General features: G+C 64.9%; 2 protein-coding genes across 4 annotated transcripts; one reads left to right on the top strand and one right to left on the bottom strand.

Moving 5' to 3' along the window:
- The first annotated feature begins 36,136 nt into the window (after positions 1 to 36,136).
- CHGA (chromogranin A) lies at positions 36,137 to 47,260 on the top strand. 2 transcript variants are annotated; one of them, XM_055133224.1, is made up of 8 exons: positions 36,138 to 36,385; positions 37,008 to 37,054; positions 39,569 to 39,662; positions 40,466 to 40,534; positions 42,502 to 42,588; positions 44,192 to 44,548; positions 45,008 to 45,411; positions 46,845 to 47,260. In XM_055133224.1, the coding sequence occupies exons 1-8, from the start codon at positions 36,340 to 36,342 to the stop codon at positions 46,926 to 46,928; spliced, it is 1,188 nt and encodes a 395-aa protein (XP_054989199.1). In that variant the 5' UTR covers positions 36,138 to 36,339; the 3' UTR covers positions 46,929 to 47,260. The 2 variants fall into 2 exon arrangements, with proteins under 2 accessions (XP_054989200.1, XP_054989199.1); XM_055133225.1 differs by lacking the exon at positions 42,502 to 42,588 and having other exon boundaries at positions 36,137 to 36,385.
- Positions 47,261 to 49,073: 1,813 nt separating this feature from the next.
- Positions 49,074 to 131,408, bottom strand: ITPK1 (inositol-tetrakisphosphate 1-kinase). 2 transcript variants are annotated; one of them, XM_055130135.1, is made up of 11 exons: positions 131,193 to 131,408; positions 112,229 to 112,253; positions 83,139 to 83,264; positions 69,231 to 69,348; positions 60,811 to 60,909; positions 60,672 to 60,712; positions 58,860 to 59,025; positions 55,692 to 55,817; positions 54,695 to 54,762; positions 53,204 to 53,366; positions 49,074 to 50,616 (listed from the first exon to the last, which is right to left on the bottom strand). In XM_055130135.1, exons 1-11 carry the CDS (start codon positions 131,285 to 131,287, stop codon positions 50,282 to 50,284), a joined length of 1,362 nt encoding a protein of 453 aa, XP_054986110.1. In that variant the 5' UTR covers positions 131,288 to 131,408; the 3' UTR covers positions 49,074 to 50,281. The 2 variants fall into 2 exon arrangements, with proteins under 2 accessions (XP_054986110.1, XP_054986111.1); XM_055130136.1 differs by lacking the exon at positions 55,692 to 55,817.
- Positions 131,409 to 139,125: the final 7,717 nt, after the last annotated feature.

Genomic DNA, 139,125 nt, shown 5'->3' with positions numbered 1-139,125 from the left:
CAGCGGGGCCCAGTGCTCTGCAGACAGGGGCGTAGCAGGGGGACGACAGTGCTCTCCGTGGGGTTTGGATTGTGGCTTTAGGGATAGAACCTAAGAAGGAAGAAGGGGGGCTGGAGCGACAGTACAGCGGGCAGGGCGCTCGCCTTGCTCATGGCCACCCCAGGTTCAATCCCCGGCACCCCACAGGGTCCCCCAAGCACCACCAGGAGGGATCCCCGAGTGCAGAGCCAGGAGTCACCCCTGAGCACTCATTGCCGGGGGTGGCCCCAGAAAAAAATTAATGAAAAGAAGAAAGTGCCGTGGAGTCCACAGCGAAGGAGGGAGGGAAGGCGGGGGTGGGGGGGCGGCCGGGAGCAGGTGGCTGCGGGCAGAAACGTCTCTCAGTGCAGACGCTGAGTGATGAGCGCCCGGGAGTCGGGAAAGAGCAGCTAATCAGGATGAGAACAGGGAAGTGACAGAGGCCACCACAGACGTCTCAGGCGTCTCAGCCAGGACTTCCCGTTGACGCTGGCTAGCTAGAAACCAACCACAGGGAGATTCGTGTCTGCACAGAGAAGTGACATGATCCGGGCAGCTTTCAAAGGATCCCTCTGGGGCCAGGAGGAAGAGTGCAAGACTGTCCTGCGGGCGTATGGTCACAAGTTCGAATCCTTGTGCCCCACATGCGACAGGTGTGAATGTGAGCGTGGCCACAAGCTGAGTGTGACCCCTGGTATCGATGCCAGCTGAGATTTCCGACAGCGCCAACGACTTCTGGCTGCGCCCCAGAAAAGGGTTCAAGCCCCAGGGAGTCCCAACTAAAGAAGAAGAAGAAATACCTGCAAGGGGCATGGGAGCACCACCTTCGGGAGCAGGTGCAGGGACCCCGCGCACAGGACAGCCACCAGGTGACTGTCAGGTGTGGCCCTGGCAGGCTGGCGGGGAAGCCCTGCAGCTGAAGGAGCCCCTCACCCCGATACGCGACCCAGCAGGGGCCACGGCTAAGGGTGTGAGCAGCGCGGCCAGGCACGTGGGAGAAACAGCAGCAGCATGAGAAGAGGGAGAGGGGAGATAAAAACATCCAGGAAGGGGCTGGGGCGATAGCACAGCGGGGAGGGCGTTGGCCTTGCATGAGTCGACCCGGGTTTGACTCCTAGCATCCCATAGGGTTCCCCGAGCACCGCCAGGAGTAATTCCTGAATGCAGAGCTGGGAGTCACCCCTGACTTCACCGCATGTAACCCCAAAGCCAAATAAATAAATAAATAATGATTATGCATCGAGATTTGGTCGAGCGGGCATCAGTAACGTCTCTCATTGTGAGACTGTTTTTGGCACATCCAATACGCCACGGGTACCTTGCCAGGCTCTGCCGTGTGGGCTCCATACTCTCGGTAGCTTGCCGGGCCCTCCGAGAGGAGCGGAAGAATCGAACACGGGTCGGCCGCCTGGAAGGCGACCGCCCAACTGCTGTGCTATCACTCCAGCCCAAATAATATAATATAAAAAAATAAAAAACAAGAAAAGAATTTCTCCAGGTGTCACAGAGACACGGAAGCAAGGAATAGTGGGAGGAACGGTCCACAGATAAGAGGGAAAGGTGACAGGTGACAGGTGACAGGTGCCGGTCAGCTGCTGGGACACGGGGTAAGGGGTGGCTGGGGGAGTCTCGGCAGCCGTGGAGAAGGAGCCTCAGGAATGACGGGCGGGCCGGAGGTGGGGGAGAGGAAGGTGAAGCCCCCCCGCCCCAGACCTCTGGGCTGGCGGTGTTGCTGGTGCCCCGACACCGAGGAGTGGCAGGAGACCCCCCCTGGGGGAAGGTCGGAGTGGGCTGGCAAGCTAAGGAGGTGGTTCACCCGAGGGGGGATCGTCTGACTCCTGGACCGGCCAGACGGGAGGACCCGCAACAGAGATGGACCCGAGACAGACTCAGGGGGACGGAGGGAAACGCGGAGCGTGGTCACTGGGGGCCAGGCGCAGGCGACAGGCAGAAGCACCCAGCGTGTGAGGAGAGGGGAGCCCGGGAGGGAGCCGCTGACGGAGCTGGGTCCCAGGGGGAAGGCCGTGGAAAGGAGCGGGGGCGGGGGCTTGTCCTAGGAGAGAGGACGTTTGCCCAGCGCCACGGGCAAGGCCGTCTGCATCTGTCCCGCCATGCACCCAGCCCTCGGAGACAGAATCAGGACTGAACTTGGCCCCTGCCACGGGCAACAAACACCCAAACGGGTCCAGCGGGACCAGCCCATCCCTCCCCAGCGGGGCAGAGACTCAGCGAGGGGCAGTGAGGGCAGCTAGGAGCGGCTCTGCCCCGGCCCCGGGCGCCTCCGTCTGGGACCGACCGTGTGCAGCAGCCTCTGATGAGACAAGGGCGGGCCAACGGGCCCCGCACAGCTCCCACAGCCAAGTCAGTGTTTCCTGGCAACGGACCAGGAAGCTAAGGAGTGAACGGATGCTCGAGATTCCCTTGGGGGAGAGCTTAAAAGCCCCGATCAGGCTCCCTTTGGAGAAGCAGCCACAACACGCTGTCTCGTGCTGGCTCCCTCATGCCCAAGATCGCAATAAACATGTTCATTTCTCCCTGGCTCGTGTTGATGCCACGGAACCCTGGGGTGTATAATCCGTCCACCCATCCGTCATCCACACACCTATCCATGTATCCAGCAGTGCATCTGTTCATCCATCTACCCACCCGCCCAACAATCCGTCTTCCCACCCATCCATCCTTCATACGTTCACGCACTAACCAGCCAGCCAGCCATTCCATCAGCAACTCATCACCCACCCATCCACCAGTACATCCACCCTCCCACCCACCCATCCATCCACACACACATTCATTCTTCATCCATCCACCCACCCATCCACCCACACACCCAACCCTCATCCATCCATCTATCCATCCACCCACTCATCCTCCATCCACCCACACATCCATCCTCCATCCACCCACTCGTCTATCCAAACATCCACCCACATATCCATCCTCCATCCATCCACCCGTCTATCCATACATCCACCTGTAAAAAAGTAAAGCACGCCGACAGGGAAGTGATGGAGGCCACCACAGATGCCTCGGGCGTCTCAGCCACAACCAGGGAGTGTGCACTCTCGGACTCTCCAGGCAGCTCTGTCTCACTGCCCGCGTTCGGTGCTCTGGAGTCGCTATGTGTGGCTGTCGGTCAAGGGCAGGCGACGGAAGGAAGAAGGCCAAACTGGTTGCTCGATCAGTTTATTTTATTTTCTCTCTCTGCTTCTCTCCCGGTTCTCGATCTCTCCCTGGATCTCTGGATCTGGCCCCCCAACCCATTCTTACAGCCTAGTTCAATCCTCCCAGCATGAGGGGTTGGGGCGTACACATAGGTGTGGTCACCATCAATAGGGGTAAGGTTCCTTTCCCTCCGGGGATGCTCCTTGTAGGACAGGGCGGAGTCCCATGAGTGTGTTTCTCCTCCCTCTACCCACCCTCAGTTAGCCTAGCAGGCACCTGCCCATCCCCCCACCCTTCTAGCACCTCCTGTGTGTCTCCACCTTCGGGCTCTGAGGCTGGAGCGGAGAGAGATAAACCATCTTACCTGGGGAGCTCGCAGGCTAAGAAGGGGGTGCAGGCACCTCAACCTGTGGAGCAGTGAAGCACGGCCAGCGCTGTGACAAGGATAGTACCACGGGTCATGGGTCACGCAACGAGCCTGCATGGCTGAGGGCTGTAGGAGGGGTCCCAAGAGGGGCTGCGCGGACAGCCCGGTCTGAACAGAAGAACAGGAGTTGGTCTTAGAGACAAAACCAGGTGGTGAGAAAAAGAAGGGTCCTAACGTGAAGGGAGAGAAGCGTGGGAGTTGGGGGGTGGTGGTGCTGGAGCCGGGTTCAAGGTCTCGCCCGCCTCCTCTGCAGACGAGGAAAGTGGGGAGGCTGTTGGGTGTGGCGTGACGTGGTCAACTGTGGCTCTGCAGAGAGGGGCCCGCCTGGCGGGTGTCCCCACTCTGGAGAGGCAGAGTCCAGTGGTTGAACCCAGGGCACGAAGAACGCACCCACCAAGGGTGGAGAGAGCTGAGCAGAGATGGAATTTCGGGCTCGAGAGAGCTGGAAAGGGGGTGTCGGCGCAGGGTCGCCCCTCTGCCGTGTGAGTCAGCTTCTCTCCTGGACACCCTGCCCGAGCTTCCCCTCTCCACGCAAGGGCTCCACCAACGTCCCCTCCCTGGAGCTTCAGGGGCACCTGGCCCAGCCCCTCCAGCCCCCTCCCCAGTTCCCACCTCACCCAACCACAACCTGGACAGCCCGAGACCAGGGAAGGTAACTCATGTCCCCCGCTCCCGGGAGAGTCCTGGTTGTCCGGGCAACGTGTCTGCCCGTCACCTGTCCCCCCCGCTCTCCGGCTCTCCCCTCCCTCCTCAAGCCTGGCCCTCGCTGGCCTCAGCTCACTGGCCGCTAAAGGACCCCAGGGTTGGCTGGAACTGAAGATTAAGAGAAGTGATGTGCACGTGGCTGACCCAAGTTCAATCTCCGGAACCCCTCATGGTCCCCCAAGCCCTGCCAGGAGTCAGCTCTGAGCACTGCCCGGGGTGGCACAAAAACAATGACACAGAGAGAGAGAGAGAGAGAGAGAGAGAGAGAGAGAGAGAGAGAGAGAGAGAGAGAGAGAGAGAAACGTCACTGGGTTTGCAGGTGAAAACCACAGCTTTTATTCCTGAAACCAGAGGGTGCAGAGATGTTGGGAAACCTTGACATTGCCGACCATCCCCTCCCCCCAGGAGTCATGGCTAGCGTTTCATCTGTACCCTTCCAGAACATTCTCTTCAAGAGGCACACATTCGGTGCCCCCACATGCCTTTCCTTACAGGTCAAGGGCCACGTTCTGCCCCCCCCCGCCCCATTCCGTGGCACTCGTTATTTGTCATTTCCTCTGTGAGGATTTCCAGGCAGCCCACCTAGACCCCCACCCGAGTGTGCATGAGCCGAGAATGTCCCCTGCGGGAGGGGCCCCGTGTGGCCACCCCTGGACAGCCCCGTCTCACTTCCCACCGTTTCTCCTGTGACCAGCCACTGGAGCAAGCTCGCTGACCAGGACCCTCCTGCTCCTGTCGCAAAGGAAATTGATTTTCATTTTCAAAGTCAAGGGCTGTCCAGTGGACCATGGTTGCCAGGCAACCGAGGGAGGCGTCAGAGAAAAAAGACCAGAGCACTTGGCAGCGGCCTCCCCACTCCCGGGGGCCCAGAGCCTCTCGGGGTCCCTCCCAGGACCTCCCAGGCCCCCCGCAGCCCTGCCAAGGCCACTGCAGGCGGGCGGGGTGGGGCTTGGGGCTGCAGCACCACATAGGGGCCCCTGGGGCCGAGGCCGGGAACTTGAGGTGTCACAGCTGGCCGCGGTTTGCAGTGGACTGGGCTTCCCTTATTCTGCCCCGGTTCCCAGTGGGAGGACACCCGCGTCCGGCCTGCCTCGGTTTACTCTGCGCCGAGGTGCATGGGACAACCGGGGTCAGCCACGCGCTGCCCCTTCCCTCCCAGGGAAGCCGATAAAGACTCTCTGGGGTGAACACACAGTCGGGCCCGGCGCCTGCATCCGGGAGCCTGGGGGTCCCTTCCTGGGAGCCGCGCCCTTTGCCCCAGGGGGGCCCCAGACACAGCCGTGCAGAACCGGCCTCGGCCAGCACCTGCCCAGAGACGCCCCCGCACCGCTCACGCCCAGCCCTGCAGGATGTGACCGTCACTGCACATGTCTGAGGTCCACTCATGAATATGCATGATTTCCTGGAAATCTCTTAAATGTGGACAGCTGATTACAGCATGGGAGGGCAGGACCCAGACCCCCCACTTTCCTCCCTTCCACGCTTGCTCTGCAGAGGTTGAGAAGCGCTCCCCAGTCTGCACAAGGTCCGCCCGCCTCTACTCAGGGGTCCCTGTGCCAGAGGGAGGGGATGAAGGGGAAGACGGTGGGCAACGTGCTCCATCCTAACCTGGGGGTGGTCTCCGAGACGAGACGGGCCCTGCAGACCATCCAGGGGTAGACAGCCGGGCGGGGGCAGATGGAGCCAGAAGGCAGAGAAAGCCCCGGGCGCTGGGGAGCCAAGCAGGCTCTCCCCCACCCGCGGGAGGCGGAGAGGGGGGTGCAGGCCCGCTGGGGGAGCGAGAGTGGCTGGCACAGGAACGGGGCTGGCAGCTGTGGGCTCCGAATGCGCCACGTCTGGTCTAGACGCCATCTGGCCGTCTCGCTTCGTCTCTGCAGCCAGAGGGAAGCTGTGATGTGCCTCATGTCTGCGCACTTAGAAAGTGAAGTTTGAGCCAGAGCCATAGCACGGGGGGAGGGCGTTTGCCTCGCACCCGGCCAACCCAGGTTCAATCCCCAGCATCCCACCTGGTCCCCTGCGCCCCACCCTATGTGGTCTACCTGAGAGCCAGGAGTAAGCCCAGTAAGCCCTAAGCAGCACCGGTGTGGGCCAAATAAGAAAGGAAGGGAAGGAGGGAAGGAGGGAGGAAGGGAGGGAGGGAGGGAGGGAGGGAGGGAGGGAGGGAGGGAGGGAGGGAGGGAGGGAGGGTCTCTGGGTCAGGACCAGATGTGCAGCCCCCGAGGGAAGCAAAGGTGGGTGAGGTCAGCCTGGTTCTCAGTCTGAGCCAGCCAAGACCCCTCTTTGGAGTAGGGCACCTCCAGTGTCTAATTAGCCCAACCCTGATCACCGCAAGGTCAGAACTGGACCCACCCACGCCCATCCCCAAGCTCACCCAGCCCAGCGTGCTTGAGACTGACTTGTGAGGGTGGGGGTCCCAGTCCCCCCACCTCCCGCTGGTGCCCACATGGGGATGCCCCATTCCATGGTCCGTGAACAGATCTCCAGGCTGGGTGAAGGGTGTGGAAGGGGAGTGGGTGCTGCTCCCTTCCCAGGGCTCATTTCCTTCCATTTCTAGCTCCTCTCCACCCCCGCCCCACCTTCCCTGGAATCACCCACTTCCCATTTGCCTGATTGGCTGATCCTGATTGGCTGAGCCTCGGGAAGGGGGCAGACTCCCATTGAGAGAGGAAGGGACCTGGCAGAGTGACAGTACATCAGGGAGGGTGTTTGCCTCGCCCCCAGCTGACCTGGGGTTAATCCCTGGCTTCCCTTATGGTCCCCCAAGCACCGCCAGGAGTGACTCCTGAGTGCAGAGCCTGGAGCAACCCCCTCGGTGTGACCCAAAAAGGCAAAAGAAAAAAAAAAAGAGGAAGGGACTGAACTGGGGTGGCAGCCCCCAGAGCAGAGGAGGGAGGGGAAACAATCGTCTACACGAAGGTGCCACAAGGAAATCAGTGGCCTCGAGGGAACTCAGGGAACTTGCAGCCCTTGGAAACAGCTCAGAGCAAGGTGACTGATCCCTCGGGGCTGACTGCTCCGAGTACAGGCCCCACCTGTCCTCAGAGCGAAGGTTCTAGAACAGCTAACAGGAAGCAAGAGATGGGCGTGATCCTTGCTACAGTAAAAGGCTCCGTCTGACCCACCCTTTGCTCATTCACAGCTCCCCAGGTGGGACCCAGCACACTACACACTGCAGGCAAGCCCCCTGCCCCTCCCCCCGCATGCCCCAGGCGGCAGTTGTTTTTTTTTTTTTCTTTTTGGGTCACACCCGGAGATGCACAGGGGTCACTCCTGGCTCTGCACTCAGGAATCACCCCTGGCGGTGCTCAGGGGACCATATCGGATGCTGGGATTTTAACCCTGGTCGGCCACGTGCAAGGCAAATGCCCTACCCGCTGTGCTATCACTCCAGCCCCCATCCCAGGCGGCAGTTTTATCGTGGCACAGCGCCTACTGGGCAGTACTGGCCGGCTGACCACTGCCAGGTCTTTCCCTTCCACATAACCGGAAATGAGTCCCACGGGGCCGGAACGATAGTACAGCGGGTAGGGCATTTGCCTTGCACGCGGCCCACCCAGGCTCAATCCCCAGCATCCCCTATGGACCAAAAGCATGGCCAGGAGTAATTCCTGAGTGCAGAGCCAGGAGTCACACCCTGAGCACTGGGTGTGACTAAAAAGAAAAAAAAAAAAGGGCAACAGAGCTGGGGTCAGAGACTGACCACTCTTTAGGGGTCCCCAGGAGGACAGCATGAGGTCCTCAGCCCAAAGGGAAGCCCCAGAGGTGGGGTGGCCCCAACACCCTGCATCTCTGGCAGGGCCCCCCAGAAAGCATCCCCTCTCTTCACACTGGGGCTGCCAGCATTTCTGGGGTGCCTGGGCGTTGTGATAAGATAAGACACTAGATCTGCTCAAGTGTCTGCAGTGGGTACCCCCATCTTGGTGTCTCAAGATCACCCTGGGAAGGCTGACGTTTCAGCTTCCCAAACTGCCCTCACGGACCCCCCAGAGACAAGGAGAACTACCCCATCCGACATGGACAGTCCTGCTACATGCACCAGCCCCATTGTGAGACCTCTGATCACACATGAGACCTCTGACCCCAGCTCTTCTCTGGGGAAAGGGGAAACTGAGGCCAGACAGCAGGCTAGGGACAGAAGCATTCAGAGCTCCCGCAAGACTAGCCAACTGGAATAGGAGGGCACTGGCTGCCATTAGTCCCACTCCTCACGTTCAGACACAGGTCACTAAGGAGGGGATTGAGCAGGCCCGGTGAGAGGAAATGACCTGGTGACAGGCCCATCCGCTCTCTTGAGGCGTGGTTTGGGAATTGGTATGGATGAGCCAGTTATGCTGTATAATAAGTGACCCCCAAATCCCAGGAACTTGAAACAAGTTCATTTATTACTCCTGAAAAAAAAATCAATTGCTTTTGTGGACAAGTTCAGGGTCACTGTCCTCTAGAAAGTGAGTCATTCATCCTCCTGCTTCAAGCTCTTGGCACAACTGGCTCAGCGCCCAGCGGGGGGTTGTCAAGGGCAGAAGAAAACAGGAAGCGCCTGGCCCCAAACTGCTTTCACTCAGAAGGGAAATGGGCCACGTCCCATGGTCACATTTCACATTTAATTCAGAGGCAAGGGGAGGGGAGAGGCCAGGGTCATCAGAGGATCACAATTGGCCCAGGAATGATTGGCAAGACCCAACCATGCCCACCCCAACTTCCAAATAAGCAGAGTGACAAAATAAATGTCTGCCATCATTCCTTGACCATCAATTCATGTCCTTGACTATCCCATTCATCTCCTTGATCATCCATTCATGTTCTGGGCCATCTATTTGCATGCTTGACCATATACTCATGTCTTCGACTCATTCATCATGTTCTTCACTCATTAATATCGTTGGCCCATCCACTCATGTCTTTGACTCATCTATGCATGTTCTTCCCTCATTCATTCATACATACATATCCTTGACTAGTATATTGCCAATATATTAGTTCTTGTCCTATCCATGCATGTCCTTACCATCCATTCATGTTCTTGACCATCCATTCATGTTCTTGACCATCCATGCATGTCCTTCACCATCCATTCATGTCCTTGACCATCCATTCATGTCCTTGACCATCCATTCATGTTCTTAACCATCCATTCATGTCCTTGACCATCCATTCATGTCCTTGACCATCCATTCATGTTCTTAACCATCCATTCATGTCCTTGACCATCCATTCATGTCCTTCACCATCCATTCATGTCCTTCACCATCCATTCATGTCCTTCACCATCCATTCATGTCCTTCACCATCCATTCATGTCCTTGACCATCCATTCATGTCCTTCACCATCCATTCATGTCCTTCACCATCCATTCGTGTTCTTGACCATCTATTCATGTCCTTGACCATCTATTCATGTCTTTGACCATCCATTCATGTCCTTCACTCATCCATTCATGTCCTTCACTCATTCATTCATACATACGTACCCTTGACTAATATTGCCAATATCCATGTTCTTACCCTATCCATTCATATTCCTGACTCGTTCATTCATGTCCTTGACTCACCCATTCCCGTCCATATTCACCCTCTACCTTTTTTCCATGCCGATTGCCATGGGGCAGGGATGGACTACCATGCATCCCCACTCCTCGGCCAGGGCTTTGTCCTACCCCTCAGGCCTCTGTGTGTCCCCCTCCCCCTCCATCTTGTCTTGGCTCAGTTTCTTCTAAAGCAGAGTCAGAGGCAAGGACTTGAGTTTCCGTGGAGCAGCTCCAAGAAGAGGGACAGAGTTACAGGGAGGGAACAACCCCCACTGGCCCATTAGCAAACTGGTCACTGGTGCAGTAAGCGGCTTTGTCCCCCCAGGCAGGGACCCTCTGAAGAACCTGCAGAATGCCCCTGAGGTCTGTTGTGAGTGGGGGGAGCGTGCAGCGTGCACCCACACGCCCCGCCCCTCACCAAGGAAGGGAAAGAGTGACCAAGGTCAAGGGAGACTGAGCTACAGCCGAGGTGCCGAGGCGGTTTCCCCAGGCGGCAGCTGAGGCGCTGAGCAGGGCGGCAGAGCCCAGATGGCACCTACCAGAGACCCAGAAGAAGCCCCTCCCCGGGCCGGCAGTGGAGGCGCGCGATTCTCCCAACCTCCTTTCCAGGTTTGTTTTTTTTTTTAATTTTATTTTATTGAATCACCATGTGGAAAATTACAATGCTTTCAGGCTTAAGTCTTAGTCATAAAATGCTGAAACAACCATCCCTTCACCAGTGCCCATATCCCACCACCGAAGACAAAAAAAAGAAAAAACCCACAGTACACCTCCCATCCCGCCCACCCCCGCACCCCCCCGCCTTGTAACTGATAATTTTCACTTTACTTTCTATTTACTTTGGTTACATTCAATATTTCAACACAAACCTCACCATTATTATTAGGAGCACCCCACTAGAGTCAGGCCTGTTGTGAAGAGAAATGAGGTCGCGCGGCCGCAGTAGTGGCCGCGCGGTTTTGTATTTCTGTACTTTAACAACTAAGTTCAGGGAGATTTCTTCCGGATCATTGCAAGCTGGTAAACCCCATCTGTGGTCGTCATAATATGGTGGTCCCCACCCCCTTCATCTCCGGGAAAGGACGGGCGAGAGAGAGAAATACCTTTCCCCTCCCGGGCGGGCATGGGGTCTCGGCTTAGTTCTCTGGCTGGAGACAATCTGCAAGGAGCAGTCCATGTTGTAGTTGGTTCAGCTGGGTCTGGATTCACGCTCGTGCAGCTATGGAGGAGCCGCACGCGCGTGCGGCCCCCCAGGGTCCTCCTTTCCAGGTTTGGAAGGAGGTGACTCCTCTCGGGAAAGCAAGGACTCTGCAGAGCCAGCTGCTCCCTGCATGGCGTCGGGATGGGGGGCAGCCCAGGGCCCTGGGCCGGCGACTCCTGGCCGGCTGGGACACGCCGGTGCGGGAGGCCTGGAGTTCCAGACTGCGCCTGCCCAGTGAGAGGCCGCGCAGGAGGGCGGAGGGAGAGCCCCCAGGTGTCCGGGTTGGAGTCTTTGGGGGGGATGGAGCAGAGGCTTGGGCACACCTGGCAGTGCTCCAGGGGAACTCCTGGGTCCTTGCTCAGGGGGAACCCCTGACTCAGTGCTCAGGGGACCCTAGGTGGTGCCGGGGATTGAGCCCAGTCCGCTGCATGCAGCGAGCGCCCTGCACGCCGTGCTGTTGCCCCAGCCCCTCGGTGGCCGTCCAGACCTGCCCAGTGAGCTCACGGCCCCGCACGGCTGGAGACACGGAAACCCACGGGCCGGAGAGACAGGCCCGAGCACGCTGGGCGTGGCCCAGACAGCCCCTACTGGACCGAGACAGACCAGCCGGGAACAGAGTGGGGGCAGCGCCCAGCGGGGGCCGCCGAGGGACCGCCACTCCCCCTGACCCGGCCGGAGCGGGCTCCTGGGTTGAGGGACACCCGGGTCCTGCCCCCAGCATCAGACGTGGCGCAGATCTGACCCCTCCCCTGGGACAATCCTGCAGCTGCTCTCAAGGGAAGGGGGCGGGGAGCCCCCAGGAGGTGGCAGGAAGGGGGAGGGGGGCAGTGGGAGGCCACGTGTACCAGACCCCATTCCCGGCACTGTGGGGACAAGCTGAGGGCAGGAGACTGGGGGAGGCCAGGGCAGGGAGGCCAGGGCAGGGGAGGCCAGGGCAGGGGAGGCCAGGGCGGGGAGGCCAGGGCGGGGAAGCCAGGGTGGGGAAGCCAGGGCGGGGAGGCCAGGGCGGGGGAGGCCAGGGCGCCGGGGGGCCTGGCCCCTGCTGGGCTTCATCTCCTTTGGGCGGGCCTGAGGGTCCCGCTCCTCCAGCCCGCAAGGGAGCAGCTGACCCCTAGGGCAGGAGAGGACACCCCCGGCCCCAGGGCATGTGGGAGCAGAGCAAGGAGAGCCCTAAACTACCCACGAGGGCCGGCCGCCCTGTGCCCCAACACACGAGCCGCCCGCAGAAGAGGGGCCGCACGGCACCCGGCCACACGCAGTCTGTCTACACGGCACCCGGCCACACGCAGTCTGTCTACACGGCACCCAGCCACACGCAGTCTGTCTACACAGCACCCGGCACACGGCAGTCTGTCTACACGGCACCTGGCCACACGCAGTCTGTCTACACGGCACCCGGCCACACGCAGTCTGTCTACACAGCACCCGGCACACGGCAGTCTGTCTACACGGCACCCAGGCCACACGGCAGGCTGTCTACACGGCACCCAGCCACACAGTACGCAGTCCACCTGACAGTCCATCCACACTGCACCCTATGCACGCAGCACCCCATACCACATGGCGCCCTGTCGAGCCCAAATCCCAGGACCGGCCCTTGGTCACCTCTAAGGAGACGGTGCCAGGAAAGGAGCCCAGTGTCTTGACAGTGCTCCCGGGCCCCTTCTCCTCCCCTCACGCCCTGGGGCTGCTCCCACACCTCCACTCTGAGCCTTAGGTTGGCCTCTTTGGGGGGAGGGACTCTTCCACACCCAGAGGCGCTCGGGGGGTCACTCCTGTGATGCTCCAGGGGTGCTTCCCGCCTTGCTCATGGGCCAGCAGTCTGGGGGCTCTACCCAGGGCTCTGACTGCAAAGTCCATGCCGGGGGGCCCCCTCCTGCCCTCAGTCTGCGCCGGTCTCCCTGGACGTGGGGAAGGACTCGGGAGGGGATGCTGGAGGGAGGGGGGGCTCAGGGACCAGGGAGAGCGAGAGGCGCCCAGCAGTCGGGAGGGCCTGGGATCTCAGGCCGGGGCTGTTTGGGGCACCAGCGACACAGCCATGGTGACACTCTCTGGTTCCGCTTCTACTGGGCAGCTCCTCCCCCCTCGTCTCAGTCTCACGGGTAGTGCTCCCGCCAGAGGCTGCCGGGGGGTAAACAAGCTGTCCTGGGGGGAGAACAGGGCCTACACACCCCGGATGCTCAGCAAGGGAGAGCTGGTTTGTGGAGCTGGAGTGAGGGCGGGTCGAGACTTCACTCATTCATCCAAGCACAGACCTACAGGCGTGTGCACCTGACACACAACAGAAATAAATGCAGGTGGGGGAAAGACCGAACTTGACGGCACCAGACAGAGGCTGACGCTGATCCCGTCTCACGGGTGACTCAGCTCCTGTGTCCGTGGGAACTGCTGGACAGTGAGACACACAATGGGCATCTTTCGCCCTGTTCTGAGGACACGAGGGCCCAGGACCCCCGAGGGCTCACAGGGCAGGAGGGTCTCAGCACCAGACCCCGCGCCCCGGACCCCTCCGCCTCCCTGACCTCAGCTGTGTGACGGCACCCGGGGCCCTGGTATCCTTGTGGGGGGCTCGACGGCGGCAGGACAAACAGCCGGGGTGGTCCAGGGGTTAAACAGCATCTGGGCTGCGTAGTGTTTGGGCAGACTGGGACGCTGGAAGAGGGACCCCTCTTCTCCTCCCCAGCACCCCCTCATCCATTCTCAAGGGGAAGCCCCTCATTCCTCAGCTGAGCCTGTGTCTGATCCGCAGAGACAACTTTATCTACTTATCAATTATCTGCCGATCTATTCATCAACCTCCCATCCTATCAACTTATCTGTTCATCTACTTACCAATCTATTAATCTGTCAGTTTATCTACATCTATTTCTCAGCTATTGATTAATCACCTATTAATCTATCACCTATCACTTATCAATCTATTAATCCATCACCAATCTATCACCTTTCTGTCAGCCTGGTTGATCGAACCATCGCTTGATTTCATTTTTTTTTTTAATTTAATTTAATTTTTTTTTTTTTTTTGCTTTTTTGGGTCACACCCGGCAATTCACAGGGGTCATTCCTGACTCATGCACTCAGGAATTATCCCTGGTGGTGCTCAGGGGACCATATGGGATGCTGGGATTCAAACCTGGGTCGGTCCACGTGCAAGGCAAATGCCCTCCCCGCTGTGCTATCGCTCCAGCCCCTGATTTCATTTTTATTTTAAGTTTTCTTTTCCCCTTACACTATATCAACACGGTGGTTCACAAAATTGTTCATGATTTGTTACAGACATTCAATATTCCAGCACCAATCCCACCGCCATCGGCCCCTCCCACCGCCATTATCTCCAATTTTCCCAGCCACTGTTTAAACCTGCCTCATAGCAGGCCCACAATAATTAATTTATTTTATATTGCTTGTTATGGACTGGAGCGATAAGCACAATGAGTAGGGCGTTTGCCTTGCACGTGGCCGACCCGGGTTTGGTTCCTCCATCCCTCTCAGAAAGCCCGGCAAGCTACCGAGAGTATCCCACCCGCACAGCAGAGACTGGCAAGCTACCTGTGGCGTATTCAATATGCCAAAAACAAGAACAAAAAAAATCTCACAATGGAGACGTTACTGGTGCCCACTCAAGCAAATCAATGAACAACAGGACAAGAGTGCTACAGTACAGTGCTATATTGCTTGTTATAAATAATTTGATAAAAAAATGATTTGAAAACATTTCCTTAGAAGAAAGTTAGTGAAGATTGTTGTATCACATCATGGAGACATTAGGCCCTTGTATAAGAGATTTCTAAGATGTTATTACAGGTTAAGCCTTCTGTGTTTATAGTTTGTTCATCGAGATTGGTCGTCTTCCATATTGCATCCCATCCGATCTGTGTGCTTCTCCTGGTTTACCAGTGTTGTAGAGTTTGAGTTATCGCAGGTCTGCAAAGGCAGCCACGTACTCCAGGAAATCCAAAATTTCTAATGGGGTGATACAGCTGGAGTTAAATTTTTAACTGGATGACTGCTGGGGCTTCCAGAAGTACAGGGAGATCCACGAGCGGGGGGGGGGGGGGGGGGGGGAGGGGGCAGAGGGGGAGGGAGCCCATCCCCGATTCCGTGAAAGCCTGGAGATTTCAGTCACAAAACCCGCATACCTGAGTTTTTTAACATTAATTTCTGGACGAGGCTTGTCCTGATCATCGACAGTTCATCTTGGAGTCTGAGAACTGTGAAGCGGGTGGTGCAGGCCCCCAGGGACTGTCCCACTGGGCACAGCCTCTTTACACCGTGTGCAGGACCACGACCAAATTAGAATCTTGCCTCGTACCCCGTACCCCGGGAGAATGAAAGGAGATTCCCCCTCCTGCTCTGCATGCCCCGGAAACAGACTCGCTTGGGACTCTGCCTGGGTCTGTGCAGCGGGAGACACGCGTTCCTGCTCCTCGCGGCTGTCACGGGCACTACTCACAGTCCTGCTGGCCTCCGCTCCTCTCGGACATGTGCTCAGCCCAGGCCTGGGAGAGAATCCCCAGAGGGAGAGTGGGGTGGCTAAAGCCACAGGGTGGGGAGCACTGTCCTGGGATCCCTGAGGCCCCCAGCACCCGCCTCACATCCAGAGTAACCCGTGGCCCGATCAGCCCTCCAGGGCGGGGGAGGGGGGGGGCTCGGCTGGGCAGAAGCCAAGTGCAGGATTGGCCCAGCCCTGCCCCCGGCCCTGACTCCTACTCTTTGCCCTTGGCCTCCAGCGCCCAATTCCCCCCTCCCCCCCCTCCAGGCAGGCCAGCGGGGATGGGCGGGAATCACAGCCTGGCCCGGGCCTTCTCAGCTGCAGATAAGGCGCCATTAGGTAATTGTGCTGCTCCTTATCTCGCCCTCTGCTTTATTACTTCCTCGGGTGGCTCTGCCAATTAATCCAAGGCCCTGGCTGCCAGGCTGGGCGCACGGAGCAGGGCGTGCTGTGGGGGGAGATTGCATCTTCAGGGCAGGACACCCTGTCCCTGGCTCAGGACACACAGACAGCCCCGGGGGCTCCGGGAGCCAAGCCAGGGTGGGGGGGAGCAGGGCTGGCCCTGGGCTTCTGCTAACCTGAGCCCAGCACTTCGCCGCCTGGTTCCCAGACGGTGCCCACAGCAGGACCATGCGGGGACTAGGGGGAGACAGCAGCAGCACCCTTCTCGCTTCCTGCACTCTCATGGCGGCAAGAAGAAAAGATGAAATCGGGGCCGGAGCGGCAGTACGGAGGGGAGGGCGTTTGCCTTGCACACAGCTGACCAGGGTTTGATCCCCGGCATCCCATAAGGTCCCCTGAGCACCACCAGGACTGATTCCTGAGTGCAGAGCCAGGAGTAACCCCTGAGCATCGCCGGGTGTGACCCAAAAAGCAAAAGAGAGAAAGAAAGAAAGAAAGAAAGAAAGAAAGAAAGAAAGAAAGAAAGAAAGAAAGAAAGAAAGAAAGAAAGAAAGAAAGAAAGAAAGAAAGAAAGAAAGAAAGAAAGAAAGAAAGAAAGAAAGAAAGAAAGAAAGAAAGAAAGAAAGAAAGAAAGAAAGAAAGAAAGAAAGAAAGAAAGAGAGAAGGAGAGAAGGAGAGAAAGAGAGAAAGAGAGAAAGAGAGAGAGAGAAAGAAAGAAAGAAAGAAAGAAAGAAAGAAAGAAAGAAAGAAAGAAAGAAAGAAAGAAAGAAAGAAAGAAAGAAAGAAAAAGAAAGAAAGAAAAAGAAAGAAAGGAAAGAAGGAATGTGAAAATATGAAATCAGGGGCCAGAACCATAATACAGCGGGGAGAGCATTTGCCTTTCAGGCATCCCATAAGGTCCCCTGAGCACCACTGGGAGTGATTCCTGAGTGCAGAGCCAGGAGTAACCCCTGAGAACTTGGTGTGGCCCCAAAACCAAAAAGAAAGAAAAGGAAAGATGAAATCATGTGATTTGCTGCTACGTGGATGGGACCGGGAGGATCGGTCTGACACGTCCGCCAGAAGGAGAGGCACCGAGAGGGTAGAAAGGACAGTGGAGAACAACTATGGCCAAAGGCACCAGAAATGAAAACTGGCCCATAGAACCGCGCTTACCGCGGAGGAGACGGGTGGAGGGAGACGCACGTGCAGGTGGAGGGTGTGGGTGGGACGTTGCCTGTGTGAAACCCCGTCAGGAACAGTATTGGCCCCACAGGGACTGAACTAAAAGGTCAAAGAAGCGACAACAAACAGGGCGGGAGCCGGAAGATGGTGCAGGTGCAAGGAGCTTACCTCGCACGAGACCAGCACAGTTGATCCCCGGCACCTCATACGGCCCCTGAGAACCGCCTGGAGTGAGCCCCAGCACAGAGCCAGGGGTGACCCTCGTGCAGTCTGTGGACCCCCAGTCTGCGTGGCCCAAACACCGACACCAAAACTGAACCCAACGCAAATAGGAGGGGTGGAGCCCCAGTACAGCAGCCGACCCGGATTTAATCCCCAGCATCCCACAGGGTCCTCTGAGCACTGCCGGAGTGAATCCTGAGTGCCCAGCCAGGAGTAAACCCTGAGCACTGCAGAGCGTGCCCCCCCACCCCCGCCGAAAAAATCCCAAGAGCCAAAACCACCTTATGGAGAAGTTTCCCCTATTTAAGGAGCCCGGGGAACTGGGGAAGGTCTGACACACGTGTAAACGTGTACCGCCACGGTGCCACCGCTGGTCAAGAGGGCAAAGACAGCCACAACTCCCCGCAAGGTCCTCCACTCTGAGGCGCCCTGCTCCCCATCCACACCCCTAATTCATACCCTCAGTCAACAGCCCCGGCCCATACCCCCTACTCAGACCCCCCGATTCACACCACCGACCCGTACTCCCAATCCACACCGCCTGATCCCTTCCCAGCCACTGTGGGTCTGATTTTCGTCTCTACAGCTTCCTTGGCATGTCTGAGAACTTCTACGGAAATGGAATTGTACAGAAAGGACTCAGTCTGGCGTCTATTTTGAGGTATGCTCCTGACGCATAGACTCGTAGTTCATTTTTCTTCATTGCTAAGTCATAACCCGTTAAATGGGTGTGCTACAACTTTGCATTTAAAGGTTGAAAAAGGCAACTTCTATTCTGGGACACTGATAGATCAAGCGTTGAAGGCTTTGGTTTCACTGAGTTCAGATCTAGGAGTGGAACAACTGACTTTCGGGATGCCTCTATGTTTAATCGAGGGCACTGGCTTCCCAGGGGCTGCCTGTTAGATGCCTGGGCCTGGCAGTGCTGGGGACCACCATGGGCTACACCTAGGGGTGCCAGGCACCTAACCCAGGGTCTACTGCATGCCGGGAATCCACTCCAACACTTTGATCTGTGTCTCTGGCCCTACCGCTTTTGTTTTTTGTAGCACTGTAGCACTGTCGTCCCGTTGTTCATCGATTTGCTCGAGCGGGCACCAGTAACATCTCCATTGTGAGACTTGTTGTTACTGTTTTGGGCATATCGAATACGCCACAGGGAGCTTGCAAGGTTCTGCCGTGTGGGAGGGATACTCTCAGTAGCTTGTCGGGCTCTCCGAGGGGGACGGAGGAATCGAACCCAGGTCGGCCATGTGCAAGGCAAACGCCCAACCGCTGTGTTATCACTCCAGCCCACAAAAATGTATATTTAGTTACAATTTAATTTTATTTTTAACTATATCTGTTTAAATCTGTTGCAATTTTTAAAGGTTTTACTTGGGGGGGGCACACCTGGCAGTGCTCAGGGTTTAGTCCTGGAGCTCAGGGATCCTTCCTGACAGTGCTCAGGGGACCGTATGGGCTGCCAGGGATTGGGCCCAGGTTGGCTGCATCCAAGGCAAGTGCCCTACCTGCTGTACTATTACTCAGGTCCTAAATCTGTTATAATTTTGTATAAATTTTCATTTTTTAATAGTCTAATACCAATCTTCCTGAGAATATTGTTGAAGTTCCCAAATATTTTATAAGCGTTTATAATTGAAGTTCCCACTTATCCTTTATCAGAGTTTATTCGGCTTTATTTCTAATCTGGCTGTGTCCAATTTATGGTTTACAAATACTGTAGCCAGGGGGCTGGAGCCATAGCACAGCGGGTAGGGCGTTTGCCTTGCATGCGGCCGACCCAGGTTTGATTCCCAGCATCCCATATGGTCCCCTGAGCACCACCAAGGGGTAATTCCTGAGTGCATGAGCCAGGAATAGCCCCTGTGCATCACTGGGTGTGATCCCAAAAAAACAAAACAAAACAAATACTGTAGCCAGTGAACAATGCATCATATAAGACTATGGAGGTGTAGGATATCATTGGTTTGTCCTTTCTCCTTTGCCACAGAGTTTGGGCTTATCTGGTAATAATCTCTAAACAATTCCAGACTACATTGGTATGTCCTGCTCCCCTTGCCACTAGGAGCTTAGGTATATCAGTCACGCCCATCAAAGTGCTCCCAAGTCACTCCCATTTCTTTGTTTATCTGTAACCACTTCTACCAGTTTATCGGCCCTTCCCCTAATCAGACTGCTAATTTGTAAGGTCAGACCTTGCTAGGACAGTGAACTTGTATTGTAAGTTAATATTGACTTTCTCCTCTCCTCATGTCTTTTGAATAGTTTACTTTAAAGCAATATCCTTTTTGTATGGACAAAGAAAGACAGTTGTTAATATGCTTTGGTAACATGGGATTTAATTGGCCTCGAATATTATTCATTCCCGGGCATCTGCTTTCTCGACTTAAGCCTCAGCTGCCCTTACTTCCTAGCACCCCCAAAAGCAGGGTCCCGACGAGGGACGGGACGGACCCAGGGCAAGCTGTGAGTTATGTGCTACCCTGGCATCGAGATGGGCCTGGCCAAAGTGCCTAATACTTAACTATATGTTAAGAGATTGGTCATGGACATGTCATGTCATGATCCAAAAGCAACAACGAGACTAGGACCCTGCTAGGGATAGGAAAGACTAATCTGGCCTGAGCACTGTAGTCTGAGATCAAGGTGACCCCAGGAAAGCAATTCTATAAGCTTAATGCATCTCTTGCTATGTCTATACAAAATGATTAATATTATGAATACTTTAGTTGGACAAGGAGAGGAGAAACACACCCATGGGATTCCGCTCTTGGGCAGGTGTCCTGCTGAAAGAGAATCTGTCCTAGAAGAAGCATCCCCTGAGGGAAAGAACTTTACCCTATTGATTGTGACCACACCTATGTGTAAGCCCCAACCCCTCATGCTGGGGGATTTAACTAGGCTGCGAGAGTGGGCTGGGGGGCCAGTCCCAGTGCGAGTCCCAGATCGAGATCTGGAGAATCTAGACCAATATCCAGATCCAGAGGAGAAGGAGAATGAAGTAGCATGGGGGAGGAAGAAGCAGGAGGAGACTCAGAGGAGAATGGAGATGGGAATGGAATAAACTGCAACTGAGACCTACCAGCCTGGCTCCGTTCCTTCCTTCGCCTGCCTCGTCATCACCATCAACCTCCCCGGGGGGCGGGGAGGCGGCTGGGGACTACCGAACATGGGTGGAGGGGAAAGACAGCGCCACTGCCATGTGCCCAGTGCCCGGTGTGGTGAGGTGCTCCCCTCCTCACCCCTTTCCTTTTCTTTTTTGTGTTCTTACACAGGAGGAAAAATCCTAGATCCAGAGTGTGTGTGACTATTAGAGAATTACTAAAAGACCAACTTTGTCTTCAATCATGTTTTTTTTGGGTTTTTTTGTAATTTTTTTTGGGGGGGTTAGTTTTGGGTCATACCCAGTGATGCTCAGGGTTTACTCCTGGCTCTGCACTCAGGAATTATTCTGGCAGGGCACGGTGGATCATATGGGATGCCGGGGATTGAACTTGGGTCGGCTGCATGCAAGGCAAATGCCCTCCCCGCTGTACTATCACTCTGGCCTGCCTTGATCACCTAAGTGAGTTGATTCACTGAACCTTTATACTTCAGTATAAGGACAAACCAACTAAATACAAAACCAAGCAGATGTAAGTTAAAGAAAATGTTTGTTTGTTTTTGAAGCACACAGTCACATTTCAGAGTCACTGTGCCACTTCATTCCTGCCCCCAGACTCGGCCACAGTCCCCTTTGGTGACACGAACACTCAGTGTGACCGTGACCAGCCTTCTCAACGAGAGTGGTTCCCGTGGACGCAGAGGGCATTGAGTTGCTCGCGGGCCGGGCTCCGGATGGATGCGCCTGCCTGCCCAGGTACGTGCCCAGGTGCCTGCCTGGCCCAGGCGCTTTCTAATCCATTGCCGAGGCAGGCCTGATGGCCTGGTGCTCCTGGGGCCTCTTGTGTTTCTCTTCTGCTCTCAGAGACATGGTGAGGGACACAGGTGCCCCCCCCCACAGAGCCTGGGGTTTTGGGGTTATGTCCCTGTGACTTGGCTCTGCCCTCTGTCTCTCCCTCTCCAACATGCATTATTGATCAGCACTGACGCCCCAGGAACCAAATATCACAGGAACCCAGGAGCAGGGGCCAGGGGCCTGGGCGCTCCCGTGGAGGGGCAGGTCTAAGCTAGAGCTTCTCCAAGTCACAGATCAAAGCATTTGGTGTGGGGCTGGGGGCTGAGAGGCTTGGGGGTGTAGGACGGGGTGTGGAGGGGACCTTCCTCCTCCCTGGAGCACTGTCTGCTGAAATCCCAGGCCTCCCGAGCTAGAAGATTCTCTGATTTTGAGGTCAAAGTGGCATCCATTGTATTTGGTGGCAGCTCCCAAGCAGTGCTCAGGGCCCCTGGGGGCCACTCCTACTGATATCTGGACACCCGGTCAGACAGTTCAACCCTCGGGCCCAGCAGTGTGCAGGCATCGAGCAGGGCCTGATGGCCTCAAGCTCTTTAAAGGGACACATCTGCAGTGGCCTCGGGGCCACTAAGGTGCTGTGGGCATCAAACTCAGGTCCCTCGCCCCTGAGTTATCTTCCCGGCCCCTGAACCTTTTTGAAATAAAGTTTCACGGAAGCTACTGAATTATAAGAGTATGTCCATGTCCGATGCACGGCACTGCATCGTGTCTATCCGTGAGGCCACAGCCCGGAGACTCCTCGCTGTTCACCGCCATCAGATACCTTACCCGTTACTCTCCCCCTCTTCTCTCTGACCCTCGATCTGTTTCCCCAGGCAGGTCTGCGCCCCCAAATCTCCCCTCTGGGCTCAGTCTCCCCTGCAAGAGCCAGTGGGCACAGAGCAAGCGCTCAGCCACCACTGACATCTGGGACCATTTCTCACCGGCTCACACCTCCCAGGCACGTTCAGGAGGCGGCGGCGGGGGGTGGGGGGCACCCCAATCTCAGAGCATGAGAGTGAGTGTTCCGAATAGCCATCAAGCCGGCCGTGGGCATCACGGCAGAGCCCTCAGCAGGCAGACGTGAGGCCGCCCACGAGACACTTCTCCTGAGTTTGGTGCCGGAAATGTCCTAGATTTTCTTATTCCTTTCGAGGGGGGCTGGGGGTGTGAAGATGTGGGCGCCAGAGCCAGGGGCTCAGGAAACACTAGTTCAGCCAAGAATGAGCCCGCTTGGCTGACAGAGGCTACCCTCCGCCTCTTCCATCTTTCTGGTTGTGTTAATTGGGGGGTCACTTCTCGGGGTGTGGGAGGGTCACACTGTGCTGGGGATAGAGCTCTGGGTCTCACACTACCACTTGGGCTCTCCCCCCAGCCCAGGGATGGAGACCAGCGCCCCCCCCTCCAAAGGTCATCTGGTTCTAGGAGGCCAGCCGGGACAAGGTCTCTTCAATGAATGCTATGAAGGAGGTGAAAGGAATATCGTTCCCCGAAAGCCTTTTGATGTCAAACACAGGGAGGATGTGCATGCAGACACACCGGGCCCAAACCCTGCAGCGTCCCAGAGGCAGAACAGCCCACCTGAGATGCAGTTAAAGGCCTCGGAGTGTAACTGTGCCCAGGCAGGCTGCAGCTTTGGGCCACTGCCAGCCCATGAGCTGTGAGCACCGAAGGGGCTGGGACCGAAAAGGACAAACTCACATACAGTCCCTGGTCATTATGATGTTACAGTTTGTACCTGCAGCTGTACTTAGCCAGCTCTGTTCCGTTTCCTGAGCTGTGGGGGGACATCTGGTGTACTCAGGGCTTACTCCTGGCTCCGTGCTCAGAGATCACTCCCAGTGGGGGTCCAGAATCATATGGGGTGGGGGGATTGAACCCAAGTTGGCCGTGGGCAGCCCTGTACTCCTTCTTCAGCCCCAACCATATTGGCCTTAAATAAGAAGCAAGAGAGCAGAGGGCTTGAATGCTGGCCCTAGAGTTAGACTGCCACCCTCATCATATGTTCCCATTTTCAAACTGTGTCATCTTGGGATGCAGTCTAATCTGCCTGGGAATCATATTCCTTATGTATATATATATAGAAGGTGCATCATGATAATATCTCAAAGGGGTGTGAAGATTAACACAATGCATGCAATAAATATGAATTATATCTTATGTATTTAACAAATGATCATCATGAGACAAACCAACCTTGTCTATTGAAAACACCAAGGTTCTAACTATTCTGTAACCGCCTGAAAATTCCAAAAGCTTCAACCAGCTTGAGGAAAATGGAAGAATACAGGGGTTAAGAACTTGCATGTGGCTGACCCTGGCTCTGCCCTTAGTACCACATTGTCCCCTGAGCAAGGCCAACGGGAGTCTCCCCAGCACCGTCTATAAATGATGGTCCAGCTGTTCAACAATTTCTAGGAGGGGCTCCCAGATATCCAAAAACCTCTTGGGAGACTTACATATACCCAAAACATATAAAAGCTCTGACCCCTCGAACGTGTTGGTCCAGACCCATCTGTGACCTAAATTCAGGACCACGGACAGCGACCACAGCCTTGGGTTATGAGGAACCCGCCGCCTCTATGAGTCAGGAGGTCCTGGCTGCTGTGTGACTGACTAGTCCAGATGACACACAGCCCTGGGGTCCAGTGACCCGCAACCCCTTGCCCTAACATCTCCTCATGACCCACCTTATGAGAAATTCTGTCATGGTTTGAGTTAAGTGGCTTAACTCAAAGCCCCTGAAACAAATATTTTTAATTTAAAAAAAAAAAAAGATTGGCTGGGGGGCTGGAGCAATAGCACAGTGGGTAGGGCGTTTGCCTTGCACGCGGCCAACCCGGGTTCGATTCCCAGCATCTCATATGGTCCCCTGAGCACCGCCAGAAGTAATTCCTGAGTGCAGAGCCAGGAATAACCCTGGTGCATCACCAGGTGTGACCCAAAAAGCTAAAAAAAAAAAAAAAAAAAAGATAGGCTGGGCCAGGCGTGTCGAAGCCCCCTCTGGGCTGGTGCTGAGCAGAGCTGAAGGCACAGGAAGGCAAACCCTGGGGGCACCAGGGGCATCAGCAGTGTGTGGCGCCTACCAGTGACATGATGGGGAGGGAAGCCAGGGCCACACCGCGGGCGGAGAGTAGAGTCACGGGAAAGAGAGCCCAAGAGTGAGGAAGGGACCGTTCCTCGAGGGGTGACAGCCTGCAGACCTGCGTCTTCTCCCCTCCGAGTGGGCCGCCCTGTCGCTGGGCTGGCCCCCTGCCCCCTGTCAGAGCCCCCCTCACACCACAGAGCACAGGGCTGAGGAAGCCTCGGTGAGGTGACAGTTGGCTGTCCCCAGGGACACCTTCCCGTGCCCCATCTCGCTCCCCTTTCTGCTGCCACTGCGCTGTCTCGCTCCGGGATGCCGGGAGGAGACGCCACCCAGGGCCACTCGCTGCCATGCCAGAGAGGCCACTGGGGGTCGAACACTGGCCTGCAGCCAGCTCTGCCACTGAGCCTCAGCCGTGGGGCCGCCAGCTCTGGGAAGGTGAGCACTGAGGACGCCAAGCCAGAGCCAGGATTTAGGGCAGGAGGGAGCGGGGCCAGGGGAAGCCGCGTGATGCGGGCTCCTGGCCAGCTCCCGCCGGGTCGGGTGGCAGGGGAGGGGAGGGGAGGGTCTGTGGGATGACTCTGTGGGAGGGGGGGCAGCCCTCAGCCTCGGGGCTCCGCCACTGCCTCTGGGGGGAGAACAGGGGCATAGCGGCATGTGTGCGTCCTTCTGGCCAGCCGCCCTGAAGCCCCTCAGGCTGCACTTAACCAACCACCCTCAAAGGGAGCACAAGCAGCCTTGCTGGGACTCTGGGGACAGTGCTCAGTTTGGAGGGGCTCTGGGTACAGTTGTGTGAGATGCTGGCCCTGAGGGAAGCCACGAGGGCCCGAGTGACCCATGGCCCCTGCTCTGGGCCCGACTGACCCATGGCCCCTGCTCTGGGCCCGAGTGACCCATGACCCCTACTCTGGGCCCAACTGACTCATGGCCCCTGCTCTGGGCACAACTGACCCATGGCCCCTGCCCTGGGCCTGAGTGACCCATGGCCCCTGCTCTGGGCCCACAAGCGCAAACACACAGTCCCTGCAGGAGCCCGAGGAAGAGCCCCCGGGGCAGGCGGGGATTGTGGCCGACACCTCCACTCCAAACGGACATGGGGCGCCCCAGCAGTGGAGTGGCCGCGCCCCACTGAGGCTGGGCTTAAAGGACGGGACGGAGGGAGCTCATTCAGGCTGCCGGTCAGCAGCCACACGGACACACAGACCAAGGGCGCCACCGGAGGACTGAGCCTGAAGGGGGTGTTGGGGACACTGAGAACCACCATGGGACGGGCGGTCACGGGTGCTGAGAGCCCAGGAACTGTCATTGGCACCCAGGGCTGGCCCAGATGTGGAAGACACTGATCAATGCCGCGTCTGCATCTTAGTCTGAGGCCTCCGTGTCCTCGTGCCTCCCTGCCTCCTGTCTCTAGCTCCCAGCCTCCCAGCCTCCCTGCCTCCCAGCCTCCCAGCCTCCCTGACCCCAGCCTCCCTGCCATCATATCTCCCAGCCTCCCAGCCTCCCAGCCTTCCTGCCTTCCAGCCTCCCTGACCCCAGCCTCCCTGCCTTCATATCTCCCTGCCTCCCAGCCTTCCAGCCTCCCGAGCACAGGTCTCCCGTCATCCCACAGGTCTGTTGGCCAAAGTCCAGAGACCAGGACCCCGTGAGCCCAGTCCCCATGGCTCTTCCTGGGGACCCCTGCAAGCCAATCTTTGTGGGGGGGGGGGGGAAGAACAGCACTGAGAGCAGGGGCTCTCTCTCCTGCCCCCCGGCCCAACCCAGAAGCCCCCACCCATTTCTCGGATGCTTGGGGGAGGGAGGACGCCCCCCCTCTCCCTGCTGCATGCTTTGGCCAGAGGGCCGGGCCAGCCCCCTCACGCTCTGCTCTGCCCTGACCCTCAGCGTCCAGCATCTCCCGTCACTCTGGGTCCCCCTTCTGTCCACTCAGCCTGACCTGGGGGGCCTTGCTAAGCGCCTTCCTTAGGGGCGCTCGGCGGACACAACACCTCCCGCTGGCCTGCAGAAGCTTCTCAGCAAGGGTGTCTCCCTGCAGACATTCTGCCCAGGAGTGAGGCTCCCTGGGGGACCCCTGTAAGGATGTGGCCCCCGGAGGAAAGGGGGGTCCTCCCAGGGGCACTAGGGACCTCCTCATCTCAGCTGGCTCCGGGCTTTAAAAAAAATTATTATTGGGGTTTGTTGGGTGGCGGGGGGGGTCATACCCGGTGATGCTCAGGGGTTACACCTGGCTCTGCACTCAGGAATCACCCCGGCGGGTTCCGGGGACCCTGTCTGGTGTCAGGGGTCAAACCCGGCTTGGCCGCATGCAAGGCAAGTGTCCTGCCCCCTGTCCTGTCGTCCTGTCGCTCCGGCCCCAAACTCGTCCTTCTAGCCAAGGGTCTGGAACTGTTGCCTAAGGGACAGGCCTCAGTGTCCAGGGCCCAGGGCACCCGCCGACCCCGCCCCACCCCCCACCGTCCTGCGCCAAGAACACCCTGAAGCCGCCTCGCCGGGCAGCGGCCTGTAAGCGGCTTTATTAGATTAAAACAAACGTCTGGTGGGGGAAGAGCAGCCGGCCCTTAATTGGGAGCCCCCGGGGATGTTTGCAGAGGCAGATGGGAAAGGAGCTAATGAAATTGCCTCTCACTGGCCCCCGTGCCAACCCCAAAGATAAAACGCCATTGCCCGGCAACGCGGCTTTGCCACCTGGAGGCCGGATAAGGGGCCGGGAGAAGCGGCGTGTTCAGAGACAGGCCCCGGCCTGCGGGGCTGCGGGCGTGTTGACTCTGCCGCCTGATAAGCAGCTGTGCGGGGCGGGGGGGGGAGGGGGCGGGAGGGACAGGGGGGACGGGGGGGGCGGGCACAGGCGGCCCGAGGGCGTGATGCTCCCCGCCTTGCCCTTGAGTCTCTCTGCAGCGCCCTCACAGACCAGGCCTTTGGGTCACTGGGCTCTTGCCAGGTCCGAGGGGGCCCCCCCACACCGCCCCTCCCGCTGCCCTCTGCTCCCAGATGCTCCAATTCTCTTGTTCAAGCTCTGGCCCAGCTGAGACTCCCCGTGACCTGGCCTGTACCATCTCCCCTCAGTGCCCGCTGCTGCATCCACCTGCATCCACCTGCTCCGTCCATTCACCCTACTGACTCTATTCCTGCCCCAGGACCTTGGCATCGGCTATTGGTCCTTGTCTGCCATGTCTCCTCTGGGTTAACTTGGGGCTCTCTGACTCCACTCCCTCGACTCAACGTCACCTGCCTGCTTCATAGGGCCCTGGGCCCCCACCCTCTGCTCACAGGCCCTGGGCCTGCTCTGCCTCTCCGAACCTGCCCCCACATCTCAGCCCCACATTCTCGACTTGGTGGTCCCAAGAGGCCACAGTCCTGCCTCTGATCTTTGTGTGTGTGTGTGTGCGCGCGCGCACGCGTGTGTGTGCATGTGTGTGTGTGTGTGTGTGTGTGTGTTTTAGGCCACACCTGGCGATGCTCTGGGGTTCCTCCTGCACTGCACTCAGGAATCCCTCCTGCCGGTGCTCAGGTGGGACGCCGGGGATCAAACCCGGGTCTGTCACGTGCGGGGCAAGAGCCCTCCCCGCTGTGCTATGGGTCCGGCCCCGGCCCCGGCCTCTGCTCTTCACCTGTGTGTCCCGAGCACGGAGAACAGCGCTTGGAGCTGGTGCAGAACCCCGGGGCGGAGTGAAGCACCATCTTGCCCGTCCGAGCCTGGACAGCACGGCTAGGACCAGCGAGCAAGACTGGGCCCAGGGAGGCCCGGGCACGGGTGCCTGGACGGCAGCTCCGTCATCCCCCCTCCGTCCCGCCCTCCCTCCCTCCCTCCCTCCCTCCCTCCGTCCCTCCCGCAGGGGCGAGAGGCCACACAGGGCTGTCGAGGAAGGGAGCTCCAGGCTGGGCGCGGGAAAGCTCTTCCCCTCCCCAGCCCGCTGCTCTTGTCTCCGCGTCTCGCTTTGCTCCCTGTTCAGGCGACGCTGGCTGAACGGAAAGGCAGAGATGCCCACGACTCCCTGCCCTGCCTTTGAAGCTGTGTGGCCTTAGGCAGTGCCCACGACCTCTCTGAGCCTCGCTAATCATCTCCTGCGGTTCAGCGGTTCACGATCATGACAGAGGGACGGGCGTGGAGGCAGTTCCCTGGGCACCAGGGTATCCGGCATGCGGAAGTGCCGTGTCTGGGGCTGGGACACATTTCACCTTCGAGCACTGGCAGGGGGAGCGGGGTGAGAGCCCTGAGTCAGGCCCGACCCAGCCGGAACCGGCTGGGCTGGGGCCTCGAGCGGACTGACCTCGGACGCAGGGGCTCCCGGTGGGGTACAGACCCCAACCCTGCCCAGGCCAGCCCCTTCCCCTCTCGGCGACCCCACGGGGGCCCGCAGCTGTCCACAGCTGTCTGAGGATCTGCAGCAGTACGGACGCCTCCACACCCGTCCCACCGCCACAACCCTGAACTGGCCGCTGACCTCCGGGGCAAAGCCTCATTGCAGATGGGCTGGCGGGTCACGGGGAGTGGGGGGGACAGAGGAAACGGACTCGGGAGGGGGTGGGCACAGCCCCCAGCTCGGGACTGAGTTGGCCTCTGGGGATCAGGAAGCCCCCTGCCACCCCCTAGGGTTGCTGTGTCCGGCGCTGTCCACCTGAGCCGGGCCTCGAGCATCACGGTCCCCCTGCAGCCAGCTTCTCTCACAGGCCGGCCGGAGTCAGGTACCGGGTGAGGGTCTCCCACTGTCTTCCACCTCCAGGGCTCTCGCTGCAAGGGAGTCTGGGAAATGTAGTCCTTTGTGCTCCTAGACACTGAGCAATGGGATCCTTGGAGCTCTCACCCCGAAGGAGAGTTCCCCGCTTGGCTTGGCACCAGCCCACCTCCTTCTCCCGTGATTGACAGCTCACGCCAGCCCGACGGACCTTCAAAACCAGGCAGGAAGTATTTCTAGCCAGGCGCAAAATGCATTTTGTGCTGGGCCGAGAATCTGGGGACCGGCCAACGGGGACCCAGCGGGCTAGTGGGCAGGCGGAGGAGGGCAGGTCCCCTCGATCTCGGCCCTGACGCTAAGCTGAGCCGCCGGGCTCCCCACCCCCCCCCCCTTGGGGTAGACCTTGAGTCTCTCCAGGAGCCCTCGTGCGGCACCATTGATGCCAAGTTCACCGCCTCTTGGATCTCCGTCTCCGGTCTTCGTGGGGCCGTTGGGGAAGGCAAGGAGAACTTTCCGGGGGAAGACGGGTGCCCGGGTCCCCCGGGGAGAGGGGCTCGTGATGACGGGGCCAGCCCCAGAGCGTGGGGACGGAAGGGCAGGTCACTGCATCCCGACACAGATTCTGCAGGTGGAGCAACAGCACAGCTTTTCTCAGCTCTTCCCCCGCAAAAGTCCCCCCTGCCCCTTGTCCCCCCGCAGCCTGGAAGGGCGTCCCCCCTCGTAGAGGGGAGCGGGTTCAAACGCCAGCAGGTTTCGAAGCGTGCGGGACAGGCCCGCGGCCAGCTCCGGCCGAGTTGGAGCCCAGGTCACGGCTCACCTCTGGGCGGTCCTGAGCGGAACCAGCGGAACCAGATCCTGCCACGTTCAAACATGAGGCTGGGGAAGGGCGTAGGCCCCAGGCAGGGAGGGGGTGGGATGTGCAGAACCCCCCCCCCCGCGTCCCACTGTGAGTCCCCGGGGGGACACGGGCCTTTGCTCTGAACTTGGCTTCTTGGCTTCTGCTTCAGCCACAGGTTCACTGTGACTTTGAGATGACGGGAGCCCCGTGGCATATGTCAGGACGCCCTCAGTTTCCCCCCAGGGCCCCCGGGGGGCTTGGCGGGAGACAGTCACACACGGCAGCAGCCCACCCCCCTTGTTGCTCAGCCTAATGGCTTCATCCCTGCAGCCCCTCCCCCCTTCCCACCCCCCCCCCCCCCCCGTGCACTCCACGGTGTCTTTTCTCCTTTGTCATCCCACCTGGTGCTTCCTGGGATCACTCCCAAATGACCCCCCGCTTGGACCCCCACACCCTTCTCTCGGGGGTGCTTCTGCAGGAAGGCCAGCCAAGACCAGTAGCTCCTCATGGCAGATTTTTTTTTTTAATTTTTTAAAAACAAATTTAAAAAAAAAATTTTTTTTGCTTTTTGGCTCACACCCGGCGATGCACAGGGATTATTCCTGGCTCATGCACTCAGGAATGACTCCTGGCGGTGCTCGGGGGACCATCTGGGATGCTGGGAATCGAATCTGGGTCGGCCACATGTAAGGCAAGCGCCCTACCCGCTGTGCTATCGCTCCAGCCCCTCAGCAGATTTTTTTTGAAAGGTTCCACGGAGGTCACGCAGGATCCTGCCTCGGAGCCACCCAGCACGGACGACTCGGGCTCTTGGTCGCCCCCCCGCCCCGCCAGGTGCTGGCCTGGGTGCACGCAGGAGGCCTGAATGCTCTGCCCGCGGGGAGAGCCTTGGGGCACTGGGGCTCGACTCCCCGCAGAGCTCCGCTGTGGCCAGCGCCAGAGACGGCCTCGCCCACAGGGCTGTGCCGCCTCCTGGGACCGCCGCTGCCACCCAGCTTTCCACGGGGGTCTCGGCCTCAGCGGGGGCTGCCGCGCAGAGAATGTCAGTGTTCCCCAGAGTCTCTCCGCCCCGAGCAATCAGAGCCGCCCCTGACATCCGCCCGGGTCCCCGCGCCCCACCCAGCACGTGCCCGGGTCCCAGCTGACGAGCCAGAGGAGTGACACGTGCCTGGGTCCCAGCTGACGAGCCAGAGGAGTGACACGTGCCCATCCTGCCAGGCTGTGGCCTTACGAAGAGCCTCCGTCTGCCTTTGCCCCTTTGTGACATGGAGAGATGGTGGCACTGGGCACAGCTGCTGGAAACCCCCTGCCGAGGACCCCGAGTGCCCCCCCTGCCCCGTGAGCCTTCACAGCCCACTGCTGGGCGGTCGCGAGCAAACCCAGATTTGGTTCCACGATTTGAGCCTTTTCTTACAGCATCTTACCCCTAAGACGGGCCCAGGGGTGTGAGGTTTGGGGAGGCTCAGTCTGACACCCTGGGTCTGCTTCCAAACGGGCCCAAACCTCTGTCTGACTGGGGTCTTGGGGCGGTGCTCAAAGAGCTAGTAAGAGCACAGCAGGTGGGGGGTGGGGGAGAGATAAGAGGAGAGAGAGCGGGGAGGGGAAGAGGGAGAGGGAGAGGGAGAGAGACAGGGAGAGAAGAGAGAGGGAGGGAGAGAGGGAGGGAGGGGGAGAGGAGGAAGAAAGAGGGAAAGAGAGGAGAGAGGGGGAGGGAGAGAGGGAGGGAGAAGGAGAGAGGGAGGGAGAGAGGGAGGGAGAAGGAGGGAGGGAGGGAGAGAGGGAGGGAGAAGAAGGGAGGGAGAAGGAGGGAGGGAGAAGAAGGGAGGGAGGGAGGGAGGGAGGGAGGGAGAGAGGGAGGGAGGGAAGGGGAGAGGGAGGGATGGGGAGAGGGAGGGAGGATGGAGGGAGAGAGAGAGGGGGAGAGGGAGGGATGGAGAGAGGAAGGGAGGATGGAGGGAGAGAGGGGAAGAGGGAGGAAGAAGTGAGGGGGGGAGGGAGCAGGAGGGAGGGAAGGGGAGAGGGAGGGAGGGAGGAGGGAGGGAGAGGGAAGGGAGGGAGGGAGGAGGAGAGGGACGGAAGGGGAGAAGGAAGGAGGGAGGGAGGAGGAGGGAGGGAAGGGGAGAGGGAGGGAGGGGGAGGGAGGGAGGAGGAGGGAGGAAGGGAGAAGGAGGAGGGAAGGGGAGAGGGAGGGAGGGGGAGAGGGAGAGAGGGAGAGAGGGAGGGAGGGAGGGAGGGAGGGAGAGGGAGGGAAGGGGAGAGGGACGGAAGGGGAGAAGGAAGGAGGGAGGGAGGGAGAAGGAGGGAGGGAAGGGGAGAGGGAGGGAGGGAAGGGGAGAGGGAGGGAGGGGGAGGGAGCGAGAGAGGGAGGAAGGGAGGGAGGGAGGGAAGGGGAGAGGGAAGGAGGAAGGGAGGGAGGGGGAGAGGGAGGGAGGAGGGAGGGAGGGAGGGGGAGCAGGAAGGGGGAGGGAGGGAAGGGGAGAGGGAAGGAGGAAGGGAGGGAGGGGGAGAGGGAGGGAGGAAGCGCTTTAAGCCTTAGAGCATGCAGTGCTGGCCAGCCATCAGTCCTGGTTGGAGCCTTCTGCTGCTGCCTGCCGCGCTCAGTTGCATGACAAACAGGGCCGGTCCCCAGAGCAGCTCCCTGGAGGAGAGCCAGGCCCGCGTGTCCCTCCCCCGGAGCACAGAGGCTGCGCGCCTTTTCTCGTGGCCGCTGGACAAAGCGTCCAGTTCTCAGCACAAAGCCGTCGACGACTGGATGAAATGGTGATAGATGCTGCCGAAGTGTGTGTCCCAGACTCGGCACAGCCCCGGCAGAAAGGAGACGCAGGAGGCCGGGCTGCAGACCGTGACCTGTGTGTGTGCGAGTGTGTGTGTGTGTGTGTGTGTGTGTGTGTGTGTGTGTGTGTGTGAGGGCCTTGCTGCCCAGGGCTGGCTGGGGCCTTCACACGGGGCGACACTGAAGCCCGGGCTGACTGCGGACGCCCCGCGTCAGACGCTGACTCTGTTCTCTTTCCTCTTCCTTACCGTTGTGATGTGAGGGCCGGGGGCACACTGGGTTGCAGGACACCAGAGGCCGCTCCCCCGCCCCGTGCCGTGCCTCGGTGCTGGGATTATGTCCCACGCGGCGCGGGGCTCAGTGCCGGGCCTTGGCCTCCCGCCTCCCGCTGGCAAGGTGGGTGCTCTGGAGCCCCTCACCCTGGGCCAGGCACCCGCTCAGGGCATGCGGGGGTCTTTCACGGGGAGCTTAGGGGCCAACTCCGGGCACCTCTCGGGCTGCAGAATGACTCCTTCCCTCCGGGCCGGGGGGTCCGGGTGAGTCGCTCTGACTCTGGCAGTGCCGTGCTGTGGAGCTGGACCCCGAGCTGCTGTGAGGCCGCCCCCCCCCCCCCCCGCACAGCCTCCTGCCCCTCTGCTGGTTCTCCCGGAAGCTTCTCTTGGCCTCTGTCCCTCTCTCCCAGCCTTGTCCCTGCAGCAGGCAGGTCCCTCCCCGAGCTCAGAGCTTTGCTGAAAGGGCACCCCCTCGCTCCGCTCCCCTGAGACAACCTACTTAAAAATAATCCACCCTGGGGTGGGGACAGGTAGGGCGCGCGTTTTGCACAGTCAACCCGGCTCTATTCCCAGCACCACGACATATGGTGCTCCGAGCCCTGCCAGGAGTGATCTCTGAGAGCAGGTGGAAGCCCTGAGCGCCGCCAGGTGTGGCCCCAAAACAGAACAACAACAACAAAAAACAACTCACCCTTCCCTGCACACCCACATACCTACACTCCTTTTTTCTTTTCTTTTCTTTTTTTTTTTGCTTTTTGGCTCACACCCAGCGATGCTCAGGGGTTACTCCTGGCTCTGCACTCAGGAATTACTCCTGGCGGTGCTTGGGGGACCATATGGGATGCCGGGGATCGAACCCGGGTCGACCGCATGCAAGGCAAACGCCCTACCCGCTGTGCTATCACTCCAGCCCCTACACTCCTTTTTTCTGTGGTGGTGGTGGTGGTGGTGGGTTTGAATTTGGGGCCACAGGCAGTGGTGCTGAGGGGAACATCAGTGCCCATCATGCAAAGCAAACACTCAGCCCATTGAGACTTCTGCCCCCTTCTGTTTGGTTTAAATTATACCCTGCAGTGCTCGGGGGGACTCCTGCCTCAGTGCTCGGGATAATGCCTGGCAGCGCTCAGGAGACTGTGACGTGCCAGGGGCCATGTCCAGGCTCCCTGCATGCAAGGCACAGGCTCATTCTCCTGAGGCGTCCCCAGCTCCCACTGTTCCATTCTCACCCGCACACTCGCTAGCACCGGATTCTGTTTGTTTTCCTTCCTTATTCATCATATCTTCACCTTTTCAAAAATAAAGTCCACAAGGGTCAGGTGTTAGTCTCCCCCCCCACTATTTTAGGGCCACACCCAGCAGTGCTCAGAAATTACTCCTGGCTCTGCGCTCAGGGATCACTCCTGGCGGTGCTCGGGGGATCGCACAGGATGCCGTGATTTGAACACTAGTCGCCCGCGTGCAAGGCCAGCGCCCTCCCCGCTACACTCATCTCTCTGGTCCTGGGAACTCGTCTGTCTTTTTTTTTTTTCTTTTTGGGTCACACCCAGCGATGCACAGGGGTTATTCCTGGCTTTGCACTCAGGAATTACTCCTGGCGGTGCTTGGGGGACCATATGGGATGCCAGGGATCGAACCTGGGTCAGCCGCATGCAAGGCAAATGCCCTACCCGCTGTGCTATCGCTCCGGCCCCGAAAAGGCACAGATAGGACCGAGTCTCCTCGGAGCTCCCTGGGTCATCTCTCTTGGGAGTGGCACGGACGCAGGAAAGGGCAGCAGGGATGGGTTGGGGTCGCAGGAAGGCCGGGGGCTCTGAACGACGCCAGCTGGGGGCCAGGACCCACCTTCCTGGGCTTGGGAGGGGAAAGCTTCCCAGTGGGCCCACAGAATCCATGTGTCCACTTCTCCTTGAAACCGTGTCCACCAGGCTTGTGGTCAAGGGTAATCCGCTCCCAGGAAAAAGAAATCAGCACGTACTGCAGCCACTAGCGAAGCAAACACATGTTCACAAAACCACAAACACGATTATTCGCTGGGACAGGACAAAGGAGGAAGTGGTGCTTCTGGGCAGGGCGTCCATTTTTCTTGCATAAAACCTATCCCCAGTCAAATAGTAAATGAAATTCCTTCATATGGGGTGTGTGAATATGTGTGTGTGTGTGTGTGTGTGTGTGTGTGTGTGTGTGTGTTAGACCAAAACCCTGTCCACCTTCTACAGGACTGAGAACTCTGAATAAATCTGTCTGGCCAGGGAGATAGCTCAAAGGGCTGGATCATGTTTTGCATGTGGGGGGCCTGGACTCAGTCCCCGGCACCACATGGCTCCCTGAGCACTGGCCGGGAGCACTCCCCAAGCACAGAGCTGGGATTAGCCCCCGAGCGCCCCAGAAAGCAGGTCGCAAGCAACAAGAAGTTGGCTCCGGGGGTTGAACGAGGGCTGGTGTCCGCCCTTACAAAGACTGGTGTGGTGATTTATTAACAAGAACTGTCCAGAGCTGCCCCCTGAGGCCGCCTGCGTACCCCCAGAGCAGCTCCCTGGCACTGGTCAAGAGCCCAGGATCCGCTGACCAGGGCTGGACTGCCAATCTGTAGAATCAACAGTAACCTATTAAGTGTGTTTACAAGGTGCCAGGGGCCCCGCCGGGAAGCAGAAGTGAGCAAACATTACCCACATGAACCACTCAAGGACAGACACAAGGACACAGCGTGCGGGCACCCAATGAGGCTCCGTGATATGGACTGGCCGTGAGGGGGGGGGCGTCCTCCTGTCTCCGCGGCACTGGGGGGGGGCTGCCACTGTGCCAGAGCTGACAGCGTCTAGGCGGGCTCCGGGGAGCCTGAATCCCAGGAGATGGGTGAGGCAGGGTGGAGTGGAGGAGAGGTAGAAGGTAGTGGTTTGCGCACACACACAAGCATACACACAAACACACATACAAACACACACATACACACACAAACACACAGACACACACAAAAATACATACACACAGACACACACACCACAAACACACGCACACTCACACAAACACACAGACACACACACAAACACATACAAACACAAAAATACACACACAAACATAACAAACACACACACATACAAACACACACACACACACACACACACACACACACGCCTGGGCCCGCGGTGGAGGGTGCAGCGCCCCCGCAGCCAGGTGCCCTCCCAAGCCTCGCCCGCGTGGAGGGGAGGACCCAGGTGTTGACAGACCCCGGCGGGGCGGCCCGATGACGTCACTTCCGGGCCGGGCGGCTATAAGCGGGGCGCGCGCGAGCGGTGCCGCTGCAGCAGTGCCCTGGGCAGGCGCGCGGGCCGCTGGACGGACGGACGGACAGACCGACGGGTGGACGGACGGACCGACGGACGGGCCGACGGACGCACGGAGCCAGGACGCCGCCCCCAACCGCCAGCTGCGCCCCCCGCGTCACCATGCGCTCGACCGCGCTCCTGGCGCTGCTGCTGTGCGCCGGGCAAGGTGAGCGAGGCGGGGGCCCGCGGGATAGGTGGGGGCGCCCCGAGCCCGTCGCGGGGGTCCCGGTCCCGCACCCGCCCCGGCCCGGCCCCGGCCCCGCGCCCGCCCCGCGCCCCGCCGCCCCGCGCCCAGCGGTCAGCACCGCGGACAGCGCCGCCGCCCCGGCCCGGCCCCGCACAGCGACTCCCGCGGGCTCGGCCTGACCCGGAGCCCCAGGCCGCGCCCGAGGTCCGGCTCCGTGTCCCGGCCGGCCAAGGTCACCGGGGGACCCGAGCGGCTGTGCCCCCACCCCTTCTCTCCCGGTCCCGCCTCCCCTCCTCCGGCTTTGGCCCCCGAGTCCCCCGCAGGATCTCTGACGCCCCTCCTCCACGCCCCCCCTTACCCCTCCCCGACCCCCGGGACCCCTCTCTCCCCGCCCTGGTCCCACGCGCCGCTTCCCCAAAGGGGGCCCAGCCCGCCCCCTCCCCCTCCTAGCAGCAGCCGTGCCCGGTTGGGGGGAGCCAACCATCCCCCGCTTCCTCTCCCCGGGGCAGTTTGTGAGAGGGATCCCCAGGGTCAGGGGCCCGGGTGGACACAGCCGGGAAGGAGCGCAGAAGTGACGTCCAGCTCTCTCTCTCTCTTCCAGTCATCGCCCTCCCCGTGAACAGCCCTATGAATAAAGGGGACACCGAGGTAAGAAGGCCTGGGGGTGCCCTGTGCTGGGAGGGTTTGGGCCCCCCTCCCCCAGACACCTCACAGCCGGTTCCTGGGCAGCTGCAGGAGTTTGTCTGGCACAGATCCAGGAGCCGGCACTGCGGCTGCCGAGCTTGGGGACAGCTTGCGAAGAGCCATCAGGCCGGCCGGCCGAGTCCCCGCTGTCCTGCCGGGAAACTTCCCCACACGCGCTGAGCCCGCAGCAGGCCCACGGTCCCGGGCGCTGGGCTTGCAGTTGGGCCCGCACCTCCGAGCATGCTCCCCCACCCCCACTGCCTGCAGCAACTCCCCCCACACACACACACACAGGCACACACGCACACACAGGCACAAACACACACAGAGGCTCACACACACAGGCACACACACAGAGGCTCACACACACACAGGCACACACACAGAGGCTCACACACACACAGGCACACACACAGAGGCTCACACACACACAGAGGCTCACACACATACAGGCACACACACAGAGGCACACACAGGGGCAGTCCCTCACAGCTCTCCCCCAGGGCCGCAAGGCAAACACTCTGGGTCTCCAGCCATGGTGTCTGATGGCGGGCTCACTCAGGAGGGGCCTTGGGATGCTGGTGGGGGATTATGTGAGCAGCAAGACCCCCCTCTGGCTCCTGCACCCCTGGGGTGTAGACTGTGCCGTGCTTGAGTTAGATTCCCCCCCTCCCCGCCACACACACACACACACACACACACACACACACACACACACACACACGCTTCTCTTCTTTTTCTGTGTTCTTTCTGAGGCTGTGGTTGAAACCCAAAACATCACAGGCCGGAGAGGGAGGGAGAGAGGGAGAGACAGAGACAGAGACAGGGGGAGGGAGGGAGAGAGGGAGGAAGAGAGAGAGAGGGAGAGAGGGAGAGAGGGAGGGAGAGGGAGGGAGAGAGACGGTACAGCAGGAAGGACACTTGTCTTTCCTCCCCAGCACCGCAAACGGTCCCCTGAGCACCCCGCCAGGAGTGATCCCTGAGCACCGCCCAGTGACCTGAAAACAAAACAACAGCAAAGAACATCCAATAAAAGCCCCCCCGCCCCCCGCCTCCAAGAGGCTGCACTGCCACTCGTCCCCTCAGATTCCCGGCTCCTGGGGAGGGCGTTTGCCTTGCACGCAGCCCACCTGGGTTCAGTCCCGGCCTCTCATAGGGTCCCCCGAGCACTGCCAGGAGGAATTCCTGGGTGCAGAGTCAGGAGTAACTAACCCCTGAGCGTCGCCAGGTGTGACCCGAAAAGCCAAAAAAGAACAAAAATAAAACGATTCCCTCCTCCTCCTCAACCGCAGGCCGGTCCGTGGACTCCTGCTCGCCCTCTGGGTTCTCGGGCAACTCCTGAGCCCGCCCTTCTCTGTCTGCACCGAGTCCCTGGGCAGGAGGGGAGAGGGCAGGGCCACAGAAGGCAGGCGGCTGGCCTGCAGGGGGGCGTCTGCCTCCCTCGCCTTCACCCGCCCGTCACCCCTCACTCCCCGGCCCCCGCCCCAGGGACGGGCAATGTGGCGTCTCAGTGTGAGCGGGTGGGGTGGGGGACAGGTGGCAGGAGCTTCCCTGCCAGATCCCTTGTGGGCGACAGTTTGGTCGCCAGCTTGTGCCCAAGAGCCTGGGCCGGGCCCCGGAGCAGCCGGCGGAGAGCGGAGTGTTCCAGCCCGGCTCCTGGGACAGGTTGCCTTGGCACCCCGGAGTGCAGCCGCCGCCCCCTCCCTCCCCCCCCCCCCCCCCCGCCAGCGCCTCCCGCCTCTCTGCCCAGCTCCAGGCAGCCGAGGCGGGGGTTGGGGGAGGTGTGTGGCCCCTCCTGGGGTGCAGGTGTGCCAGGGGTCGAACCCTGGCCTGCAAAGCCCTCCCAGGCCCCAGCGGGCACTGCCTGCACATTTTGTGTGTCAGATTAATCAGGAGCGTGGCCGTCCGCCCCTGACTTGCATCTGGGGGCCCGGGATTTGGCACCCCATGCACCTCCAGCCAGAGTGGCGGGGGGCGGGGGAGGGTGTCCACTCACAGGTGACCATGGAGCCAGCCTGCAAGGCAGTCCCTGCACCACCCTCCCCAGCTGGGTCAGCCCCGTGGCTGTGGTGCTCACGCCCTGTTTGCAAACAGAAGTGAGCGAGGGTGGGTCTTCACTCCCTTCTGGGGAGTCCAGGGAGGCTTCCTAAAGGTGGCGGCCTTCAAACCAGATATCCTCATGAGAGGGTATATACCAGACTGGAGCCAAGGCGGCCTCTTTGGAGAAACAGCACGTGTGGGACGTGCTGTTTCTCCTCATCTGATACACTGTAACTGTAACGGGAGTTTCTGTTGCTATTGTTCTCACTGGCTGATAAGACAGACCCCGGCCCCTGAGCCCGGCACCGACCCCTAAACGCCAGAGGGGCTGTTCCCATGTCCCAGCTGGAAGTTAGTGCGGGGTGGGGGGGGCTGGGGGGACAGGACGACGGGACCGGGGGCTGCACACCCAGTCGTGGCCGCCCCCCTGTCTTCCAGGTGATGAAGTGCATCGTGGAGGTCATCTCCGACACACTCTCGAAGCCCAGCCCCGTGCCGGTCAGCCAGGAGTGCTCCGAGACCCTCCGCGGAGGTAGGCCAGGCGCGGGCAGGGTGGGTGGGGTCCGGCGACAGGTTTCAGCAGATCCTGCCCCAGGGCCGATCCCCGCCAGAGGAGACTCGGGGGGGTGCAGACTGGGGTCACCGCCCGTGTGCGTGGAGTGATCAGACTAGCAGAGGCACCGGGAGGGCCCCGGGCCACGGGGCGTGCAGGCAGGAGGAGGCCAGGCCGCAGCGGCTCCCGGCGGGCGAGTGCCCCCTGGTAGGCAGGAGCGGGTCCGAGCGCTTTCAAGCAGCTGCAGGGGGTCCGGCCTGGGCGCCGGGAGGGGGCTTTGAAAGGGACGTTGCAGGCGGAGGGGTGAGAAGCGAAAGCAAGAAGCACCGGGCAGGGGCTGGAGTGATAGCACAGCGGGGAGGGCGTTTGCCTTGCTTGCACTCTGCCAACCCGGGTTCAAATCCCAGCATCCCATATGGTTCCCTGAGCACCGCCAGGGGTGATTCCTGAGTGCATGAGCCAGGAGTGACCCCTGTGCATTGCTGGGTGTGACCCAAAAAGCAAAAAAAAAAAAAAAGCACCAGGCAGATGGGCAGCGGGAGCGAGATCCAGAGGCGGCGGGGGGGGGGTGCGTTTAGACCCCCAGCCTCCAACCTCCCTGGAGGGGCTGCGCCTCGGGCTGAGAAGGGGGCGGGGGCTCTCCGGGGCGGCGAGGAGCTGCCGGACACCTGGAAAGGTGCTGGTTGCAGCGCCGTCCCGAGAGTTTCGGGACTCGTTCCCTTGGGCTTAGCTGAAAATGCTGACAGCGACCCCCACCCCCACCCCCCGCCTGCCCCCTGCAGATGAGCGCATCCTGTCCATCCTGAGGCACCAGAACCTGCTCAAAGAGCTCCAGGACCTCGCCCTCCAAGGTACTTTGGGCTGCTGCCCCCCACTCTGGCCAAGCTCGGGAACTGGGGGGCTCCAGGGAGCAGGTGGGAGGTCCAGCGATGCCCTCTCCCTGGGGTGGGGGTGCCCTGTGGGCCCATTGTAAAGTGAAGGGGTTGGGGTCCTGTGTCTCTGGAATCCAGAGAATGAGGAGGGGCTCAGAGACCCCCAGGCGGTACGGGGTCAGTCCAGGAGAGATCCGGGTTCCGAGAGGTGGGCGGCTTCTCCGGGGTCGCGCATTGTGTCAGGGACATGCTGGGACCACGTGCCGCTCTGCTCCCCCGCCGTGTCTGGGAGGGCACTCTCAGGTCAGCTGAGGCGAGGTGGGATTTCTGGACAAGGAAGGACCCCCTTTCTTCTTTCGACTTCCTGCTGGATGGGGCAGGTCACACCTTGCTTGAACCCACCCCCGAGGAGACGTGGTGGGCCTGGCCCTGAGCTCGGTCATCCTGCCAGAGTGGAGGGGACACTCCCGCTCTGGACGCGGGCTGAGCTCCTGGTGCAGACAGGAGGGCGGGGCCGGCAGCTTGAGCCCCCCACCCCCAGGAGCGCCCTCAGACACGGAGGTCCTCCCTGGCCAGTGCAAAAAGTGGCCTTTTCTGCCCCTGTGCCAGCCTCGAGCTGCGCACCAGGATTGTTTGCGGGCGGGCAGGGCCAGGACCCCCACGGGGGAAGGTCTCCAGCACTGCGTCACATCTGCTCCCCGCCGAGTAAGGACCCAGCTTCGGGCTGGGTCTTGGCTAAACCCAAGGGTAAACCCGAGATGTTTTTTAAAATTTAGCATTGAGGGCCAGAGTGACAGTACAGCAGGTAAAGCATCCGCCTTGCTCGCGGCTGAGCCAGGTTCAGTCCCTGCCCCCCATACCAACTCCCGAGACCTCCAGGAGGGACCCCTGAGCGCAGAGCCATGAGGAAGGCCCCCAAAAAAACAAACAAAAACAGCCAAAGAGTATTGAGTAACTCTCACTATGTTTAAGTATAGTATAATGATGCTGTTTTAGGGGGCATGTTCTAAAATACTTACACACACACACACACACACACACACACACACACACACCTCTGTGTGTTTAGATAGAAACTGTTGAGGGGTCAGAGCGATGGTCCAGCGGGGAAGGCATTGGCCTTGCACACAGCAGACCAGGCTCGATCCCTATCGTCCCGTACGGTCTCCTGAGCACCAACCAGGAGTAATTCCTGAGCACAGAGCCGGGAGTAAGCCCTGAGCACTGCCAGGTGACCCAAAAAGATGAAAAAAAAAAAAAAAAGAAAGAAACCCTCCAGCATTGTATCTCTGCGTGTGAGTACACACGTCCTGGGTGACGTCTGGGCCCCACGTGACCCTGGGTACAGATGTCTGTCTGTCCCCTGTCCTCCGCCCCGGACCCCTCCCCCTCCTCTGGGCTCCCTTCTCCTGCACCCTGGGCCTCAGCACCCTCATAAACGAGAGTCCAAAGGGGGAGCCCAGGGTGAGGGACTAAGCAGGGGGTTGGCCCAGCACCGACTCGGACCCAGTCCTTGGCCTACGCCACCCTGGAAGGCTGCCCCAGCAGTGTCCATCATGGCAAAGACTCACCTCAGCTGTCGGGCTTCCCTGAGCCAGGGGCCGGGACCCTCAGCAGCCACTGCAGAGCACGGGGGTCTCCGGGTCATCACGGTGCCCACCCTGAGCCCGGCACAGCCCAGTGCTTCTCCCATCGCCTGGATTTGCCGGGTTCAGGGGGTCTGAGCCAAGAGCCCCCTGAGGGGACAAGCACCTGTGTGACCTACCAGAGGGCCCCCTCTCCACCAGCCCGGACCCCCTAGACCGCGTTCCCGCTGAGTCCAACACTCACAGCAGTGACTCTGACCCAGGCGCGAAGCAAAGGAGAAACAGTCGCAGGGGCGGGGCGGGGCGGGCGCCCCCCCCCCCCCCTGCACACTCGGAAACGGCAGTGCTGCTCTAACGCAGGTGCCAAGGAGAGGGCGCGGCAGCAGAAGAAGCACAGCAGTGGCGAGGACGAGCTCGAGGGGCAGAGCGACCAGGCCCCGCCGAAGGGTAGGGCTGGTGGTGAGGCTCGGGAGGGCGCGGGGCGCCGGGCAGGTCAGCTCTGAGAGGTTGGGAGCCACGCCCCTAGGCCTGTGAGGTCTCGGCGCTGCTTCCCTTTACAGGGGGCACAGGCCTGCAGCAGAGACAGACGCTGCCCGGTCTGGGCACCCATGGGTGACACTCCAGGAACTCCAGGACAGGAAGTGTCAGGCAGGATAATGCCCAGGACAGGAAGTACCGGGGGAGGGTGATGCCCAGACAGGAAGTAGGGGGTGATGCCCAGGACAGGAAGTAGGGGGTGATGTCCCAGGACAGGAAGTGGGGGTGATGCCCCAGACAGGAAGTAGGGGGTGATGCCCCAGACAGGAAATAGGAGGTGATGTCTCAGGACAGGAAGTAGGGGGTGATGCCCCAGGACAGGAAGTGGGGGTGATGCCCAAGACAGGAAGTAGGGGAGGTGATGCCCAGGACAGGAAGTAGGGGGTGATGCCCAGGACAGGAAGTAGGGGGTGATGTCTCAGGACAGGGAGTAGGGGGTGATGCCCAGGACAGGAAGTAGGGGGTGATGCCCCAGGACAGGAAGTAGGGGGTGATGCCCAGGACAGGAAGTAGGGGGTGATGTCCCAGACAGGAAGTAGGGGGTGATGCACCAGACAGGAAGTAGGAGGTGATGCCCAGGACAGGAAGTGGGGGTGATGCCCAAGACAGGAAGTAGGGGATGATGCCCCAGATAGGAAGTACCGGGGTATGTTGAGGCTCTAGGACAGGGAGTATCCGGCCTCACGGGCAGGCAGCCTCAGCTTCTTCCTGGTAGCCAGAACAGAGGCCCCCTGGCCTCAGGATTTGGGGTTCCCACATAGTGTAAGTTTCAGAAGGATCCCAGAGAAGAAAGTCGAAGTTCGGGATTTCTGGGCTGCTTTCTTGAAAGCAGAGAGCCTTGCGGGGCCGAGGTGATGCCTGACCGTCCCCCTGATGGGCGCACCCACCAGCTGCCCCAGGCCCTGTTCTTGGCAGAGGCGCGGCAGGGATACAGGGGGGAGGGCCCCAAATCTCAGCGGGCGTCCAGCTGGGTCAAGGCAGGAACGTGGCCCTGGAGGCTGCGGACGCCCCCGCCCCTGACTGCAGCCAGTGAGGGGCTGCACGGAGCGTCCAGCTCAGAGGTGAGAGGTGACCTTGCCCCAGGCTCCTGTGGGCGGGCCTTGGGGCTGCGTCTCCGCGGCGTCTTGCGCCCCTGTCCCCATCTAGTTCACGGGGTCTGTGGGGAACGGGTCTGGGAGTGCCCAGGAGAAGTCCTTGTGGGCGCCTCTGCAGAACGGCCCCCTCCCCGCCCCGGCCCTGTCTCGGGCAGCCCAGACAGACAGGAGCCGTGTCCCCGAGGGACGGGGCTCGCTGGGACCTCACAGCCACCCGTCAGCACCCCAATTTCCACTCAGGACAAAGCTCCCGGGGCACATTCGAGATCAGAACAACTGCAGCTGTGCTCGGGCGCCCAGCCCTGCTGGTGGAGGAGGGCGGGCGGGGAGGGGGGCGTCGGGCGGGGCTGGGCAGACGAGGTCGGGGACCCTCCGCCTGTGGCCGAGGCCCCGAGCTGACCGTGCCGTGGTCTCCGCAGGCGGGACGGCAGCGGCGCCCCCCGAGGAGGCTGCCGAGAAAAGAGAAACGTCTGAGGAGGTGGAGGCGGAGGGAGGCAGGCCCCGGGCCTCCTCCCCGGAGCCCACGCAGGCGTCCAGGGACCCCGACGGCCAGGCCCCCGGCCAGGGGGAGACGCCCCACACCCACCCCCCCGCCAGCCAGCCTGACCCCGTAGACACAGAGCCGCAGGCCGAGGGCCACGGCGAGGACCACGCACAGGGGCCCGCAAGCACGGAGCAGGAAGAGGAGGCGGCGGAGGAGGCCGGCGCCAAGGCCCAGCCTGAGGAGGAAGACCCCACCTCGGCGCTCAGCGCGACCCCCAGCCTGGGCAGCAAGGGTACGTAGGACACACGCGTTGGGGGGGGAACAAGCGGGAACCCCACCCCACCCGGGAGCTCCTTCAGTCTTCACCCCACCCCCGGAGGCAGGGATAGTCTCTGGTTTCCCGAGGGGAAACAGAGGCTCAGAGAGGTTGCGTCACGGGGCCAAGGTCACACAGCTGGTCGTCAGTGCTTCGAGTGCAGCCCCGGGTGTCTGGCTCTGAGTCCACACGTCCCCCTCTTCCTCTCAGCTCCTGCCCACCGCCCCCTGCCCCGGGAGCAGGGTGGGCCGGGGGACGGGGCCAGCAGCACGACCACCAGTGTCTGATGAGCTTTGGGGGCGCCTTGGTGTTTCCCGGGGGCAGAGGGGCCTTGAGCCTCGGCAGCAGCTTGCCGGCCGCCAAGGCCCCGGGGTGCAGGGGCGCGGGGAACCCCCCCTTGCTCATCTTCCTGCTTCCGCCCACCCCCTGCCCCAGGTGGGCCCGAGGCTCCGGCCGTGGACGGAGCAAGGAGGAAGGAGGCCGCGGAGGCTCGGCCCCCCAGAAGGAAGGCGGCGCGGGAGCACGGCCGGCCGCAGAAGGAGCAGCAGGAGGAGGAGGAGGAGGAGGAGGAGGACGGGGGGCAGCGCCCCGGGCCGTGGGCGGACGCCAAGCGCTGGAGCAATATGGACCGCCTGGCCGAGGAGCTGGCCCAGCCCGACCGCTCCATGCAGCTCGCTCTCCGGACCCCGGCCAGCGAGCCCAGGGCCCGCGGGCCGGCCCGAGGCTGGCGCCCATCGTCCTCCCAGGAGGACAGCCTGGAGGCCGGCCTGGCCCTGCGGGGGCGCGGCTTCCCCGAGGAGAAGAAGGAGGAGGAGGGCAGCGCCAACCGCAGGGCGGAGGTGGGTCCGGGCCGGGGGTCACGGGAGCGGGGGCTCGGGGTGCCCCCCAACCCCGACCGGTGCCTGGGAGCCGGAGGGGGTGCAGGGAGGTCCCGGATGATGGGCCGGTTGGGATCTTTGTCCTGCAGCCCTTGGGGGGTTTCTGCAGAGGAGGCGACAGGACTGGGGGGGCCGGGGGACAGGGGGAGGCGGAGGCGGGTCTGAGCTCCCGGGGTCTGAGCCAGTCCGGGGCAGGGGAGCCTCGCGGTAGCCAGAGCTCGGCAAGGCAGCTGCCAACAGTGGTCAGCGCTCCGGCCCAGCCACGCTGCTGGGGGCCCTGGCAGACGGGAAGGCAAGGACTGGCCTGGCCTGGGACAGGGACAGGAATATGAGAGAGAGAGAGAGAGAGGGACAGAAACGAGAGGGGGAGAGAGAGAGGGAGAGAGAGGGGGGTGATGGGAACAGTGTGACTGTGAGAGAGATAGAGGGAGAAGAACAAGTGTGTGTGTGTGTGTGTGTGAAAAGGACAGGAATGAGTGTGTGTATGAGAATGAGTATGTGAGAGAGTGGGAGCGGTGTTGAGTGCGTGTGAGAAAGATAAGGACAGGAACGGGATCTTGTGTGTGTGTGTGTGTGTGAGAGAGAGAGAGAGAGAGAGAGAGATCAGGACAGTGAGGGATGAGTGCGTCTATGAGAGCACATATGTGTGAGTGTGAGTTAGGGGCAGGAACAGGTGTGTGTGTGTGTGTGTGTGTGAGAGAGAGAGAGAGAGAGAGAGAGAGAGAGAGAGAGAGATCAGGACAGTGAGGGATGAGTGCGTCTATGAGAGCACATATGTGTGAGTGTGAGTTAGGGGCAGGAACAGGTGTGTGTGTGTGTGTGTGTGTGTGTGTGTGAGAGAGAGAGAGAGAGAGAGAGAGATCAGGACAGTGAGGGATGAGTGCGTCTATGAGAGTACATGTGTGAGTGTGAGTTAGGGGCAGGAACAGGTGTGTGTGTGTGTGTGTGTGTGTGAGAGAGAGAGAGAGAGAGAGAGATCAGGACAGTGAGGGATGAGTGCGTCTATGAGAGTACATGTGTGAGTGTGAGTTAGGGGCAGGAACAGGTGTGTGTGTGTGTGTGTGTGAGAGAGAGAGAGAGAGAGAGAGAGATCGGGACAGTGAGGGATGAGTGCGTCTATGAGAGTACATGTGTGAGTGTGAGTTAGGGGCAGGAACAGGTGTGTGTGTGTGTGTGTGTGTGTCCATGTGTGTGTGTCCTTCTGTGTGTGAGAAGGGCGGTGAATGCCAGCCAGGGGTGCCACGTTGCACAAGTCAGGCCCGCCCTGGACAGGAGGCAGCAGGCTCAGGTGCGAGGCTCCGGGCAGCACGTCAGGGCCTTCCCCCGCACCCTCGTCCTCACCGCGTCTCTGCGCCTGTGCTGGGGCCCCTCCGCTGACAGTGCTCTCTCCCCAGGACCAGGAGCTGGAGAGCCTGTCGGCCATCGAGGCAGAGCTGGAGAAGGTGGCCCACGAGTTGGAGGCCCTGCGGCGCGGCTGAGGCCCCGGCGTCCTGGCGCTCCTGTCCCCTCGGCAGGCCCTGGGCAGACCCCCGGGCGCTGCTCCTGGTAGGGAGGTGGCCCCCAGGCGGGCCACCCTGGCCCCCGCCCCCCCGCGCCCCTCCTCTCTCTCCGGCCCCGCCCGGGCGCCCCTTTGCGGGTGGGCCCGGCCGCAGACGGCCGTCCTGTCCTCTCCGGACACAGGCAGCTTCAGACGCCCCCTCCCCCACCCGCCCGCCGGCTGCGGCTGCAATAACTTCCGGTCTGCGAGCGCGCGGGCTCCCGGCCGGCCCGTGTGCAAACCCGTCAGGAGGAATAAACCTGCTCTGGGCTCCGTGCGGTCTCTCCACTGGGGGGGCGTCTGCGTCTGAGTGGGGGCTTCAGCCGGCTGCATGGGGGGGGGGATAGCCCACTGCAGGGGCGCCCTCACGGGGCTGGGGGCACGTGGGGGCTGGTTGGGAGGACATGGAGGGGACACTTGCACGTGGACACGTCTCTGGCGACAAGACAACCGTCCAAGCCCAAGGCAAGGGTGGCCCCCAGCCTTCCGGTGTCCCCAGGGGGCGGGGACAGGCCGGGTATTGGGATCATGACTCTGGCAGGTGGGCAGGATGGTCACACACACACACTTCTGGACACCCAGACACACACACACTCACCCCTCCCGGCCCCCTCCCCCCGTCACTGCCTCAGCGCGTGGTGCTCGCCGTGAGGGGAGCCCCGGCCCCAAGGAGAGCTCAGGCCGGCCTCCTGTCTCTCCGAACCTCCATTCCTCACATACAAAATGAAGACAGGGGCTGGATTGATAGCACAGCGGGGAAGGCGTTTGCCTTGCATGTCGGCCGACCCGGGTTCGAGTCCCAGCATCCCATAGGGTCCCCCTGAGCACTGCCAGGTGTGATGCAAAAAAAAAAAAAAAAGATAAAACCTCCCGGGGCTGGAGCGATAGCACAGCGGGTAGGGCGTTTGCCTTGCACTCGGCCAACCCGGGTTCTAATCCCAGCGTCCCATATGGTCCCCTGAGCACCGCCAGGGGTAATTCCTGAGTGAAGAGCCAGGAGTATCCCCTGTGCATCACCGGGTGTGACCCAAAAACCAAAAAAAAAAAAAAAAAAGATAAAACTTCCCTCCTGGGCCCAGAGTGCGAGCACAGCAGGGAGGGCACCTGCAGGCGGCCACGGGGGTCTATCCCCGGCATCCCACAGGGTCCCCTGAGCACCACCGGGGGGGGGGGATTCCTGAGTGCAGAGCCAGGAGTGAGCCCCCAAAGCAAACCCAAACCCTCCTCCGTACTCACGGCCTGGTGACCCGCAGAGAAGCCACATGGCGGCCAAGAGGGGTCTCGGGGCGCATCTGGGTCTCCTGGAGGCAGGCAGGGGGTGCCCACGGCGGGCGGGGCCGACCCCACGCGTGGGGGGAGGCGTCTCCCGAGTGTCCCCCAGCCTTGCCCCCCACCCCCGGGTTCTCGGGGAGAGTCAGCACCTGGAGCCCCGGGACCCCTGGGCTGGAAATGAGCCCCCAAAGGGGGAGCATGAGCGTGCCCCCGAGTCACACGGCAGGGACAGAGGCCCCGGGCACCCCACCGGGCACCTCGACGCCCAGCAGCACGGGTGCAGGGAGCGCCAGCACACGGGCTGCAGCTGACCGACTCCTGTTGGGGCCCCCTCCCAGGGGGCGGGGCTGTCCCCGCAGGCCACCTGGCATGTGTGTGTGCGGGGGGCGGTGCAGGGGTTCTGGAAGGGGTCCTGGGTGCTCCGGAGGGCCCAGGGCCAGGAGGCCCACCGCCACCCGTGGAAGGAGCGGTCCAGGGCCCCTCCCCCGGGGTGGCCGGCCTGCACGAAACATAGCGGGGGGCTGTCCAGCTACAGCCCCGAAGGGGTGGGGAGTGCGGGGGCCGGCCCAGAGGCCGCCAGGGAGAGGCGGGCTGGAAGCTCAGGACCCCCCAGGGAAGCCGGCGGCCAGTACAAATGCCTGGAAATGGCGGAGTCACAGGGACACAACCAGGGTGTGTGTGTATGGGGAGGGGGTCACAGCGCCTCGACTGGTCAGGGAAGGGGCCGGGGGTGTCCCCTGCACTTTCTCCCCAGCCTCGGCTGTCTTCTCTGAAAGGCTCGGCGGGGATCCAGAACATTCCGGGACGCGTCAGGTGCGGTTTGATTTCAGTAGTTTATTTTGGAGGCAAAGCAGTGCAAGGGGCCCCCGGGGCTCGGGCGCGAGCGGGAAGGGACAGGCGGGTGTCCACGCTCGGGCTGTGCAAACGCGGCGAGCCAGCCAGGTGCCCCCGCCGGCCCTTCCCCCAAAGGTGGCAGCGGGGCAAGACCTCCAGGTGGCCAGTCACAGTCTCTCTCCTCCTGTCCTCTTGGGTGCAGGACCCCGTCCCCGTCCCCAAGGCCCGAGCCCAGGCCCGGGCCACCTCCCCGAGTGTCCACGCCTCACACGTCCATCTCTGCCCAGGGGCTGCCGGCCAGTGTGGGTCAGGAACCCACTGCCGCCCGTGGGCACCGGGCAGGCAGGGGTGCGGCCGGGCGGGGGGCCAGCCAGTGTGGGAGGTGTGAGGTGGACGGGCAGCCCGCCCCCGCCCAGTACAGGAACCACAGGAACCGTTTCACCGGGATGCGGGGAGGGGGGCCGGGGCCACAGCGAGGTTGGGGCGTCACTCCCGCCCTTCCCAGATCCTGGTCTCCGCTGACCCCTGGGGCGAGGACTCGGACGCCTCCCGTTCTCCAAACTCGCCCTCGGTCTCGGCGCGGGCGGGATCAGCCCCGGGGCCCGGCGGTAGCACTGGTCCTGCAGGGCCGAGTGAGGGCCGCATTCGAGGGGGCAGCCAGAGGTGGGGGCCTTCATCCTTCCTCCTCGAGATGGGCGGCCCCCATCCAGGGTATGCGTGGACCCTGACAGAGGGGGGCCTTGGCGTGAGACAGGCACCCGCGTCGCGCCCGGGGTCCCCCAAGAGCCGCAGGTGTCAGCGCGGCCTGGGGTCGGACCCCCTGGGCGGGGCCCCCTCCTCCGGGGCTCCCCCAGGACTGGCCCACAGCAGTCACAGAGACAGACAAGGGGCGCGCGTGTTTGTGTGTGTGTGTGCGTGCATGCGGGGCCGCCTGCACTTGTGCCCACAGACCCCAAAGCCCCCGCGTGTGTACACTCCGGGGCGAGGACCGCCCGGCCCCCTGCCGCCCGCCGGCCCCTCCGCCCGCTGAGATCACGACATCAGAGTCAGGTTAAACGTTAAAACAGAGAGAAGAAGAATCAGATCATCGGGAATTCTCAGGGGCCGCGTCACCGCGGGCCGCCGCGGGCTGGCTTGGGGCGGCGTGGCCCCCCGAGTCGTCCCCTGGGTCCTGGGCGCGCTCCGCGGCTACTGGGACGAGGCCTTGGTGGCCAGCGAGGCCACGCAGTGCTGGAAGCTGGGCGACACAGCGGCGGTGCAGCCCAGTCTCTGGTGCGGCAGCTTGGCCGCGCCGCCTGCCTCCGCCTCGGCCGTCCAGGGTGGCTCCGGGCCCGTCCTGCAGCTGGGGCTGGCGCTGCGCGTCCGCTCGGCCGTGGGGCTGCCCGCCTGCTCGGCGGGGAGCCGGCCGGGCCTCGGGGGGGCGCCGTCCCCCGAGGCGGCTGCCTGCCCGGCGCTCGGGTCCTGCAGGATGGTGGCGATGTGGTTCAGGAGGTCCGTGAAGAACTCGCTCACGCCCTCGTAGCCTGCGGGGGAAGACGGGGCGAGGAGGCAGCGCTCAGCCGGCTGCGGGAGCTCACCCCGGCTCCCACTCGTCACCCCGACAGTCCCGTCCTACTCCCCTTCACGAGCTGGGGCCGTCACATGGTGCGTCTCCTGGGCCCCCCCAGCATGCCACCGACTCCCTCACATGACCCGAACCCCCAGGACGACGGGGAAGGCAGGTCGCAGCTCCGGGGACATCTGTCGTACGGGCAAGGGCCCACCGGGGGGAGGGCGTGAGGGTCCCCAGAGCCCTGGGCGTGGGGGGCCAGCACCCTCTGGAGGAGCGACCCCGCCCCAGCAGCCGGGATACACCATCCCTCGCCCCCGCTTCTCCTGCGCTGAGCTCGGACATGCCGAACAGCCGGCAGATGAGAGGGGCCGCCCGCAGGGAGCGTCACGGAGTGGGAAGGACGGACGCTCGCACGTGGGTGGGAACTGCGGCCGGTACCGAGAGGCCCACGGCCCAGGGCACTGCAGAGGCATCACTGGCACCGAGGCCGTGCCCACCCCGGGGTTGCACGCGGTTTAGGGCTATCTGCAACGCCGGGGACGTGCAGGTGGGCACCCCCTATTCTGGGGGACAAGCCATGGCCCTCTGGGGGCAGGGGGAACACAGGGCTCAGAAGCTGCGGTTCCACAGGCCCAGCCGGGATTGAGCCCGCAGGAGCCAGGCAGGAAACCTGAAGGCCATGGCTGACTGCACAGAGACGGGCAGCACCTGAGTGCATGATGCGGCGCGTGGGGTGGGGGGCAGCGAGGCCTGGGACAGGCCTGGGGGTCACAGGGAGGCTCTGGGACAGGCCCGGGGGTCACAGGGAGGCTCTGGGACAGGCCCGGGGGTCACAGGGAGGCCTGGGACAGGCCCAGGGGTCACAGAGAGGCCTGGGACAGGCCCGGGGGTCACAGGGAGGCCTGGAACAGGCCTGGGGGTCACAGGGAGGCTCTGGGACAGGCCCGGGGGTCACAGGGAGGTCTGGAACAGGCCTGGGGGTCACAGGGAGGCTCTGGGACAGGCCTGGGGGTCACAGGGAGGCTCTGGGACAGGCCTGGGCGTCACAGGGAGGCCTGGGACAGGCCCGGGGGTCACAGGGAGGCCTGGGACAGGCCCGGGGGTCACAGAGAGGCCTGGGACAGGCCCGGGGGTCACAGAGAGGCCTGGGACAGGCCTGGGGGTCACAGGGAGGCTCTGGGACAGGCCCGGGGGTCACAGGGAGGCCTGGGACAGGCCTGGGGGTCACAGGGAGGCTCTGGGACAGGCCTGGGGGTCACAGGGAGGTCTGGGACAGGCCTGGGGGTCACAGGGAGGCTCTGGGACAGGCCTGGGCGTCACAGGGAGGCCTGGGACAGGCCCGGGGGTCACAGGGAGGCCTGGGGGTCACAGAGAGGCCTGGGACAGGCCTGGGGGTCACAGAGAGGCCTGGGACAGGCCTGGGGGTCACAGGGAGGCTCTGGGACAGGCCCGGGGGTCACAGGGAGGTCTGGGACAGGCCTGGGGGTCACAGGGAGGCTCTGGGACAGGCCTGGGGGTCACAGGGAGGCTCTGGGATGGGCCTGGGGGGTCACAGGCAGGCCTGGGACAGGTCTGGGGGTCACAGAGAGGCCTGGGACAGGTCAGGGGGTCACAGGGAGGCCAGGGACAGAGCTGGCCTTGCGGGTCATCTTGTCGAGGCCGCCCCCGCCAGGCGGGCCGAGCATGCCGGGCCTTGCGCCTTCCTCCCAAGGCCTCTGCCAGAAGCTCCGTCACGGGGACCCCCTTTCAGCGTGGGCTCGGGGAGGCGCCGAGGGGTGCAGGGGTCCCCACTCCCAGCCCGCGCTCTTCCTCCCGGAACAGGCCCCCAGGTGCCACCCCGCACCGCCCCTGCCCTGGCTGTGAAGTGCAGGTCTGGGCCTGACGCAGGTTCCCTGGGGAGGGGGGCTGCTCGCACCCCGCAGGACCTGGCGAGCACGCCCCACCCTGCACCCACACACAGCAGGCGCGCCTCTGTGGAGAACAGAGCGCCCTGGGCGGCCCCGGGGGAGCTGGCGACGCTGTTTCCAGGGCCGCCGAGCCGGGACTGGGGCGGGCTGCAGGGGCCTCCAGCCCGCCTGTGGAGCGGTCGCGGGGGTCTCTGCTCAGCCCCCTGGGCCCACAGCGGCGGCGGCAGGGCAGAGCCAGCAGCTGGAGGAGTGATGCCCATGGGCAGGCTGCCAGCCGAGCCCCCCCGCCCTCCCGCTGGGGCCGGGCTCAAACAGGCTCACAGCAGGCGCCGGGGCGCGAGGAAGAAGAAAGAGCCGCGTTTGCACAGCCCGTGGGCACTCCCGGGCGGGAGGACCAGATCCACCTGGCCGGGGCTAAGGCAGCTGGTCAGTGTGGGACTCCCAGGCTGGTCCAGGGGCCGGGGGCTGGGGGTAGTGAGGAGGGAGGAAAATATGGGTGGAAGAGGCGGAAGAAGGGTTAGGGGAATAGGGGTGAGAGAAAAGGCAAGGAGGGGCATGGCCACATGGGAGGCCCCGCCCACCTGAAGAGACCACGCCCATGGGAGGCCCCGCCCACATGGAGAGACCACGCCCGCGGGAGGCGCCGCCCACCTGGGAAGGCGTTGACGTCGATGACCGCGTGCTGGCCCGTCTGGTTGTTGATGATGATGTCGATGCCAAAGAGCGACACGCCCAGCGCCTGCCGCAGCGCCCGGGACAGCTCGCGGATGACTTCGTCACTCGGCCGCTCGAACACGCCCTCGATTTTGTCCAGCTGTGGGACACCAGGGGTGCTTGAGGCCGGGGCCAGGGGTGGCCGCCGAGCCCCGTGGGCGGTGCTGCTGAGGGGCGGGGGCGAGCAGTCCTCTCGGTGACCCGCGGCCGGGGGGCCCTGCCAGAGTCTGGCTTCCTAACCCCTTTCTGCAGGTGCTGGGTTAAGGGCTCGTGGGGCAGCAGGGCGGGGGAGGGGGAGGGGCAGGCCTCCGCTTCCCAACGCCCCTTCTCCAGCCGGGAAACCCCCGGAGGCCCTTTGGAGGGACGCAGCCTCCTCGGGTGCCAATCAGCCCGTGCCTGCTGCGGCTTCCAGGGGCCCTCGGAGACGTCCCCACCACAGCTGACCCTCCTGTCCACTCTCAGGCTGGCTCCAACGCCAGGCGCCAGGCACAACGCGGCTCTGCACTGGCCCCGAGGGAGCCCCTGGGTGGCAGGAAGCGGAAACGGGGCTGGGGCTGTGTCTGGTCTAAAGCAGCTCACCCCAGACAGCAGCGGGGCCCCAGGGCCCAGTGCACCCCACCCCACGGGCCTCTGGGCACTGCCCCCCCGCTGAGCCCCAGGCCCCGGCCCCCCTCATCTCAGGCGATTAATCCCGCCTTTTCACCCAGAGATGAAATCAAAAGCAAGAGCCATCCCAGAACTGGACAGAGGCCGGGGCCTCCTGACCGCCGAGGTCATGCACAACTGTGCATGGGGAAGGAGGAGGGCCCGGTGGGCACTGCTGTGTGAGGGCAGGTTGGAGAAACTGAGGCAGCGGTGGCAGGAGCAGGGAGGAGCTAGGGTGAGGTCAGGCGGGCCCACTGGCGCCCACACGCCCTGCCAGCGCCCCTGGCCTGGAGGCCCGCAGCGGGTGCGGGAGAGGAAGGTGGCATTCAAGGGCACTGGGACTCAAGGGGGGCGGGGGCCGGGCCCGACGTGTGTCCTGAGGCCTGAGCGACCAGGCCGCCATGTCCGGGTGCTGCCGGGCCGGGGTCCCCGGGCAGCCCTCCCAGCCGAGGGCAGGCGTGAGCAGACAGACCGTGGGCTGGGCCCGGCACCACTGCCGTGACCAGAGAGGGCAGAGAGGTGTCAGGACGCGCAGGGGGCACAAGCCGAGCCTGCTGGGCTCCCCAGACGAGGACGAGGCGAGCAGAGGGGCGAACCGCGGGCAGGACCCGGGCCCCTGGGGTGAAGCGGGGCGTCCAGCCAAGTAGGCGTCGCGGACAAAGCGGGTCTGGAGACCCCCACGCCAGGGGCGCGGCAGCCAGCAGCAGCTCAGGCCCGCGGGGGCCCCATCCCAGTCTGGCGGGGAGCTCAGTGGCGGTGGGGCCGCGCCCGCGGGGTACGTACCGCGGTCAGGACGGAGGAGGACTCGGGCTTGGACACGTTGTGGCTGTTGAAGAAGATGGACTCGCGGTCTGCGGGAGGAAAGCAGCAGGACGCCGTTGAGCCGGGGCAGTTCCACCACCCGACAGCAGGGGGCAGCACCACCCCAGACTCAGCCCCGGGGGCCAGGGCGGCCTGGGACAGGTGGGGGGGCGTCCCTACCCCCTGGGGAGCCGGGCCCTTGGGTGGCACAGGCTGGATGGACGCGTGTCCGGCCGGGGCTTCTGCGTCAGCATCTCCCCCAGGGTGACAACCAGCATCACCTCGGGGACCTGCCTGGCCCCCAGCCATACGCCACCACCTCGGCCGAGAGCTGGCACCGAATTCCCTCCGTGGCCCCGTCCCCCAAAGGGGGTCTCCCTGACGGAGCAGAGCCCACGGGCACAGGCCCAGGGCTCCGAGGCCCAGGAACTGCCACTGCACCGGCATCCCAAGACGTTCCGGGGCCCGCCCGGAGGCCCTTTCCCGGGGGCACTCGGGAGCGGGCGGGGTTCTGCAGTGTGCGGGCCGGGCTCCGCCGGGCCTGGTGCAAGTTCCCGACCCTTGGGCAGGGTGCGAGCGGGGAACGAACAGAGTGGAACAGGTGTCGGCAGAGACTTCAGACCGGCTGCGGAAGCTGCCCCGTGTTCCCCGATGTCCCCACAGTCCCGGGGCCACGGCCTCAGCCCCTGGGGGGGCGTCTCCAGAGCAACAATGACGACCAGCCGAGTATCTGTGGGTTCCCGAGCGGCGAGTCTTGGGGTCAGACTGAGGCCAGCGGTGGGTCAGCCGGCGGGGGGACACAGGCTCAGGGCCGGACTGTGTCTCCCACCACCCCCGGCCTCCACCGGGGCTCCGAGCCAGGACTGCACCCCAAGAGGCCCCGCACCTGGGGGGGTAAATCAGCCTTTCTGGGGGTGGCACCGCCAGTGCCCCGGGCAGACATGATTGGGGGGTGCCCGGCGGCGGGGCGCAGAGGTACCTGGCGTCCTTCCCGCCAGCGGGGCACTCAGGCCCCTGGCCGCCCCGTGCTGCCCGGCTGTCCTCCCGCCGCTCCGACCAGAGCCGGTCCAGACTGGGGGCACCGGAGACGGTCCCGGGGGGGAGCCTGGGGAGAATAAACACTGTGCAGGCACCGCCTCGGCCCAGGCGCCGTCAGCCAAGAGGAGCGAGCCTGGGGCGGGGGGGCGAGGGACGGGGAGCTGCGGGGATGGTCACCACACGGCTATGCCCTGCGAACTGGACGCTCCCTGACAGCCACAAGTGGACCGCGGAGACCCCCTCCCCGAGCGGGGGTGCAGCCCCTCCTGGGACCCCGCGGGCTGTGGGCAGCTCACGGGTGGCCCGTCCCCATCTCGCGCTGCAGCGTCCTGGCTCTGGGCGTCCCCCTGGTCAGTCCCACGGCAGCTCCCTGGGGAAGACCCCGAGGCCGTGGGGAGGGGGCATGTCCATGCCCAGCTCAGAGGCTCGGAGCGCCAGGGCCAGTAACGACCCCCCACCACCACTGCGGCCTCACGCTCCACAGGCGTCGTGTCACGGGGCACCCCCCAGCTCCGCTCCTGGGCCCCTCTCTCCCCTGGCCGACGGTCGGCCCCTCCCACGAGACGCCGGCCAGTGCCCCGGGACACAGGAGCGGCCAGCAGAGCTGGGGGTCCCCAGGGCACGTCATCCTCTGAACCCCCGGGGAGAGGCGAGGGTGGGGGTCCTTGGGGGTCTCCGTGTGCACAGAGTAGGGGCACCCACTGCCCAGAAGGTGCCCCTGGGGTCCCCCAGCTCCAGGGACGGACCAAGGAAAGAGCCGGCCCTGAGCACCCTCGGCTGACCCCCAAGCGGGGGTGCAGCCCCTTCTGGGAGCCCAGCGGACTGCCCCCCCCCCGCACCCCGTATTGTCTGGATGGGGAAGCTGGGCCGGGCACAAAACCAGGATGCAGGGCTGGGGCTGGCGGGCACCCTGACCCCGCTAGGCCCTTGGTGACGGCACCGTGCCCCAGGACAGGAGCACGCCCAGTCCCATTGGCCTGTGCAGGCGTGAAGGACCTCCCGGCTCCCCGGAGCTGCCCCAGCAGGCCCAGGGCACCGCGGGCAGGGACTCAGGCGGGGGAGGGGCAGGGCGTGTGGAAGGAAGGCGTCTCCCTTGAGTCCACTCACTCATGCTCCGGGGTCCCCCGTCGGCACTGGGGACAGTGGCCACTGGGAGATGCACTCGGGCTGCAGAGCCCAGACGGAGGGCGCCAGGCACTGCGCCAGCAGGCGCCTGGGAGGCGAGTGGGTGCTTCCTATGTGAGCCAAGGGGCTGCCCGCTAGTGGCCCGCCAGCCTTCCAGGAGGCGACAGTGTGGGGAGGGGGAGGGTCTCGGAGCGACTGACATCAACGTGCCTCCTGGGCATTTTTTTGTTTGGGGCCACACCCAGCAGTGCTTGGGGTCACTCCTGGCGGGGTTCGGGGACCACATGTGGTGCCGGACACTGCACCCAGGTCAGCCCTGTACACGCCGGGCGCCCCCCACTGCATTCCCGCTCCAGCCCACCCCCAACTTTAAAGCGTGTGTTTGTCGGAACAAGTACCAGCCTCAGAGACCCCGACCCCAGGATCCCGGCGTGGGGGGGCTGGCACAGCCAGAACCCTACAGACCGTCTCGGGGTGGAGCCCAGGCTGCTCGGGGAAGCCGGGGGAGCAGGGGAGGGGCGCCCCAGGTTGCTGGGGTGCTGGGGGCGGGGGGGGGGGGCAGGGCCTGCCCCTGAGACACGCCTGGGACCCGGGGCAGAGTGTGAAGCTCAGGCGTGGGCGGTCTGTGAGCGCAGACCCCGCTCTGCTGGGCTGGCCCCGGCTATGGCAGATCTGGCACTGTCCACTCCCCTGGCTCCAGCCCCCGGTGCCCCCGGGACTCCTGAGCGCTGCGTGGGAGCCCCCACACATGCCAGAGCGGCAGAGCGCTCACAGGCCTTCGAGGGTGATGGTGCCACCCCCGGCCCCCTGAGGGACCCCTAAGGAAACCCTGTGGCATCTAGAGATGCTGCCAGCGTGGCCAAGGTTTCCGGAACGTGCTTCACGGACGCCTCTAGAACCGCCAGCACTGGGGTGGCCCCACCCCCAGCGACCCCATCCACACTGGCGATGGCACAGGAGACCCTGGTGAGGGCACAGCCGTGGGGAAGCTGAGCCCTGGAGCCAAGCCCATCCCGCAGACTCCCTCAGAGGCGCCAAACTGCAGCCGAGAGCGCCACCGGGGCCACGGCAGGAGTCAGCCACTGACCCCGAGCCACAACAGGAGTCAGCCACTGACCCCGAGCCACGGCAGGAACCTGACACTGACCCCGAGCCACGGCAGGAAACTACCACTGACCCCGAGCCATGGCAGGAGTCACCCACTGACCCCGAGCCACAGCAGGAACCTGCCAATGACCCCGAGTCACGGCAGGAACCTGCCACTGACCCCGAGCCACGGCAGGAACCTGCCACTGACCCTGAATCATGGCAGGAACCAGCCACTGACCCCGAATCATGGCAGGAACCAGCCACTGACCCCAAGCCACGGCAGGAGCCTGCCACTGACCAAGAGCCACGGCAGGAACCAGCCACTGACCCCGAGCCACGGCAGGAACCTGACACTAACCCTGAGACACAGCAGGAACCTACCACTGACTCCCGAGCCATGACAGAAACCAGACCTGAGCCACGGCAAGAATCTGCCACCAGCCCCGAGCCACGGCAGGAGCCTGACACTGACCCCGAGCCACGGCAGGAACCAGCTACCAAGCCACGGCAGGAGCCTGCACATATGCAACACCTACTCCTGACAGGGTCCAGGACCGGCAGGGCCGGGGGGCCCGAGCCACCGAGACACGCCACCAGGAGCAGGTGCAGGAGGCCAGGCCCCTTCCCCAAGCGGAGCACGAGAGAACGAGCCGAGCCCAGGCCTCGCTTTCCCTCGTGGCCCACCACTCTCCCTTGACACCCGGGGCGTCCGGGCAGGGGACACTTGGCGGGTGGCCACGGTGCCCGGGGCGGCCGCTGAGCTTCGGGGTGCAGCTCGCAGGTCCCCGAGCCGCAGCGCCGGGACGGTGGCCGCTCCCCAGGCCAGGCGCGCGCCTGCCCAGTGCTCTTTCCCGGGCGCGGCCCCCAGCCCCCACCCCCCAGCCCCGTGAGTTACCTGACGTGCCCGCCGAGAAGTTCTTGAGCGAGGGCCGCTGGACCACGGTGTAGGACTCGCCGACCACGAACACCTTGTAGAGGACGGCGTTGTGGTTGATGAAGCTCTGCAGCACGCAGGGCGGCCGGATGGCCTTCAGGCCCTCCTGGTTGAAGATGATGGCCATCTGCGGGGCAGGGGGCCGTCAGGGCGGCCGGACACCCCCGGGAGCCACCGACCCCTGCAGCCTCCCCCCCAGGCCGCCACGAGCAGCTGGGCAGACAGTGCACTGCACAACCCACTCTCGGCGTGTTGCTCGGGGGCCACACCCAGCAGGGCTCTAGGGATCGCTCCTGGCTCTGTGCTCAGTGCTCAGGGGACCCTACGGGACGCTGGGGATGGAGCCCAGGCTGGCCCCCTGCGAGGCGGAAGCCCTCCCGATGTGCTATGGCTCGGGCCCAAGGCTGCCTCGTGATAAACGCTCACACTCGGGCCCACTCCGAGCACTCCGGCGGGTCACCTGTGTCCCCGTGTCCCTGGAACCAACCCCACGTCCTCTTGACAGCTGATGATGCTGGGAAGGGACGGAGCTCAGGGCAGCGACACGGGGCCCCGCCAGTAGGGGGTGGAGGGTGGGGGACAGCTGGAGGAAACTCCTGCACCCGGCTAAGGCCAGTTTGCCCAGGGCCAGGCCCGCAGGGGTGTGTGGGGAGGAGATGCCGGGGCCGCGGCCACCCACTCCTCAGGGGCCACATAGAGGCAGGCCACCACCGCGGGAGAAGGGCCGTGTCCGCACGCATGCCCACCCCACCGGTCTCCCGGACCCGTGATGTGAGGACGGGACAGCGAGGGGGACAGTGAGGGTGACAGCGCGGGGCCCGTCCTAGCCCGGCTCTCCCTGCTCAGCTCTGAAGTGTGAAAAGCTTCTCCCCTGTGAAACAGCAGCAGTCACGGCCGCAGTGCGCGGGGGTCCCGGGGGGCCCTGGGGGCTCTGAGGGGGCTCTCTGGGTTTCCAGCTCAGGGGTGCCAGGAATCAGGAAGGGCACGACAATGCGGGCGCCTTGCAGTCACCCCGAAATAGCACCCAACACATCCGGGTGTTCAAGCTACAGCGCCCCCCTGTGGTGGGGCAGACAGGGCTGGTCCCTCCTGGCACGGGGATGGTCCTCAGGGGGAGTCGCCGGCTTCAGGAAGAGGAGGACTCTGCCCGGGTGAGGACTCGGCCATCCCCAGAGCCAGGGAGGGGAGCTGGTGGGGCACAGCCAGGCTGAGGGCACCCCGGGGTCCCTCACTGTCTCCCCCTCAGAACGTGGACCCCCCCCACCTGAGCTGGCAGTGTGACGCTCACCCTGACCATGTTGGGGGGGCCGTGTGCAGGCGATCTGAGGGACCCCCGGGGGGCACTGGGGGCGGGCGTCTCTTAGGGACCCCCACGGGGCGCTGGTGACTGGGGTCTCCCTGCAGGGTGCTCTGGGGACGACATCTCCAACACCCGCTGCCCGGGGCTCCCAGGGGCACCCTCACGGGGGCGCCTCTGCGGGCCTAAGTGTGGCCCCAGGAAGCACGTGGAGGCCCAGGGGGGCCTGGTGGCTGCGCCCTCCCTCCCGAAGACCCCCCAGCCCTGCACAGCCCACAGCAGTGTCTCCCCCTGGGGCCTGCGGCCGTGCCTCCTGCCCCCTCCACCCTCTCCCACCCCCCCACCCCCCACCTGTCCCGTCCCTTCCCGTTCCCCCCCTGCACTCGGCCCCTCGGTCTGACCCGCACCGGCCAGGACAGTAGCCGGGGGCCCAGGCCGGGGGTCCCGCCCCCAGGGGCTCCGCGGCTCCCGCTCACCTCGTGCGAGTTGGTGCCATGCGCCACGCGGGTTTTGCAAACTGGGGGCGAGGAGAGAGGCGAGAGGGTCAGTGGGCGCGGGGAAGGGCGGGGGGAGGACTGGCCCGCCCCCCCCCGGCCCCCGGCCCCCGGCACGCACTGAAGGGGAAGTCCAGGCCGTGGCTCTGCAGCAGCCGCAGGGTGTCCTCGCCGCGCAGGCTCGTCAGCTCCATGAAGGGCGGGGAGCAGATCCTGTCATCTGCGGGGACAGGCGGGCGTCACGCGGGCCCGCCCCGCCCCCGCCAGAGCACCCTCTCCCAGAGCACCCTCTCCCGGCCACGTCCCAGGCACCACGGGACACGGCGTGCGACCTCCCCCCGACCTCCCCTCTCGACCGGGGACATTTTTTCCCAGCTCAGCGGCTGCCGTCCCCGCGCCCCGTGGGCTCAGCTGTAATCTCCCAACAATGCGCCCATTGAGCACTGCCCCGTCTGCAGGGGGGTCCTGGAGGAGGAGGGCCGGCCTGGACACTCGGGTCGTGCCCCCGTCACAGAGCCCCACCCCGGCCTCCCCAGGCCAGGCTGCCCTCCACCCCCCAGTTCCGGGCAGCCCCCCGTCTGCTGCAGAAGCTTCGGGGTTTCCAACCAGCTCAGGAGCCGCCCCTGAGGTGGGGGGAGGATGCACAGAGCCCCCCGCCCCGAGCGTGGGCCCAGCGGGAGGGCTCGGGCCAGCCAGGAGGTCGGGGGCCTCTCTGCCCGGCTGCCCAGGGGTGCTGGCTAGTCACGCTTCCCCCCAGCCCCTGGGAGGTGGAGCCCATAGCGCAGCCCCCCCTCCAACCCCCACCTGGAAGCCCCATTCCAAATCGAACAGGCGGAGGGCAGGGGTGCTCGGGGCCCGGGAGGGAGGGATGCAGCGGTGGAGACAGAGGTCAGAGATCAGAGGTCAGAGGTCGAGGTGCCCACTGCTGCCCTGAATCCTCAGGACTGGCCCCACCCCAGGGACAGCAGCCTAAACCAAGGCCACTTCAAGGTCACACGATGGTCAGAGCCAGAACACAGGCTGGGCAGGAAAGCCAGGGAGGCGAGCGTGGCAGCAGGCCCGGCTCCCCGCTCTGGCCTTCAGATGGGCACCCGTCGGCCTTTCACCCACCAACTTGGTAAGAACTTCTCAAGCCAGCACACTCGGGACGGGGGTGGGGGGAGGCGGGAGTGGGGGGGCAGACACCCCGGGACCCGGCACCGCCAGGGCCCCACGAGAGACGCCCTGACAGACAGCACCGCGGCCAGGCTCAGACACACTGGCCATGCTCCAAGACCGCACCTGGCTCAGTGCTCAAGAGGCTCTCCCGGCAGTGCTCAAGGGACCACCCACTCCAGCCCACTGGATCCGGCCCCCAAGCCACTGCTCCTGACCTCAGTGTCCCTTGCAGAGCAAGGGTCAGGATCAAGGGCAAAGACCACACGTGACCCCCAGCCACAGTGGACAGACACCAGCCCCGTTTGCTGATGGACACGAGTGAGGAGACTGAAGCGGGGACATGGAGCCCCAGACCCTGGGGGCGCCGGCCCCCGAGACCCCAGACAGGCTGGCTGTGGGGGGTCCCCACACAGACCAGCAGGCGGGGTATGTGGGGGGGTTGCTGCTTCGTGCACTGCCACGGGGCCGGGTCGAGCTAGTCAGGCAGGAAAACGGAGTTTAAGCATCTGACACAAAGTGAGACATTCGGCCCGTCCTTCCTGGGAGGGCCCACACCAAGCAAACAGCCGGGGGTCCACGCCTGACACCCCTCAGAGCCCTCAGCACCTCAGGACAAGCTCAGCGGGACTGCGGGGACCGAGACCAATATACAGTGGACCTCAGCGGCCGGAGAGACAGGACAGAGGGGAGGCCGGGTCCCAGTTCCATGCCCGGCAGCCCATCCGGTCCCCCGAGCCCGCCGGGAGTGACCGCTGAGCGCAGAGCCAGGAAGAAGCCACAGCACAGCCGGCGAGAGCCCCCAAGCGAAGCAGACAATGTATTTCTGTCCCCGAGGCTATGAGCAATCTGCATGCAAAATAAAGAGAAATTTTCACTTACATCCAAAAAAAGCACAGTACTCAGGAATCAACTTAAAAACGAAAATAAACTGGGGCGGCATCCCTTATGGTCCCCTGAGCATCGTCAGGAGTGACAAGAGTGATTCCTGAGCACAGAGCCGGGAGTAACCTCTGAGCACCGCCGGTTGTGGCCCCAAACAAACAAACAAACAAAATACACCCGTCAACACAGGAGACTATCAAATAGGACGAGAGAAAGGGAGGCTGAGCCCCGCACGGAGAGAGCCAATGCCCGGGCATCGGGGGCTTCATCCCATTCAGGCTCAAGCCCCTCTTGCTGCTCAGCAGGTCCCAAACAATTCCCACCGAAACCCCGGCTTTCTTCCTTCGGCTCATCCCAAAACTTCCATGCGGAACAGGCCAGCAGCTCGGCCAGCCAAAGCCAGCCGGCAGAACAGAACCCGACGGGGACGGTCACTGTCACCACGCGAGGCCAGAAGCTGCTGGGGGGGCCCTGGCACCAGGCTATGTCTCACAACCAGCGGGGACAGAGGGGCGCCGGAACAGACCCACCCAGCGTTCTGCGGCCCCCGGGGTCTCACCGGGCGGGCTCGGAGAGCAAGGGGAGGGCGGCTGCTCAGCCGACAGTAGCGGCCAGGGGGAAGCCACGCGCCCAAGGACGAATCCAGGCTCCCCCTCACACTGGGCCTAAAACCCGGTCCCCAAGAGGGGCCAGAGCCACAGCCCAGCATGGAGGCGCTTGCCTGGCACGCGGCTGACCTGGATTCCAGCCCGACACCCCATATAGATCCCCCCCCCCAGACGCCCCCCGCCGCCGAGCCCCACCTAGAGTGATCCCTGAGCTCAGAGCCAGGAGTAAGCCCCGAGCACGCTCCAGGCGCCCAGACCGGGGTGGGGGGGGCTTCGGGGGCTGCGGTGGCTGAGTAACAGGTCCCTGCCGGCACGGGCCACCGGGGGACAGAAATCACTGTGCCAGAGTCACCTTTAAGGAACAGGGACTTCCAGAGGGCAGGGGGCGGGGAGAGGAATGTTTTTTCTGGAAAGGGAGCTGCAGGCCAGAGACGCGTGGGAACCTCCGAGCGAAGCACCAGAGCCCGGGTAAGAAAACACGGGTGCGAATCTTCATGATCTGTTTCAAGCGGGGCTTCTCGGATGGGAAAAACACACACGCCGTCAGAAATAGATACATCGGACGACGACACGCCGTGAAAGCTTTAATGGTTTCCAGGACGTTCTCAAGAAAGTGAAAGGCAAAAAAAAGTTGGGGGCTGGAGCCATAGCACAGTGGGTAGGATGTTAGCCTTCCACATGGGCAACCCGGGTTCGATTCCTCCGTCCTTCTCAGAGAGCCCGGCAAGCTACCGAGAGTATTCCGCCCACACGGCAGAGCCTGGCAAGCTCCCCGTGGCGTATTCAACATGCTAAAAACAGTAACAAGTCTCACAATGGAGACGTTACTGGTGCCCGCTCAAGCAAATCGATGAACAACAGGACAGTGTTTGTTACTCCTACATTTAAAAAAAAAAAAAAAAGGCAGGGCTGTGGACTTAGCTCCAGGGGTGGGAGCCTGCAGAGGACCCCGGGTTTGACTCCTGGCACTGCAGGACCCCCCTGAGCGCAGCTCTGGGGACCCCCTCCCTCAGAGGGACAAAGAGGCTTGGGGACTGAGGCTCGAGGGTCAAGTGCTTGTCCCACACGCGTGAGATCTGCCAGAAAGAAGGAAAATCAAAACGGGCGAGGACTGGAATATCCGGTTCCTAGCAGGTAACAGACACACGGGTCACCGTGGCGGGGAAGGGCGCAGGGGAAGGCGATTCAGCCCCCGGAGTACGCAGCCCTCGGCTCTGAGGGTCACTCGGGCCGGAAAGACGGCTGGGGGTGTCGCCGTGCTGGTGGGAATGCACGGGGGGGGGGGGGTTCTCCTAACCACTGAAATACAGCGTCAGCGCGACCCAGCTGTCCCCCTGCCTGCACGCCCAAGGGGGGCGGAGAGTCTCCAATGCTGGGCAGTGGCGAGGCGGCGTCGACTCGGGAGGGTCACAGGGTGGCAGCGCCCACGCGCCCACCAACCCCGAGAGGAGTGAAACGAGACGCACAGGGGCTGCAGCCACGGTACGGAGGGGGAAGGCGTGACACGGCCGGCCCGGACCCTGCCCTCGGCATCCTGCGTGGTCCCCCAGGCCCAGCAGGGGTGGACCCTGAGTGCAGACCCCGGAGGAAGCCCTGAGCACGGCCGGGTGTCGCCCCCCAAACCAGCAAGAACCCCAAGAGAATGCAGCCACTCGACGGGGCGTGACAGAAGCCAGCCAGGCGAGGCCCTCTGATGCCCTGGCCAGTGACCCCGTGCCCGTCCCACCAGGCCGCACTGGGGTGCCGGGGGCCCAGGGGCCTGGCTGTGTGCAAGCCCCGCTCGGAGGGGCGTCCGCTCACGGGGGAGCTCGCCCGGCAGTGTCTTTCTCGGGAAGTGTTCCGGTCGCTAGGCAACCGGTGGCTGTTGTGTTCCCGGCCTCGCCCTGACTCATCCACGCCACCGTGTTGCGACGTGAAGGTCAGCCACAGGCCCGGGCCGGGCGGCGGCCAGGCAGGGGGTGGTGGGGGTGCTGGCGAGGACGGCGGCCCAGGTCTCTGACGGCCACATGCCAACCAGGGCCGTGCATGTGCACAGCTCGCCAACACGCGTGGGAACGGGAGCCGGGAAGCCGGAGCCGACCCCGAAGGGCGCATGCGTCCCGTCTCCCCCAGCGCTCGGCAGTCCGCACGGCCGTGCAGGGGCGAGGCGGGAGGCCGGGGTCCCGGAGAAGCCAGGGGAAAGGCGAGGAGGACCTCCCCGACCCTCCGCCCTCACACAGCCACACCCACCACCTGCTCCTGCTCCCCATCTCCCTGGCACACACGTGTGCACACACACACGCACACATGGTAGAAGCGCCTGGTTGGGACACCAGGAGACCCACCCGGCAGACACACACGCACACACATACACGCACACGCACACGCGTGTGCCATGCCTGAGGGCAGTCCGGGCGCGCGGCAGAGACTCGGGAGGGCTCCACGTTGCTCCCTGAGCCTCGAGCCCCCCAATCTCGGGTCTGACCCTCTGGACCTGGATGCCCTCCAGGCCGCCCCGTCCCCCCGCTCTCTCCCAGCCACTGCCTGTCAGCTGGAGCTGACCCCCACGGCGAGCCCCGACAGTAGTGACCGCTGTTCCTGCTGGGGGTGGGTGTCCACTCACTGACCACAGTGTGGGTGTGGGGGGTCGATACTAGGTCTCGGGTGCCAGAGCCACGAGCCACCCCCACACTCGGGGACCAGGAGCTGCACCCCAGGACCTACAGCCAGACAGTGCTGGCGGGAAACAGCCCCAGCCCCCCCCTAGAACACGGGGCGCAGGGGGAGGCTGCGGGGGAGGGAGGTGGCGGGGAGAGAGGAGGCAGTCGGGCAGGGGGTGGCCGGCCGGCCGCCAGCCGTGGGCGCAGTCCCTGCAGACCCCGTCTGTGTCTGTCACAGGCGGGCCGGTGGGCCCTGGGGACCGCGGGAGGCTATTTCTGGCCCCGAGGAGGGCTCGTGGCCACTTACCCACCCGCCATCCCTGGGGCCGCGGCAAGGCGGCTGTTTTTAGTCGGTGGTGGGCTGTGTTCCATCAGCGCCCAGACGCCGGCCCCTGGGAACAGGCCCCAACTCTCCCGGGGGGGGGGCAGCACGCGGCCCTGAGTGTGGAGGCGGGGAGACGGGGCTGGGGGCTTCCTGCCCCTCCCCTGGGGGAGGCGTGGTGCTTCCCTCTAGCAGTCCCGCCCAGAAACGGGGGCGAGGATCTGAGCACTGGTTGGGGAGCACCAGGCCCTCCGCTGGAGCAGGACCCAAGGGGCACAGGTGCGGCTGTGAGGCACAGCGGGTGCAGTGACAGGCGCCCACCGTCCCGGGGCTGCCTGCGTGGGGTCAGAAGCGCCCCCGCCACTCCACCGAGAGGCCTCGAACGCCAGCCCATCGCACCACCCTCTCTCCTGCCCTGCCTGCAGACGACGCGCTTCCCACTGGACACGGCTCCTGCAGGCGGGCGGGGCTCCGTGCGGGCCGGCTGTGGTGTCCTCGCCACAAACAGTGGCGGAGGGCGAGGGGTGCAGGGGAAGGCGAGGCGGGCAGGCAGAGCTCAGCTTGTATCTGGGGACGGCAGGGCAGACTGCCTGGAGGACGCCTTCCCGCGCCCTGTGTCAAGACCATGGTTGTGTGGCGGGCACCAACGCTGGGGCCCAGGAGCCAGCCCGGCCCACGCAGCTTGGGTCCGTCCGTGCCCACCTTGCCTGCGACACGGGCAGCCGTCCCTGCTGTCCCCGGGGCACGGGGCCTCTACCAGCACCTCTGCAGTCTGCCGTCTGCCTGCACACCGGGCAGTGCTCCCTGCACAGAGCCAGCGCACATGGGGGCGTCTTCCCAGACACACAGCTCCCCGTCCACGGCCTCCCCCCCACAGCCTCCCCCTCCAAGGCCTCCCCTCCCGAGGCCTCCCTGGCCCCGGCAATGCCCCGTGTCCGTGGAGGGCTCAGCGGCCAAGCCCGCCGTGCACGCGGGGGCCGAGAGCTGGACAGACGCCCCCAAAGCTGAGAGCAGCGCTAGGGGTCCAGCACCACGCCCGGCGCCCTGTCCCCAGCCCCCAGGACAGGGGGGCCCTGAGCCGGGGGTGGGTGTGCAGCCGGGGGGGCTTCCCAGCAGGGCCCCTCTACGAGACGAACCTGAAGCACAGGCCTGGGCAGTCAGCCCCGCAGGGCCTGGCTCAGAAGCGGGACCCGGAGGCCAGGAGGAGGAGGCGGGGGGCGGGGGGCGCTGGCTCCACGGCCCCTCCAGTCCCACCCGGGCTCCCTGGGGGGCGTCCGTCTGTCCCCAACCACTCCGGGAGCAACTGTCCGTCTGTCCTGTCCCGCCCTGGGCATGGCCTCAGGCAGCTCCCTGCACCTCTGCGAGAGGGAAAGGGTGGGTGCGGCCAGGGGGCAGGGGAGGCCCCGAGGGTGGGCACTGGCCACCACCCCGCCCTGCCCCCAGCACTCCAGCTCACGAGGGACACAGGGCCTGAGTCCCCAGAGGCCGGCTGGGACAGCCCCCTGCTGCAGGCTGGGCCAGGCCCTCAGGGGAGCCCACCCCGCCACACCCCACCCACTCCAGGCTACAGCCAGACTCGGGCAAATGCCTGCCCTGGGGGGCCCTGGGGCACCCCGGGCCAGAGTCTGCCCTGCGCAGCCCCTGGGCAGAGATGTCAGCGGGGACGGGGAACTCGAGGTGGTGGCTCGCAGCCATCGGAGATCAGAGGAAGGGGCTCCCCTCCCCGGACGCACACTGGCACTCTGGGGGCCCATGGGACCACCCGAGTCCAGCAAGCGCCCCCGCCACCCTGGGGCAGGGCAGTGGCTCAGGGACCGGCTGGGCGACACCCCCACGGCAGGGCTCCACGTAGCACACTGGCCCCCCACCCAGGCCCCCAGCCACGCCCGTTCCCACGCTGACCCTGAGGAAGCTACGTGACTGCCCCACGCCGGGTCCCGAGGAGGCGGGGTCCGAGGGCAGACACTGCGGCTGTCGTTCCCGGGGGACCGGGGTGGGGGGGTGTCAAGGCGCCCTGGAGGCACACCCCCGGCAGGGCGAGGACCTGCCCCGTCTCGGGGCACCGCTGGCACCTGCTGTGGGGACGCCCCGAGGGCAGACACGGGACATTCCTGGTGTGGAAAAGGCTCTGAACGCCGGGACTGACAGGACGCAGCTGTCTCCCGCCCACGCGCCCCTCAGCCCGACCTGCCCAGAGCAGCAACAGCCGCAGACGCTTAGGGGCTTGGGGTTGTGGAATATGCCAGAAGCGTCCGTGCTGGGAGCACAGGATGTGACACGCGCTGGGGTGCAGCCTGGAGATGAGGCTCCCCGAGAAAACCACGCGGCAAGTCCTCAAACCCCATGGACTCAGCAGGCGCAGAGCGCGGCAGGCCCCCGAGAACAGGCCCCGGACAGGAGCAGCTTCACGCACAGATGAAACGGGCGAGGAAATGGCCCAGACCGGGAGATTCTGTGGCTGGGTTAGCCTTGGAGGAACAGGCAAAGACCGCCTCTGTGCCACCCAGTTTCTCTGTTAAACCCAAATGAAACTGGGATGACTGTGCCGGCCATCGGTGCCCAAGTCCGTCAGGCGCCTTCCTTTGCTCCACAGACTGAAATATTACGCTGCCATCAAAAAGGACCGAGCAAGCCCAGAGTGAATCTGGGAGACTGGGGCAGGGGGACGCTGAGGAGCATCTGGCCTCATGGGGTCGGGGGAGAGCTGGGCCCCGAGATGACCAGAGTCTGGCTCAGAGGGGGACGTAGGAGGCTGCAGCAGAGGGGGGCAGGCCTGGGGAACCTTCTAGAAGCACTCAGGTGGCCAGGGTAGAGGGGCTGCTGCCTGCTACTCAAACCCCAAGGTCCGAGCATAAGGTCCCCGAGGGACGGCCGAGTGGGGGAGCCCGCCCTGCCCTGCCCACCCCTGCCCGGAGCCCCCGGGGTCTGCTACCTTTCATGTATGCCTCGATCTTCCGGATGAGCTCGTAGGACTTGGAGCGATCCAGCAGGGTCCTGATGGCGGGCAGGGGGTCCAGCACGATGGTCTCTGGGTGGGCGTCAATGTACTCCTGCGGGGGAAGCACAGGCCTGGGGGTCGGGGAGGGGCGGCACCTGCCTCGCCCCCACTGGGGTCGGGGTCTGGAGTCTCAGGAAGCTGCCAGCGGCCCCCCACCCAGCCCCTCCGGGATCATGTGACTCCAGCCCACCCGGTTGACCCGGCCCACCCCAGGTGCCTTCCCCAAGTCCCACACAGGGCACAAGGAGACCAGGAGGGGCGATGCGGTGGCCACGGGCTAACCCGTCCCCCAGGCTGGGCGGTGGGTGGCAGGCGAGGGCAGGAAGGTCTGCAACAAGATCAGCCCCAGGTCAAGGGCTTCTGGGGAAGCGCAGGGGGAGGGGTGCCCGAGGCAGCTGGGCACATCGGATCAGGGACCCTCGTTCGTGGGGCTGCAGAGCAGGGGTGGGGTGGGCGAGGCAGGTGAGTGGCCAAGGGGGGGAGGGCTGGTCACAGCAAGGGGGACACATGGCCTGACCTGAGGGGGTCCCCGCAGACTGCCCCCCACCCCCCCACCAGGACCCAGATGCTGGAAATCTCCCCACACAGGGGAGGCCGTGAGGGTGCAGAGCAGAGGGGCGGGGCTGGGGCGACAGCACGGCGGGGAAGGTGTTTGCCTTGCACGCGGCCAACCCAGGTTTGATTCCCAGCATCCCACAGGGTCCCCTGAGCACTGCCAGGAGTAATTCCTGAGTGCAGAGCCAGGAGGGACCCCTGAGCATCGCCAGGTGTGACCCCAAAAGTGGGGGCCAGGGGGGAGTGGAAAGAGCAGCCGGGCAGGCGGCAGCAGGGCCCCTGGGCCGGGAACGCCCAGCTCAGTCAGTGATTCCCCTTGGCCTCTGGGCAAACAGCTCCGGGGCCACAGCCTTGCCCCCGAGGGCAGGTGCCAGCCTCCTGCACCCTCCCGGGCGCGGGGCCAGCAGGAAGCTGCGGGCTGCTTTCCAAGGACGCCCCATTCTCTGCAGCCTCCGCGTTCAGGGAAGGGCTCTGGCTTCCGCGAACGGCCTGCAGAGACGCCCAGCTCTTCCCTGAAGCCTCTGGTCACTGACCCCAGGGCTGCAGCGCGGGCTCTGCCGGGTGGGGCCCCAGCACTGCACCAGGCCCTGCGCAGTGGCCCAGACTGGCCCCCGAGCCAAGAACAAACCGGACATCGGCCCCTTCCCACCTGGGCACCCAGAAGTCCTCAGGGTCAGCCCGAGTCTCCCCGGACACCTGCCGAGGGGCCCCGTTCCCCGGCCGCCACCCCTCCTCTGCCCCCTCTGGTACGGGGCCCGGCCGGAGAGTGCTGGCCGAGTCCCGCACTTCCGTGCCAGAGGCACGCGGCGTCCCCAGGCCTCTCCCCGTCACCCCCAGCCCCCGGGCCGCCCGTACCCCCAGACGCTGTGGGGTTGGGAAGCCAGCGCTGAGCAGACCTCACGCACCCGCCCGCCGAGGAAGCAGTGTGTGGGGGGGGATCACGAGACAGACAGACAGACAGACAGACAGACAGGGCCCCGCCCCCATGAAGAGGCCCCGGTGCCCGTGTCACCCCCAGGGCTTCTCTGCGCCTATTTCCTCCTCTGTGATTGGATCTGAAGCCGGCAGGCCCAGGCGGCTGACTTCAGGCCACGCCTGGGGGTGTCCGAGTCCGCCAGGCAGCCAGTGGCGTGGCAGGGAAAACGGGCACACTCTCAGCCTCCCTGCAGAACGGAAGCGGGGCCAGAGACATGACCAGGAGCTAAACATCCGCATCTCATGTGGCCCCTTCTACCTGCCTTGGGTCAATCCCTGGCAAGGCATATGGCTCCCCTGAGCACTGCCGGGAGTCAGGCCTGAGCACAGAGCTGGGAGTCAGGCCTGAGCACAGAGCCGGGAGTCAGCCCTGAGCACTGCCCAGGCTCCCCCCAGCCCTACACGAGAGCCCGCCAGCGGCAGCCTGATGAGAGACTCGGGTGGCGCAGAAACACGGCCCGGGGCCTCCTTCCCATCAGCATCCCCCACGCGCCCCGCCCCGAGCAAGTCCTCGCGGCCCCTCCTGTGCTCAGGGAGCCTCGGGCCACTGAGTGGCTCTGTCCCAGGACAGGGACCTCTCGAGAGGGCTGGGACCCGCGAGGCCGGACTCACGCCGGGCGGACGGACAGCACCTCATGCCAGAATCGCTCCCCACACGCTCTGGGGACAGGGCCAGAGAGGGCAGCGCTGGCCCAACGGCCCGTACCCGCCCTGCACTTCCCTCCGGCCCCCCTGCTGCTCCCCTCAGCGCCCAGAACCCGCTCGAGGCTGAGGCCGACGCCCGCGCCTGCAGGTCCCTGCGCAGAGCAAAGGCCCAGCAGGGCCACTGGGGGCCGGAGAGGCAGCACAGCCGGCAGCGTGTCGCCTTCCACGGGGCTGACCCAGGGTCCATCCCCGGGACTGCGCAGGGTCCCCCGAGCACTGTGAGGAGCGAGCCCTGAGCAGGAACAGGGAGTAAGCCCTGGGCGCCAAGACAGAATTTGAGGGGCTGGAGCAATAGCACAGCGGGTAGGGCGTTTGTCTTACAAACGGCTGACCCGAGTTCGAGTCCCAGCATCCCACAGGGTCCCCTGAGCACCGCCAGGAGTGATTCCTGAGTGCAGAGCCAGGAGTCACCCCTGAGCATCGCCGGGTGGGACCCAAAAAGAAAATAATAAAAACAATCACCTGAAGCAGTCTGAGAACAGGGCTGGCTCCCTGCAGAGGCGTGAGGGAAGCTGAAGTGGGAGCCTAGGGGGTCCTGCACACGGAACACGGGGGTCGCAGAAAGGCTGGCTCCAGTCCCAAGGCCTACGACTATGCAGAGGCCAAAGGCTCATTCCAAAGTCCCCCACCCAGGAACGACTCACAGCACGTGTGCGTGTGGCACTGCCCGGCGCAGGGGGCCCTGCTCCGGGAACGAGACGCTTGCTCCGGGCGCACACGGCAGCAGGCCACTGGCCACAGGACTGGCGCACAGCCATCCCCAGAGAGGGCCCCGGGCCCGACGAGCGTCTCCTGATGCCGAGCTGGACCCCCGGGACACCGTGTCCTCGACAAGCCCCGGTGCGACGGGCCAGTGGGGGGCGGGGGCCGAGACGCCTCCTCCCTCTGCAGCTTCTCTGCACAAACGCATATTCGCACGTTCGGAAGAAAAGAAACAAGCCCGAGCTGGGGGAGGGGAGAGCCTCCGACTGGGGGGGGTCAAGAGGCCACACCCATGCCAGGTCTTCCAGCTCCCGGGATAACCTGGGGCCACTGCGCCTGCCAATGCCTGGGGGGCCAACACCCAACACACACACACACGCACGCACGCGCATGCACATACCAGCACACACACTCACATGCACACACATTAACACACACATGCATGCACACACATTAGCACACACTCACATGCACACACATTAGCACACACATGCATGCACACACTAGCACACGCGTATATACATGCACACACTAGCACACACATGCATGCACGCACACTAGCACACGCATACACTAGCATGCACACACACTAGCATACACGCACGCACGCTCACACACACACACACATGCACGCAGCAGACCCACGACACCCCTTCTAGTCCCCAGTCTGCTTGAACCCACACAGCACTCCCCCCTTCCACTTCTCTAGGGGTCCTCAGGGCCTTGGCCTTCGTCAGGTCCTGGGTGAGCAAGTGGGGATCCCCTCTGAGGGACACGGACTCCAGGACCTCTAGGGAGGCGACGTCCTCCCTAGAGTGGCAGAGTGACGGGTCCTCCCGTTCTGCACCTCCACACGCTCCAAGCTGCACCAGAGGGGCTCGGACCCCCGACAGTGTGAAGGGGAGAGCCAGGCAGCTACCCCCAGGGGAAACGCAAACAAGAAAACAAATTTGATGGAGGCGAGCAAGTCAGAATCAACCATGACTGTCCGCCTCAAGGGAACAGCACCCACCACCCACCAAAATAGCTGCAGAGGCCAGGCGGGGCGGGAGTAGAGGGGCTCGGTCCAGGGGTTCGGGAAGCCCCCTGACCTTACATGCGCCTCCCGCCAGGAACAACCCCCCACAGCACAGATCTGGGAGTTACTCGTGAGCTGCTCCCTGGCAGTGGCCTAAGAACAAAGTCTTTTTAAAACCAAAGTCTTGGGCCGGAGCAGTAGGCCAGCGGGGAGGGCGTTTTTGCCTTGCATACAGCCGACCCCGGTTCAATCCCCGGCATCCCATGTGGTCCAACAAGCACCGCCAGGAGTAATTCCTGAGCACAGAGCCAGCAGTAACCCATGAGCATCGCTGGGTGTGACTCAAAAAAAAAAAAAAAAAGACCCCGAACGAAGTCTCAAGGACCTGGCGTCCCTACCACCCAGCAACTCCACCCTGGGAATACACCCGGGAGCCCCAAAGCACGAACCAGAAAAGACCTTTGCACACCTGCGTTCATGGCAGCTCTGTGCACAACATCCAAAGCAGGGAACCACCCAAACACCCACAAACAGATGACAGGATAGAGAAACATGCACAATAAAAGACTATGCACAGGGCTGGAGCGATAGCACAGCGGGTAGGGCGTTTGCCTTGCACGCGGCTGACCCGGGTTCGAATCCCAGCATCCCATATGGTCCCCTGAGCACTGCCAGGAGTAATTCCTGAGTGTAGAACCAGGAGTAACCCCTGTGCATCACCGGGTGTGACCCAAAAAGAAAAAAAAAAAGACTATGCACACGTATACACAGGCACAGTGGAATACTATGCAGCCTTCAGAGGAGACAAAGCCATGCAATTTGCTGCAAATCTGGAAAGTGCGATGGGCCCGAGGGAGAGGAACAGGACGAAGAAACCTCACAGGGAGTGTCAAACGCCCCATGGCAACAGGAATGAAGAGCAGGATAGGTCCCCAGGAGGAAGCTTGGCCCTGGGGCAGGGGTGAGGGGGCAGTTAGGGAAGGGAACCCGAGGATAATGGGGGCGGGGAAAAGTTCTGCCACAGAGGCAGGCTGGGGGTGGAGGCAAACTGGGGAGACCGGTGGAGGGTCGCGGGCACTGGTGTAGGGGCTGCTGCTGGAACGACACATGCCTGAAACAACCAAAGGTATCTTTCCAACTTTGTCATTCAGAGTGATTCAACTGAAAAATGAAAAACAAAATCATGCTGTTCGGGGGCCGAAGCTATAGCATAGTGGGTAAGGCATCTGCCTTGCATGCGCCCGACCCGGGTTCTATTCCCAGCATCCCATATGGTCCCCCGAGCACTGCCAGGAGTAACCCCTGAGCATCGCTGGGCATGACCCAAAAAAGGCAAAAAAAAAAAAAAAAAAGCATGCCTTTCTTCTTAAAAATAAAAAAAGGCGGTCACACACTTTCTTTGAAAGTAAGAACCCCAAGTCAGGTCCGAGTAAAGAACTCTAACAACAAGATACACGGGAGGAAACGATCACTGGCAGGAATCCGCACGACCGTGCACAAGACCATGGTTTCCTAGCTCCGGACGCCCACGTCACAATCAAAAAAAGCAAGACAAAGGACCTGAGTGACAGTATAGTAGGTTTGATCCGTGGCATCCCATAGGGTCCCCAAAGCACATCCAGGAGTAATTCCTGAGTGCAGAGCCAGAAGCAACTCCTGAGCACCGCTGGGTGTGACCCAAAAAGTCAGAAAGGAAGAAGGGAGGGAAAGAGGAAGGGAGGGAGGGAGGAAAAGAGGAAGGGAAGAAGGGAGGGAGGGAGGGAGGGAGGGAGGGAGGAAGGAAGGAAGGAAGGAAGGAAGGAAGGAAGGAAGGAAGGAAGGAAGGAAGGAAGGAAGGAAGGAAGGAAGGAGAAAAGAAACAAAAAGAGGGCCGGAACGATCGGACAGTGGGAGGACCTTTGCCTTGCACACGGCCGACCTGGGTTTGATCCCCAGATCGGTGCATCTCCGAGCACCGCCAGGAGTCATTCCTGAGTGCAGAGAGCCAAGAGCAATCCCTGAGCATCGCTGGGTGTGCCCAAAAAAAGGAGGAAAAAAAGAAAATGAAGAGCAAGGGCAAGGCCCCCTTCTCAGAGCCGCCTCTCCGGGTGGGTCTGTGCTGGAGTGGACGCGGCCGCCCGCTGGTCGCTGGTCGGAGCGCTCGGGGCTGGAGCCGCGCAGGCCAGGAACAGCAGGCGGCCCCTGGGGGCAGGAGCATCGACCCGACGGTCAAAGACTGTCCCTGTCCTGGGCAGCAGAGCCCGGGGCAAAGAGTGTCCCTGCCCTGCCCCCGCCCCCCAGGCCTGCCCCGGGGGCAGCTACGGCTCCTGCAGAGCAAGACAGAGCAGCCCCCTGGCAGAGAAGCTGTCGAGAGACGCGTCCTCAGCAGCCAGGACATGCAGGCGAGGCAGGCCTGCCCGGCTCTGGGCGGGCACCCGGGCACGGGAGCGTTGGGGCAGGGACGCGGGGCCTGCGGGTGCAGCGGGGAGGAGAAGGAGGCACCGAGAGCGCGGGGTGGGGCTGTCCCCTGAGTCACCGGGCATCGCGGTGTGGGAAACGGCCGCGCTGCTCAGAACACACACTCTGCTTTTACTGCCGCTTCGGGGGCACGGGCAGGGCGGGGGCTGACTCACCCCTGGCAGCGCTCCCCGTGCAAAGGGCCAGGGCCATCGTCCCCCCATGACAGGGCACATTCCTCAGTGCTTCGGTGCCACCCGCGGGCAGCCCTGGGACAGGGCGACCGGCCCTCCTCAGGCCCTGCAGCTCTCTGGGCCTCCAGCCTGCAGCACAGACTGATTCTGGGGCAGGAAACCCAACGCAGTGCGTGATTCCTTCCCCCTCCCCCGAGGCACGGCCGTCCCTGCCAAGGAGGCCGCCAAGGCCGCGAAGGTCTGGGGAGGGTCTAACTCAGGAGCTGGCCCCGGGGCTGGGGAGCAGACACGCCTGTCTCGGGAGGAACTTGGCTGCCTGCCTCTCGGCGGGGAGGGCCAGGGAGGCCAGGGGAAGCTCCTCCACCCACGGGAGGACCAGCCGTGCAGGCGGCAGGGGCCACAGTAGAGCGGGTAAGGCACCTGCCAACCCAGGTTCAATTCCCAGCACCCCACACGGTCCCCCAAGCCCCGCCAGGAGTGATCCTGAGCACAGAGCCAGGAGTCAGCCCCGGGGCACCACGGGGGTGGCCCCAAATAGCAACCAAGTCACAGCCGGGGCTGATGGGAAAGGGGTGCCCGGGTGTACTCGGCACCACCGCCTCCTGGCTGCCCCGGGCACAAGGTCCAATCCCAGACCTTCCGGGGCGCCCTCTCATGCAGGGGTAGGGGGAAGCCAGGAGGCTCCTAGTCCTCACGGCCTGACACCCAGGGGTGGGTGTGGGACAGTGGGGCGAGAGGCTGAGGCAGGAGGATCAACGATGACGGTCCCGCCTGGGCACCGGGATGCGTGTGCGTGTACCTACGTGTATGTGAACTTATGTGCATGTGTGCTTGTGTGTACATGGACCTGTGTGCATGTATGCATCGGCATGCTTGCCTATGAGCATGCATGCCTGCTGTGTGTGTGCATGCCTACGTGTGCAGCTAACAGTGCACGTTCCTGGGCATGTCTGTGTCTACATATGTGCCTGTGTGTGCACGCACGCACATATGTGTGTGTGCATGTGTGCATGTATGCACACATGTGCACAAATGTGTGTATATGTGCTTGTGTGCATGCCGCACACGTGCATACATGTGTGCATGTGTGTGCATGTGTACATATGTACTGTGTGTACACGTGTACTCGCGTGTGTGTACGTGCCATGTGCCTGCAGCAATGGTTCCAGGGGCCACCACCAGCCATGGGACAGTGACAGGCTGCTCACCTTTACCGGGGTGACTGAGCAGGTGGTGGGAGCAGGGCGCCCTGGCCCGTGCAGAGTCAGGGGAAGCTGTGGCCGGGGTGGGGGGTTCTGCAGAGGGTCACCGAGAGCAGAGGACGGCAAAGGCACAGTCTGGGCTGGGAAGGCCAAGGGGGGCAGCGTGAAAGCCCAGGGCCGGCTGGAGACGGCCAGTCAAGGGGAGTGGACCTGCTCCGACGGCAGCAGGGTCCCCGGGAAGGAGGGCCGGTGCAGCGCCGGCCAGTGAGCGCCAGGCCAAGGGAGGGCGCGGGAAGGCCAGGGCCCGCCTGGGTCAGCAGCAGGGTCGGCCAGCAGGTTGTGTGCTGGGTACGGCGGATGCGGGAGCACCAAGCCGCTGCCTGATCTTGGGCACGACGCCACCACGGATTTGGCACAGGAGGCGGAAGGAAAATTACCATCAACGGGCGCCCGGCCAGCGGGTTATTCAGCCTCCGAGCTGGGACGCCAGGAGCCGGGCGGCAGGTCGGGAGAAAGGGGAAGCCGGGCATGCCGGCCACAGCCGCGGAGCCCGAGTCCGGCGGAGCCTGGTCCAGGCCGCCCTCGGGAAGCAGCGCCAGCACCGGCACTCGCCAGAACACCCGGCGCCAGAGCGAACCGATTAGCAACACCTCCAGGAGCGGACGGACACAGCCCTGCGGGCGGCGGGCAGGAGGCCAGACACGGGGACGTGCCGCGTCAGAGGGGCAGGCGCAGCCCGCCTTCCTGGGTCCCCCCGTCTCGGCATCCCCCACGTGTGCACCACGCCGAGGCCCACCCGCACGGCCTCACCCACCAGCCCCAGCACCCGCCTCACAGGTGGAGGACGGGCGGAGGTCGCTTCCCAAACAGCCCCCAGCCGACCGCGGGTTCGGGGGCACGGGGGCCTCGTTCTGGGCCGGGCACGGGCGAGGGGCGCGCCAAGCACCCAGAGGCCCGGAGTGGGCAGGGGAACCAGATGGAAAACCATCTCGGCCCAACCCGGGGAGCAGGACGCCAGGGCCGAGACCCCCTCCCCACCCTCCGGCACCCAACTGGCACCTTCTCCACCTTCCTGCAAGAGGCCGGCGGGCACCCAGCCCCTGGACCCCACCGCCACGCACAGCCTCCAGGGCTGAGGGGCCAGGGGGGCTGCCGACCGGCAGGAACAAGACAGCCCTTCCCGGTGGGGACCCCGGGGCAGCCCACACAGCTGAGCCGAGTGAAATGGGGGGTCCAGTCTCGCCCTCCCCCGCCTGCATGTGCCCCAGGGCACTCGGGGGGCAGCGCACCTCTCCCCCTGACGCTGTGCAGCCAAGCACCCTGCAGCCAGAGCCAGCGAGCCCCCCCCGCCCAGACGCCCCACCTCTGCCCTCTGCCCTGTGTCAGGTGCCGCGCCCCAGCCACAGCCCCAACGGCCCCCCAGGCTCCCACAGCCCCGGGATGGGCTGCCCGGGACCTCCCAGGATATGGGCCTTGAGTTTCTGTTTCTGGAACTCACTGTGATTACACACCACGCTTCTCTCCCCTTCCGAGGGCCCTTGTGTCTCCCTAGCTCTCAGTCCTGCCTGCCAACACACACACACTCTCACTCAAGACACACGCACACAGACACACAGAGACACGTGCACACACATACACACGTACACATGCAGACACACCCACACCCACACATGCACACACATGCGCTCAGACACACGTGCACACACTCATGCTCAAAAATACACATGCGTACAGACAAATGTGCATGCATGCAACAGATGCACACACTCAGATGCATATACCTGTACACACACACACACACACACACACACACACACACACACCCTCCCTGAGGAGACTCTGCCTGCCAGCTCTCCTGCCCTTACTGTCTTTTATGGGTGGGTCCTGGCAGATGGACGGTGCTCGGTCAGACACGCCAACGGGTGACTCAACCTCGCAGATCGATGCAGACCCTGTGAGGTAAGGGCCCGTGCCAGGCTGGAAGGCTGGGGGTGGGGGGGCCCAGCTCCCCTGGGCAGCTCTGCGGCAGGCCAGGGAGGAGGGGCCGGGCTCCCCGCAGGGAGAATGGGTGTCCAGGGTGCAGCTGCCGGCTGGGCCCCGAACTACCCCCCGTGCGCAGGGAAGGGGCTCACCACTGACAGCGGCACTCGCGGACACCGCTCTGGGAGGGGCCCCTAGCGGCACTGGGCGCCCTGCTGCCTGAACACAGCCCCCCTGCGCAGGCCCACGAGCCCCCGCCAGATGCGCCCGAGGGCTCCTGCAGCTCCGGGAGAATCCCCGTCAGCAGCTGCTGACACAGCCGGGGAGAGCAGAGGGGCCAGGGGCAGCAGCTTCCTGACGGCAACTGCGGGGCCCGCACATCCCGACAGCTGCCCTGGGGAGGAGAGGGGCCGCGTGGGAGGGGTGCGTGGGAGGGGCGCGCGGCCCAGTCCCGCAACACCCTCCACGCCCCGTGGTCAGCGGCCTGGGCGCCCGGGGGCAGGGAGACGGGGTCCCCTTTCCACTGGCGCGGCGGCCAAGAGCAGGTAAGATGGTGCCCGAGGGCGCCCGCGCGACGGGCTGGGGGCTCCAAAGCAGTGAGTGGTGGGCTCAAGCCTCCTACCCAGGAAAGAGCACGCCCCGTGGGCCACACCAGCCCCGGCACAGCGCACACCCCCCGCGCGCTGGGTCTGAGTGAGACAGGCCGTGGGGCAGGAGCCGGAACCCACACCCGCTACCCCTGGCAAGGGAGAGCTCTGGGTAGGGTCACCGCGGCCTCGGCAGCCTGACCAGTGACCACTGGCTGCAGCCCTCAGAAACACACGCACGGCTACATGCATGCGTAAGAGGCCACACACACTCAGTCACACACGCAGTCACACCTGATGCACTAACATACACACATACAAAGGCCACACAGAGTCATTTGCACAGAAACCAGCACACACAGTCACACAGACACATGCAGACACACAGTCACACACAGACATGCAGACACACAGCAGGCCCTGAGTCTGCCCGTGACCCCGCCAAGTTTTGGTTCACGCCCTGACCCCAGGCGCCCACGGCAGACCAACCCGCCATGCCCCGTCACCTCCAAGCACGTGGCAGCCGTCTGCAGGGCTGACCCAGCCGCCAGCTCACCAAGGGGGACACGTGCGACACCCCCCAAGTGGAGAGAGAAGGGCCAGCCCTCTGTGGTCACGACACATGCTAACACCTGGCCACGACACGCAGGGCACGGGGCCGGAAGCCAAGAAACGCGAGGAGTCAGGGGGCTGTAGGTCAGGATGTGTGCGGCGCAGGGGGGCTGAGAGCGGGGGTGTGGGGGGCTGAGAGCGGGGGTGCGGGGGGCTGTGAGGGGGGGTACGAGGGCACGGGGGGCTGAGAGCGGGGGATGCAGGGGGTGGGGGTACAAGGGGGCCGAGAGCGGGGTTCCGGGGGTGTCACAGGAATCCCAAGCAGCCTCCGCTTGACTAGACGGTAAGAGCTCAGCTCTGTAAGATGGCTCCCTACACGGGGGCTGAGAGCAGGGGGGTGGGGGCGCAGGGGGGCTGTGAGCGGGGGGGGGGATGGGGGCAGTGAAGAGCTGAGAGCGGGGGTGAGGGGGGGCTGAGAGCGGGGGTGCAGGGGGTGCGGGGGCATGGGGGCTGAAAGCAGGAGGGTGCTGGGGGTCTGGGGCTGAGAGTAGGGGCGCGGGGGGCTGAGAGCGGGGGTGCAGGGGTGCGGGGGGCCGTGAGCGGGGGGCGCAGGGAGGCTGTGAGCGAGGGTGCGGGGGTTCGGAGTTTGGAGGCTGAGAGCGGGGGTGCGGGGGGGCGTAGGGGGCTGAGAGTGGGGGTGCAGGGGCACGGGGGTGTGGGGGTGTGGGGGGCGCGGGGGGGCTGTGAGCGGGGGTGCAGGGGTTGCGGGGGTGCAGAGGGGCTGTGAGCGGAGCACCTGGGTCTGTGGGTCTGGCCGCAGGGCCGGGCGGCCAACCCCAGGTCCCCCGGCTGCCCTGTGCCCCTGGTCTGTGCAGACTGTCGCAGCTCAGGGAAGGGGCTGAGGGGCCACCCGGGGACAAGGCACATCCTCTCAGCGGCAGGCGCAGTCTAGGGCTCAACCTCCTTCTAAGCTCCCTCGGGGGGCACCTAGGAAGACCCCGCTAGGAGCCTGGCGACCTGGAGGCACAGCAACAGGCTCTGTGTCCCCGAGGTGGCCCCCACCCCCCGGAGAGCCCAGAGGGGCCTTTGCCCAGACGTGACTCCTGAGAGGTGTCCCGGGCACGAGCAAACCTCTGGATCACCCCGGTGAAGTCTCCGAGCCAAGCCCCCCTGAGGCCCGTTCTCCAAACCCGAAGCCAACGCCAGCCGGGGGGAGACGTTCCCATGACAACAGCTTTAGAGGCGCTCCAACCAGCCTGGCCCAGCCCGCCCCCAACCCATCCACGGGGCCCCCAGAAGGCCCCTCCCCGCCAGCAGGACGGGGTGTGACCAGGGCACCCCGCTGGGCGGGAGGCTTCACGGCCATGGGGCGTCTCAGAAACCCAGGCTGGAGATGGCGTTGGGTGCCCGGTCCCCTGCTGGGTGCCCCAGTACCCCCCCCCACCCACTACCCACAGATCCCCGGGTCATCACCGCTGACCGGGGGCGGGGCTCGGCAGGAGGGCACCAGCCTGGCCCGTGCTCGCTCCCTGGCACGGCGGTGAGGAACAAACACTGAAGCAGGAATCGGGGAAATAATGGGGGAGGGTGGCCTGTCAGCCTGTCCCCATCTGGCTCTGGACCCAAATCCCACGTTCGTCCTGAAGGCAAACAGGCCGGGCCCACGGCCAGCACAGGCCCCTCCCCACCCTCCCCCTGCGGCGCCCCCCACCTGCCCCCTCCCCGCCGCCTGTCTTCTGGGGGCCCCGTGAAACGTGCGGCCCGTCACCCTTCTCCCCAAAGAATTGTTTTCCTCCCGAAAGAGGAAACGCGGTGCCTTATCAGATATCCGCTGGGCCGGGGCAGAGACGGGCCGTGAAAATGGATCCGCGAGAGGGAGCCGGGCCTGGGAGGTCACCCCGCGGCCACCCAGGGCGTCCCCGAGGGCGGGCTGGGTGTGGGCGCCCTGGGTGGGACGGGCTCCAGGGGCCCGGCCAGTACCTCCCCAGAGAGCCTCCCCCCGCGGCTGCCCCCCACGCAGAGGGGCGCAGGCTCTGCCCGCTGCTGGCCCTCCCACGGGCAGTGTGCCCGGGCGGCAGGGACCCCGGGCAGGGAGGGGGGTCTGCTCCCGCTCACCCACCAGGGCACCTGCTGGCTGGGGGCTGCCACCCTTTACCCGGGAGCCGGGGGGCGAGGGACGGAGGACCCGGCGTGGAACAGCCCGCCCTCCCCCAGTGCCCCCGACTGCAGAGGAAGCAGAGACCCGGGGAAGCGCTGCTGACGCGTGGATCCCCCCAACTTCGAGGAGCCCACACAGCCCTGGGAAGAAAAGAGGGGCTCGCAGCACACGCCTCTCCACGGCCTGCAGCCCGCGAGCCCCCCAGGCAGCCACCATGGGCACGGGGGTGGGGGGAGGGGGAGGCACGACCCTGAACACACGGGAAGGAAATGCCGTCGGGGGTCGGAGAGCCCCTTCATCCTGAAGGGGAGACACGGACGTCACCTCCCCCAGCTCCACGGCCTGGAAGTGGGGGCGCCAGCACCCCCCACGCCGGTGACAGCCCGACCCCAACTGGTTAGCGGGCCTGCGTCTCCCTGACCGCTCCCTCTGACGGCGGGGGGACAGGCCGAGTCAGTGTGTGAGCAGGGGTGGGGGGGGTGCAGGGGGTCCCGGGAAATCCCTGAGCCCCGCGAAGGGTCCTGCACGCAGTCACGGTGCAGAGAGGAGGGGCTCCCCGCCCAGGCACGGCTGGGGGGTCCTCTCCTGCGTGTGCCCGCTCAGGGCCACTGCTGGTGGCCGGTGCACACAGGGACATGGACGGGCGGGGGGCAGGGGGGAGTCACGTCCAGGCCCTGCGGGGCCCTGGGCACTCAGGCGTGTCCGGGAAGGGAGCAGGGGCGGAAGGAAGGTGCCCAAGCCGGGGCCCGGGGACAGCAGGCAGCAGCGGTGGTCTCACCTGGAACCTGTACACCAGCTCCAGGGACTGGCTGTCGTTCTGGTCGGCCTCGAGGATGACATCGGTGAGCTTGTGGATGATGACGTCCAAGGGGCCCTGCTCCTCGATGGGCCGGTTCAGGTTCAGCTGCAGTGGACACGGGCGGGGGGGAGAGAAAGCTCAGGTCTGTGCCCACCCTGCCAGGGCAGAGAGAGGGGCGAGGGGAAGGCCGGGCCCGGGGGAAACAGGACGAGGCCCTCGGGTCCGAGAGCCCCGCCCGGCCAGGCGCTGCGTGTCCCCAGCGCACCCGGACACCAGGCTCTAAGCCGGGTGACCAGGTGGCCGGGGCTCCTCGGGCACCTCACAGCCCCACACCTCAGTCTGAGCAGAGAACACCCCCCTCCCGCGCCAGAACCCCACACACCAGCACAGCAGACCAGGGGGTCCCCGGCTCAGCCCTCCCCAGCGCCCTGCGCTGCTGTCACGGGGGAGGACAGGGCAAGGGGCGGCGCGGGCTGAAGCCACCCAGGTCCCGAGCCTGCGCTGGGGCCCAGGCAGCTGCCCCCGTGGCCCCACTGGCTTTGAGCCCCGGCCTCAGGCCGCATCCCCACACCAGCAGGAGGCTGAGAGCGGCCTGGGGTCTGTCCCCGGGGTCTGTCCCCGGAGGCCCTGCCCCAGGCTCCCTTGGGCCGGGCTGCGGGCAGCTCGCAGGGACACTGACACGGCCCGCCCGGGCCCGCCCCTGCGTCTGTGGTGTTTTGGGGTCTCCTTAGCAGTGCCCGGCAGGCGGGGCCACTCCCAGTGACAGTCGCCCAGGCAGGCAGGCGGGGGTAACGCCAGAGTCACTGGGGCCACACCCAGCTGTGCCCAGGGTCAAACTCAGGTCCCGGTGTGAGCAGGGCCCGAGAGCCTCCCCACGCCCCATCCGTGAGCCTTCCGGAAGCCCAGCCGCGTCTCGCTGAGGTCACGCATCCCTCCGTTTTCGGGGCTGTGTTTTGCCCCTGGCGGTGCTCAGAGGTGACTCCTGGGCGTACCCGGGGGGACGGAACCTCAAGCAGGGTCAGCTTCCCGCCAGGCCGACGCCTTCCCCCTGCTCTGCCCCTCTTGCCGCCCCCCCAACCCGCCTAGAAACAACAACAACATCCCGGCCTTGCCCTGCCCTGGTGACCAGCCCGCTGGCCCCTCATCGGGGCGCCCTGACGGGGTCCTCCCAGCGGGGGGCTGGGGGTCAGGCCCCGGCCACCGAGAGGTAGGGAAGGAGAGCGGCAGCAGCGCCGGGATGAGCTGCCAGGCTGCCAGGAAGGTGCTCGGGCATAAGCCCACCCTGCCTCGGTTTCCCTGGCCCCAGGAGGGGGAGGGAAGGTCCCTCTGATCCCATCAGCCCCTGCTCCCTGGGACACACGAAGGCACAGAGCCAGGAGGGAGGGAGGGGGAGGGGCGGGAGGAGCGGGTGTCACTCAGGGGCACCAACGCGGGTCCGAGAAGGGCGCCGTGAACAGGACAGACGAGTCCCACACCTGGGGGAATGGGACGCGAGCCCTGGGCTTGGTGAGAGGCCCCCCAAGCCTCCACACAGAAGCCCCCAGATCTCGCAGGCCACAGGAGGAGACTGGGGGGTGCAGGAGGCCGCTGCGGGGGCCCAGGGGCTCTGGCCTTCGGGGCATACTCCGAGCCCGTGTGCTTCCGAGAAGGGACGCGCGGGGAGGGCCCGCGGGAGGGGGGGCGTTGCCCCGCTCCAGGAGGGCCGGAGCACCTCACCCGGGCCCTTTGTTTCCTGTCCCCGCTCCACCCCGGCAGGGAACGTTCCCAGGGACACGCTGTCCTCCCCCGAGCCCAGGGTCCGTCTGACCGGTCCCCCTCAGCCAGGAACCAGGCGTCCCCGTGAAAGGCAGCCAGAGCCGGGGGCAGGGGCGGGGGTGGCCTTGCTCCCGAGCCACGCCACCCCCGAGGCCCGGGGCTCGGAGACAAGGACGCACTGTCCCCGGGGCCGGCAGGGCTGGCCAGAACGGGGAGGGCCGGCCGGAGGGGGACAAAGGCGCACAGAAGCCCAGTGGCCCCAAAGTCACCTCTGACTTCTGAAAGACAGACCCTCCGCCCCACCAGGCGTGGCTCGAGCCGTCCCCTCCCGCCCGGGACACGGGATGGGGACAGGCCCCCGAAGGCCGCCGGAGACCCGCCGCAGCTACGGCCCGGCTCCCACCCCCGGCTGGCCAGCTCCTTACACCTCACCCGCCCCTCCGGGGAGCCTTGGCAAGAAGGGAGGTCCCGCAGGCTCCCGAGTCTCCGAGGGGCAACGAGGAGGGGGGAGGGGAAGCAGCAGGGGACAGCTCCCCTCAGAGGTGTCACCCGCAGGGAGGCGGCCGGGCCCCGGGGAAACACGGGCAACTCTCCCTGGAGCCCCGACGGGCACTTCCTGTCCGCCCCCTCCAAGGGCGGGGACCCCCTCGGCTGGCGCCCGAGCAGGGGGGGCGGGCTGTTCCGTTGGTTCAGTCCATTCTCTCAGGGGCCTGTGGCTCTCCCGGGGCCCCCAGCCCACGAACACGGCTCGGAGCAGCACCGATGGGGCTGTCCGGAATGGCAGGAGAGGACAGGGGCGAGGGAGGGAGGGACACTGTCCTCCGGACGGGGAAACTGAGGCACAGACAGACCACACCACCTGTGTGAAGTCCCCAGGGAAATCTCAGGGGCTTGGGGTTTGGAAGCTTCAGCAGGTGGACCCCAGGAGGGGCGGGGATGGAAAAGGGGGGCACGGAAGTCCCGCCCTTTTTGGACGCCTGGCTCCACTCCCCCTCTTCCCTCCGGACCTCCACCTGCACCCCCCCCACCAACAAACACAAGGAGGTGTCTGGGGACCGCTGAGTGCCAGCTGACAGGCAGGGGGGGGGGGGAAGGGGGCAGAGTGCCTGGGGAGGGGGCTGAGCCCGAACCTGCTCCCCAGAGAGGCAGGCAGGAAGAAGGGGGGGGGGGCAGTCTCCACCATCCCACCCACGGGTATCCTGCGTCTGGAGCCCAGCTCGGGGGCCGGGGGGAGGAAAGGAGGAACGCAGAGGACGGGGGTGTCTCTCGCCCACGGCCCCCTCCAGAAATGTCAGCTATTGTATTTCCCTCTTCCTCCTGCTGGCACCAGGGCTGCCCAGTGGAAATTTCCCTGACGCTCTGGCCCTGCGAGCTTCCGTCTAGGCCAGCATCTTAAGTCTGCAGAGCCAAGGTCTCGGGGCTGGTGGACCCCTCGGCGCACGCTGCTGCCGGGGTGAGGCTGCGGGTGGGTGACGGTCCCCAGGGACGCGGGGAAGTGCACCCACGGCATCCCCACGCGCGGGGTCGGGGCCCCAGCGGGAGAAGCACTGTGTGCCAGCGGCAAAGGAGCTCAGCGCGGGGCCTGGGGAGAATCAGGGGGGCACAGTGCCCCTCTGCCAACAACACGCAACCTCCCGAGATCCTGCGGGCACCCAGGGCTCTTCCTCCGGTCGCCCTCCCCCTCGACCCACCCTGCAGAGCACTGGTTCTCAGCCGCCACTGCAACCGTTTGACTAGAACTGAACTCTGTCTCCCTCAGGTGCAGACACGCCCGGGAGGCGGGCAAGTGGGCACCGAGTCGCACACAGAAGCACCCTGGCTCCGCCAGGAGAGTTCAGGTCTGGGCACGGCAGCAGCCCGTCATCTGGTCTCTCCCGGGGCGGGGGGGGGGGGGGGGAGAGTCGGGTCTGGAGCCTCTCCCAGGGGACGACGGCCTCAGAGAAGTGCGGGCTCGGTGGATCCAAAGACCCAGGCAGAGACCCACTCCGCCTTCCAAAGGGGCACCCCGTGTCCTGCAGGGGGGGGGCAGAGGCGGGAGGTCACGTGGGGTCAGCAGGCGGGGCAGGATGCTCACCCCATCGGCCTCTGCCCCAACCGGGGAGGGAAAACTTTACAAAGACTCCCTGCCCCGTCCCCGTTCCAACCAGCATGGCGACAGGCAGGGCTGCAGGGCCTGACCCCCCCATGCCGCCACAGCCACGCAACGCTGACGACCGAGGATTCCTGTGACTCCTAATTTTGAGCCACCAGCATCGCTGCCACGGGCTGGAAAGTGGCGCGCACTTGACCGCAGTGCTCGGGGGCCCCAAAGCAAGGGCCTGAGTGCAGTGTTCGGCAGCCACGGTCCGGAGCGGAATGGAGGGACAGACCTGTCCGGGCCCTGAGACCCAGAGGGTCCAATAAACGGGCCGAAAGGCCCAGCACCGCGTCCACAGAACCACCAGGCACCATCTCACCCACACCGGGGGTCTCCGGGCCACCCGAGACCCTGCTGGCTGGGGACCCGCCCAGCGAGGACAGGCACACAGAGGGGCAGGTTCTGCTTAGAGGGGCGGGCCGCGGTGAGACCCCCTTTCTGGAGGCGGGAGGTAGCAGTTCCAGACTGCCCTTGGGGGTGGAGCTTGTGGCTGATTCTAGCCAATGAGCGGGCAGGTGCGTCACTTCCTGGGAGGGGCATTTGACCGCAGGGCACAGGATTGGCTGCAGCTTGAGCCGATGGAGGTCCAGGCTGGACCGTGGCCTGCGGGGGGCGCGCAGCCCCCAAGGGGAGAGACTCGGGATCCAGGCCGTCCCCCGCCGGGCTCAGAGCGTACAACTGTGTCCCTGTGGGGTCTGCTCTGCCCACTCGTTCCCAAAGCCGGTGTGGAAGGACCAGGAGTGGGCGGGGCTGAGGGACCCTGGGGGGACAGGCCAGCTGTGGATGGAGCCGGGCCAAGGGCGGTCCCTTACGGTCTGGGGGCAGGACCACCAGAGCGGCCACCCCGAGGCCCTTCACTCCGGAGGTGCGGGATCGGAGCCCCTGGCCGAGCGACCCCGCCCGGGTGGGCTGCTGCCAGCCTGCCGCGGGGCCTGTGGGCTCGGGGCCGGGCATCACAGGCTGGCGGAGAGGAGGACCAGCCTGCGGAGCCGCCACCCGGGCGTGCCCACCCGGCCATGCACCGATGCCGCTGGTCAACGATCCACTTTCACCCTGCCTCAAAGGCAAATACTGTCCCGGTCCCAGGTTTATTTTGCTCTCTTTGGGCCACTCCATGGATGGGCACCGTCCTGCAGCTGTCAGCTCCCCACCATCACCACACACACACACACACACACACACACACATGCGCGCACGCACACACACACCCCATACACATGAGCACACACACCTCCACATACCCCACCACATGAACACACAAGTGCACATACACACACACACCCCACCACATACACATGCACGCACACACACCCCACCACTGCGTGCGTGCAGACACACACCCCTCACACCCACATACATACCCACATGCTCACACCCCTCCCACATACACACTTTGAATTATGGTAGCTTCATTATATGGCTTAATATACAGAGCTAGCTGTCATTCTCTGTGCTTATTCTTATAATTTCCCCGACATCCCCCGACATCCCCCTACATGCCTTTAAGAAACGCGTCGGGACTGCGGGTATCATTTATAGACAATTTAGAGAAACCTCGCAGCACGACGCTGGATTTCCCAATTTGCAGCTCACATCACAAATGACTAATTTTCCTTTTTAAATGTCTATAATATGCTCCAACGAACTAAGAAAAGACCAAAAAGAAAAAAAAAGAGTACAAACATCTGCTCAGACTTCGGTCTGGGGAATGAAGAGCGGCGACTCTGGCACCCGTGGGCAGCACAGCGGGCACAGGCCCGGGCCAAGCCCTGCACATCACCAGGGCACTGCAGGGAGCAACCGCCAGCAGCGAGCCAGCAGCAACCCGAGTACCCCTGGGGAACCCCCAAATAAACACAGACCCCCGAGGTCCCACAACGGCTGTGTTCTCAGCCACGCTAGTGGGGGCCTAGAGCAGCCTGGGGGAGCACCGCTCCTGGGGTCTGAATCCTGCTGGCGGGGAGCCTGCTGGGGGGCCCTGCCCCAGGGTGTGTGCAGAGCCAAGGCAGGAGCAGGCTCGGAGCCACAGAACTGACTTCAGGGGCCCAGGCACGGGGGCGAGGGAGGCGGCACGGGGACCAGGGCTCCTGGCGGGCATGCTCACCCCGGCGGCGGGCTGCTCTCTCCCTGCCACCGGCGCCCGGCTCCCAGCCACCCAGAGGCGTCCAGAGGCAGCGCTGGGTCCCAGCTGGCCCCCTCGGCCAGCGTGTCTTACATAGCAATCCGCTTGGCCAAGGTGGCCGCGGCAGGGGGAGAGCACCCCCCCAGGGCACGGGACGGACATCGCGACTCAGCAGCAACTCTCCAGAAAACGTTCGGGAACGGAAAGGGGCGCCGCGGGTCCTGGGTGACAGCCTCGGCAAGCACGAGGACACGAGGAGGGCGAGCCTGTCTCTCTCTGTCTCAGAGAGAGGACGACTGCTCCGTGGGTCTCTCACACACACTTCTCTACTGTGACCATTTTCGCTAGACCCTGGCTGGTGAGCACAACCACGTGCAACGACACGACTACCTGCTGCGTGTGGCTGTCTTAGTCACCTGCCACACAGCCACTAGCCATGCACCCACCCGTCACCCACCCAGCCACTCACCGGTCACTATCCATCCACCCACCCCTCACCCACCCACTCTCCATACAGCCGCTAGCCACCCATCTGTCATCCATCACCTACATTATCCATCCATCCGTCATCCATCTATCACCCATTCACTCACTACAGCTGCTACCCATCCACCCACCCATCCGCCCACTCACCCACACAGCCACTACTCAACTGTCCATCCATCTTTCCATCCACCCATCCATCTCTCCAACCATTCACCCATACGCCTGCTTCCCATTCATCCATTCATGTCCCCCTCTCCCCAGCCGGCCATCTAGCCTCCGTCACCCACTCATCCATTCACTCATTCAATCATCTATCCGTCAGCCACCCAACCATCCACTCACCCATCCAGCCGCTACCATCCATCTCCCCAGCCGGCCATCTATCCTCCATCACCCACTCGTCTGTCCACACTCATTCACCCGCCCACCCCCATCCCCCCATCCCCTACACACCTCTGCACATCCACCTACGCCTCCATCCACCCATGCATCAGTTACCCCTCACCTGTCTATCACCCGTCTACCCAACATCCACTACCATCCGTCCACCCACTCACCCCTCTGCTCAGCCGCCTTCCATCCATCCAGTAGTCACTCTGAGCGGATATTTTGTGTCTGGCACTGCTGAGACCGAGACAACCAACGTCCCTGTTCCCAGGGACCCCACACTCTGGAGGACGAAGTTAGGCAATAAATGCGATCATTCCGGATCATTCCAACAACCAAGCGGAACAATACAGGTAAAATCGGTGTGAAAAGCAAGATGGGCCTGCTACGGATTGAACTGTGCGCCCCCCCACACACACACAACCCTAGCACCTCAGAATGCGATCCTACTTTAAACGGGGTCACTGCAGAAGTGGAGTTAGGATGAGACCCAAATCCAACATGAGGACTCTGGGTATCCCCAACACCCCCTACACGAGCTCACAGACAGACAGACAGACACACACACACACACACACACACACACAGTCTCGAGTCAAAAGGCAGGCTGCACACCAGAAGCTGGGTTGGGCCAGAGGAGACACATTCCTTCCCAGCCTCAGGAGGAAGCCTGCCCTTGACCTCGCCTTGGCCTCTGGGTCTAACCTCAGGTCTCAGAGCCTCGCTGGCCTCTCCGCCTGCTCTTCCCACAGCAAGAGAAGGATCCCCGGGTGGTCGGGGACGAGCACCCAGCAATGGCGAGGGCCCTGCCCCGGGGGTCTGGGGAGGGGACAGGAGCGGGAGGGCAGGAGGGCGTGCCAGGGGCTCCCGGCAGCAGGTAAGCAACGGCTGAAGCCCTCGCTCCCTCGGAGAGGCCCCTCCGAGGCACTGCCCCCGCCCTTCCCGTCCAACGCACTTACAGGCCCAGCTGAGGCCCAGCCCCCTCCCGGGTCTCCCAGAGCTCAGCCCAGAGGGGACCCCCCAGCCGGGGTCCCCACGTCTGCTCCCAGACCCTGCGCCCTTCACCCCAGCCGGGCCCCGGTTCCCGGCCAGGACGGCCGTCTTCTGACAACAGCAAACGCGCCTCAATCTCCGCTTTCCCCGGAAGGGCATGGGGCACTCGGGGCACGGGGGAAGAATCCACCGCGGCCCGGGTACGTCTTCAGAGCGTCTCAGCAACACCAGTTCCCACAACGTCCCGATTCCCCGTCAGATGTCTGCGAAGGCTCACGCAGTGCCCTCCCTCTGTTTATCCGCTTCCAGGGGGTACCCTGCCAGGCGGGGATTTGCTAACAGGTCAATGAAGCAGTATTAAAAAAAAAAAAATTCTATTTAAATACTCAAAAAGAAAAGCCCAGCTTAAAAACCACTGCAAAGGTGCTGGGCAGTACCACGTTGAGGGCGACAGCTCCCCGGCGGGAACCCTCCTGACCTGTTCTCGGGCAACAGGCCAAGCACGCACGTCCAGACCCGACTGCATCACCCCAGAGCTCCCGGCAACACGGCTGCGTGGGCAGAGTCTCACGCCAGGACGCGGCCGCAGCTCAGCCTGCGAGAGACTGACCGGGGATGTGGGGCCGCCACGCGGTGTCGGCCGCGGCTGAGGGATGGGAGCAGCTGGCTGCGAGCGATGGAGCCCCCCGCCCCCCACCCACCACAGGGAAGTGACAAGAGCAGGGAACACACACACATACACAGACACAGAGACACACAAGAGACAGACACACACAGATACACAGACACACAGATACACACAGACACACAGACACAGTGCACGTACACACACACACACACACACACACACACACACACACGGTTCCCAACAGCCCCACCCCCCAGACTCCCCAGCCCTGGCCAGGAAGTGCCAGGCAGGTGTGGGGCACGGCAGACAGCAGGTGTGGGACAGGGGTCACAGCAGGTGTGGGACACGGGTCACGGCAGGTGTGGGGCACGGGTCACGGCAGACGGCAGGTGTGGGTGGAACAGGGGTCACGGCGGTGTGGGACACAGGTCACGGCAGGTGTGGGACATGGGTCACGGCGGTGTGGGGTGCTCCTCCCAGGAAACTGGCCGGAGGGAAGAGGTGGAGGCTCTGGTCCCCGAGGTCTACACTCTCAGGGCCCACGGCCACTGAGCCACGAGGACAGTAGGGGGACTGTGGCATGTGGCCAGCTGGGCTGAGAGGAGGCCAGGAGGACCCTCGGGAGGCACCCGGGGAGAGAAAGATCTAGAACAGGATGGGGAGAGGCAGGCGGGCCCGGGGCTGAGGATGGGAGGCCAGAGTGGACAGGCAGTGCGGCCCGGGAGAGGGAGAGGCTGGCCGGCCTTTCAAGGCCAGGAGGGAGAAGGAAGCCGGGGGTCCCCCAGGCCCACGACTCCGGAGATGCCCTGCTGCAGCCCCCTCCCTCCCTCAGGAGCGGAGGAAGGTTCTGGAACACCCACGGCAGCCGACCAAAGGCAGCGTCCGGGCGCTCAGTGGGAGCAGAGCCCTTGCTTCTGACCCAGGAAACCTTCCTCCCTGGGAGCGCCCAGGCCCATTCACACTGGAGCGAGTGCCTTCCAGAACCTTCCACAGGGACTGGAAGTGCCAAGCGGCTCCTGGCATGTGCCCCATCCCCGGGGCCTAGCGCACCTCAGTCATCGGGTGCCCCTGGGGCCCTGGACGCGCCCTCACCCTCCCCGCCGCCCCCCCAACCGCGAGGTGCCGGGTCCCTCTGCCCGGCTCCACCAGCCACATCCCGAGACCCTGAGCCCGGCGGCGGGCAGAAGCGGGAGGCAGGGTAGCAGCCCTCTGGCCCCGGGAACACTCCTGACGCCCAGTGACCACCGGGCAGGAAGGGAGGGAGGGAGGCCCTGTCCGCCCGGGCGCTGCACGCCTGCATGGCTCCCCTCAACCGCTGGGGAACCAGACGCCCACAACAGGCTTCCCGGCCAGTGAGGACCCAGGGGGCTCCCCTGCCCTCGAGTGGACCTCACCAGGGAGGGCTGTCTGAGCCGCCCATAGGAACAGGTGTGGCGGGGCAGGGAGCATCCAGGCTCCCGGCCCCCCTTCCCGCAATCCCTTGATCCTCAGCAGGTCGACCCTAACCCCCCGCCATGGCAGAAACGGACACACAGGAGCCCCGACCACAGCAAAGCCCCCCACCGGCGTGCGACCCCCACCATCACAACCACAGAAGGGAGGCTGCATATGGATGCAGTAAGGGGGCCCCGTGCCCAGGGCTGGGGGCTGCCCACACCCAGGGTCTGTCCGTGTCTGGCATCTGTCTGTCCACATCTGGGGTCGGTCCGAGCCCAACATCTGTCTACACCCGGGGTCTGGACACACCCGGGGTCAATCCATGCTCTAGGTCTGCTGCCCCAGGTCGTCCCGTGCCTGGGGTCTGTCGCACCCGGGTCTGTCCACGCCCACCGGCCCAGGTGGGCTGCACCCGTCTGCCCGCGCCAGTTCCCACAGAGGCCGCTGCGTGTCGAGCTGCAGGAAGCGCTGGGTCCCAGGGTGGCCGCCTCTCGGCCAGGACTGCCCGACCCGCCCTCTGCCCCCCGCACGCCATCTTGCCAGCAACGCCCCTCCTTGAATGGACGGCGTGTCCCCCAAGAACCCTCGGCTGCGTCTGGAGCAGAGTCCTGCAGACCCCCCCCCCCGCCCCACACCGTGCCGGTGGAGCCCCCTAAGGGCGACCCTCGGGGTCCCATTCTGCCTCCCAGCTCAGGCCCCGCAGGCCCGCACGCGGCCCTGGCACCTACTGAGGGGGGCCAGGTTCCTTCACCTCCCCTGCAGGGCCTGCACCCCATTTCCGCCCCACCCCTCTTCCTCAGAAGGCGGCGCCCTGCTCCCGGGGAGAGGTGCCCCGGCCCCAGGCCGTCAGGGATGGTGGCCGGGTCGCCCAGGGCGGCTGTGAGCCCTTCAGCCAGTTCAGCGAAGTCCTGTTCCTTGAAGGTGGAGGCACCACTGTTTGCCTGAGGGTCACTCCCCGGCAGGGCTGGCCACGGGCAAGGCCAGCACTCCCTCGCAAGGCCAGCGGAGCTCTGGCCCCACGCACAGAGCACGAGAAAGTGGCAGGGCCAGGGATGGAGCGACAGGTAGCCCACCGGGCTCGAGTCCCAACATCCCGCCAGGAGGGACTCCGGAGTGCAGAGCCAGGAGGGACCCCCGAGCATCGCTGGGTGTGGCCCCCTCAAAGAATTGAGACTGAGGGTCCCGGCAAGAGTGCAGGGGCACCCGGGGCCCAGCCTTGGGGGACGCCCCCCCCACCTTCCAGCACAAGCAGCCACAAGCCCATCTGGGCTGCTGGAGGTGTGGCCGGGGGCACCCCCTCCCTGGCCCAAGCCGTGCAGACCTCTGCCTGTCCCCTCCAGCTGCTGCCTCCCCACAGCCCGGCCCATGACCCCCGGGGCCCCACCTCCCTGAGTCACATCACAGTTGGGGGCAGGGGCGGGCGAATCCTGCACAACTGCAGGAACCCAGCATCAGGGCATGGGCTGATGAACCCAGGCTCGGGGCAGGAGTCTGTGAGAGTCACCCCACACGCCAAGGCGGTGACATGCGGGGTCCACAGCCAGCCCTCACAGAGTCCCCGCTCTGCTGGGGGTTGACAGGGCTGGCACTGTCCCCCGCACGCTACTACACGCCAAGAGCCCGTGGGAGGCACAACTGCCACATTTCATCAAGAAAACCCAGGGCCAGGCACGCGGCAGTTAAGGTCAGAGTGAGGCGGGCTGCCACGCCAGTCTGCGGGTGAATGCACGCATGGACTCATGGGCGCAGGAGGGATCAGTCCGTGCGTGGGTGGATGGATGGGTGGGACAGACAGAAGGGTGGATGGATGGATGGATGGATGGACGGATAGGTGGATGAATCAGCGATCAATCACTGGATGAATGGGTGGGTGGTTGGATAGATGGACGGATGGACAGGTAGATGGATGGATGGATAGGTGGATGAATCAGTGATCAAATGTTGGATGGATAGGTGGGTGGGTGGATAGATGGATGACAGACAGGTGGATGCATAGATGAATGGGATGATGGACAGGATGGACAAACAGGTGGGTGGATGGATGGGTGAATGGGTGAATGGGTGGATGGGTGGGTAAGTGAGTGGGTGGAATGATAGACGTAGGTGGGTGCATGGACCAATGGGTGGACAGCTGCATGGATGGGCGAATGGGTGGATGGATGCATAAGTGGATGGATCAATTGATCCATCGTTGGATGGATGGGTGAGTGGCTGGATAGACAGACAAATGCGTGGATGGATGGGTGGGTGGGTGGGTAGAAGGATGGACGGATGGATGGATGGATGGATGGATGGATGGCAGGCATGATGAATGGGATGGATGGACAAACAGATAGATGAATGGATGGGGAAGCGTGGGTGGGCGAGATGATGGATGGGTAGGTGGGTGAGTGGATGGGTGGTCAGACAGCTGGATAGATGGGTGGGGCTGGGTAGATGGGTGGATGACTAGATGGGTGCCAGGGATTGAACGCGGGTCAGTCTCGTGGAAGGCAGGCACCTTACCCCCTTATGCTACCTATCTGTCCGTCTCCACCCATTTCTTGTAAAGTCCTCCCTCCCTGTCCTGACCCCAGCCTGGGGCCAGACCCGGCAGTGCTAAGGGGTCACTCCTGACCAGGCTTGGGGAACCATCTGGGGAGCTGGCGGTCCGAACCCGGGCCTGCCACATGCGGTCTGGACCGAGTCCTTTCTTTACTGAGGCGGATCCTGACAGTTCAGTGCTGCTCCCAGCTCTGTGCTCTGGGCTCATCCCCGAGAGCCAGGGAGACCATACGGAGTGCAGGGGAGAACCAGGCAGGCCATGTGCAAGACGAATGCCTCAAGCCCGGGCTGTCTCCCCGTCAAAGTCACTGTGACATGACACTGCAGAAAGCACAATGACCCTCTGGGTGGACACTCCATCAACGGGCAACGCTCAGGGTCCCAGAGCCACGTCCTGGATGCAAACTCGGGCCTAACCGTGTTCCACACTGCTGCCCGGAAGTTGTGATAAAGGCCCCGAGGGGATGCTGGCCAGAGAAGCACAAAGCCCAGCAAGTGCTCTCGGGCCCCACGTGGCGTCACTGCTGGGCTGCCAGAAAGTGCCGGGCCTGTTCCGGGTCACCGACCCCCACTGGGCAGGGCGGCACGGCCCAGGGTGTGGGGCTCCATCCCGCCTGTTCGGAGGTGCAGATGGGCGGGGCGGGGCCCCTCGGTTCCGTGAGGGGCTTCCTGCACCTTGGCCTGGGCCCAGCTGCCCCTCGGGAAATGGGGGGGGGGGGGCGGGGGGGGTAGCCAGGCAGAAGGTTCCGGATGCGGCAGGAACAGGAGGACGTGCCAGCGGGCGGGAGAAGAGGGCCACCTTGCAAGGAACAGACACTGGGTTCGACCCCTCCCTCCCAACGGGCGCCCAGTCCAAACTCCAGCTCGTGGCCCGGTGGGGCTTAGGGGCAGGGACACATGCCCACGCCCTGATGCTGACCCGGGACTGGCCACCTGCATCACAGGGCTGGGCAGCCCAAGGCTGGGAGGGCTGTGTGTGTGTGTGTGTGTGTGTGTGTGTGTGTGTGTGTGTGTGTGGCAGGGAGTAGTGGGGGAGAGCTGCTCTGTGTGTGTGTGTGTGTGTGTGTGTGTGTGTGTGTGTGTGTGTGTGGCAGGGAGTGGGGGAGAGCGGCTGTCATGGACACAGACAGCTCAAAGGGCTGAAAAGGCCAGGGGAGGAAGACAGGCAGGGGAGGAAGACAGGCAGGGGAGGAAGACAGGCAGGGGAGGAAGACAGGCAGGGGAGGAAGACAGGCAGGGGAGCTCTGCTGGCCCGACCCGCAGCAGAGGGCCCTGAAGACAAGCAGGCATGGGGGGCCCAGGTCAGTCCTACCACCCCTGCAACACACACGACACACACACATACACACGTTTGAGCCCCAAGTCAGTCCTACCACCCCCTGCAACACACAGGCGCACACGCGTTAGCCCCAGGCCTTCCTACCAACCCCCTCCAACATACACATATATACACATATACACACACATACGCATCCATACAGGTTCCAGCCATTCCTATTGACCCCCACCAACACACACATATACGCACACACAGACACACACACAGAACATACATGCACACGTACACACATTGGCCCCAGGTCATTCCTACCTACCCCCTCCAACACGCGTACACACATGCGAGCACACACACGCACACACGTCCGTCCTGGAAATTCCACAGGAAGCTGACAGGGGGAATGCCAATCTGCCCATCTGCCCCCCACCCCCACCCCCACCCCCACCCGGGCAGGGCAGCCCCACCCCCTGGCAGAGCAAAGTCTGCCCGAGAGAAGGTGCGCCCAGGGTCCGCAGGGCGGGGAGGAGGCAGCAGTTATCTGCGGCTGATAAAGGGGGCTCCGGGCACAGGCTGGCACCCCGCTCCGCACCCCGGCCCCGCCCACTCCCCACCCCGCGCCCCAGGGTTCAACTTTGCTCCTCAGACACCGGCTGTCTCCAAGGCCACTGCTGGGTGCCACGACCACCCCCCCCCGCCGCCCTGTGAGGAGACCCCCCCACTGCTGTCATCCTAAAACCCACCGAGGGCCCCTCTGGCCTCCCCCTCAGGTCCTTAACCCAACAAGGGCGTGTGGAGGGCAAGGACGAAGCCAACCCGGTGGGGACTTGGGGTGGCAAGGGCCCGCAGGAGCCAGCACTCGGGGACACTGGGGACCAGAGGCAGGGAAAGTGGGACCCCATGCCGGTGACGCCAGCCCTGAAGGGCCAAGCCCAGGGGGCAGAGGCAGGACAGAGGGGAGGGTGCAGGCGCACCAGCACGGGCCAGTCCGTGTAAGCCCGGAGCAGCGTCGGCGCGGCCCACCTCCCACGCCCCAAAAAGGATCCGGTCCAGGGGGGAGAAAACCCTTGGCGTCAGCAGCAGCCTCCGGGGTGGACACGGCTGGGGCAGAGGTGAGCCCAGGACGCAGGCCCGGGCCATGGGTGGGTGGCAGGAGCCCGTCTGGGGGGCTCAGAGCCCCGAGGGGGTCGCTGTCCTCTGTCGGGGCAGAGGAAGAATCGGGAAGACGGAAGAATTCGGGCCCCTCCCCCCTCCCTCTCTGGAGGAGGAAACCAAGAGGGTGGGATGGGGGGCGCACAGGGACCCCAATCTGTCCCGGAGGGCCTCCTCCCAGGGGCAGGGGACAAGGCAGACGGCATGGCCGGGGTGGGGGCTCCCACTGCTCCCTGGGGGGCTCTGAGCACCTCCCACCCCCTCATTATTCATCCGGCAACAAAACCCAGTGACGCCCTCAAGGCGTCGTGACAAGGCAACAACCCAGGGCTGCGTCCCCACTCCCCATGATGGAAGCCCCGGACAGTGGGACCCCCGGCCCTCAAAAGGGTGTGCGGGCAACGGCACTGTGATCAGCCCCGGCCACGCTCTCTGCCGGGCTGGCCCCGGACGGGGACCCCCAAGGCCGCTGGGCTGAGCCTCGGCCTCCTCAGCCCTCCCTGGAGTTGGCGAGACGGGACGCGCAGGGAGAGGGGCCGACCGGGAGGGGCCCCCAGTGCAGCCCCTGCGAGAACTTCCCTTCCCAGTTCCAGCCGTTCGGTCCCAGCCTGGGCCCTCTCGCGCTTGGCAATTAGGAACGACAAGCCCCACCCACGTGACGGGGCCGAGACTAGAGAGACAGATGGAAGCCGCCCCCCAACTCCTGCCCGCCCCACCTCAGCCCTGCAACGGGGCCCACGTCCCGGCAGACGTCATCACGTCCAGGCGTCCCCCTGAGAGGAGGAGCAGCTCAGAGACTGCCGGGGGCACTGGGGCCCCCAGGCTGGGAGAGACCAAGAGCCCCAGGGCAGGGCAGAGAGGGGCCACTGGCAGGACATCTGTCTGCTTCCTCCTGTCCCTAAGCCGGAGGTGCCACATGCCCCCAGGGGTCCGCCGGCCACCTCCTACACCCCTGCCCGCAGTTCTGTCTATGCGAGGAATCAAAGCCGACAAACGCCCAGGCCTCCCCGAGCCCCAGGTCTGCCCAGGGCTGTGCCAGCGGCCACCAGGGTACAATCACCATGACCTCCCCCCCCCCACCACCACCACCAAGTGGGGCCGCTGCCGGGAGGCTCCGGTCACTTCCAGGCTATTCTGAGGCTAGTGGGTCAGGGCCGGCGTAAGGGTCTCTGATGGGGGCCTGGGTGCCCCCCGGAGCAGCACTGCATCCCCGGGCCCTCCCGCTGAACGACCAGCCCAAGGGGCTGAGAAGGCCCAGGAGCCAAGGAGAGCCTGAGCACTGCTCGAGGGTCACCCACCCCCCAAACACACGGGAGAGCAAATGCCGAGGGAGGAAGCGGTGCTTGGGACAGCCTGTCTCGGGGGTCACCAGCCCCGAACACCACACAAGGAAGAGCTGAACACAGAAGGGCGCTTCTTGGGCCGTCCCGTCTCCGGGAACTGTGCTCTGTCTTCCGCCTCAGGGATGGGGGCGCCTGCTCCGTCTCCCGCAGCCCCCGGGGGAGGGCCGAGCCTCTCCAGGTCAGCCACTGCCCGTGGAGCCAGAGTTCGGGTCCTGCCCTTCCCGGCCTCGGCACTGACCCCATGGGCACAGCACACCCCGGGGCTGCCATTTCTGGTCTGGGGGACCGTTCGGGGGGAGCTGGGGTCCATGCGGTTCCAGGGACTGAACCCGGGCCTCCAGCATGGCCCCTGTCCTAACCAGGCCCAGAGACAGACAGGACAGTCGAGAGCCCGGAGCCCGAGGTGGGCACACTGTGGGGAGGGGCAAGGGGGCTGCGCAGAAACTGGGCCAGACCCAGCCAGGGAAAGCAGAGAGGGCTTCTCAGAGGCGGTGTCCCGGGCACTGCCTCACCCACGAGGCCTCAAGCTGCCCAGAGAGGTGGCCAGAGGGCGGTGAGGGCAGACCCTGCAAAGAGGGGCTGGGGGGGTGAGGGGTGTTCAGGACAAACCCGATAGGGGGAGAGACGGAGCCGCCGGGCCAAGGCGCCTATCCTTGGGGGGGTCCTCAAAAGCTCAGGAGTGGGCGTCACAGGTGGGCGGCACCTGAGGGGTCACTGACCCGCAGACCCAGTTCCCCAAGCCCCGCCCAGGGCTGGTGGGGGCAGAGGGGGAGGGTCCCACCATCATGCGGCCCCCAAAGCCAGCCCTGGCCGAGCGCTGCAGTCCGACTCCAGAACGTTCCGGAGCGCGGGAGCCGGGCCCGGGCCAAGCCTCCCCCCCCCAAGCGCCCGCGTTGCCGTGACAACAGGCCACAAACAGGGGCGCCCAGGCCTCCGCGCCATAAACAACCCTGACAGATTCAATAAATATGGATGTACTACAGCAATTTGCGGGGAATTTATGAGAAATTAAAGACTGGGCCCGGACGATAAACATCCCATTTCAGAATCTGCCCCACTTCAAGTTAAATAAACCGCGGGCAGCATTCTTCCAGCGTGACGCCGCAGGCCGGCACCGGGCCCTGCCAGGAACCAGCCGAGACCCCAGGGCCACCGGCCGGCCCCCAGGGAGCTGGGCGCGGCACCGCCCTCACGGGCACCTGTGCGGGCCGCAGGCTCCCGCCCGGGAAGGGGGCACAGGAGCGGGAGGAAGGGGCAGGGGCGGGCGGGACTCGGCAGGACGCAGCCAGGCCAGGGCCAGACCCAGGCACACACCTGCAAGCCTGCGGGCCCCGGCGAGAACTCAGTGGCCGGGTAGCGCACAGCCTCGGTCTCGGCCCCGCCTCACGGTCACGGCCGGACTCTGGGAATCTGGCCCCTCAGGAGCCCGGGGGGCTTCTTCACTCAAAGGGATCCCCACGCGTTCTCCCCCTCCTCGGGGGCAGGACGGCGCCTCGACAGCCGGGGGGACCACCCACACCCCACCCCGTGACAGCAGCACCCCTGAGAGGGAGAGAGAGGGTCTCAGCGCGCCCCCCAACACACACACACCCTCTCACTCATCACTGTCATACACACACACACACACTCATCACTCTCGTACACACACTCACACACTCATACACACACACTCATCACTCACACACACGCATCACTCTCATACACACACTCACACACACTCAGACACACACTCACACATGCATCACTCTCATACACATACACACACTCATCACTCTCATACACACACACTCACACACATCACTCTCATACACACACACTCACACATCACTCTCACACACACACACATCACTCTCATACACACACTCACACACACTCATACACATACTCACACACATCACTCTCATACACACACACTCACACACATCACTCTCATACACACACACTCACACATCACTCTCATACACACACACGCGCGCGCGCCCCGGAGCATCACAGCCTGTGCAGCTCCAGCCCATTCAGCTCCTGCACCTGGCACCCTCCGGCCAGCGGAGGGGAGGCCTGGGCCCCCGAACACTCTGGGTCGGAACAAGAGTCCAAAGCCGCAGGCAGGGGTGGGGGCGGCTGCAGCGCCAGGGGAGGGCAGGCAGGGCCCAGGGGGCCGGGTTCGGGGACAGGGTGTCCCGGCTCTGCCACAGACACCCAGGCACCCTCCCGCGGGGCTGGGTTCGTGTCTGTCTTAGAGAATTCTAGAAGAGAAGAGCTGGCTCATACAGAAAGCCAGGCAGTCGCCATGAGCCCGGGGTGCCCAGGGTCCTCTGAGACCCAGCCGGGGTGGGGCTGCACCAACCCGCCCTGGCCCCGGGGACCCCAACTGCAAGCTGCCATCTGAGCGCCTGCAGCCCGGGGCGGGGAGGGGGTCACCCCGAGGCCCCCCAGCACCCAGCAGTGCCAGGACGGGCCTTCCCCAGAGGCGGGCAAGGACGCGGCCCTCGTGTGCACAGTCCGGAGGCCCAAGCACAATCCCCCGTGGCCGGGTGCCAACCCCGCCCCCCACGCCGCCTTCCGCTGCGGGGCAGGAGGGTGGTCCTGGGGCCACACTGAGAGGCCTCGGGGGCCATGCCATGCCCTGTACCACTGGGGCGGGCCGTCCCCTCACGCCAGGCAAGTGCCGGAACCCTGCGGGGGCCCTGCCGTGCTGCACGCGGGGCCGGCAGAGACCAGTGGGGCTGCAGGGGGCTGCGGGGGGCTCTCACGCGGGACGCCTGGTGCGGTGCCGGGCGGCACAAGGACCACTGTCACCAGAGCCACACCCCACCACCGGGGGGGCCACGGGAAAGGAACAGGAAGACGTGGGGCTTGTCGGGACCCAGCCCCCGAGTCAGACACCAGCCGGCCCCGGCACAGCGGGGGGCAGGGCCCACGGGCACAGGGTGCTGGGCACAGACCGCAGGCACCGGGCAGCAGGGGTGATGGAGGGCGTGCACCCGGGGTGGGAGGGCCCCAGCCCCCGCACGGCTGCGTGAGGGTGAGCACCCCGGGCCCCCGTCCCCACCAGGCACAGGAGGCATCCGTCAGATTCAGAGGCCGAGGCGGCCGAGGCCCTCCGCCCCGCACCCTGACCGCAGGCTGCGCCCTCGGGAGTCCGGCTCCCCCGGCCCCCTGCCGGACAGGCCTCAGAGAGGTGCTGCCACTTGCCTGGGGCTGCACAGCTTCAGAGAGGCCGCTGCACCCTCAGGTCGGGGGTGGCCCCCTGGCTCCCCAGGGCAGCCCCCAGCCCTAGCCCAGCTCACTGGCGGGGTGGAACCAAGCCCAGCTCTCAGCAGCACTCCAGCGAGAGAGAAGAGAAAGGGGGCCGGGTGTGGGGGGCACTGCTTGACCTGGGCTGGTTCCCAGAAGCAAACTGAAGACCCCAGAGCACTGGGCAGCTGCGGGGGGGGGGGGTGGCAGCGTGCCCAGCGGGGCCCGTCCCCAGTGACTCCCGTGGAAGCCGGAGCGAGCCCTGCTCCAACGCCAAGCCCGTGGCCGCGGCAGGCAGCGCCTTATACGGTAAGCCCCGAGGCCCGGGGCAGGAGGGGGCGCAGGGACGGGAAAGCTCCCGAGAGAGGCGGGTGGGGGCGGGGGAGCTGCAGGGGTCCCCAGGGGAGCTCCGGGGCTGGGGGGCTGGAAGAGGGAGGAGAGGCTGAGACAGAGGCAGAGGGAGAGGGAGGGCGACCCCAACACGCAGGGAACCCGCTGAGCTGCAGTCTCTCGCCTGCAAGAGGGGCTCGGGGTGGGGGGGCCCTGCAGGTGGCAGGCAGGCACCCAGGGGCCCCTGCCCAGGCCGGCGCCCCCAGGACCCCTGTTCCCGCTCACAGGAGACCCAGCAAGACGCAGAAATGGAGAGAATCACCCCGAGTCCCCGGCAAACGTGCCAGCCGGGCAGACGCAGCCAGGCGTGGGGACAGACCACCCGCCAGCGCCCCCCAGCTCCCCACCCAAACAGACGCAGCCACGCGGGCCCCTTTCTGGCCACCTCCTGGCCCCCCACCCTCCATGCTGGGGACAGCAGAGCTCGTGGGTTCGTGTCTGTCTTAGAGAATTCTAGAAGAGAAGAGCTGGCTTCTCCCACGCTGGGTGCTCTCCCCTCGGGGGCGTCCAGCTGGACAGCTCGGGGTGGGGGCGCCAGGGCGATCCCCTGTCGTGCCTCGGGGGTCCCACCACACCCGCCAGGCTCGGCCGGGCAACAGCCTCCTGCAGAATGAAACCACAGGGCCCGCCCCCGCCACGAGCACACACACACGGGCACACACGCACACACAGTACACGGGCACATGCACACTGCAGGGCCCACAGCTGGGCAGGGAGGAAGCAGTGAGGCCTCCCCCTGGTCCCGCCGCCCTGGCCGCAGCGTCCTCCCTTCCTCGCCTTCTACTAAGGCCTCTCTGCCGGGCAGAGAGGGCGGCACCATACCCACCGCACACCCACCGCCAGCATGCGAGGAACGGCCCCAGCCGCCCACGAAAGCAACTCGCTTTTCCCGTAAGAGTTAAAAGGGCCAATTGTCTAGGAAAAAAAAAAAGAAAAGAAAAGAAAAGAAAAGCGAGCCAGGATTAAGGACCGGGAAAACGGTCCCCAGATCTCTGACCTCCCGGGACAGTTCTACGTGACGTGTCAGGCCATGGCTGGCCAAGGGAGGCCAAGCCCGGCTTCCGGCCCGGCCTTTCCACCCGACTGATCGCCCCGGATAAGGACCGGCTGCCCGGTGCCACCTGGCCAAGCGCTACGGGCTCACGTCCCCACCTGCAGAATCCTGCAATGGGAGGAAACCCAGGGGGGAGGGGCGCACCGGCTCCACCCCCACCTGCACAGGTAGACGCGAGCCAGAGGCGGCGTTTCCAGCGACCTGCGTCTGCCAAAGTTCACGATGTCCCTCTGATCGCAGAGTTCTCGGTAACAGGCACCTAGAGGCCAGGGCCACCGCGGGCCAGCCAAGGCCCCAGGAGGAGGAGGTCCTGACCCGGAAGGGCTTACGGAGCTGGGGGGTGGGGGTGTTCTTGGTGCAGGGTTCCACCGTCAGTGCTGCGTGCCCAGCTCAGGAAGAGGCGCAGGGCCGGGGGCTCCAGGAGGCTGGGGGCAGCAGGATGGGGTCCGAGGAGGGAGGAGACCACCCTGCCCCTGTCTGGGCACTGCCTGGGCAGCAGAGGGGCCCCCGAGGGAGCTGAAGCTAGTGCCAGGCTCGGCCCCGTGCGTCCCGGGAGAGGAGAGGACCCCATCAGCCCCCACTGCACCCTCAGGCCCCAAAGCCTTGGGAGACGCCCGTCCAAGGGGTCTCGGCGTGAAGCCAGAGGCCCAAGAACCTCATTGCAAACCCTCGTGGCCAGGCAGGGGGGCTGGTCACGGGGACGGCCAGACAGCAGGGGAACCCACTGCCCCCGGGACGGTCACTCCCAGGGGGGCCTCGGACAGACCCAGCCAAGGCTGGCATCCTCCAAAGGCAGGCCCTGGAGCTGGCCACGCCCGGCTGGACTCCTGCCACGTGGGACCGAGAGAGGGTTTTAGGGAGAAGACAGCAAACAGGACGCCGGGGGACAGCTCCGTGGGAGCCACGGGACAGGCACGTGGGCCCTGGTCCCCCTCCCACCCCCACCGCCACCCCTGGGTTGGGCCCTATTTTCTTAGAAATAAATAATAAATAAGGGCTAGAGAGAGCGAGGGGTGGAGGCACTGGCCCTGCACACGATCGGCCTCGGCTCAACCACGGGGACTGACCCGCAAGCCGAGAGCCAGTGCTAAGCCCCGTGGACCGCCGGGTGGGCCCCAAAATACGTCTTACATCTTAAATTTTGAGAAGACATGAGCCAGGGGCCGGGGCGATACCGCAGTGGAGAGGGCGCGGGCCTTGCATGCAGCCAACCTGGGCTCGAGCCCGGCACCCCATGTGGTCCTCGGGGCACCGCCAGGAGTCCCTCCTGGGCGCAGGGCCGGGAGTCAGCCCTGAGCAGCGCCGGGCGGGACCCCAAAACGAAACCGGAAATCAGGTATGAGCCAGGGAGATGGCTCAAAGGGCTGGAGCAGCGGCCTGCACACGGCGGCCCGGGTTCAACCCCGGCAGGAGGCCCCAAGTGAGCAGGACTACGGAGGGCAAAAGGCACCCGGAGAAGCAGCCCCGAGCCCTCGCTCTACAGCCGTGCTGTCCACGCTCTCTCCGACACGCGTCCGTGGACAGGGAAAGGCCCGGGGGGTCAGTTTCTGGCCAGCCGGAGCCCCCGGCCTCCCCAGGCCCCCTGAGCACCCCCGGCTAGGTCCTGCCCCCGGGGAGGGCAGGTCCGGGGCACACAGATGGTGGGGGGGGCGGGAGGTGACCTCGGGGCCCACACAGCAGCACGGCTTCTCAGGACAGGTGCCAGGCGCTCCTGGCCTGGCGCGGGGCTGCGGGCACGGCCCGTCCCCTGCCTCCCGGGGAGCTGCCAGCTGGGCCCCGGGCCTTCCCCGTCCTGCGCAGCACCAAGAATTACTCCGCACCCCCGCCCCCGCCACACAGGGACACCAGGGGCAGGACGGAGCTTCCCAGCTGTCCGCTGGGCCCTGCTCCACCAGGGACCCGGTGCCCGGCTCTCCAGGGGGCCTTTTTCAGTTCCCCTCCAGGCCCACAGCCCCCCCTCCCCGTCTCCGCCTGGGGGAGGAGGCCTCGGCTCCCAGGAAGCCCCTGCCGCTGCAAGCCGCGGCCCCCTGAAGGCCCGAGCGCGGCGCCCACTCTCGGTGCTATTCTTGCTGAGCCACCTCAGGAACAAAAATAAAGCGGCAGAACCGCGAGTGACGGTCGTCCCCGGCCCTGGTGCGTCACCGGCGCCCGTTCCCACGCCGCCAGGGAGTCGCTTCTACAGCAACGAGACAAGAGCTGGCGCAAGCACCCCCCCCCCCCCCAGGAGAGGCCTCCCCGCTCCGCCCCCGGCACCCACCCGCACCGCGATGAGGGCTGTGTCTGCAGCCCGGTCTCCGCGCAACACATGTCCTTGGGAGACACCCGAGGGCGAGACCCATTTTACAGGTTTTGGAGATTTGGAATAAAAAAAAAAAATCTGCCTCTCAGATTGCACAAAAATGAAGCCAAACCAAGACACGAAGGACCCCCACCATCAAACTAGACCGAACCCCAACAGTGGTGCCTGTGGGTGGGGGGTGGGGACGATCCAGCTAAGGATACGGGGGGCTTCCCTGCCCCGGAAGCTGCTCACACAGAGAGAAGCAAACTCTCTCCGGAAGTGCCCGTTTGGCCCGACTGGTCTACTTTAAAGCCGTGCACGGCCGGCAGGGCATTTGCCTTGCAAGCGGCCGACCCGGGTTCGATCCCAACATCCCATTTTGGTCCCTCAAGAACCACCAGGAGTAATTCCTGAGTGCAGAGCCAGGAGTAACCCCTGAGCATCGCTGGGTGTGATCCAAAAGGCCAAAAAAAAAAAAAACCCATATGCAAGCTCCCAGGGTTTGATCCCTGCACTGTAGGGCCCCCCCAAGCCGGCCTGAGCACCACGGGGTGTGGCCCCAAAGTAGCAGTCCAAAGGGGAGAGGAGGAGAGAGGGCACCAGGCACGGCAGACAGGTCAGAGGGGGGCTCTGAAGGCTGAGCCCCCCCGGCCCCCGGGCTGCTCCTCTGGAAGCAATAGGGTGTGGCCCCAAACCCCAGATAACAAACCCCAGCCCGGGTGAGAGGCCACACCAAGGCAAGAGCCCTCACGATGCCCGGGCAGCGGGCGCCCAGGGGAAGCACCTCCTGCCGACGCCCACAAAGGCCAGGTGACCAACACCCGTGGGGCCCCAGACGGGGTTCAAGTGCTCTGGGGTGTCCAACCCACCTGGAAACACAACCCGATCAGGAAGAGCAGCACAGAGTGGCCCTAAGGAGGGTCCTCCGTACGCCCCCCGCGCGGTCTAGAGACGAGCTCTGGGCCACGGGGAAACGCTCCCGACAGAGCAACTCTGCTCATCACAGACCCCGGGCTCTGCAGGCTGGAGGCACCCGCATTCAACACCCCGTCCCCCGTCTGAACCTGCTCGGCCTGCCCCACTCGCCTCCTCCTGCAGGCCTGTGCCCAGCCCCCGGCTGTCCTGTCTTCCCTGCCCCCCGCCTGTTCTCTCCGTGTTGAGTCTACCCGAGCTTTGTGCTCCTCGGCTATCAGCCCTGTCAGGCGAGCGGTGGGCAAATAAATCCTCCCAGCCAGTGGACTGTCTGTATTCTGGCCGCTTCTCTTGGGGTGCAGACGCTGAAATAAGTAGCGTCAACGTACGGAGGAAGAAACTGGCACACAGGTGCCTGCAAGCCATGGCCACTGTGACAGGCAGCCACAACCAGCACAGTGTGACAGGAGTCCACAATCATCACAACCTGACAGGACTCTACACCCATCACAGCCTGACAGGAGTCTTCAACAATCACAATTTGACAAGCATCTACAACCATCACCACCGTGACAGGCATATATAACCTGGCATATATCACAACCTGACAAGAGTCTACAGCCATCACCACCAAGGCAGGAGTCTACACCCATCACCAACCTGACAGGAATCTATCCCCATCACCACCAAAACAGGAGTCTACAATCATCACAACCTGACAGGACTCTATATCCATCACAACCTGACAGGAGTCTACAATCATCACCAAGCTGTTAGGAATCTATACCCATCACCAACCAGACAGGAGTCTATAATCATCACAACCTGACAGGAATCTATACCCATCACCAACCTGACAGGAGTCTATAATCATCACAACCTGACAGGAGTCTATACCCATCACAACCTGACAGGAGTCTATACCCATCACCAACCTGACAGGAATCTACACCCATCACAACCTGACAGGAGTCTATACCCATCACCAACCTAACAGGAATCTACACCCATCACCACATGACAGGAGTCTACACCCATCACCACCTGACAGGAGTCTACACCTATCACCAACCTGACAGGAATCTACACCCATCACCAACCTGACAGGAATCTACAATCATCACAACCTGACAGGAGTCTACACCCACCACCAACCTGCCAGGAGTCTACACCCATCACCACCAAGACAGGGGTCTAAACCATCACAACCTGTAGGAGTCCACAATCATCACCAACCTGACAGGAGTCTACAACCATCACAATCTGACAGACTACAACCATCACAATCTGACAGACTACAACCATCACAACCATGCCAGGTCTACAATCATCACCGATCAACAGAGGCCGACAGGCCATCCCCGCCTAACAGGCACCCCTCAGGACACAGGCAGCGATGGTGGAGGCCTTTGAACCGAGCCCCAGCATAACCCCCGAGTAGACACAGCGCTGGCATCCAGAACGGGAGTTCACAGGCTGCACACACAGGACGGTGAAGGGCAGGTTTTCCTCAGCTTTCATCATTCTTGGGTCTAATAACCCGCGAAGGGCCACGGAGACAAGCCACTGCCATGGTGGCCCTTCTGGGTGTTATGGAAACGGTGGCCACAGAGTCCAGGGCACGCTGGTGCAGGGACCCTAATGCCTGAGAGTCCGGCCGGGCCATCCACCCGCTCCGACGCTCCCTAATTCAGAGCCTGGTTCTGAGAAGTAAACGGAGTAACAGATCATGTCCCACAGCGGTGACCTCAAAACAAACCCCAAGAATAAATGTTTAAACCCACTTATCTATTTGCACATTTCCAAGCTGACACCTAAAATTTCTCATGGTATGTTTAAAACCTTGCAGAGGATGTAATTTCTGAGACTTCATAAATATTAACATTTCAGAAGAAAACTGTTACTGCTTCTCTTTCAAATGGGTCCAACGGAATCTAACTCCCCAACCCTTTGAGATCCGCCATCATCCATCTTAAAATGACACAATTGAAACTCCTCGAGGAGTCAGAACCGGGCCGGCCGCTCCTGCCAAGGCCGCTCCCGGCCCCGGGGAGAGCCGCCCCTCTCCCAGCGTGGGCTCCGTCCAAAAGACTCTTACTGATGACTCCATTATCCTCCACGGCAAAAAAAAATATTTAAGTTTTCATGTTCTTTTGGATTTCACATGACCATAAAGCTTTCCACGACAAATTCTTTCTTCGAGATGGAATTATTATGACAATTATAATTAAACGCACATGGTTGAACAAGATGACACATTACCAACTTAAGTAAGAACAAAATATAACTAAGATTTTAGAAGTCCATCTGAGGAGAAAGAAAAAAAACACATCTCAGAAGGGCTGAATGGGATTGTTAAAAAGTATGGGGGGGGGACAAGGGGGCTGGAACAATAGCACAGCGGGTAGGGCGTTTGCCTTGCACGAGGCCAACCCTGGTTCGAATCCCAGCATCCCATATGGTCCCCCCAAGCACCGCCAGGAGTAATTCCTGAGTGCAGAGCCAGGAGTAACCCCTGTGCAACGCCGAGTATGACCCAAAAAGCAAAAATAAATAAATAAAAAGTATCTCGGGGCTGGAAGCAATAGCACAATGGGTAGGGCATTTGCCTTGCATGCAGCCGACCCGGGTTCAATCCCCAGCACCCCATATGGCCCCCTGAGCACCACCAGGAGTAATTCCTGAGTGCAGAGCCAGGAGTAACCCCTGTGCATCGCCGGGTGTGACCCCCCCCAAAATAAAAAAGTATCTCGTGCATCCACATATATTGCTAGGACGATCACGAGAATTGCCAACTACCAGGAGATACACCTATAGCACGACCCACTCTGCCTCCACTTTGCGACTTCTCTCTAACAGGGGCCACTGGCGGGGGCCCCGGCCCAGTCCTGCCGTGGCCTGCGGCTCTGCGCCTCGTGCCCTCTCCCCCTGGCTCTCCACTCTGCACCGGTGCAGGGGAGAGCACAGACTGGAAAGTGTGCCTTCCCACAGCAGATTCCGAGTCCCTGCAGTGCGGGGAGCCCGGTCACGGGGGGATGGAGGCTGGCGGAGCACGGCTGGCGGAGCTCCCCGCCACAAGCCAAGCAGGGGCCTGAGCGGCTGGGGAGCGGGTGGGGGCGGGGTTCCCCGAGCCCCCAGAGTGTCCTGGAGCCGGGAGACTGAGGGCCGCGGGGAGGTGGGGCGCGGCCCGGTGGCTCCCTCCCAGGCCCGGCTGACGCGGGAGCCAGACGCGAGCAGACGGAGCCTCTCCCCACCGGGGCGCCCCATAAATGTCAAAGCCTCCCCATGTTCCTGCAGTGCCTCGGCAGCCAATGGGCGCGGGGTCCTGAGCAGGGGCCGGGACCCGAGCCATGGGCCCCGCGTGACTGACGCGTGGGCACAGAGCCGCGTGCAGGGGCCGGTGAGCAGGCTCCGGACGCCCACCGAGTGCCACTGGGACCCGCGTCCTCCCTGCCCCCCCCCGTGGCACTGGGTGACGGCACCCCGGGAGGCACCCACGGAGCAGCCAGGCTTGGGTGACAGGCTGGCGCGGCCCCTCCCGAGCCCCCGCAGCCCCAGACTTGCGCCAAGGCCCTTCCTCTGCCCTTGGAACCGCAGGTTCCCTGGGGCAGCCTCAGGAAAGCGGGTGGGGTGCGCGGGGGGGGAGCTTTACTTTTGTCCCTTCGGGGGCCACACCTGGCGGTGCTCAGGGCCGAGTCCTGGCTCTGAGCTCAGGAATCACTCCTGGCGGGGCTCGGGGGGCCAGACGGGGTGCCGGGGTCAGACCTGGGGCAGGCACCGCTGACCCCAGCCGGGAGACTTGACTCTTAGATGCAGCACAGAAAGGACCCAGGTGGGCTTCCCTCGGGCCCCCAGTCCCGGCCCCTCCTTGGGTCACGGAGTTTGGCCCCGCAGACTCGGGGAGGGGCGAGGGTGGGAGGAGGGCGGCGTGGAGGAGGGTCCTCACCCGCGGCTCAGGGCCCCTGCGCCCACCATCTGCCCACACAGCCCCCGGAAGCTACGGCCCCGCCTCCCCCTGTCATGGGGAGGCAGCCCCCACCCCCCCACCCCGTGCCAGTCCAGGATCCTCTGGAAGGGGGAGGGGGGCTGAGCCCCTCAAGCACTATGGGGAGCAGGTGGGCTCAGGACCGCTGGCAGGGTCGCAGCAGGGGGTCCCCTGGGGTACAGAAAGTGGGTCAAAGGTGGGACCCCAAAGTGCGGGAAACCCCCCATCAGCCCCCCAGTGTCCCCCTGCGGGGGGCAGAGAAACAAGGGGTCTTGTGATTCTGAGTAGAAGTATACCCTGCATATAGAAGCTTCCAGAAACCCCTCCTCCCTCCCTCCCTCCAGACCAATCTGCTGCAGGTCAGGTTCAGGTTCAGGCCAGGTCAGGAGAGGCCAGAGGAGGAATCTGGCAGCTCCAGCAGGGGGGTGGGGGGAGGGCAGCAAGCCACTTCCCCTGCCCCCCTGCCCAGGAGACCTGGTCATCCCCCTCCCCCTCCCCCCAACCTGCCCTCCCCCTCCCTCCCTCTCCCTCTCTCACTCCTCACTTCCCCACCTCCCCTCCTCCCCCCTTTCCCTCCCCCTCCCCCTTCTGATTCATTTCCTCTTTGTCCCTACCCCCAGCCCCCTCACAGCTGACCAAGCCCACTGCAGGGCAACAAGGGTCAGGGGCCCCAGGCCTCAGGCCACCCACCCCAGCCCCAGAGGAGCCCAGGTTCAGCCGGCTGAGGGCAGAGGGGCCTGGGAGGGACCCAGCAGACGGCCTTGGCCTCACAGGGGACGCCCCAGCGCTCAAAGCCGGGAGCAGGGCAGGGCGGCTTCGGCTCAACCCTGGGGGGCCTTCCAGGTGGGCCCCACGCCCCCCAGCCTCAGCAGCTCTTGGCACAGCACCCCAGGCCCCTCCCGACCCCCGAAGCCAGGGCAGCTAGGACAGGGACGCCCGGCAGCACTCACCTGCACGACTTCGATGCCACGCTTTCTGTGGAGAGAAACAGAGAAGACCAAGGTTACTCCAGCAGGCGGCAGCATCCTTCCAGAACATTCTCTGCGCCTCAGGCAGGCGCCCGGAATAGCTTCTTTAACAGCGGGTGGGAGGGGGGCAGGGTTAGGGCTGCTAGCCTTCCCCAGACGCCTGCAGACCGAGACAGACCCCGGGGACCCGGGCCCGGCCCCTCCCCTGGCGGGCCAGGCTGTCGGCTCCTGAGCACTGACTGGGGCGTGCCGAGCCGGGCTCCCGCACACACAGGATACACACAGACACACACGGCCCACGCGGGGGCACACAGACACCACACACACAGACACAGACATACAGACTGCACGGGAGCACTCAGGCACTACACACACAGACACATACGCAGACACACACGGGCCCACACAGGGGCACACAGACATCACACAGAAGCACGCACAGACACACACAGGCATGCACAACAGACACACAGTCACACACGCACACACAGGCAGGCACACACACACTCTCGCAGCATCAGGGAGGGAGGGTAGGCGGGAGGGAGGGTGGGGGGCCCTACAGGCCCTGGGAAGCACCCCCAGCCCCGCCCTGCAACACAAAAGGGGAACAAGAGCCCCAGAGCGAGAGGGCAGAGGGCGGGGCAGGCCAATCTGGAAGGGCATGGGGCAGGGTCACAGCCGGGCCTAGCCCCCACCCCCTCCAGGGGGGCGGGGACCCCCGTCCAGGTGCCAGGCTGGCCCACGTCCAGACGCTGATCCAAGGCCTGGGCCCCGTGCCGGACGCAGGCACCCGGGAAAGGGAGGGGCCCTGGCACGGTTTCCTTCCCGCGGCCGCGGTGAGCACAGACGGGGCCGGGAAGGGCCGACGAGAGGGTCCCGATAAAAGGCATCTCCTTGGCCTTTCTCGGGGTCTGAGGGCTAGGGGGCCTGACAGTGCTCAGCGCCTTCTCCTGGCCCTGCACTTAGGGGTCACCCTGGCGGAGCTCAGGGGCCAGACGGGGTGTTGGGATGGAACCGGGGTCAGCCGCGTGCGACAAGCGCCCTCCACCCCCCACCCCCCCGCACCGCCCAGCCCTCCACCCCAGAACATCAGGGCCTGCGGGACACGGAAGCCCTCCTGGGGAGGCCACAGCACCAGGCTGGCCTGGGGGTGAGCGTGCAGACCGGGAGGGGGAAGAGACAGTTCCAGGGCCGCCAGACAGCTGGGGCGGGGACTAGGACACGCGCCCTCATCTGTCCCCCGACACCCGGGGCTCTGGGCGGCCTGAAACCACAGCCTCCGCCGGTCAGCCCTGCCGTCTGGGCAGGGCTCAGGAGACGGCACTGCCGTGCCCCCTCCTTGAGGGGGGCGTGGGGAGACCCCGGAGAGGCCCCACTGAGGAGGCGGAGGAGACGGCCCAGTCGCGGGGGGAGTCCAACCCAGCCCGGGTGGCCACGGGGGTGGGGGGCGGGGAGGACCCACTGCGGGAGCAGCACCCGGCGTGGCCGAGCCTGCCACCGGATCTCAGTCCAGCCCCGGGGGCCTCGAAGGCCCAGAAAGCCAAGTCGGCTGGTGGGGGTGGGGGGGTGCAGGGGCCCGTCCAAGGAACCAGGAGACCAAAGTCCAGGGAGTTGGGCAGAAGGGTCTCGCGAAGCGGCAGCACGCGGTGACGAGGGTCAGGGACGGTGACAAGTGTCTAAGAACATGTGGGACCCTGGAGGGGCGACTGGGACCCTCCTCCCTGTGCACACGGGGACACGTGGCGAGAGCTCCTCCACGGAAGCCCACGCTAGAGCCTCGCACCCCAGCACAGGGGCCAGCCAGGCCGAGGCCCCCACTGCTCCCAGAGACCCCCACACCCCAGCACGGACAGGCCGGGGTCCCCACTGCTCCCAGAGACCCCCACACCCCAGCACGGACAGGCCGGGGTCCCCACTGCTCCCAGAGACCCCCACACCCCAGCACGGACAGGCCGGGGTCCCCACTGCTCCCAGAGACCCCCACACCCCAGCACGGACAGGCCGGGGTCCCCACTGCTCCCAGAGACCCCCACACCCCAGCACGGACAGGCCGGGGTCCCCACTGCTCCCAGAGACCCCCACACCCCAGCACGGACAGGCCGGGGCCCCCACTGCTCCCAGAGACCCCCACACCCCAGCACGGACAGGCGGGGTCCCCACTGCTCCCAGAGACCCCCACACTCAGCACGGACAGGCCGGGGCCCCCACTGCTCCCAGAGACCCCCACACCCCAGCACGGACAGGCCGGGGTCCCCACTGCTCCCAGAGACCCCCACACCCCAGCACGGACAGGCCGGGGTCCCCACTGCTCCCAGAGACCCCCACACCCCAGCATGGACAGGCCGGGGCCCCCACTGCTCCCAGAGACCCCCACACCCCAGCACGGACAGGCCGGGGTCCCCACTGCTCCCAGAGACCCCCACACCCCAGCACGGACAGGCCGGGGCCCCCACTGCTCCCAGAGACCCCCACACTCAGCACGGACAGGCGGGGCCCCCACTGCTCCCAGAGACCCCCACACCCCAGCATGGACAGGCCGGGGCCCCCACTGCTCCCAGAGACCCCCACACCCCAGCATGGACAGGCCGGGGCCCCCACTGCTCCCAGAGACCCCCACACCCCAGCACGGACAGGCCGGGGTCCCCACTGCTCCCAGAGACCCCCGCACCCTGCACAGACAGGCCAGGGCTCACCCTACGGGGCTCGGCTGGACAATGGTCCCTCCCCGGGCCAGCCAGACCTGGCCATGCCGCCATGTGGACCGCATACTCGGGCCCCCTCATCCAGGGAGAAGGGTCAACCCGTCGTGGGGGGTCCTTCCTGGCCTCAGCCCCCAGCGCCCACCGGAACACAGTCCCCAAGGCTGGCCCAGACGCCCTCCTGGAAAGGGGTCGGTCAGCGAGGCCACGGGGCCTGCCGTCAGCAGCGGCTCTCAGCTCTCCGAGGGGCCACGTGGCGGCAGGAGAGTCCGCTGGTGGCCGGGGGGGGGGGCAGTGCCACCAGCACCCAGGGGACCGCAGCCTTGAAAGGCAGCAGACAGGAGCCCCACGCCTGCCCTGTCCCCCGCACAGTGGCTGGGAAACGCCGAGGCCCAGGGTCAGTCTGGCCGGAGCACCCCGGCTTCACCTCCTCTGAGGTCTGTCCCTGCGGCCAACCCCAGGGACCCCGCCAACACCCCCAAATTCTTACCACCGAGGTACGGTGGGACCCCTCATCAAGCCCCCCTGCAGGGACTCCGTCCCTCTGTCCTGCCGGCCACACTGTGCTGGCTCTGGCCCGTCGTCAGGAGGGGACACAGCCGGACAGACGGGCTCACTGAGCCCCGAGCCTGCCCTGGGCAGGGAGCAGGCCCCGGAGGTGGACGGTGGTCCCAGGCCCACGCCGGGCAGGGCTGGGCCCCGGCACACCCGGGATCCCCCCCGCAGGAGAAGTGCCGGAAACACACATGGGCCGGAACAAAGAGCAAGAAGAGAGCTGGACAGCCAGACCGAACCGCGACGGTCTGCACGGCCCCGGGGAACAGGCACACAGGGAGCGGGTGTGTATGTGACAGTGTGTGTGTCCGACTGAACAGTCACTGTGTCAGTGTGTGAGACAGTGTCAGAGAGTGTGTGTCAGACAACGTATGTGTCTGAACAGCCACTGCGTCTGTGTGTGATAGTGTCAGAGTGTGTGTGTCCGACTAAACAGGCACTGTGTGTCAGTGTATGACAGTGTCAGAGAGTGAGTGTGTCCGACTAAACAGTCACTGTGTCAGTGTGTGACAGTGTCAGAGAATGTGTGTCCGACTGAACACTGTCAGTGTGACTATCAGAGTGTATATGTCCAACTGGACAGTCACTGTGTCAGTGTATGTGTGTGATAGTGTCAGAGTGTCTGAGCAGCCACTGTGTCAGTGTGTGACAGTGTCAGAGAGTGTATGTGTCCAGCTGAACAGTCACTGTGTGTCAGTGTGACAGTGTCAGAGTGTGTGTCTGAAGTCACTGTGTCAGTGTGTATGACAGTGTCAGAGTGTATGAACAGTCACAGTGTCAGAGTGTGACAGTGTCAGAGAATGTGTGTCCGACTGAACAGTCACTGTGTCAGAGTGACAGTGTCCGAGAATGTGTGTCCGACTGAACAGTCACTGTGTCAGTGTGTATGACAGTGTCAGAGTGTATGAACAGTCACAGTGTCAGAGTGTGACAGTGTCAGAGAATGTGTGTCCGACTGAACAGTCACTGTGTCAGAGTGACAGTGTCCGAGAATGTGTGTCCGACTGAACAGTCACTGTGTCAGTGTGTATGACAGTGTCAGAGTGTATGAACAGTCACAGTGTCAGAGTGTGACAGTGTCAGAGAATGTGTGTCCGACTGAACAGTCAGTGTCAGAGTGTGTGACAGTGTCAGAGTGTATGAACAGTCACTGTGTCAGTGTGTGTGACAGTGTCAGTGTATGTCTGAACAGTCACTGTGTCAGAGTGACAGTGTCCGAGAATGTGTGTCCGACTGAACAGTCACTGTGTCAGTGTGCGTGACGGTGTCAGAGACTGTATGTGTCCGGCTGAATCACCTGTTCCACATGCAGGCGTGTGTCCTCCTAGACAGTCGCCCGCTGGAGGGAGGTGTCCGCCCGGGCAACCGCCCACTCTGTGTCTGTACATGCACCCGTGTGGCACCCGCTCCAGGCTGGCACCCCTGCCCTGAGGCCCCTCCCGGGCCCAGGGTGTGCGCGGTGCGGGCTGCGGGGCATGAGTCAGCGAGTCTGGGCCAGCCCTGGGCCCGCGCGGCCTGGCCCCCCCCCGCCCCCCGCGGCTCAGCCCGGCTGTGGGCGGCGAGAGGCAGAGCCATGACTCACGCTCCCAGCTCCCGGCACCTCCGCAGGACCAGAGAGCCCTGGACACGGCAGCTCCTTCCAGGAAAGAGAAACTGAGGCGGGGGCGGGACAGAGAGGACCAAGGCTGTGAGCGCCGCCCCTCAGACACAGGGCCCTGCGGGACTCCAGGCACTCTGCCCCCGCACTCCTACAGGCACTGCAACCCACGGGGATGGGCCTGAGGTGACACTGGTCGGGGGCGGGGCGGAGTGGGGTGCAGGAAGGGCTGGTTCCAGCAAACCCGGCCCCCAGCCCTCAGCAGCCTGCGGCGGGGCCCGTCACAGCAGGGTTCTGCGTCCCGTGAGTCACCTTCAAGCTCCCCTGCAGGGAGAGCCGGGTGGTTCCAGCAGGAGGGACGCTGTCCCCAGGACCCCCAGGGGGACAGAGACGGGTCAGAGAAGCACTCAACTGTCAGCTCGGGGCCACACCTGGCGGTGCTCAGGGATCACTCGGCGCTGAGTGTCTTACTCCGTACCTGGCCCAAGGCAGCAAGGCCGGTCCCCACACGGGGAGCCCCGCAGCTCCCCGGGCCCGCCGGGGCTTCCTGGAGGGGATCTCTGCCCTGCCGCTGGGCTCCCTGGGCACCTTACCATGAGCCCTGCAGAGGCCTGGGCCCACAGCCTGCCCACGGGCTACGGGGGGGCCCCCAGCTCACCCCCGCTGGTGCCCTCGGAGCAGAGGCCAGCCGTCTGGGGGGCAGGGTGCCCGCAGAGGCAAGGACAGCTTCCTCACTGTCCCCCTGGGAGCGGCCCACGCAGCCCTGGGGACACTGTGTCCCTCCCTGACTGCTGGGGCGGGCGTGGGTGCGGCTGGGCGCCGTGGACAGCCCAAAGGAGCGAGGCCCCCTGAGCCCAGCCCTGCCCTGGCCGGCCCAGCGCTCGTGGCGCCTGTGTGCCCGGGCCCGTGGCCGCGGTCGGGCTCCCATTACAAGCCCCTGCTGAGGACAGCCAGGAGGCGGCACCTCTCGCAACCAGGGCCCAAGGACTGGGAGGCACCGGCTACACCACCCTGCAGGCCTTGGTCCCTCCCAGGGGCTTCACGGCCAACCAGAGACGGCGGAGACAGCAGCCGGGTGTCACAGGTGTCAGGGGGCTGGGACGAGGGGTGGGGTGGTGGCGCCCTAAGGACCCACACTGGAAGCCTGGCTGTGCACTGACGGAACGTGGAGTGATCACTGGGCACCTGAGGGCCACCTCAGTCCCTGGCGGGCCCAGACCAGCCACCAGGGTCCTGCGCACACCTGCCCAGTGGCCTCGGGAGGGACAGTCACCTCTTTCTGTCCAGCATAAAAGCCTCCAAAGCCTGAGCCGGCACTCTGCACCCCCACCGGGCCGGGACCCGGCCAGGACAATACCCGGCCACACCCACACCCGGCCACGCCCACGCCCGGCCACGCCCACACCCAGCCTTGAGGGTCCAGCCATCCCCGCACCAAGCCCCGGGAGCCCGGACACCCCTGCATGGGGCCTGACGCAGCCGGGAGCCCCACCTGGGCACGCCTCAGCCATCAGGGAGCCCCCACAGGCCCAGACGCGAGGACAACAGGCACCGGGCCCTGCCCAGAGCCCGTTCCCCGGCCACTGCAGGCCCGTGTGGGTGCAGAGTTGTCGGACACGCGCCCCCCAAAAGAAGCCCGGGGACCCCGGCCCAAGAAGGACAAACACCGCGGGGCCTCACAGCAGTGGCCACCGGACAGTGCAGCGTGGACACAAGGCCACGGGGGGGGGTCTGTCTGCGGGCCCCGTATCTGACAGGCTGGTAACTGGGGGCACTGGGGGGCTTAGAAGGAGCTGAGGGTCCACTCCAGCTGATGGGCACACCCACCCACCGAGAGCTAGACACCTGCCGCCACGGCAGAGACGTGCCCAGAGACACAGGCCCCGTGGCGGGCCACGGCACTCAGGAGACGGAGAGGTCAGGGCCTGCCCTCACTGTCCAAGCTCCCCCTGGCTGGGAGGCCCTGGGTGGGGGGCCCCAGGCCGCGTCCAGGCAGCTGTGAGTCCAGCAGCCCGGCCCGGCCACCCGGCTGAGGACAGCCCTGATGCCCGCACGCCCTGCACCCCTCGGGCCAGCGGCCGGGACCTGCCCACCGAGGAGGAAGCCCGGGGGGACAGTCCCTGCCCCAGCTGACCCCGCTGGCCCCAGCGCTCCCTACCCACCCAGCCTCCTGCCCCACGGGGGCCTGTAGCTGGGGGCCACCCCGGGGCCAGCCCAGGGCGGGCGGCACAGCCCGGCCGAAAGCAGAAGCGGCATTGCGAAGGAAAAGGGGCCTGAGCGGCACCCAATGCCGCCTCCACCAGCCAGCCCCCGCCCTGCCCTACCCCACCCCTGCAAAGAAGGAGCTCTGTGGGGTACCACGTCCCATTACCAGGGACCCCAGAGTGGAGGTGGCCAAAGGGGACCAGTCCCCGAGGGGCGGGCGGAGGGCAAGCAGCACCCCGTGGGCGGGCTCTGGGGAAGGGAAGCCTGGAAGTCTGGGGCAGAGCTGCAGGGACGGGGGTGCTGAGAAGGAGCCCAGGGCATGGGGGGGGGGGGGTGAAGAGGGCGGCGGCAGCAGCAGGTGCAAAGGTCCCATGGTAGGAAGCTGCTCAAAGCAGCAGAAGAACGAAGAGAAACGGGGACGGGGGGTATGGCGGCGTTCCGAGGCCGGGCTCAGGCCAGCTGGCCCGCGGACATCCTACTGGCCACCCTCAGGGACGGGAGCCCAGGTCTCGGACACGTGTTGCACCCGGGCCCCAGGAGGCTCCGTGCGCATGACGCTCCTGGGAACCGGGGGTGCTGCTGGGCGCCCCCCCTCCAGCCTGATCCTGGATCCCGAGAGCCAAGGACCCCCACGCCGATGCCCACACCCCAGCCCACCCACGCCAGCACCCCAGGAAGGGCCACCGAGGGGGCTGCCCGCGGGCACGGGAGGCGGGATCAGGGGTTCAGCTGCTCGCGGAGCACTTCTGCCCGCCCTGGGCACATGTGGCGAGCAGGCGGGCTCCCCGCCGTCACCCGGGGGCGAGGAGTGGCAGCGCGTGGGCCGGGGAGGACAGCTCGCTCGGCACAGGCAGAAGGCGGGGTCCCAGCCCCACCACCTGGGCCCGCCCCCGCCCGGCACAGGCAGGAAGCTCCCCCAACCCTCAGGAACCGAAACCGAAAAACAAAAACAACCCGTGGGGGTGCTGCAGAGATGGGGCCCGCCCACGGCCCCCCACCCCCACCCCACCGCCCCCGCAGGGCCTGGGGCTGAGACCCCCGGGGCAACATCCCAACAGGACCGTGGATCCCAAGCGCAGAACACGTACCCGTGGCCGCCCAGAAGACAGCGGCAGCGGGCAGTGGGGCTGGCCGTGGGCGGACACCGCCCGTCCCTCAGGGGGACCCCAAGCCCACACCACCCCCCGGTGGGTGCCAGGCCGGGCTCCCGCCCCCAAGCAACGCCCCGTGGAGCAGGCACTGGGGGCCGGTGCTTCTGATGCCTACGGGGGGGAGGGGGGCGGCCAGAGCCGGGAGGTTCCATGTCCAACCTGACCCTCGCCCATGCCCGTGCCCGCAGCCGGCGTGGGAGAGCCCAGCCCAGCTGGGCGGGTGGCCGAGGGGCCATCCTCACAGACAGCGTCTCCTGGGCCTGGCACGACACAGGGACAAGCAGCCGGCGTGGGGGCGGGCTCCCGGGGCTCTGCTCTCAGGTCCGCCTGCGTCTGAGCCCCCCTTTCACGGTCAGGCCCTCTCCAGAGCGGCACCTCTCGAGCCCGCTGACCCCTGCACGTGGACGCTCGTCCGCAATGTGACCCCGGCTCCTGACCCCTCCGCCCCAGCAGGGTGACGGCGGTGAGAGCGGGCTCTGTCCTCCGCCCCACGGGCCCAGCACCACTTCCTGTCGGGACACCCAAAGTGGACAGCGGCGACCCCGGGGAAGGCCGGGGGGCTCTGGGAGCTGGGGAGGGCACTTCCGGGAGGCCCTGACGGGCTGTTCCTCCTGAACACGGGGCGACCGGGAACCTCCAGTTTAGAGCCTGCAGGAGAATCTCACAGCACCCTCGAAAGGGGGCTGGGGCAGCCTCCCGGCAGGCCCTTCCAGAACCCCAAGTGGGGGGGCGCACAGGTCCCCGTCCTGCCCCAGGACTCAGGCTGGAGGCACGGTGGGCCTCCCGGGTCCTGGGCAGCTGCTCACGCGAGGGGCCGAGCCCCCAGTCCTGCAGGCACGGCCTGAGCTGCAGCCCCCGAAGGCCGGTCCCCCTCGGCGAGCAGGGCGCTGGGGGTCGGGCCCGACACCTCCCACCTGCGGGGCACATGCTCCAGCACCAAGCGGCCACCGCGACACAGACAGCGCGATGCTCATCCGTCACCAACGACGTCCGCACGTGACCAAATGGGGGGGAGGGACATTCACTGCCGATGCCTGAGGGACCCCCACGGGGAGACGGGGAGCCATCAGCCAAGGCCGGCGGCTCACGGCACAGCGGGGACGTCCAGGCCGGGAAGGGCTGGGGGATGTGAGCACCGCAGCTCGGACAGCATGCGGGGTACCCGGGTGAGGGACCCGACTTGCCTGCAGCCACTGGCACCCGCGGCAACAGCTCAGAGGAGGGCGAGCGGCGGCGGACAGAGCTAGAGAAAAGCCTTAAGAAACAAGGCAGTGCGGGCCGGGAGACGGTGTCGCAGGGGAGAGGGCGCCCCGGGGTGGGGGCGGCCCTGAGCGCCCCAGCACCACCTCCTCGGACCTGGGCACTGGCCCGCTGGCCCGACTGGCCGGGCAGCACAGAGAGAAGCACCTACTCGCAGCAGATGAGGAGGGGATTAACTCACGGTACAAAGTGCGGCGGAAACGCTCGTCCCACCCAACCAGGACGTGTGCGCGCGAACGCAGGCCACAAGCTTCCGAAAGAAAACCTGACGTGGGCTTTATGCTCAAGACTTGACTCCGGGCCGAGAGAGAAGTCGGCGGTCGGGGGTGCAAGCCCACAAGGCCCCCCCTGAGCGAAGTCCATCCAGGCGCAGACCCCCGCCGCCCTCCCAGCCAGGGCAGCGGCCCAGAGCCGAGGGGTCGGCAGGGGCCACCTCCACGCCGGGGCCTGGGGCGAGGGGGCGCTGCGGGAGGGGCTGCATGCAGCCCCCGACCCAGCTGTCCGGCAGGCAGGCTGGGGGGCTTACAGCCACCCCATCGACCCCTCCGAAGGGCTGCCAGAGTGACCCCTCACGGTCAGAGGTGACCCCCGAGCTCTAAGGGGGTCTCTGGGGAGGGGGAGGGGTGGATTTGGAGGAGGCTGTCCCCACCTCCAACCATCAGCCCCCGGCCCCCCAGGCCGGCCCCCCCCTCACAGGGGACCGAGGCCAGGCCTCGCACTCAGCCGTGGGGGCAGACGCGGCACCTCTTTAGTTTGTGCCAGGCAAGACCTGCAGGGCAGACGGGGGCACGGTGCCACCTGTGTCCCCCCAGAACCAGGGCCGAGGGCACAGGAAGTTCCCCAAGCGGGGTCAGAGGGCCCCGGGCCGGGCCCCCACGACCAGCGGAAACGGCGGGGGGAAGGGCGCGGCCCCGCCCGGGAAGGTCGCCCCACAGGAACCGCGGTGAGGAAGCGCTGGGGCCACACGGCCCCGGGACAACACGGGGAAGGTGGGGAGCCCAGGAGCTATGGCAGGCCCGGACCCCCCAAAGGAGACCGGGAGGGGGGGTCTTTCCGGAGCGGATCCTGCAGCAAAGCACGGGGGGGGGGGCCACTTGCACGGCCCCCGTGGTCTCGGCCCCTCCGAGCCCCAGCCCGGCCGGGGCTACCTGCAGCACTGCCGTGGGCTCCAAACCAGAGAGCGGGGGTCTCTGGCGCCCCCCAAACTGCACGTGGGACCCCCAGCAAGTCAGGACATCCAGTGCGCAAACAGGCAACCGAGTGCCACGGTCGAGGGTGCGAGCCCAGGCTGGACATGGAGAAGGGGCGGGGGGCAGGGCAGGGGGGAGGAGGCGGGGCAGGGGGCTTGGTCCACACCCTCGGGGGCACTTCAGGGAGGCCCAGGGCAGCCCACGCCAGGCACCCCCACTGCCGGCCACTGCTGGCACCCAGGGTCAGCTGTGCGCAGGGTCACCCGCAAGGTCCCGAGGGGTCCTCACGCAGGCGTGGGCGTGTGCACGTCCCACGGACACCCCAGAGCAGCTCCAAGCAGCCTCACCTCACACCCCCGGGCCTCCTGGGCTCCCTCCGACAGCACAGCACAGGCGGCCGGAGAGCACTGCGGGAAGAGCACTGCCCTCACGCAGCCAACACGGATTCCACCCCCGACTCCCCCCAGGGTCCCGGGGCCGCCAGCAGTGAGCCCTGAGCACAGAGCCAGGAGTGTGGCTCTGAGCCAAAGGAAAACCTCTGGGGCCCGGGCCACCGCCCAGAAGGGAGGGGGCACTGGCCTTGCACACGGCTGACCTGGGTTCAATTCCGGCCCCACCAGGCGTGACTCCTGAGCACAGGGCCAGGACCAAGCCCGAGCACGGCCAGGTGTGGCCCGGACACCAAGAAAGAACAAGAACATTAGAAAGCGCAGAACTGGCTCGACCCGCAGGGGGGGATGGTGACTCCACCTCCCAGGGCCTCAGGTGCAGGGGCCGAGACCCCTCTGGGCACCCTGCGGCTGAGCAGGGAGGGGGGTCGGGGGGGCCTGTGGGCCAGGCTCCCCCACCTCTTCGGCCCCCAGGTCCCGAGAAGCTCCTCCGGGCTCACAGTGCCCCCAAGCAGCCCCAGCGGAGGGAGACCCCCCACAGCGACAACCCCCACCCCCCGCCCACCACAGGCGCCGAGAGGGTCTCGGGGCTGGGCCTGCCCACCCCAGCCTTCAACCAGCCCCTTCTGCAGACCCCCCAGGCATGCAGCCCCTTCCGGGGGTCTCGCCCCAGCCAGCAACTCAGGGGCAGGTCCTGCAGCAAGCACCGGGCTGGTACCCCACACCACACAAGGCTGCCAAAGGCCACAGCCACACACACACACACACAAACCCACACACCACACACAGACACTGATACCACACATGCACACAGATACCACATATACTACACGCACCCCACACACAGGTAACACAGACACCACACACACCCACACACACCCAGGTACGTGCCAGCAGCAGCCACCGCGTTGTTTCCACAACACGACCCTGTTTCTCCCCCAAACAGCCCCGTGTCAAACCACAGCCCCTTGGGGCACGGGCGCTGGCACCCCTCTCCAGGACACAGGCTGCCCCGCCCTGAATCAGAGGGGCCTGTGCACACTGCCCCGCGGGGCCGCCTAGACCCCAGGCCCCACCCACTGGCGCCCACCCCGCAGTCCACAGCCAGCGGCCGAAGGGCAAGCAGCAGGCACGGCCCCCGGGACGCCCCCAGAACGGGCTGTGAAGCCGGAGAGGGCACACCGGCCTTCACACGGCTGCCCTGGGTTCTACTCCTGGAACCCCGCAAGGCTCCCCAAGCACCGCCAGGAGTGATCCCTGAGCACTGCCGGGTGTGGCCCCAAAGCCAAAGAGAGAAAACAGCATGAGTGGCGCCTGGGACTCGGACTCGGCACCAGGCCCTCCGCAGGCCCCTCCCACCCGGGTCTCATGGCCAGTTCCTGGCACTGACACGCCCAGCCCTCGGTGTCACCAGGGAGCCCACAGCCGCCCTGCCCCCCCGGGGCGAGCGTGCCCACTGGAAGGGGAGGCAGGGGCTTGCCCACAGCCGCTGAGACGGCAGGACCCAGGCCCAAGGCCGGCCACACGGACAGCCAGCTGCTGGCCCCGTCCCCGTCTCGCCCGCAGCAAGGCAGAAGTTAAGGAAGGGACAGGGACCCCGAGAGCCCCCCTCGTGCCACCGCGAACAGGAGGTGGCGGTGAGCAGGGTCAGGGCCGGGGCTCCGCACTCCGGGCAGCTCAGCACCGCGCCCAGGGCCGGCCCCTCTGCACCTCAGTCCCGACCCCGACCAGCCGCTCAGAGCTGGGGGTCCCAGGGCTCTAAGTGACACCGCGGAGGGGACCCCGCTGCTGGCCCCATCCCCAGGACCCCGAGGATGTGCGGGCGGCCTCACCCGAGGGACCCCGAAACCCAGGCGCGGGTCAGGGGGCGAGGGGCCGCACAGACGGACGGGCGTCCTGAGGAACAAGCGGTGTCTGTGGTCGGGCGCAAATGAAGGAGCAACCAAAGCGGCGCTGCACAGCTTTCTGGAACCTTCTGCTCCCGCCCACCTGCGAAGAGGAAGTTCTCCCCGAGAGAAGCCTGCAGCGGCCAACACACCTCCCAAGCCCAGGAGAATCTTCCGGAATGTCCCCCTCTGACCACTACTCCCTGCTCCTCTCTGAGGCGCCCCCCCCTGCCCCAGGGAGACCAGAGGAGTCCCCGCCCACCACCCCTGGCCAGAACCAGGCGGAGCACTGCAGGGAGGAGTCCCGGGGTCACAGTCCACAGGTCTGGTGTTGGGAGAGGGGTCTCTATAGGGACTATTGTGGTGGGTGTCCCCAGTCCGAGCGCGGCCATGACCGCATGAGGGAATGAAGGGGGCTTCCACGGAGTGGGTGGGGGGCTCCCGCTGCAGCCCACCTGCCCCGCACGTGCAGAGCCAAGCCCCATCCCCACCTCACAGCCCCAGAGGCCCTGTGGAAATTCGGATTGGGGGCGAAAGAGAGAGCCCAGTGGGCAGGGCACTGGCCTCTCGCAGTCAAGCTGAGCTTGGCCCCCCACGTCACACAGGGCCCCCCGAGCCCCGCAGGAGTGACCCTTGAATGCAGGAGCAAGGCGACACAGCTCAATGTACCCCAAAACACAAGTGGCCCCCAAATGGGGCACGGAGACAGCTTGGTGGGCGGAAGCACCAGCACTGCAGGAGGGCCCAACCCCGGGCCCAACCCCGGCACCCCCAGGGGGGCCCCCCCAGGCAGCGCAAATCAATGAAAATACTTAGACTCAGGCTGGAGCAATAACACAGTGGGGAGGACCTTTGCCTTGCACACGGCCGACCCGGGTTCGATTCCCAGCATCCCATATGGTTCCCCGAGCACCACCAGGGGTGTGATTCCTGAGTGCATCCTGAGTGACCCAAAAAGCCAAAATAAGTAAATAAAATACTTAGAATCAGGTGCTTGGGCCACCCAGACTCATGGGGGAGGGCAGAAACCCGGAGTGGGGGCCTCGGGGGACGGGGTAAGACACACGGGTCCCCTCCCGCGTACCAGGGCAGAAATGAAAGCGAAACTCCCCTCGGAGGCCTCGCGGCACCCCAGCAGGAAGAGTGAGGGGAAAGGTGAGGAGGACACGGATGGACGGACACACACACACACACACACACACACACACACACACACACCGCCCCCCACGCCCCGGGGCTGTGGTCAGGGCTGGGGTCTTGCCTGCGGGGCACTGCCGCCCCGGCCCTGGGTTCTCGGCTCGCCCACCGTGCGGGCAGTGGGCGGGCAGCGGCTCTTTCTCGCCGCCCTGTCCGGGCCCTGCCGTCGGGGAAGCCGCTGATTGGCTGCGTGTATCTGGGGGCCACGTCCGGCTCCGCTCAGGGTCACGCCAGCCCCAAGCCTGCACGGAGCCTCTCCCGCCCCAGAACCACTTGGGGTTCGGGAAGGAGCAAGGCAGGGGTCCACGTCCCCCCACACACGGGGGGAGGGGCCCCGGGCTGGCGGCCCCCACGGCCAGCAGGGGTGGGGTGAGACGGACACACGCGCCCTCCTGAGCAGGGAGACCCCAGGGGCGCCGTCCTGCTGCCCTGGGGGGGCTGCAGCACCCACACGGGCCTGCCCCCGCACTCTCCCGCACCCGGCCCACGCCCAGAGAGGGGGACGGGCTCTCCCCCGCGTCTCCCTGCACCCTGCGCGGGCCCACGGGGCCGAGCTGAGCGGCGTCCACTGTCGTGCCGGCACGACACGCAGCGGGCAGAGCGGGGCGGGGCGGGTGGCGCGGAGCCATCTGTCGTCGGACGCGGAGCGGGCACCCGGGGGGCTGGAGCCCAGCACCCGCCCCGGCACCATATGGACCCCCGAGTGATACGGACACAGGACACCGCCCCCTCCCCAAGCCTAACAGCCTGCCCCGCCTCTCCTTTGGGGACCGGTCACCCCGGGGTCAGAGGGCAGCCAGTGGGGCCAAAGGTCGGGGGGAACAGAGGTCTGGGGGATCAGGATTCTCGTTCCGGGAGCCTGAAGTCAGTGAGGCCGGCCGGGGCTCCGGCCCTGCCCTTCCTGGACATGACCTCTGACCTCCACCCTGGGGGCGCCTGGGCCCTCAGGGGAGGCAGGCAGCGTGGGGTGGGGCCCCGCCTGGCACTGCTGTGGCACTGCAGACCAGAGGGGTGGGCTCGGGCTGCCCCAGGGGCGCCAGCTCTGGACAAGCCCCCCACAGACCCCCGCAACCCCGCCCGGGGCTGGGGAAGGGGCACCCGTCCCCAACACTCTGCAGGGAGGAGAAGGCGCTTGCTGAGGCCAGGCTCTGGCCAGCCGCAGGTCTGCGGTCAGCTTCCTGGACGAACCCGGCACCCACGGACACGGGCCGGGTTCCGAACACGCGCAGGAAGAGAACCCCTCACGTCCCGCGGGCTGCACCCGCCCCGAGACCTGCTGGGCACAAAGGTCGGGGCGCTCTGCCCCAGGCAGGTGGGCTGGCCGGAGAGTGGGGGGGTCCCTGCCCTGCCCCCCGGCCCCCAGGCGCATGGCCCAGGAAACTGGCTGGGGGGGTGGAATGAGATCCCGGCCCCCCCCGAGGACAGAAACAAGGTCCCCCTTGTTTGGTGCCTGCTGCCCCGGGGGAGGGGCACAGGGGGGGCAGCAGGCGCCCCCATAAGTCCCGTGGGAGCCCCCCGAACTTGGGAAGCCTCAGTGGTCTCTGAACGGGCACCCCTTCCTCCAGGGCGGAAACTCCCAACCCCAGGGAAGGATGGAGACGGGGCCCGTGACCAGGATCAGGGCACCAGGGGGCCGGGCCTGGGAGGCTCTGAACGCAGCACTAAGTACCCAACGGGGGAACCGCCCCAGCGGGGCCGGGGCCAGTGGCGGGCAGTGGGCCGGAGCGTGTCCCGGGCACCGGGCCCTGAGGCTGCCGGGGTGGCACGGGCCCAGGTCCAGAGCGCCTGAGGCGGAGAGGAAGGGGCGTTTTGGTGGCACCCACCCCCCCAACACACACACACACACACACACACACACACACACACACACACTCCCTTCAGCATCCGTCACAAGGCCCAGCGTCTGGCCCGTAGCCCCCCAAGACGTCCCCTGCGGTCACCCTCGGCCACAGCCGTGGGCCGCCTCGGAGGGGCAGGTCACGCGCCCGGCCTGGTGTAGGAAGCAGCGGGCGGGAGGGTGTTTATCTGCAGGGATGACTTATGGCCGGTCCCGGGGCGCTGCGCCGGGGAGCCCGGGTCAGGCCCGCCCCCCACCCCCACACCCGGCCGGGCCAACTCCAGACGCTCAGACAAACAGAGAAATACCAACCCCGCGGCCTGCTCCCACTTAATCCCGGGAAAGATGCTCGGCGCCCCGGCACCTCCGGGAAGAAGGCCGGCCTGGGACGAGGAGGGGCGGGGAGGGGAGGGCCAGGGCACTCCCCGGCCCAGGGGACTGTCCCACCAACTTCTGGGGCCGCCCCCCACCCCGAGGGGCCAGGACTCGGGACTAGAACCCCAGGAGCTGCAGGGAGACCCCACCGGGACTGGACAAGGGTCCTTCCAGCAGGAGGCCTCATCTGGGGGAGGCGGGGCTGAGGGACAGTCACAGGTCCCGCCTGGGTCCTGCCTCAGTTTCCCCCTCGCGCGTTTCAGGGGGAAAGAGTTTGAGATGAAGCAAGTAGAAAGATTGAAAGTACCGGAGAGGGTGACGGAGGAACAGGCTGCGCGGAGGGTGTCTGCCTTGCACACGGCCCACCCGCATTCACTCGCTGGCACCCCCGAGGGTCCCCCCCAGCCTGCCGGGAGGGAGTGAGTAATCCCTGTGCGCAGAGCCAGGAGTCGGCCCTGAGCACTGTGAGGCCCAAGAACAAGAAACAAAAGGAAACACACGACCAGCAGCCGTCTACTGAGAAACCCAGCGAGCCCGGCTGGAGCAGGGGCCCGGCTCCCGCTGGCCCGCCTCGGGCCACAGAGTCAGCCCAGGAGGCCGGAGTGACAGCCCAGGGGGGAGGGCATGTGCATGACTCGGAGCCGATCCCCAGTACCACGCAGGGTCACCAGAGCCCGGGCGGAAGTGGCCCCTGAACACAGACCCAGGAGTCAGCCCTGAGCACCACTGGGTGTGGCCCCCAAGAAGAAAAGAAAAAAGCCCCCAGACAGAAGCCTTTTCTCTGTTCCTCCTCGAAAGCTCTCCCGGCGTGCCAGGAAAACCGGGCACAGCGCGGCAGTTAGGGCCAGGGAAGACGGGGGAGGGGGTGTCACACGGAGCCCCTTGTCACTGTCGAGGTGGGGTGACAAACAGGGCCCCCAAAAACACGCCGGTCAGAGGGGCCTTCTGAGCCATGAGTCCCCGCTGCCCGCTCAAGGCTGGGCACCGGGCAGGCCGCCCTCAGACCACCTCCTCCGACCCCACCAAGGGTCCTGCCTGGCCACGTCCATCACGGCCGGACCCCAGACCGCGAGGAGAGACTCGTGCCTTCGGGTGGGTCTCAAGGCCGGCGGGCTGGCACCGGCCCAGCAGCTAAACCAAAGGAGCCCGAGTTCCGCCCTGCCCACTGCCCATCTGTGGGGCCGAGACCCACGGGGGACGCGCGGCCACCAGCTGGGCGAACTCAGTCCCAGCACCACTGCCAGTGGCCAAGGAGCAGAGCCCGGGCAGACGGCTCAGGACGGCCTCCCGGGGGACGCAGCTCGTCCTCCTCCCCATCGGCAGGGCGGTGCCCCCGGAGCGAAGAGTCAGCACCGAAGAGTCAGCACCGGGGCAACGTCCGTCCATACCAGCCGGGTGCCCCGAAGATGACAGAGGCCAAACGGGCCAGCAGGGCCGGGGGAGCCAGGTGCACCCTGCAGCCCGCGGCCGCCAGGGGGCGCCCCGCCGCCGGACTCGGTGTTTTCCTCCCCGACCCCGCCGGGATGACAGAGCCGGGGCCGGCCGGGGCGGGCAGGGGGCTTCCGCGCGGCTTCAGCCGGCCCCGCAGGCCGCCCGCCGCCTCTTCGCCGCAAGAAGGCGACCCGCCACGGGCTCCACGCTGGATGCCTCCCCCCATGCGACCACCACCGCCGGCCGCGACCCCCCCATCCCACCGCGGGCAGGCGCGGTCCGGGGAGGGGAAAGCCACGCGCGGGCCGGCCCGCGGGGCTGCCCACGGCCACTCGGGCTGCCCACGGCCACGCGGGGAGCCGGCCGGGGCGCGCGGGCCAGGCGCCCCGGGGCCCGCGCAGAGGGGGGCTGCCCCGTGCAGGGGGAGGGAGGGGAGGGCGGGCTGGGGCGCACCGGCCCGGAGAGGCTCGGGCACTGCCAGCTGCGCCAGGGCCGCCCGGGCCCTTCCCCGCGCCGGGCCCCGGGCGCTCGGCCGTCTCCAGGGCGCCCGCGAGGCCCGTGCCCGCCGGGCTCCCCGCGAGCGCCGGGCCGGCGACAGCCCGGGGGACCCCGGCGCCCTCCGGGAGGGGCGGCGGCCACCCCGCGGGGCAGGCCCGGGGGGCGCGGGCCGGCGGGGACGGAGAGGGGCGGCCGGGCCAGCGCAGACCGGCCCCCCGCGGCTCCCGGCGGGAGGGACCCGGGCTGGGGAGGGGGTGGCGCGGCCAGACAAAAACCCACCCGGGGCGGCCCGTCCTCCAGACGCTCACCGCCCCCCGGGAGCGTGCGTCACGGGAGCGCCCCGCAGGGCCCTGCGGGGGGCCGGGGGGCCGGGCCGGCGGGAGTTCCTGGGGGGCAGAGAGGGGGGTCCCGGTCACCGAGCCCGGGGCCACGGCGCTGCCCGCCGCGCCACGCCGCACGGCCGGGGCCCGGGGCGCGGGCCCGGGAGCGGGGGCCGAGCCGGGGGTGGGGCGGGCGCCCCCCGGGCGGGCCCCCCGGCGGTGCCGGCGCTGGCCCCGGGCGGCACGTGGCCGCGGCGCGCCCCGCGGGGACGCGGGGGCCGGCGGGGCCGGCGCGCGGGCGGCGGCGGGGGCGGGGGGCGGGGGGCGGGGGTGGGCGCGCGGGCGGGGGTCCCTACCTGCAGAGCTCGGCGAAGGCCTGGAAGTTGAGCTTCTTGAGCTTCTTCTCGCTGAGCCAGTAGCCCAGCCGCTTGCCCCGCAGGAAGGTCTGCATGGCGCCGCGGACGCGCGGCCGCTGCTCGGGGCCCGCCGCTGCCCGACGCGGGGCCCCAGCGGCGCGCAGGGAGGCCCGAGCCCGCCGGCGCCCCGCGCGGCCGAGCCCCACGCCCTCGGCGGCGCCGCCCCCGCCCCGCCTCGCCCCGCCCCGCGCGCCCGCCCCGCGCCGCCGCCGCCGCCGCCGCTGCCCGCGCTGACCCGGCCGGCCCGGCCGCTGGAGCCCGCCGGGCGGCGGAGGAAGCGCCCGCGCCCGCCGCCAGGGGGCAGCCGCGCGCGCCGCCTCTTAAAGGCGCCGCGCCCGCCGCGGCCTGGCCTGGGGGGCGGGGGCGGGTTGGTGTCGCGGCGGGGGGGGGGGGGCGTGGGGGCGCTGGCTGGTTGAGGGGTGGAGCGGGTGTGCCCTGCCTGACACCCCCCAGCGCTAGTTACCCCCGGCAGCTCGCGCCCCGCCCCATCGAGCCGCAGGGGTGCGGGGAGACGCGCCTCCAGGGAGGCAGGCCCAGGCCCCGGATCAGGGTCTTCTGGGGGCGTCGGACCTGATGCACCCCTGCAAAGGGTGGCGGGGAGGCAGGACCCCGCCACGCCCCGTGCTTCCGGGGTGCGGGTTGGCACCAGCCTCACTGAACCCCACCTTGGCCCGGAGGAGAAATGAAAGTCTCCCCACGGGCGGGGCGGGGAAGCGGGTGGCCCCAAAGTTCCCGGGGCGACATGAAACGGGCCTCGAGAAACCAGGAGAACCCGAGGGTCCCGCAGAGGTGGGGGGGATGAAAGGACCCCTTGTTCGCAGCCCAGCCTGGGGCCCGGCTGCCCCGCCCCGCCCCTCCCCCACCTTCCTCCCAGGCCTGCCAAGTGCGGGGGAGGGGGGTCTCCTGTGCACACTAGCTGCTCCCCCAACCCGTGTCCCCCCTGGTCTCTTCTCCTGGACCTGGCACTTGCTGCGGGACCAGCAGGCATGTGGCCTCTCTGTCCCCCGTAAAGGCCCCCAGAGGTAAGCTTGGCCTCCAGTGAGCACTTTAAAGGAGTAGCAGCCCCCTGGTGGAGAAAAGCCTGGTAGGCTGCGGGTGCACCACAGGGCCCCGGGCGTGTGGGTCTCTAGTCCAGTTGCTCCCAACCAGAACCGGCTTCAGTTCAGACCCAGAGCGCCTGGGGGGGCAAGTTAGGCTGGTGGGAGGGTGAGAGCAGAGGACTGGCCCCTGCCTGGCACTGAAGAGAGGCCTGAGCTCACCCAGCCTGCTCCAGGGCACTCGCGAGGGCCAGGCCCCGTGCAGGCGGCGTGACTTCCCTGGCTGCCGCGGTCTCTGCCGTGTTTACACCAACTTCCTGTCTGACCCGGGAAGAAAGGGGCTCGCCAGAAGCTGCGGGGGGCACAGGCCTGCATGCACAGGGACCCAGCACACACGCTCCCCCGGCACCTGGGCCCAGTATGGACCACGCCACGCTGCCCTGTATCACCAGGAGCAGCCACACACATGCACACATATATATACACACACGACACATGTACACACACCACACAACATACACACCACATACACACAACATATATATATACACCACACACCACACACATTTGCACACAAAACATACATATATGCACACCACATACACACCACACTCATATATACCCACCACACATACATATATACACATACACATTACATACATTTGCACACACCATACACACATGTATACACATCACATACACACCACATACTCATATGTATACACAAACCATACATACATGCATATACATATCACACATTTGTGCACACACCACACGTAACATACATACACATACCACACACGTGTGCACTCACATACACACATGCATACAAGCACGAGAAGGCCAGAGAGGGATGAGAATCCATGAAGGTCCCAGAACAAGTGAGTGAGGTATGGGGGCTGGAGCGATAGCACGGCGGGGAAGGCGTTTGCCTTGCACGCAGCCGACCTGGGTTCGAATCCCAGCATCCCATATGGTCCCCCGAGCACTGCCAGGAGTAATTCCTGAGTGCAGAGCCAGGAATAATCCCTGTGCATTGCCAGGTGTGACCCAAAAAGCAAAAAAAAAAAAAAAAAAAAAACCGAGTGAGGAATCGAGGGGCAGCCAGTGTCCAGGGTTCGAGGGGCCCAGCTGCAGGACTCGTGCCGCATCCAGGACGGCAAAGCTCGCCAGGGCCTCCGGCCCTCCCACCCTTGCCCTCACCACTTCCCCCTGCCCCCCCCCCAGCTGGCCTGGCGCAGGCAGTCCCATCTTCCAGAACGTTCTTCCCTCTCTCCCTGCTTACAAACTCCCCCAGCAGGCGGCAGCCGGGGGGGCCCTCCAGCTCCTCGCGCAGGTGGGCGCACCTGGCCGGGCATCTGACCCAGCGCGTCCTGGCAGGCCACACCCTGGACCGCGCATGTGCTGGGGAGGGGGGGCGTTCTTCTGCCCCTGGTGTCCTAGAACAGGCTGAAGCCATCCTGGCTCCGAGTCTGGCCTCTCGCCCGCCCGAGAACACCCAGAGGGCAGGAGCACTGGCTTCGCACAAGGGGGGCCCAGGCGTGATCCCTGCTACCTACCAGCTGGTCACCTGAGCACTGCAGGAAGGAGCACTGAAGCCAGAGCCCAAGCCCCCCCCCGCCCCCCGTAGGGCTCACAACCCGAAAAGGTTCAAATAAAGCTGCGTAGGCCGCGGGCAGTGGGTCACCCAGGAGGCCTGAGGAGACAGAGGGGCTGGTCCCTCGGGGGAAGCCCGGTGGCCTCACCCCCGAGCTGGGCCCGAGGCCGGCGGAAGGGCCCTCTGCAAGGCCCGAGGGGAGGAAGGAGGAGGCTTTGGGCCTGGGCCGGTCTGAGAACTCCAACCTCGGGCCCCGGCTGATGGAATTCCATTTCGGCTCTGTGACTTGGGCAAGCGTCTTGGCCTCTCTGAGCCAAGGCCAATAATGGAGCAGACCCATCATGACCCTGTCGCGACCCCTGGCTTTCTCCTCTCTCCAGAGCCCTTCTCTGCCCCCCGCCCCCCCAGAGCCCATTGCCCTTTGCCCCTTGCACTTTTCTCTCTGTACCCTCGCTAATCTCCCGCAGACGAGTGACTCCCAGTGTGCTCTGTCCACCCCAAGTCCCGCTGTCCACCGCCGCCCCGCGCCTTGGGACCCCGGGTTCTCTCACCGAGTGTCCTCCTAGGACCCCCCTGGACGTCAGGTGGGCGTCTCGGCCGTCGGCCTAACCTCAAATGCACAAGCCCAGGCTTTAAACCACTTTAACCCACCTCCCCACCCTGTGCTCTGCGTGGCTGCGGGGCGGGCTGGGGGGGTGGATGGGGAGGGGGCGACGCCCCGGCTTGGCCGCCCTGAGACGGGAACAGACGCTTGGTGTCGGCGCCAGGAGCCCCGGCAGCAGCGTTGCTGGGTGTGCGTTCGGCCCAAGGGGGTGCCAGGGATCGAACTCGGGGTGTCGCGCAAGGCAGGCACTCGCCCAGACGGACTCCGCTCCCTGCCGTGTAGCCCCCCCCTCCCTGCGGTGCAGCCCCCACGGCAGTGGCGTCTACCCTGGCGGCTGTTGCCCCCTGGCCTCTCCTGCCCTGCCCGCATCCCGGCTCCGGGCAAACACTGCCGCTGCCCCGGGCTGTCTCCGAGAACGTCCTCCCCGGCCCAGAGCAGGGACCCCCGCCTGGTGTCTACCTTCGGCGGGAGCCGTGAGGCCGGGAGCACGGGGCGAGTGCTCCGCCCCTCGTGGGGTAAGGCGCTGTCCTCTCAGACGGTTCCTCCGCTGGGCCCTGGGATGCCCCGAGTGGTCCCCTTTGCCACAGCCCCCACCCCCTAGACTAAGGCAGCTCCCCCGTGCCTGGCCCCTCGGTGTGTCCCTGGGAGCACCCTGGAAGAAGGGGCGCTGCAGACCTCAGGGTCAGTTTCCCTCCCTGTGGGAGCCCCGGGCGAGGCTGAATGAATAATGAATCAGCGGCCGTGTCCTCCCCGCCCTGGCCTGGCCGCCACTGGCCTTCAGGACGGCCCTGAGACCCCGGTCCCTCCTGGCTCTGTGCTCAGGGCTGGCTCCCGGCTGCGCTGGAGGGAGCATTCGGGGGCCTGGGTGGCCCCCTGGTCAGCTGCATGCCGGGCGAGCGCCCGTCCCGCCAAGGTCCCTCTCCCACCCGGTTCTCTCTGCAGAGCTCCAGGAGCCCCCCCAGGACAGACCCGAACCCGGGTCCTCGCAGCAGACACCAGCCTGCGGCCCTCGGCGGCAGGAAGCGGAAGGGAAGCCGCTGTCCCCGGAGCCAGCAGAGGCCACCAGCAGGGCCGGAAGTGGTTTTCCCTCGACCAAGCAGTCAAGCTCCACACTGACACACGAAACGTCGCTCCCAAAGCAGCACAATCCAGGGGCCCAGCTGGAGAGTAAGGGACCCGGGTTCCACCCCTGGCACGGCACATGGTCCCCCGAGCACTGCTCAGTGCTCCCTGAGCAGAGTCCTGAGAACCACAGGAGGTGGCCCAACAGCAAAACAAACACACACAGCATGGGTGGCGGGCAGGGCCAGAGAGATCGGACAGTGGGGAGGGCGCTGGCCTTGCACGTGGCCCACCAGGGTGCCATCAGATGGGACCATCTCACACGGTCCCCTAAGCACTAAGCACTGCCAGGAGTAATTCCTGAGTGCAGAGCCAGGAGTCACCCCCAGCATTGCCGGTGTGGCCGGAACCAAGGAACTACATGACAGCAGGGGAGAGGCTGGATGGGAGAAAGAGAGACAGGGAGGGAGAGGGAGGGGGAAGGGGGAGGGGGAGAGAAGGGGAAGGAGGGAGGGGGAGAGAGAGGGGAAAGAGGGAGAGAGGGGAAAGAGGGGGAGGGGGAGAGAGGAGGAAGGGGAGGGGGAGAGAGAGAGGGGAAGAGGGAGAGGGGAGGAGGGGGAAGGGGGGGAGGGGGAGAGAGAGAGGGGGAAGAGGGGGAGGGGAAGAGAGGGGGGAGGGGGAGAGAGAGGGGAAAGAGGGAGAGAGGGGAATGAGGGGGAGGGGGAGAGAGAGGGGAAAGAGGGAGAGAGGGGAATGAGGGGGAGGGGGAGAGAGGAGGAAGGGGGGAGGGGAGAGAGAGAGGGGAAGAGGGGGAGGGGAAGAGAGGGGGGAGGGGGGAGGGGGAGAGAGGGGGGAGGGGGGAGGGGGAGAGAGGGGGAAGGGGAGAGAGAGGGGGAGAGGGGGAGGGGGAGAGCCAGGGAAGGGGGAGGGGGAGAGAGGGGGAAGGGGGGAGGGGGAGACAGGGGGAAAGGGAGAGGGGGAGAGAGGGGGAAGGGGGGAGGGGGAGAGAGGGGGAAGGGGGGAGGGGGAGAGAGGGGGAAGGGGGAGGGGGAGAGACAGGGGAAGAGGGGCAGGGAGGGGGGGAGGGGGGGAAGGCAGCAGGGGAGGTGCTGGCACCTGCCCAAGGCCAGCATGCAGGCCCCTTGTCCCCATTCTCCTGTCACTTTTGACCCTGGGAATCGAACGCGCAGGCGTTCTCGGCGGAGGCCTCGCCACAGCACATACTCCCTACGCTACGGGGATCATTGCTCGAGCGGGCACCAGTCACGTCTCCATGGTGAGACTCGTTGTGACTGGTTTTGGCATCTCCAATACGCCACGGGGAGCTTGCCCGGCTCTGCTGTGGGGGCGGGATACTCTCGGTAGCTTGCCGGGCTCTCCGAGAGGGAGGGAGGAATCGAACCCGGGTTGGCTGCGTGCAAGGCAAACGCCCTACCCGCTGGGCTATCGCTCCAGACCCGAAAAAAGACGGTGGGAGGGGGAGAGGGCACACTTTCCCTCTGGGGCTCCTGGCATTTACCACGGGAACGGAGACGCTTCTAAGCGAACGGGCCGTTTATTCCCGCGTGATCCAGGCGTCCACGGGGCGTGAGGGGACAGACTTGAGAAGCCACAGGCCACGGCGAGCCTTGCAAGGGGCTGGGTTAGGAGGGAGGAGGCTTTGGGAAGAGACAAGTCTCACATTTAATTGCGGGTGTTTTGGTTTGTTTTTTTTTTTTTTTGGCTAGGCTATTAAAATATTTTTCATCGAGCATCTATTACTTTTTCAATGGAAAATAATTAGGAGAAGGGAAAACACATGTGTGTAGGAAATAAGGTAATCTATCAATGCTCCGGAGCCCCAGCCGCTGAGTGCTCATTTCCTGCGGCAAGCGGTTGTTTACGGAGAGAAATTTACGAGGCCCTGCGGGGTCGGGGGTCGGGGCTCCCCGCCCCCACCCCCAGGAAAGCCGGGACCCTTTATGAGGGCCAGGGTGGGGGCTGCAGAGCCGAGCATCACCGCTCCCCCAGCCCTGCACACCCAGGAGAAGGGCAGGAGGGGGCGTTTTCACCCCGCGTGGGGCCTGTATCTGGCACACTGTCAGCCTAGGCTCAATCCTGGGCACCCCGTAGGGTCCCCCGGCCCACCAGGAATCACCCCTGAGCACTGCTGGCTGTGCCCCCAACACACACACACACACACACACACACACACACACACACACACAAAGACAAAACAAAAATCCACGCAAACCAAATTAGCATGCTCCTACTTGGAAGCCTTGAGAACAGGGCCAGGCCCGCCCCAGGGTGGACGCAGAGCTGGTGGGGGTCAGTCCTGGGCTCCACGTGGTCCCCTCAGCACCCCTGTGTGTGTCCCCGCCAGAAAACATGTCAAATATTTCAAGCAATTCCCGTTTTAATCAAGATGCCTCTAAAGGGGCCAGAGCGATAGCACAGCGGGGAGGGCGTTTGCCTTGCACGCGGCTGACCCGGGTTCGATCCCAGCATCCCATAAGGTCCCCTGAGCACCGCCAGGAGTAATTCCTGAGTGAAGAGAAAGGAGTAACCCCTGTGCATCGCCGGGTGTGACCCAAAAAGAAAAAAAAATTAATTAAAAATAAAAATAAATAAATAAAACTTCAGCTGCATTAGCTGTATTTAAATATCCCTCACTGGCTCTAAAACGCTCCCTTGTGAACTAGCGCAAACTTTCCCGCTGCACCCCCACCTGCCAACTAGACAGGCAATATGACGGGAACATTCTAAAGCCACAGACTCTTCCAGAAAAAGAGGACAAAGGAGACTCCTGCTTCAGGGAGTCATCACAAGAGCTGCTCATTATGGACAAAATGCTCATCACTGCAAACCCAGGAGCCAAGGCCTGAGGCGTCTCTGGTGAGCACCCAGGAGTGAGTCTCTGAGGCGTTCGCTGATGAGCACCCAGGAGAGAGTCTCTGAGGCATTCGCTGGTGAGCACCCAGGAGCGAGTCTCTGAAGTGTTCACTGGTGAGCACCCAGGAGCGAGTCTCTGAGGCATTCGCTAGTGAGCACCCAGGAGCAGCACCCAGGAGCGAGTCTCTGAGGCGTTCCCTGAGGCCTGAGGCGTCCAATTGCATCTGGTGCCGAGGTGAAGCCAGGGTCTGGGTCAGACTCCGCCCGGACCTTGGACCACCCTCGGCCTGGGGCCCGTTCCCCTGAGGCCGGGCAGGGGCAGGCGCAGTTGGGCCGCGGGCCGGTGGGCAGCGTGGGGCAGGTGCAAGAGCGGGGCTGGCGCCTGTAGCGGGGCTCGGAGGGCAGGACACGCGCACAGAGGAGAGGCCGCGTCCGCCTGCTCCCACCGTGGCCCAAGGCCGCGGCCTGGCCGGACAGGGCGTCCCCCTCCCCGACGGGGCCTGGGAAATGTCAGCCTCCGCCCGCGCCCTCCGTGACGGCACATCCAGGGACATTCCTGGCATCCTCCGTGGCACGTAGGCGCCGCGGCCGCGACTATATTCAGAAACGCACCCCCGGCCCGGCCCGCAGCCCCCCGGCCCCCGTGACGTCCACCTCCGGGGTCGTGGGGAAAAAGGCCCCTGGTGGCCTCCTGGGGCC

Source organism: Sorex araneus, chromosome 3 (assembly GCF_027595985.1).
Source record: "Sorex araneus isolate mSorAra2 chromosome 3, mSorAra2.pri, whole genome shotgun sequence".
Taxonomy (NCBI): domain Eukaryota; kingdom Metazoa; phylum Chordata; class Mammalia; order Eulipotyphla; family Soricidae; genus Sorex; species Sorex araneus.
Note: the sequence above shows the minus strand (reverse complement) of the source record. Positions and strands in the feature narration are given on the sequence as shown.

Bases quoted from the DNA above. Each gene is read 5' to 3' on its own strand.
- CHGA (XM_055133224.1), top strand. From the start codon at position 36,340: ATGCGCTCGACCGCGCTCCTGGCGCTGCTGCTGTGCGCCGGGCAAG. The intron at 42,589-44,191 runs GTAGGGCTGGTG...TGGTCTCCGCAG, and splicing joins CGACCAGGCCCCGCCGAAGG to GCGGGACGGCAGCGGCGCCC. The intron at 44,549-45,007 runs GTACGTAGGACA...CCCCTGCCCCAG, and splicing joins CCCCAGCCTGGGCAGCAAGG to GTGGGCCCGAGGCTCCGGCC.
- ITPK1 (XM_055130135.1), bottom strand. From the start codon at position 131,287: ATGCAGACCTTCCTGCGGGGCAAGCGGCTGGGCTACTGGCTCAGCGAG. The intron at 53,367-54,694 runs GTACGTACCCCG...GGTGTCCCACAG, and splicing joins CCTCCTCCGTCCTGACCGCG to CTGGACAAAATCGAGGGCGT. The intron at 50,617-53,203 runs GTGGGCGGCGCC...CTTCCCCCGCAG, and splicing joins CGACGTCAACGCCTTCCCAG to GCTACGAGGGCGTGAGCGAG.